A 135,808-nucleotide genomic window follows, 5' to 3' on the forward strand; every position below is an offset into this window, starting at 1 on the left:
TTTTAATCTTCTTCAAAACTATATTGTTTCATTTTAAACAAGTACAACAAATCCAAAAATATTTTTTATACCATATTGAACAAAAACAAAAAAAAGGAAGGATTCCAAAAAATGTAATAAAAAATAAATTTAAATAGTCTGTTGCCATAGCAATCACAATCACATTAAATTACAAGTATTAATTCTATACAAAATATAGTGAAATATAGTATGAAAATTTAAACAGAATGATTCTTTATTTATCTAAAATATAAATTTTACAATAATTCGTAATTAATAGTCTGTTTTTACAGTGATCTATTACATTAAAATTAGATTCAAATTTTCTCTCATATTTATTGTGTTTAATTAACATAGGGATGATTAGTCCAAAATAAAAATTGAGACTAAATCAAACTATGAATGCGTTTTTACAAAATTTTAAATTAATAATTAGGTCCTAGGAATACAAAAGTATAGTTCACTGACCATTTATAGAAGAAAATGTTGTGTGCTTTTTGCCGTAATGGAAATGTTTGCTTAAGGATTGCAGTGACAAAGTTCAATATCAACATTCTCTACCTATCATCAGTTACAGGAATTGTAGAGTAGAAATATTAAAAATTTTTTATCTGTGGAGCAGATAACCTGAACAATTAAAAAAAAACATTATTTAAAATTGTAGATTCTAAAATAGGAATAAATGTAGTAATGATTTAAAATAATTGTAATCACTTCCAGCCGCTTACCATTGAGTTGATTATCCATGAAGTAATTGTCATACATAATGATACATAGCTGCTCTAGTGGTACAGTACTGTACATCAGAAGCCTACATGATGTCATAGAACTCCTGGTTATAACTGCTCACAATCAGTTAAAGCTATTAAACATGTCAAAAATAAAATGTCAGAATCATCAATATATTCCCAAATTACATACTAGAGTTTTAAAAAAATAGCTATTTTTAATATGAAAGTAAGAGAACAAAAATTGAAATTCTAGTTAAGCTTCATTTTCATTAATTTATATACATATTAATAAAAATTAAACCATTTGCTAAGAGAAATAAAACAATTTCCTTAAAAGAAACGGTTTATTTAAAATTGTTGCATTTTCTAAAATTTAACATTGTGTTAAGCAAAAATAAGAGTTAATTATAGCTTAGATAGAACTTCTGTTTATATAATTGACATACTAATGTTAATGCAAGCAAATTAAGTGTAGTGGTATGATTTGATTTGTATAAAGCTGTGGATTTGAGTATTGCCTGTTGCTAAGTTGTATACTTTAAGAATGAGCAATTGTGTTAAATTGTCTCAATTGAAAATAATACTTAATAAGGAAATATTACAAAAATTAGTTTTGTTTTATTCATTACTTTTGTAAATGTATGAACTGTAATAAATTAGTAATTTTTGTCAATTTGTAGTCAACAAATTCATTTGGATTTTCACAATTGTAAATTCATTATTGACGCCAAAGTAAATTGATATGTATTTGTACAAACATCATTTCACAGATAAAATGTATAGTCATGTGAAATCTTAATAGGTTAAAGCTTTATTTGTGTAAATAAAATTGATTAGTTCTTAAAATGGGGAAGAAATTGTTTTTCATCACAAGATAAAATTCAATTATAACATAAACAATAAAATATGTGGTGTATTATGTCATGATTATATCATATATATAATATCAGAATTCTCAATAAAATATATTAAAATTAATATTATACAAGCAACGAAAAGGTATATAAAATCAGTATAATAAGGAAACATTATTATTATTATTGCTGAATTTCCAAAAAGTAGTAATAAATTTAGTATGGAATTGATAAAGGAAGGTTGTTTTGATTTGGAATTAATATCAATATTACATACTTGAACATGTAAAACTGTTTAAGTGTATTTACTATTTGACTAATTAAAATAACACGCATTTTTTTTTTTTTTTAATAAATCCTGTTATCAATAGATAGAAATTATAAATTCATTTTAAATTCTCATTAATAATTTTAGAACAAATTACATTAAGATTTAAACCCTGCTAATGTTTTTATTAAATGTTTATAATTTATCTCGATATCAAATAAATATAATTTAAAGGACTAATTTATTCCAAATATTTTTTCAGACTTTTATAAGAGAAAAAAAATCTTATTCTCATCCCATTTGTATATGCTATGGAGAGTTTTAGTGGAGGAAATCTTATGAATGTAAGCTTCCAATGGACTGTTTTTGTGGTACTTTAAACTTATTTTTTAATTTAAAAAATCTGTATCGTTGAAAAATAATACATAAATTGTAAAATTCTGGTTTTAATTAATAAATTATTTTTTCTAATTAAAATTGAAATTTGTATTATTTTCAATGCGTGAATGAATAACACTACATTTCAAGCATCATTCTACAATATTAAACTCATAGACTGGGCAATAAAGATTCTAACTTTTATATACAATTTTTTACTGTATCAACGAATCCATAACAAATTAGAATGAAAATAAAAATGCTTTACCTTTCTGTTTTGCTTCTTGTTAATTGTTTTGAGCACAAAAAGTTTCCAAAATGTTTCCACGTCTCTTTGGAAAATGGATTATAACATTTGAGAATGATACTTCTTCCTAGAATAATTTAAGAATTTAATAATTAAGAATAGAATAGGTCAAGATAATTGATTAAATAATTGACTCTTTAAAATAATTTTCCAATAGACGACATTTTTTTCTCATTGAAAAGAATATACGACAATATCCAAGCGAATATTATTTATAATCTGATAAAATAATTCCATGCTAAATGGAAATAACCTTAAATATTTTTAATGAAATTTTAAATTAAACAGAAAGACTTTTTCATTTAATATTCTATCGACAATTATTCAGTTTTGATGGCTTATATTAAAAAAAAAATTAAATTTTCTACGTTAAGCAGGCTTTCGTTATTAAAATTTGTACGGAAAATGCTAATTTGGAGGGAAAAATAACTCGCAATTTCCGGAAAACTTTCTAATTCAAGATGGCGCCGGAGATACGAAATGGAACGAATTCGAATCGTGAAACGTTACAACAATTGCGTCACGCGTTACGTCATAGGTTCTACGTCAGAATATTAACTAAATGCAAATGTGTTTAAAATGCTAAAATAGTCCCCTTTTTGTAAAATATCGTTAAGAAATCATAGATAAAATTATAAAAACGTATTCCATATCATTACAGGCAGCAAATCTAGGTTTAAAGCGTATCTAATATAAATTAAATTATTCAATTTTAATATCTTATTAATCGAAAAATATTAAGTTACCTACGTTACGCAGGCTTTCGTTATTAAAATTTGTACGGAAAATGCTAATTTGGAGGGAAAAATAACTCGCAATTTCCGGAAAACTTTCTAATTCAAGATGGCGCCGGAGATACGAAATGGAACGAATTCGAATCGTGAAACGTTACAACAATTGCGTCACGCGTTACGTCATAGGTTCTACGTCAGAATATTAACTAAATGCAAATGTGTTTAAAATGCTAAAATAGTCCCCTTTTTGTAAAATATCGTTAAGAAATCATAGATAAAATTATAAAAACGTATTCCATATCATTACAGGCAGCAAATCTAGGTTTAAAGCGTATCTAATATAAATTAAATTATTCAATTTTAATATCTTATTAATCGAAAAATATTAAGTTACCTACGTTACGCAGGCTTTCGTTATTAAAATTTGTACGGAAAATGCTAATTTGGAGGGAAAAATAACTCGCAATTTCCGGAAAACTTTCTAATTCAAGATGGCGCCGAAGATACGAAATGGAACGAATTCGAATCGTGGAACGTTACAATTGCGTCACGCGTTACGTCATAAGTTCTACGTCAGAATATTAACTAAATGCAAATGTGTTTAAAATGCTAAAATAGTCCCCTTTTTGTAAAATATCGTTAAGAAATCATAAATAAAATTATAAAAACGTATTCCGTATCGTTACAAGTTCTAGATTTAAAGCCTATCTAATTTAAAAATTATAGGTGCAGTTTAGTATACTCTATTTGCATTCCCATAGTTCTTTCCTGGTTCTATTCTCGAGGATATTCTTTTTTAAACTGCCCTAAACTAAAAACTTCTTCGTTACCATTTAAAATCTTACCTGGTGTAATGCCGGCGTCCAAAAGTCTTCTTAAAACCATGTTCGGGTAGCAAAGAACACTGAAAAAAGGCAAAAAACACAGCGAAAACAAGAGCAAAGAGCGCACACGTCCGTTCGGCAAGCGAAAAACGTGCAGAGTGACGCAAAATCGTGTTGTAACAATAGAAACGGCAATTGTTGCCGTTTCTATGGAGATTAGAAAGCGCCTAACGAATTCGAATGCGATTGACGTAATGGATTCTTTTTGAATTTTAAGGCTAAATATCTACATTTTTTACGTTTCTATCTCCCGAATGACGACGGATTCCAAGACATCCTGATGATTGGTGATTAAGTTTTATTCAATCCTTTTTCTTCTTGACATTAATTAATACTATTAGAAATAAATTTCCTGTCTTGAAATAAAATGTTCGTCTTTTTTCTATATTCTAATTGAGATTGTTAGCATATTATATATTTTATAAGGATTTGGCAACGAATGTGCAGTGAGTAAAATTAGAAAAAAAGCTCCAATTATTAAGCAATGTGAAAACAAAACAAAGTCTTCCCAGAATCAGTTATAATCCATTCATCATCCATCTTTATTTATTAAAGGAAGGATATCAACCAATAAGTATCTTTTGAAATGTATTTAAAGCGTATCATTCATGTAATATATATAATACACTGTCATCTACATAATAATGCTAGAAAACAACATTTAAGAAGATATAACAACGATTTTAAAAGAAGAAAGTCGATTTCTTGGAGATTTCAAACTTTCTAAACTTCTCTATTATAGAATCCATAATTATACACTCCCATCACAATACATTGGAGGAAATATCTGAGAATATATTTGCAAGTATTGTGGTTCCTAATCGTTTATAATTTATTTGTCAAATTCTCTTTGCTTCCGTATGTCGAATTTATTTGTACTAGATTTACTTATATTTTCATAGTCAAGTTGCTTCGTTTAGTCTAATAGCTATAGTCTTTAGCCCAAGAGCTTAACATAATTATTATAAAAAGTTACTTTATAATTAATAAATATATATATTTATTAATTATTATAAACACACACGAACCTCCGGCCACCGACGGAAACATTCAAACGTGTCCGTTGTTTGAAGGTATTTTTATGCAGTTTTGTTCAAAAGCATTTGGTGGGAAAATGGCCGTTGTTGAAGGTTCGACAGTATTAAGTGAAAATAAGAATTACCTCGATTCTTCTTGTAACGTGGAGAAAAAAATTTTAAAAAATACTTTGATTCAAAATTTTCCTCTCAACCGAGTTAGCAATAGAGTCCTGTTGGTCATCTATCTAACAGGAAAAGTATAACCTACAGGGGCAATATTACAACTAAAAGAATATCGTACATTGTGACGGTATCGCAATAATAATGATTTGTAATAATAAATAATTACAGTAAAACATACAATACACCTTATCGCTGAGAACAAACAATTTATTACCTAAAACTAACGTTTTCGGCCCAATTTATGGGCCATCTTCAGGTTACAGCTGTTCGATTCCGATACAAAATCGAACACATTCAAAATAAAACCAAAATAGAACATACGTTTAAATTAAACCAATAGAACAAGCATAGTACAAAATAATAAATAACAAAAATTAAAATAACACGAAAAATGTAAATGAAATTAAAATACAAATAAAATACTGTGACTGGCCGTCAATCTTAAGGAACCATTCGTTTTGCATTAACCCAGAAGCCTACTGAGTGACGGCAGACTCATTATCACGAGTGTTACGTCTTACTATGTATTTCCAGGATGACGGTAACACCGTCGCATCCTTATAATTTAAACATCTGCCAGCCAAACTCGCTCTGTAGATTTCACATTTCTCAGTTATGGACGACAGCGTTGGCGAGTGTACTTTTACAAGAATTTTGGCATTTTCCCATTCTACCACTGAACCATCTGCTTGCGCCATTTTGGATAACGCTGTTGTGCACCTGTTTTTTGTGACATCGTACCGATGCTCCTTTATCCTCACTCCAAGGTTTCTATTGGTGACACCTACGTAGTCCCTATCGATTCCCAACTGGTCATTTTTGTAGGGAATTGCATATACTCCCGCCTGTTCTTTAACACCAATTCTTTCTTTGTCATTTCTAATCAACCTATACACTGTGGGGGCCCTTTTGCATATTAAACTGGCGTTTTTGTGCCTCGCTATTTGCTTCATAATCGGGAAGAGACATTTATTATATGTAAACTTTGTGAAGTTACCCCCAGACTCCGGTTTCTTCTTAGAACTGCTCCTAGGCTTTATGTACGCCGCTATTAAACGTTCTATAGTTCTTGTTCCAAACCCTAACTCCTTTGCTATCTCTTTGATTCTACCCAGCTCATTCATCGTGTCCATTATATTTGAGCAATATAAAAACGCTCTTCTGATTAGGGCCCTAAATGCGGATAATTTATAAACCGTTGGGTCATTGGAACTCGCCGGAATATACATCGGATCATGTGTGGGCTTGATGTACACTTCAGCATATCCAAAATGGCGCAAGCAGATGGTTCAGTGGTAGAATGGGAAAATGCCAAAATTCTTGTAAAGGTACACTCGCCAACGCTGTCGTCCATAACTGAGAAATGTGAAATCTACAGAGCGAGTTTGGCTGGCAGATGTTTAAATTATAAGGATGCGACGGTGTTACCGTCATCCTGGAAATACATAGTAAGACGTAACACTCGTGATAATGAGTCTGCCGTCACTCAGTAGGCTTCTGGGTTAATGCAAAACGAATGGTTCCTTAAGATTGACGGCCAGTCACAGTATTTTATTTGTATTTTAATTTCATTTACATTTTTCGTGTTATTTTAATTTTTGTTATTTATTATTTAATTTCATTTACATTTTTCGTGTTATTTTAATTTTTGTTATTTATTATTTTGTACTATGCTTGTTCTATTGGTTTAATTTAAACGTATGTTCTATTTTGGTTTTATTTTGAATGTGTTCGATTTTGTATCGGAATCGAACAGCTGTAACCTGAAGATGGCCCATAAATTGGGCCGAAAACGTTAGTTTTAGGTAATAAATTGTTTGTTCTCAGCGATAAGGTGTATTGTATGTTTCTACTGTATTCATTAAGAAGCTGAGTCTGAGCAGAAGATTAATAAATAATTACTACAAAAAAGTTATAATTATTTAGTTTTGTTAACTTCTGAATTACACGTAGCGCTAATAGATGGCGCTACGTGTAATTTAAAAAAAAATCGAATGTAAATAAAAATTAATTTATAGAAATGCAATCGATATTTTAGGGTAGGATGTACGACATGATGTAAGTTAGACTTATTTGAACGTAACTGCCGAGTTTCGTAGTAATTGGTTGAAATGCCTACGAGTGTATAGTGAATAAACAAACATCCAAATTTATATATATATATATATATATATATATATGTCTAACATAATTTTCAAGTATTCTAATAGTAATATCCAAATGATTGTGTTTGTTAAATCGTGTTTATTAAAATATTTATTATACTCCTAATTTAATTCTGATTTAAAGACTTTTTATAAATTATAATAAGAATTTAATTTGAAAATTTTCCTGAATTTTGAATGATGTTTATGATATATAACTTTTTCTTATTTAAATATTGTTATCTAAAAAATAAATATATATCAATTTATTATTTGCTCAGTATTTGAAATACTGACCAAAATTAGATATTATTTTATACAAATGTACTTTTTTGTTTTCTTATACAAATTCATAAAATATTTTATTGCATATAAAAGAAATATAAGAATGTGATATACAGGGTTCAAAGGAAAGTCCATTTACCCCTGTAACTTTTAAAACTGTCTAAAACTACAGTAAGACCCTGCTTAACGTGGGGGATACATTCCAAGACACCAAAGAGCTAAACAAAACAGCTTTAAACGAGGTCATTTTTACACAGAGTAAATAGGGAAAGGGAGACATGCAACCAAAAATAAACAGATTTTACTTTAAATTTAAGTTATTAGGGAAGAACATTATATTAATTTGCATAATAATATATGTTAAATAACACAAACATATGCACATAGAAATGTAAAGTTCATTTTTTGTGAAGGTTCTAGCTCTTCTGCAATTCTTGATATTTTTGCGATAAAGTTGTGTAGTATCATTTGTTGCTTTTTTTTCTTTCGTCAAGCAAATGTCGGTAGCAGGAGATCACATCCAAAACACCTCATCTTGCTTTTGCGCTCCTTTCAATATCTGGATCATTCGCTACAATTTCATCAACTATTTCGGTTATCGTTACCAAACTTTTACTACAGAAATCTGTAGAGAAATTCTTTGGGTTTTTTGTTTTCAGAATCACTATTTTCCAGTTCTATATGAATTCCTTGTTCTGCCAGTTCTTGAAGGTCATCGTTGGTAAGGCTCTCACCAGAAACCTGCAGTAACTCCTCAATATCCTGCTGTATCAATTGAGTTGAGAATTTGATTAATGATAGGCTCTTCTCTCATTGAGAATTCTTGGATACCTTCAGCCATACCTTCTTCCACCCTCCGTTCATGCATTTATCGGTTAATTCTTGCCAAGCGAAGTTGATATTGCATATGGCATCCATGATGTTATATTTTTCCAAAATTGCATGCATCAAACAAAGATTTAGGGGAAGAACAGCGCTACGACAAATTGCCACTTTTTGCAGATTAATTCGTGTTCGAGAATAATAAAATTATTTACGAATTAATGAAATGCAGCGATAATTTGAATAAGTGTAAATTTTGAGCTATTTTTTTAGGCTTCCAGCAGACTGCGTTATATCAAATCAGTGTTAATTGAGGAAGCGCTAAATGGTCTTACTGTATTAGTAAAGTGACAATTGAATGCAATTTTGTCACCCCTTGTAGCAAAATATGAAATTAAAGAAAATTAACTTGGAAACTGGTAGAAATTGGCAAAAAAGTCCAATTACAAAAGGAAAGAGCATCATTTATTTAGAACAAAACAATACTTGGTTCAGTAGTAACAGGAAAGAGCAGAAAACACTAACTAGCCAAGCACTCCTACTGCACAGTGTTCAATGTAGGTATCATAAGTGACAATACACTTTTGGATTCAGGACGGAACTTCATCACAAACAATATGCATCATTGCTGGGTTACAGAATTATAGACATTGATGATGCATTCTTTTAAATCTGCCATGGTGGAATGTTCTGTAGTATACATTTGATTTTTCAGATATCCCCAAAAGAAGTTCATTGACATTAAGTCAGGTGACTGTGGTTGGCATTCCATAGAACCATTATATCCACTAACTGTTGCTAAACATCAGAAATCGTTTTCTGCAGTAAGTGTTTCTTTGCAGAACCAAGTATCATTTTATACTAAATAATTGACACTTTCAAGGTTAAGGTTATTGGAATAGATATATTTATTACTGCTTCGTTTCTCAAGATGGATTTTATTGACACTTTCATTTGGTAATTAGACTTTTCTTTGCCTATATTAGTTTCAAGTTAATTTTCTTTACTTCCATATTGGTGTGCTAAAATTGCATTCAACGGATTGTGATGGTTATTTTCCTATAGGTGCCAATTACTTCTATGATGCTATGACAGGTGGTCTAAAAGTTATAGGGGGTGAATAGACTTTCCTTTGAGTCCTGTGTATGTATTCAATAGGATTTTATTAACAGTAACTGTCAAAACTTTGCAATTAAATTTAAAAGAACAGTAATCAAATTGTATTTTAAATCAAAATAAAGTGATCTATTTATTCTATTCAAACAAATAATATCAAAAGTCAGCAGAGTTTTCAGAAATATAGAAATATATGTACAGTAATTTTTACATATACAGTATAATACATTCTAATTCAATTTCAAGAAGCTGATATATTTTGCTTTCTGCATGATAATTGTTTTATATGTGAAATGGAATTATATTCTCTATTTATAATAACAATGATCTGAGATAGTTGAAAATGTTGTTAAAACTGAATACATAAAATTTTGTAGAACATATATCACTTGAAATTGTCAAAATTAAGATTTATATCTTAATTTTAAAGGTATTTAAATAATCTGTAATACTTATGTATCTTGAAAATATCTAGGTTGCCATAATTGCTGAATTGCTATTAATTGAATCATCATTATCATACATATTTGTTCTTACTAACAAAATTATATTTATACAATTCAAAAAAAAAAACAAAAATTAATTCTATTAAATTAAAAATTATTGCATATCGATAAATTATATACATGTTTGTTGCAATCTAATATGTACAGTACATTATTATATTTTCTGTTTGTTAATCAAGATCACAATACTGCAAATACAGCAATAATCGTGAAGGAAGCTTTAACTTTTTCAAATCCTTAGTTTGTACTTTTCTTCTTATATTAATGCGACATAAATGGAGTAAAGGAGTGACGCAACTGGATGCTTTCCAAAAACTTACTGATCCATTTTGTGTTCTGAAGTAGAGAGGAAAACAATTACTTTAAGTTTAAGATACATATAATAAATACTAGTTAATAATTACTAATATATAACAAATATGATACTTAGAAAAATCTGTTCTATTAATATTAATTTCACAGATTAATAAATTTGCAAAACACTCAAAAATAGATTAAGCATTTCCAATATCTCACCCAACAGCAAGAATTTGTCCAGAAGCAGAATAGGCACAACATAATGCACCTTCCATAATTCCTACTGCCTCTGGATCATCATCATTAAATATATCCCAAAATCGCAAATATCTGTAAATAAAATGAACTTATTTAAAATATTTTAGTTTATGGAACTATATAATTAAAAGTTTAATATATAACTATAATGAAATCTATTAATCTTAATTCATTCAATATAAGTCTTTGTTGCAATCTTTTTTAATTTCTGTAAATATTTTAAAATCTTTGTAAATGATAGGGATAAGGAAATTAACAATCTTTTTTATTAATACTTTTATACATATGCGAGAAACCATGGGCCAGGGGGTTGATCCCTACTGACCACTTACTCGGCAACAGTCTGCATAGACCACCCACATTGTCATTCCGAATGGCTTTTTATCGAGTGGCGAGGGAGGTGAGCAAGTCAACAGGTGGTTGGGAGTGACAGGAGACAGGTTTAGCAAATAAACAAAGCATTTATTAATATCTAAAGTTAACATACAGAAGGTCTACAAAGCTAACTTGGTTAAATGTGATTAAATACTAAATATATATATATATAAAGGGCTGCTCTAGGCTAAGCCTATTCATGTTGCTGGAGAGAGAGCGAGTTCACAATTCACTGACAAAAATACCTCTATGTGGAAACGAACGGTATGTGTCAATCCATTCATTGGAATCATAGTCCTAGACGACATGGCAAGCTGTATGGAAGTTCGAAGCTGTGATCTGTCTTCTACTGGAGTCTTCTCCTTTCGTTGAGCCGGAGACGAATGTATCACATTGACAAGTATAACTTCCTTTGGATTGCCCTGAGCTTCCAGGGTTCAACCTTTTATTCGATTGTCGTGGGAAAGGGATCACATGATCATCCATGTTGATGATGACAATGCATTTTCTGACACCTATGTGTCGACTTTCCCATCAGATTGCTGACAATCAGGGTGATATCTGATCCGAAACTATTCAATAGTTTTTCTATCGGTGGATGTTTACAATCTTCTGAAAAAAATTTGCGTTACATTTCTTCTTGGATATGTGCAGATTTCACACCACTCACCGCTTTCATTAAAATTATACTTTCAAGTATAATTTTAAATTTCTAGAATGCTCTCTCTCTTTGACAATTGTGGAACTGACATAAGTGATTTGACATTATGGCTAAACTTGGACATGCTCTACCAGACAGGTTGGCAGAGGTTTAACCCAGCAAAATTTTGCATGATGGCTCCGAAGTTAACACGTAACACATGCTGTCAGTGCTAAAGTTCTCTTGTTGATGACATAACATCTGTTGACAGTTTAAAGCGGCGACGATGATAAAGTCTAATGTTGACATTCTCGCTGAATGAACATTGACCTTGTTGAATCAGTCTTGAGGAGGCTGTCTCCTGCTGAATAGTCCTTGCTGAACTCGGGATTTGCAGTTTACACAGTTCGTTCACAAAAAGGTTGACAAAAATTTGAGATTGCAGAGATGAAAAGTTTAAGGGTTACAAATTTCGTGCAACTAAATACTCTCTCTGAAACTGTTCTACTTCTGTAACTACAAATTCCCAAGCCTATCTAAAGCACACTAATGGACTTGCACTCTGTATCAGCAGTGAGGTTTCTTTCCTCTAACTGTACTAGCCTAATTCGTGGCAATGTAGTTGTTGGATGGATTGGAAGAGGGATGTGACTTGGTTGCAACATCGGGGATACGTCTAAGGTAGATACTGTTCATGTAGAGTCAGTTCTGAAGGATAGCCTTGACTCTTTTAATACAGAAATGATAAACAACAGAGCTCAAATCCATCCTACAAGGATGTTTAAGCTGGTTTGAAGCTGACTCAAAGTTGGTTCAACTTCTGCTTGACCTACTTCGGTTGTGTCGTCTCGTGACCCTGACATGGACTGTATATTGTCGGGTTCAACGTTCTCTTATATCTTATTTGATTTTAAATTATATTCGGCCTCCCCAGTTTCCACATTTACTCTCCGGACTTCAGTCCTTGTATAAGTTTCTGGGTTGCTCGAATTGTCCTTCGTATGGGATGTTGAACAAACAATTTGGATTACTTGAGGCTCCTGGCTCTGCTCTCTTGGCTCAAGATTGTTGACCTTTCTTTCGGTTTCGGATGGTTGTGGGAGGTGACACCTGATGCATGAAGTGAAGTATAGTACATTCGAATCTTCCACTATGATCTTGGATTTCTGTTTCCTTCTTCACTGAGAGCAAGGGGAGCATGGCAAACAAAAATGGATAACCTTGCTGCCAGGTAAAATTAATTGTCCCTTTTCAACATCAATGGCTAAATGTTCCTGCTCAAGAAAGTCTTTACCAATAATGCCTTTGCAGGGTGCTGTAACCTCGGATCAGACGATTTTACATGACATGGGGAACTTGTGTCCCCTTAATTTGAAAGTAAGAACTGCCATTGAACTGTGTCTCCATTCGAACCTTTTATCTTCTTCCTGGATCCGAATTTGATGGGTGCCTTTTCTTTTAATCTGATTGGCAACTTCATTAGACAACAACGTGCCCTTTAGCTCTGGATCTACGATAAATTTTATAGGCACACTATTAACATATCCTAAAATTATAGGATCTTGCTTCTCAGACATAGACATTAGGTCTATTTGTCCACTCCATCTACGTTCATCTTCATCTTCCAATGAGCCATTGGGCACTTCACTGAGTATGCGCTGGATTTGAGTGGATGACATAGATGAAATACGTCATCCACTCAAATCCAGTGCATACTTAGGGTATGATGTCGGATGATAATCGCTTCTTCTATACAGCTGGTCTTTTCTAGGCGAGGACGATTTGCTTGATATTTTAACAAATTGAGTTTGAAGTTCCTCGATAGTGACGGTTAATGTTTCCCATGTGTTGTGAGATCTTTCCGCTCCAGGTTTGACTTCTCTTATAGGTCTGATAGTAGCATGGGGGTGTGCTGTCAGACTCTCTATAGTTTCTTCACTTATGGCCGCTTTGAGCGCATCATCAAACGTCACTGGCTCGTGGGGCATGACTTGCTGTCTTATTTTGATATCTATGCCATTTAAAAATTGCACTTTCAGTCGCTCATTTAACTCTTTGCTCTGAATCCTCTGAATAATGGCAGCTTCAGCGGCACCCGCACCAAGCTGCAGCATAATCTCAATTTCCATAGCCAATGCCTGAAGCTGGGCGGTGTACATCTGTATGTCCTCCTCTTTCTTTTGAATGCATGAATAAAATCTATTCAATCTGAACAAAAAAGGTTCTCGTTCGAAACGTTCTGTCATGATCCGTTAAATTCGTCATAATTTTCACCACCTTAATGCGCCAGTCCTTTCTAACGAACTCCCTAGCTATGCCTGTAAGTTTTAGCTTGGCTACCACCAACAATTGTGCTTTTGTCCATGCAGCTAACTTTGCTATATCCGTTAATGAGTCTAAAAACTCGCTTATGTGAGGACCCTCTGGCTTGCCCATAAGAGAAGGCAGCAAGGGGACGAAACCACTTAGTCCTCAGAGTGTAGCGCAAGGATTTTTGCCTTCCATTCTAACGCTAATATATGCTAGAATCGGCTAAATTTGTCTCCTCGGAAGGAACCTGTCTATGGCAGACAAACATGTTGTACACCTGTCAAAAGTTGGCTTCACCCCACTCCTGACACCAAGCATATATTGCATTTTTTCTAACTTAATTTTATTTCTCTATCATTTTATCTCTAATATTATCATATTTTTCAATATACAGGGTCTTTATAATTAAAGTTCCACTTTTAAATGGTCATAAAAGAAAAAACTACTAGACAAAATGTTATCAAACTTGGTAAAAGTTTACAGGAAGTCATGGAATTTTATTTTCTGCAAAAAAAAAAAAAAATAGTTCAAAAACTCACCACAGCAGAGAATGGCACTGTATTCAATATTGTTAAATGAAAAAAAAGACTTGAAGACATCAGTTGAAAATGAAAATGAACAATTTGGTAGAACTGAAAAATTCAATACACCATGTCCATAACATTCCTCCTCATATGCTAAGAGCTACTGTTGAAAACACAGTAATGCAATTTAACTTGCTTTCTGAAAATGGTGGATGCCACATTGAACATGCCTTTGTAACACATTTTAGAAACAATTAAAAACATTTTAAACCAATGTCTTTATGTCTTATTTTGTTTAACAATATTGCATACAATGCCATTTTCCGCTGGTGGTGAGTTTTGAACTATTTTTTTTTTTTGCAGAAAATAAAATCCCATAACTTCCTGTAAACTATTACCAAGTTTTCATAACATTTTGTCCAGTTCCTTTTATGCCCATTTCAAAATGGAACTTTAATTATAAAGACCTTACCTGTTCTATCCAAATCTCTTTCACTGATAGAGCTGATATTTTCTCACTTTTAATACTAAATCTATGTTGTAATCTAATTTTAATACTGTACTAACTATATCCTTCATAGTATAATAAATTCTTGATATTTAACTGTTTATTGATTAGAATTTTTCCTTTCTTATTCTATCTCATGTTAAAAATATAATTTATTTTAAACATTATTCTTCTCTTCCTTTACATACTTTATTTACTATCTTGGATTGCTATCACTAATTTTAACATTTTCATCTCATGTTCTCATTCAACTGTTCTTTTATCATTTCTTTTTTAAAATTAGTTTCATCAGGATTTCATATCATTAAAAAAAATTATGAAAATAGTTTGAAACAACTTTTTCTATTTACATGCATAATCACATTGCTTAGTGAGTCACTGAGAATAAAACTGCATCGAAAAAATTTGACAAATTTTTAATTTTTTTTCACAAAATATAAATAAAAAACAGTATATAAAATTTGTCATTAAGTGATTCAAGAAATTTATGGTGCTTGAACCACCAAATGAGATGCAACAGTTGTAACACAAAACAACTAGCTAGTTTTGGATAAGTTGGGGCATAAAAATGCTAGAGCAGGTAAAATGAGAAAGTTAAGATTTTTAGCTGCTCTAAATGCTTTGTCAAAATGCAATAGGCAATGTAAAATTTAAATCTCCTCCCATTATTATTCTGATTTGGTGGACATAACTTTACCAATAAAAACATAATTTACCAATAATGTTGAAATGAATCAAATAGAAAGGTTTGGATAATCATAAATTTGTTTTATGAAGGATTCATAAATTATTTCTTTTTAGGTATTGTAATCATCATGTAAAAAATAATTTGGAACCAGAAGCATTATGGATATCAGATATTTTGAGCCATTTACAAATTTAGATTTGTTTAAAATCTGATACCTGTAGATATAATGTTTTTTTTCCCCCATCAAATCCATTACTATTTATAGTCAAGTGATCAAAATATTATCATCATCTTTAAGATTTATCTTTGATACATTTTTAGTCAATTATATGAAGCTAATAACAGTTAATAAAAGCTTTAAATTCTCTTTTAGAAAAAATGTTTAATAATCAAAGCTTGTCTTGTAATCAATTTATTTCACAAAGTATTGATCACTAAACCCATATTATAATGAGAGTGAAAACCAGAAAAACATGGTAACTGCAAATAATGACTGCAGCAAAGAAATAAAGAGAATTGGAATAGCAAGTAATGCCTTCAGAAATCTGGGGACAATATGGAAAAGTGAGAACATCAGCACAATAGCCAAACTCCATGTACAGTACTAGTACAGTACTAATGCATGCATTATATCTATGAAGGCAAATCATGGATTCTGAAAAAGGATGATGTTAGGAGGCTAGAAATTATTGAGATTAGTTATGATTAAAACTTACTTAAAATAAACTAAAAAGAAATAGTGAACAACAGTAAGTTCAAGAACAACCTTAACATAAAGATGATGATTGTGAACATCAAAAAGAGAAAATAGCAATGTTGAACATATCTGTAGGATGAGAGATGACAGAATGATAAAACAGTGATATTTGGCATAATTTGGAAGGCAGGAAAAAGAGAGGAAGGTACAGAAGGAGTTAGTTGGATGATATCTGAGATTGTACTAGACTAGACATACAAAATGCTGCATACATAGTTCAAGAGGAAAGTACAACGAGCAAGAAATAAGGCATCCATCATTGGTTTCAACAGTCTGCAGGACTACAGGGTGCAAGATGATGATGATGATAAAGAATTCAAGGATTTAAGAGATAGTAATGTATATTACAAATGATAACAAAATGTATCATAAAAACAATAAAATTGAATAGAAATGAAGTTAGAGACTCTTTCTGATTCATATTTACCAGACTTATCACCTTATTCACCTATAGGCTAACAATTTCTTTTTAAATGTTCAAACAGTTTTTTTTTATTAAAATACATCCCCAGGTGGTGTTTTGGTAACTGTTGGATGGTTATATCTAAAAGTTTAAATGTGTCTGGAAGGAAAGAATTGCTCGGAGGTCCAGGTGGCGTAACTGGTCAGCACAACACACGGTAAGTAGAGGTTGCAGGTTTGACTCCCACTCTGGACCGATCCTTTTCTTCCAGACTATTCTAAATTTCTAAATTTAAAATTAAATTATAGTTTCTTCTTTAGTCAAGAGATGGCACCTAATGTCTACCTCTAGTTGTTCTTATGTTATTTCTAACTATAATATTTGTAGGATAATTTCTGCCGATTATTTCAGCAATTGGTTGGTAGATTATTAATATATCAGGTTATTGGGATGTTGATATATTTATACAATTGATATTTGAAATATATTTTTAGAACATTACTGATACAGCCTTAAAAATTACCCATCATCTGCTACAGTTGCAAAATGGGAACCATCAGGAGAGAATGATAAGCCACGTATCCAAGTACCATTCTGTCCACCAGCATAAATTAAATGTGGAGGTGGATACAGATGTCTGAAAAAGATGTAAATATTACATTGTTAAAAAATACACTTCAAATTATCAATTATGTTTAGTAAATTCAAATATGTTCATATTTAAAAGTAAACATTAAGTATTTTACCAATGTCTCCCCAAATAAGATCTGACATTAAATCTGAAAATTCATATTAAGCAAATAATAAAAAAATATGCATTTGTTGATTTTGTTATAATTATATGCTTAATTTACATATTATCTATACACATAATCAAGATGGGTTGATGATGATGATGATGATGATGATGATGATGGAAGTGTTAAGAGAAAGCGATGTGCAAGATTTACAGGCGCAGATGCGTTTTTTTGAGTTTTTGTGGGAAATCAAACATATTTTTAGACCTATTTAAATATTGTCTAGTTAGTCTGGAAACAGGGAAACCTAATTCTTGCATTCTGTGAAAAGAGGTAAGATTGGTTATAATGTAATAATCTTAATCTTCGCTATCGTTACTTTTTGTCTGTGCAACGCCAGGCTTATCTGCTAGTACTCATATAATACAAGTAGAAATTTATTATTAGTGTTTGCTTTGTGTCAAGTTGTATCAACTGATTTCTTTATTGGAGACCAAGGAAGGCTCTTATTACTAGGCTGTCGAAATGGTCAACTCAAAAGATGACAATCTACCCTTCTTTTAATATCCTTTAAAATCAATATGCTTTTCAGACTGTTAGTCTGTTATCAGCCTAATTTTTAATTTTTTTATCACAGCATTTACTGTTGTTATTTTTTAATAAATACTAAAACAACAACATGATAACATAATTACCTATGTTTTTAATAATTTAACATATTCCAATATTTTTTCCCCCCATGATGTTAGCCAAACAAACACGTGACCTCTTTTTTATTCAAATTGTAAATTCTTATACTTCTAAAGTAATTATTTATAAAATACACCACTACAGTTCTAAACAACAATATAATCTCAACACTTCAGTTCAAAACAAATTTTTACACAAGTATCAATTTCATTAAAGTAAAAAATTTTCAGTTTTAAATATCAAAATTCTTAACTATGAAGTTTCTAAACATTCATATTTTGTAAGAAATTGATTTTAACTATTAAAAAGATAATTAACAATACAATTATTGAACTGTTATCTATAAAAGTAATCAAGAGTTTTATGCAAATTTCTTGTAACATATATATCTGTTATATATTTTTATATTGTATCTTTTCTATTGTCTTTAATTAAATTTTACAATTATTTTTATTAAAATTTTTTATTTAATTGCAAGTTCTAATTAATAAAAAAACTCTCAGAATCATAAGAAACAAAACAATTTTTATCAATTTAATTCTATAATGACTGTAAATTCTACTTTTTTAAGAGTTCATGTTTCAGTCTATTAATCTTAGCAAACAATTTACCATAATTTCTTGTGAATAACATATGGGTTGTCTCTATTTAAAAATCAATTTATAATCAGGTATGGATTATGAATAATGCAGGATACCCACAGATTTTAAATTACAATTACAAATTTGTCTCATAGTTTTGTGTTTGTGTAAATTTATCCACAGCATCTTTAAAAAACATGAAAAATCCTTCATGCCTTATATTCATTATCCATCACAATTTTTCTGACAACTACCAATAACAAATAAGTACACAGTAGGTTTTACTTTTAATTCTTTCCTATTGATCCATGTTTTAATTTGTATTGTTAAATACTCCTACTTATATCCTGAAAGTTGATAAGTTTCCTGCAATTCTACCCTTTCTGTAATAATTTTCACAAAACTATTTAGATTCTGACTGTCAATTTTATCATATATTGATTCTCTGTAGCAAATAAGTGCTAATCATTCTACATGTATCATTGAATATGGTAGTTTGTGTGCAATTTTATCATTGTTGATTTTACTAAGAAAACAGTAATTTCTTTATTTGTCTCTTGTTTTCTTTACTACTAGTCAGTCATTCCTGCAAGAGCCATACCAACTACTGTATGTTGCTACTCTGGATTCATCAAGAGTAATAAGTATACTATCCATTCTTACAGACACTATTTTGTGAGAAAGTTGTGAATATTTACTAATTTTAATTGTTATATGTATTTAGTAAGTTGTGCATGTTTGGAATGAATATGTTTATGAAGTATATGATTATGTTTGTCAAAGAATGTGACATCAGATATGTTGTAATGGATTGTTTTGTCTAATTATAGCTTAATCTCAGTATATTTCAGGTGTTGTTTTATAAAACTGTCTATGGTATGTGTTTATAGTCCAGTTGCCAAGTCTGTAATAATTGTGTGTGCAAGCATCGTGATAGGCAATGCATAAACTGTGAATAGACACACACTATTGGATATTTAATGAAAATTTAAAAAATACTTTCAGATTCAAATATGTAAGAGTGTCTTCTATGCATTCCAATCTAGAATTCCAGTACCAGAAAGGTTCAATTTTAAAAAATTTACCTGAAGAAGGTCTTAGATATAGACTGAAAATGTTAGTAAGGATTTTGTCACTTATGTACAAGACCTACATAAGGTTGGTGTACTTTATATTGTATGCAAAGCTTTTCACATATCACAATTTTGTACAGATAACCAACACTAATATACACCACACAGAAAGCCATTAGAACAGAAATAAAACCTTCATGTAATCTGCATACCATATACCCCATACCTCTAGACTGGCCATTGAAAGCAATGACATTTACCAATAAGCTGTTTAGAAGATACTATAAGAAATATTACAATATTGCTTTTTTTATTTCCATTAACAGTTCATTTGTAGACATAATTATAAAATATGAGAAGTGAAAGAACAGAATACTAAGACAGAAACAAATGTCAAAAATACTGTTACTGAAAAACAAAATTTTTTAATCATATCACCTTGTTTTTGTTGTACATTATACAGTACTTTCATATTTAATTAATTGTTATTAATCTCTAAAATTTATTTAAATATTTAAAAATACACCAGCAATCAATTATTTCAATTTATTTTAACAAGCATCCTTTGAATTACAGAGGCAATTTTGATTAGTTGAAACTTTATATATGTTATTTTTATGACTTGATATGAATGTTTTTGGTTGTGTAAACAGCCACCTTTAGGTTTAAAAGGTCAAACTAATATGCAATTCAAACTCTAGAATGCATAATATTGCTTACAAAATATATATGATTAAATAACATCCAAAAAATTAAAAATACATAAAAAATTACAACCAATAACAATAAAATAAAAGTATTTTTTAAAAATTGCCAGGACGAATTCACATTTACAAAAATAATATATTTCTTAAAAATGTAATAATTAATTTTTAACTGTACTACCACTAGAGGACTTTTTAACTTTTTTGCATTTAGTGACGGATGAGTAGCCTACAATAAAAGGTCAACTCTGCCATGGAACTGTTATTGTCTCAATAGCGTGTGAAAAGACAAAATGATATGGACTCATCTTGTATGTACAGTCTATCAAGAAATATATTTGTTTTTGTAAAAATAAAAGTAAATAATAAACAGTGAAGAATTAAGTCAAAATGAAATTTTCCTCAAGGAAGAATTTCCAGGCTGGGTGAAGTACATCAGTGGCCTTATTAATGCATTCTGCAATAATAGGGTAGATGTACCAGTTTTGGCCAGTGTAGTACCAGTTCTGGCCAGAAAACAAATTTAACTTAAAAATATAATCACAAATGAAACAAACTTTTATTGTTAACTGTGTGAATAGTTAACAATAAAAGTTTGTTTTGTTGGACAGATTTGAATATGTGGTGATTATATTTTTAAGTTAAATTCGTTTTCTGGCCAGAACTGGTACACTGGCCAAAACTGGTACATCTACCCTAGCTTGCTTATAAATTTGCAGAACCTCTTTAAAAACATCTAGTGCTTTTAAGGAAATTCTTTATTTATTTAAAGTTTTTAAACAGTATAATTTATTTTAGGTTTTCTGAAAAAGTCATAAATAAATATAAAAAAAATGCACATTTGTTAAATTATTATCATTATGAATAAGAAGTGAGTCTTTAATTATCTAATTTAAGTAAAATCTTTTCTTGCTATAAAACATTTTTACTTACTTGTATTTGTTTTAAAAATTTTTTAATAATTTTATTCTTCATTTTAAGTATAATTACATTATAAATAGAAATTTGAGACAAATTTTATATGTATTTTATATAAATTGTATATATGTATATAAATTACCCAAAACATTTAAGCATTAATCCTGTTTCTGCATCCCATAAAATAGCTCTGGTATCCCAAGAAGCAGTAGCTACAAGGCAACTATCTGGAGAGAAACCACAGGCAACTATATCATAATGATGGCCTTCTAATTTTAATTTAATGCAGTAGGTTATCATATCCCAGATATAAGCCTGAAAAATTATAAGTTTTTATTTTTTATATATATTTTATATATATTTTAATAAATGCAATTTATATTAATATGTATTTATTAAAATATATTTTATCTTAAACATATTGCAGTTTTTAAATCAGTTTTAATCAATACAAAAATATAAAAAGTAACTCTTATTGTTTTCAAACAACAGTTTCATGAATAAATTCATAATTATAGGAAAGCTGGATATTCTATTTTATTTTATACAAAACATTTTTAAAATTATTTTTAATGCCATCTTAAATAGATATAATTAGTACTATCTACACAATTTGTTTGGAAAATTTATAGAATGAGTTCTTTTTAGAAAGCACTATTTATGCTATTTGTTGGGCAATTAGCATAAATAGTGCTATTACATGAATTAGCTATATGAAATCTCAGTAAGTGACTGTTATTTTCTTCTTCAGTTTTGATTTATTCATTGTGACTATAGTCTGTACAGCAAAAGAGTAGACATGAATCAGCTTGAGCCAGAAGGGTCAATGTCAGATAAAAGGAATGGAAGGAGACATGAAAATCGACACATGGATCTGATCTCTTTTAGCTGTTTTGTTTTTTACAAGTTTAAAACATTTTAAAACTATCTTGATCATAAATAATTCTGTTGTTTTACTTTTTTCACAAATTTTATTACTGTGGGATTTGATACATAAATCAACCTTGCGTCAACTCCCACATCGCCTTCCATCTCCTTCATCTGATATACATCCTTCCAGTTCAGGCTAACTCATGTCTACTCTTTTGCTGAACAGATTATAGTGCTTGTTTTACTTCATAAAAACTTTTAACTTTGTCACAATGTGAGAAATACAATATTGAGTTGCAATTAAGTTGTTTTAATTGTCTCATATATTAATCTTTAACTAGATTATTGTAAAATACATAAAGAACAAGCCTATTCCAGCAACTATTTTTAATTTATCTAACATTTTCAGCTATCTATATAGCCATCTTCAGGATTGAACACTTTTAAATAAAATTATTTAAAGTTTAAATATAATGTTCCAAACAAGAATCATTTTTAAAAAAGTTTTTTTGTTTACTTCTTCTGTTGCCTTCTGTTATTTCATTTTCCCAAACTTTTAATTTGTCAATTATATTAATTCTTTCCTATGATTTGCATCTGTACTTTCCAAAAATCTGTACCCTCTCTATATCTTTGTTATTATTCACCTTGTCTGATCCTAAATAGGGGGACATATCATTTTTAAATATTCTCAAAGAATCCCATTTCACATGTATTTTGAAAAATGAGGACCAAATAATATAACATTAAGTAATACAGTTATTTTATTTAATATTACATTATTTGTTTCTCACTTTATATTTTATGATCTCTAATTTCTTGAATAGACCATCTTAACAATATTAGAGCTGCTGCAAACTAGCGTTTTGCCAGAGCAAAATGCTAGCAAACATGCCCTAGCACAACTGATGACGTCAAAGGCTCCGCCCCTCTCTTCTTGCTCATGTGGTTATTTCCTTTGCTAGAGCAGTGATACGAGAGTACTCTCGCTGTTCACAGAATTCAACAACGAGAGCATTACACTAGCAAGAGAGAGCAGGGGAAAATGGATGACTACATAAACATGTCACATGTCAAAAAAGAAATAACAGAATTTTATTGATGTATGTAAATTACATGATTAATACATTCAGTATTGAAAAGAAAATGGTATAAACGTTGCACATTAAAATAGTAAATAGTTATTTATAAATAGGCTTAACTAGTAGGCATATTTTTCCCATGCTGTTTCAAAGTTCGGAACAAAAACTGACTGATTACAAGTATAGGTTATAATAAAATCTTTGTTCTATAGCCAATCCACATCTGTGGAATCGACGTCATGTGGACTACGTTACGCGAGCAAACGTTGTGTAGTTTGCGGCTGCTTCTTGCCGGCGTAGCTTACCTAGCAAATATGGCCCATAGCATCATGGGAAAAAAGGCAGGGCTTGGGAGTGCGACCGAGTGTACGCTAGCTCTCACTACCTGCAGTTTGCAGCAGCTCTTAACCCCATGTTACTAGCAGTGTTAGTATTTTCATCTTAGCACTCTATGAAAGTGGTTTCAAGGTCATTGAACAGTCTGCTTCCCTGCTCTAAGAACAGAACTGTCTAAATTGTCAAACTGGTGTTTGATAACTAATTCAAAGTGCAGATAGTTGATATGTTGCTGTCCTGGAAGAACAATGATACAACTGCAAAATGAACAATTTTCAAGACTTGCAAAAACTAACTCTGAAGGTTGCTGAGGTCTCATGATCTTGTCCATGAGTGTCACACATTGGAATAGGGTGAAGGGGGTAAGACAGCTTCCCAATCCTCTTCTTGTTTAACTCTTCTGGTGGGTCTGCACTGTAATTACTATATGGTTGGAAGTCTGGCCTCAGCCAGCAACCATCCAGCATGAGCTGATTCTGTCATTGCTTCTAGTAGGTTTATGATCTGGAGTAATTGTCAACAGTAATTGTCTAGTTTAATGGCATGCCAGCTTCAGCAGGAGTTTGTTGTTATCAGGCTCAAACCAAACTTTGGCTTCAGCTGATCTTTTTTCATTGGACGCCTAGCATCCAACTTGTGTTCAGTGGCACTGCATCAAACTTCGTATCCTCATTCAGCATCTGGAGAGGGATGTCTCATGAGCTGATGACAATTGGACTTTCCTATATTTTGCATTCCTTAAAAATGCCTGATGCAAAACCAAGTATTGTCTTTTTTCCAATTGACATTATTTTTTACATTGAAATATGAAAATTTATCTTAATTTTCTTTAAAAGTTTCTTCTATAGTCATTACATAATAAAAAAATACTTTATACATTTTTGCATAAGCAACTAGTATAATTTCAATCCTAGAATTTAAAAAATTTTATATTAATTGTATTATTTGTGTTTGTATTCTCAACCAAGGCTTAAGAGCTGGAGTCTAAGTAAAATGATTGCTAATTGGTTAGCTGTGACTCTGACTCTTTGATTATGAACAAAAATAATAATCATAGTTTTACTTTATAAAATAAAACACAATTAAAATTGTTCTCATTGTAAAGAAATTAGTTTAATATCTAATTATATATAGGTATATGTATAATGACTAACCACTTTGTCCATACCAACAGATATCATTAATTTAGCATTCGGTGACCAGGCACATGAGTATATTGGTTTATTATTCATTGATAATGTTCCAAATCTATTTCCATTATCATTTAAATCCCATAATTTAAGTGTTCCATCATATGATGCAGATAACAATATTAAGCTGCCGTCAGGCGAGAAAGATAAATCAGTAACTATACTGCGATGATCTACTAACTCTAATATCAGATTTCCTTAAAAGAGAAAAGTTATAAATTTAAAATGTATAAAAATATATAAGATTAGTAATTTCAAAATAAATAATTTATTTAATTAGACTAAATTATACCCACTGTTATGTTTATAGCAATAGTTTACCAGCATTCTTCCCAGGACCTTATTAACAAGCATTGCTAACGGCTGATTTTACCAATTTCACGGTGCTCATTATGTATTTTACCATGCTAGATAAATTGTCACAGTAAAATCATGAGTAGGAATGAGTACGGAGACAAAACAAAATATTTTCTGGTTCCATAACATAAAGAGCCCAGAAAACTGAATTTAAAAAGTTTTAATTTTAAAATTTTTAACATTTTACTCATTAGAATATGATTTAATGAAAAAAAGTTAGGCCAGAAAATAACACTAGTTATTTTGAAAAGATGAAACATATAACCATAATAGTGAAGGTATCAGTCCAACAACATAATCATTAATTACTGACAAGTATTGTTGAGGTGGTCATGTAATAAATTAGCTTCTACACAATTTTTTTCAATTGCCTTTCAATAGAAATGTGTTTGTTTGTGCAGATAAAAAGTAGTTGTATTTACAAATAACAGAAAATTTTATACTGCACAGTATTTTTTTCCCCACACAACTATTCTTTTATTCCGTCTGACTAATAAAAATTTCTGAAGAGAGAACATTGATTTAACAGCGGCATGGTAAACTTTATTTTTTAATAAAATAAAAATGTAGCAATGCTAACCATAATTATTACAAGTGTAAAAAGTTAAGTATACTTTGATATATGGAGAAAATTAAAAATTAAAATACTTCTGGATAATTTCAAAAAGATTAATAATAAATAACTGATAATAGTCATTACTTCTTATGTGAGGTTAGCCGACTGGGGGGCTGTCTCGATAACCGAGTGATTGACACAGTCTTGTGGAAGTGGAAAGACTCACCAAGACAGGTTTTTCCATCTTAAAACTGTTTAATAAAAATAGAAGTTTCTTACAACTTTCTTCAAAGCTTGGACAAAACCCAACTCTGGGAGTGAATAAAAAGTTTTTTTTCTTTCTTTTTGGTTGAGTCTCCAACGTTTGGTCTGAAGTTCTCTCGGTCCCTTGATGACGTATGGTTTGGTGGATGGCCCCGAGGTGTGCAGCACAGTTTTGAATCAAAAGTTCGGGAGAAGAGTGAATCTAGGAGAAACATGATATCTCCAGGAGTGATGGCTAGTTTCGGGCATTGACTAGTTGGTCAATGTTGGTCCACACGGAGGCAAATTCTGATGGCGAGCACCAACAACTGGAAACCAAGAACTCTGAATGAACTTATATAACTGCATCCTTGAAACACACAGTTTTATAAGTTTTTCATTCAAAGTCACCTCCCCATTAATCTCTCATCATTACCTGGTGACAATTTGAAATTCGATGGAGGACACGGGAGAGGTCAATGTCGCAACTGAATACAACTCTCTCCAACCGCGTTTTCCTTGACTTCAGTCTTTTCTATTGTTTAAATAGTTTACAAAAACAACTTCCATTGTTCAATTGAGACATTCAATTCCTCCTATTCGCATCTGAAAAGGAGAAATTATTCTCAATTGATACCCCACATTCGGAACTCCCAGTCGACCCCCATTCGGGTCCTCACACTTACAAAAACAAAATTTTATTGTTATTTTTAACTAACAAACCTGTCTGTACATCCCAAATTCTTATTCTTCCATTATTATGTCCAGTCACCAAAATTAAATCTTGAGAAAAACATAAACGTTTCCAAAATATGTAATGATCCTTTAATATTCTGTTGCATGTTACTACTCCAAATGCAACAGACCAGACTAAATAACCAGTATCCAAAATAATTGGTTTTTTTAAATAGCAATGTCTACTTTCAGTAGGCAATATTTCATTCCTAAAAAATAAATTATTATTAATATTCCATATTTAAATTAAAAATGTATAATTTTTAATATATATTTTCAATCTTTAAGTTATACAAAATATTCTGTAATCTTGCCACTAAAAATTATAACACATTTTTGATTATAATAATTTTTGACAAGACTATGTCTTGTTTATAAAATCATGGTGCCATCAACAGCTCCCAATCTTAGAGGTATAAAGGAGTACATGTCAGGAGTTGCAATTTGGCACAGAGTGTTAGATGCCCAAATCATGCACGCATAAAAAAAGTCAGACTTACAGGTACTCAGGGGACCAAGAACAGAGTCAAAATAAAATACAAAATGGTGACACTCTTTCTACAAACAGGCACTAGTGCAAGATTTGTGCATGCATTGCTTGTTGAAAAGTTGGAAATGCAAACGTTGCAAAATCGAATTTTGACAAACGAATCTTTGAAAAAATACATTTACCTGTCCCATATTATTCTTGACATATCTCTGGTCACAACATGCTAACCTTGACTGGTTGACCCATTTCAGCATCAGAATGTTTTTGAAACTAGATGGTGCTAGTCGTTATAATTTTTTTTATATTAAAACTAACTTCTGAAATATAATTTTTTATTTGTTTTTACATTTATTAATATATTCATTTTGTTTTTGCAAACTAAAAAAATAATTTTGGACAATACAATAGCCATGATTATTTTTTTCAAAACACAGGAAATTTTTGTTAGGCAATGACAAAAATTCAACCCGAGGCAACATGCAATGAGGAGAAATTTTGACAATGTATAGGTTAATTTCACCGAAAATGCCTCATGATCATGGCCATGGCTGGCGAAGTTTGAACGATTGCGCTCAAAACCAGCGATACCAAAGAAGATTGGAGAATGAGAATGAGACCCATCGTGAGCATCAAAGTGATCCCGCTTACCATAGCCAAGAATAGGCCCGTGACAACGCAACTTGTCATAACCATGGCAGCAATGAAGCCTGCCGTAATCTATGCCAGGATGCCAAGTACTGGTGTCAACTTTTCCTCATTGGAGAATGTTCATTTTTCTATTTTCCTTACGAAATGGTAAGCAGTCAAGCCCCATGTCTCCTCCTATGTCTTGTCCCAAAAATGGCTTTGGCATTTACTTGTTGTTTTTAATTCTTATATTATAAGCATTAAAATATTGTTAAAGTTACATTTTTAAATTAAATTATGTTATTTTTAAAATATATTTATTATTTGTATTTTTACAATAGACTTATACAAATAGAAATATTGAAGTCTTTCTTGTCATCCATTTCATCATCACAGGAAACATGATCCGCATTGGCAGAGTTGACCTTTCCTTATAGGCTACTTCTCTGCCTATAGCTATGCAAATCAAGTAAAAGTGAAATTTTGGATATTTTCTATAATTTTCCAATAAGGAAAACTTCAATATTTCTATTTGTATAAGTCTTTATCATCTGTATTTTTACAAGATATATTTTAAAAGTATATTTTGTCCCAGGTATTTTTAGAAATTTTACAATTATATTATTTAAAGCATCTTCAAAGTTGATAAACTATTCTAGTAATAATAGACTAAAAAAAGAAATATCGATGAAGTCATAACATAAAAATTTATAAACAATAATTTAAAGAACAGCTAAATTTTAATTTATTAATAATGCTTATCAAAATCAAGTTAGTTTTGTACAAAATCAAAATGGCAATAATAACATAAAATAATGATGTGGTTTATTTGAAGTTCTGATTAAAATGCTATTGACGATGCATAAGATATATTTATGAAGACCACAATTACACTTATGTAATTATATCTAATAACATTATAGTTACCTAAGACTAGAAATTAGGCTTAACCAACCAAAAGCAAACTAAGAACTATAAATAAGGAACATTCATTGACTTTACTTTTAATATCATTTAGCAAAATGACAGATCCTCATACAACGGTATGATATCAATAACCAGGTCAAATAGATGACAGACTGAAATAAAAGGTGACATGCTGAACACCACAGGATTGTGCAGACCAATGAGACCTCTACATAAGCAGCTTGTAATACAGAATTCCTTTCCAATCTCACCAGAGTGAGCATGGCTTTCTTCAGATGAAAACAGGCCTTTGAAATTTTTAATGAAACTTCATTTTTCTTGCACCACAATCAATTATGGCTGATGTTATAAACAATCCACTATTTATCACCTGTCACTGAACTAAGGTGACCAGATTTTAACATTGGTGAAGTGGGGCAAAATTGACAGGGGGAGTGGTTGTCTTGTTGAAAAAAATTGTTCTAGAGCAGTGTTTCCCAAACTTTTGACATCTGTGTACCCTTTGTATAATTTTCTTGATGCTGAGTACCCCTCGTCAAAAAATTGCATATACTTTAAATCAAAAACCAAAGATAACGAGGATATTCCATTTCTATGTGCTGCTGCAATTGAAAAATCAAAAAAGCCAAAATAGAAGACTATGTGGAAAATATTGTTCCTAGATATAGCGATATGGACTTTAGGTCTCATTTTCGTCTTTCTAGAAGCACTGTCAAAGTAAGTCTCTGCTAAGAATTGTTAGTTGTAGTAACTAGCTACAGAAAAATTGGTTTATTCGGCAATTTTAGCTTTTTATTAATACTAAAGCATATAACAAACCTTCTGTTAGAAAAATCGCACAAAAGCTAAAAATACACACGCACACATTGTAACAATTCAATGTGTAAATACTGGAGGTTTTTGTATGACACTGTTGTCTTGGCCATAGAGTGGAGGAATACACAGAATCACAGCACCCGGCGAAATCGCTAAGAAGTAACGAAGTTTTATTATTTTTCTATGTTTGCAATCGAAAAAAATAAACTGCTTGTTGCACCAGGAACAGCCGAAGCACGGTGCAGCGTGTACCCCCCACTAAACTCTTCCCGTACCCCTGGGGGTACGAGTACCACACTTAGGGAAACACTGTTCTAGAGTAACAAAATTTTACCATCAAGAAACTCAAAAATTGCATTGTAGATTGCTGTTGTCGTTTAAATGTCTTGAAATTTTTTGCAAGAATTTGTTAAATTATATCATTCACTGAAAAATATATTTCTTTTTGACCATACATACATAGATAGGTCTTAGTCTACTTTCTGTTGTTCTGATTGTTAAATTATATTTCCCACATAATATGGCTTTTAAAGTCTCAACACTTAATTGTGATTTATCACATGTCCACACTTTATTTACAGTAGAAAAAACGTGCTCAGTTGTGGTATTAGTTCCTGGTAAGGGCAGCGTGTATTCCACAATTCTTAATGCATTATTGTATGTAACATAGTTTGTTTCAAAATGAAATATTTCTAACCATTTGTTCTCTGTTGAGATTTTTGCTACCTATGACAACAATTACCTGTGACAAACTATATTTTAAAAATTATTTTAATCCTTCTGTATTTCTTTCTAAATAATAACATTACTAACTTTATTACTTTTCCCTTAAATTTGCCTTGAGTGTCACTTTATTATTGTAATTTTTTTATTATATAATACTGTTGTAACCAAAATGAACCCCAGCCCCACTACTAGCAACAGACGAGAGCTCTGTGCCATGTAACATGCTATAAACAAAATGTTTGCTTGTTTGGACAGCCTGTGAACACACGTTGCTCCATTGCTGCAGCTGTGTGCCCCAAACCATTTTCTGTCAGTCTTTGTCAGCACAGCATTCTTTATTTCCGATGCTCACGCACACCTTGGTACTGATAAGTGTGATATAAAATGATCTTTACAAATCTTAAACATACGACATAAGTTTATGACACATAATTGACAAAAGCTTAATCTTTTTGAAAATCGGGACTTTTTTGAAATTCCATGTGACATGGGACAAATTATTAAAACTCCAGATGTCTGGTCACCTTACACTAAAAATTTCAGAAAAGGGTAAATTTTACTTCATTTTTGAAGAAAATTGCAAATGGAGATGAAATCCAGTAAGTTGTTCTTTCCTATTAAGTAGTGAGGTATCCGAATGTAATAACAATTCGTATATCTGAACTTCTTCAAATGTTGAAATATGATACTACTTGATAACAGACATTTAATCTGTCTTGTAACAGACAACATAATTTTTTTGTAATATTCATTGATTCATACAATTCTAATAATTTTTGCTTCATCCAATTTCAATAACCTTTTTTTTAAAAAATTAAGACATGATCATAATGTATTGATATTTGTCAACAAAAAACTTTTGAAGACATGACTTGCTCCAACATCTATAATATGGATGAACATTATAAGACTTCAACAGAAGTCAGCAGTGATATACAAGTGCGTTACATTTTTTTTTTTTTTTGCAATTACCATTTTAATATAACAAATCATAATATTAAATTTTCCTATAAATTAACAATTAGTTCATTCATTATATAAATTATTATAATGAAATGAATAAGCAAATTTATAGGTATTAAACAATGATGTCAAATGATATACTCTGAGAACCTATATCCAGTGTGACAAAAAAAAACAAAGAAAATGTTTACCACAAACATTTTCAAACTGCTGTGAGTTCTTCTTCAAGTGTTAAACAGAACTTCTGATGGAACAAAGCCATCGGTTTACGAAATTTAAGTAATGTAACATTTGAATCTATTACATGAGCCGCGCATGCATATTTGTACAGCTAACAGATCTTGACATTTAAAGTTCGGAGTCCATCAATGCCTGCCAGGCTACAGCCAAAACCAATTCATCTTATAATTGGTTTTGGCTGTAGCCAAATAATTGATACACATATTGTTGAGGGACGATTTGTATATGTGAATGGCCTCTAGCCATTTTAGGTGTTCCGTGTATGATGCAGTGCAGATGCGCTTCGCCTGGTTAAAGGCCGCCATGATGTCAGGATTGGTGGCGTATGTGGTGAGGGCAATAGTATTTCTCTTATGATGTATGTCCACTATGTGCTCCTGTATTCTGACCTCCAAGAAGCATTTGGTCAATCCGATGTAAACGAGGTCCCTATCAAATCTGTTGTCCCTAATGGGGATACTGTACACGCCACGGAGTCTGTTCCGGTCGGGGAGGAGGGTCTTTTCCATTGCAGAGGATGTCAAAGATGGTGGGACATCTCCTGAACGCGACTTGAACACGGCATTTCTTGGCGATCTCGGTACATAGCATTTTTACATACAGATTGAATGTGACAGATACCCGTTGTACAATGTCAGGACTGTTGTCTCTGGCATGTCAGCCATGTTGATGCGTTGCGAGTGTTAACATTCAATCGATTTATGCATAAGCCTCAGGAACCCATGGGAGATGCAACACGGTGTATATGCATTAGCTCAGTGGCAAGCGCTTGTGTAATAGATGAATGAGTAAACACCCTCCTAATTAAAGCATTGTATGCCATAATCTTATACGGAAAAGGATCACACGATCCCACAGGTGTGTATGTGGAGGTGGAACTTGGTTTGCAGTACACAGATGTGGGGATGCCATCTCCTCCACTCTCATATTTATGTCTAGGAAGTGGACCTCCTTGCGGCTGGCTTGTTCAAGTTCTAAGTTTAAGCCATAAGGGTTGTCATTAATAGTGTTGACAAAGGCAATCATATCTGGTACTGTCCTCCAGAAAACTATAATATCGTTAATGATTCTTCTGTATAAAAGAATGTTGGAGAAGAACCACAGAAGGACTTTGCTCTCCAGCTGTCTTATTACCATTTCACATAGGTTTCTTGAAGTCGGGGCTGCCCATGGGAACCCCTCTTCCCTGCGTGTAAGTGTGCCATTAAATTAGAAAAAGAAACTGTAGCAGATTAAGTGGGACATCTCCAGTGCATGGTGGTGTAGGGTATTATCATTCATGATATGGAAAAGGATGTCCCTGAGTGCACACAAGACTGGAGAAAGCTCAATTGAGGGGTATAGGGACTTAAAGTCTAAGACGGTATAAATTGGGGGGAGGTAACGTCCTTCAAAAGGAATTTGATCTCCACAGAGTTAATCATGGTGTAAAGGCACCCCACAAGATGGAGAGTGAGCAAAGTGTGTGCGGCCTTTTCGAGTTTACGTGTGGGTGTCCTAGCTTTGTTGACAACCAGGTGGACTTGGTGCCTCTGTTTGTGTGTCTTCGCAAAGGCAAAGAGCCTAGGGCAGGGGTGGTCAACATACGGCCCGCATAATGGGTTTATGAGGCCTGCAATTAATTTTTCAATATTAGCTACTTAACTTCCAATAATTGGTCGAATGAATGATTTGCAATACTTCTTCATTTTTTAAAAAATTCCATTGTAGAGATTTACAACTTTTGTATTCGTCTGTTATAAATTTACACTATTTGAAGAACGAAAGACCCCACACTCACTGAAACTCATCTGCCATTCCGCCATGTCACTCTGTTTATGCTGACATGTGACACACAGCGCGCCTGCCCGTCGAACTTTTTTTTTTTGCTTGTACATTTCTTCGCATTGTAAAATGACATTGTGCATGAATCAGGAACTTCTACTCGAACAAACCTGACCTGCCGCCCGGGTCAGCATATTAGTATTGATTAGTAACATGATTTAATTTTAATATTTCGTTCAGCCCATGAAAAAATTTTTCTTTCCAATTTGGCCCAGGGAGCAAAAACTGTTGGCCACCCCTGGCCTAGGAGTATCAGGGGAGTCAACCACAATCTTATAAAAAGCGAGGTGATCAGTTAATTTGGTATAGGCGAAATGCTTAACCCTGAACTGGAGCTTGTCGATCATACTTTCGTCCACCCTATCACATTGAATTGATCTAATGAAATCCAGTAAATGATGTTTGTAAGTGTTGCATTTCATAAGGACCAGGGATTTGGTTTCATTGGCCCTGACTAGGGTGACATTGTTCTGTAACATCCAAGAAGTGCAACATAGTTTTCATCACACCGGATATAGGTTCTTGGAGTACATTATTTAATACATCCTGGTGTTTTGTGGTGTTGTTTTCAATGATGTCAGCAAATTGATCCCAATATGTTTATTTTATGATAGATGAATTTGTATCAATATCAACTGAGAATAAGTGTAATGAACAATGTGCACTAAATAAATTAGGAACAATTCAAATCATGTTTCTATCCTCAGATAACTATCATACTACTGAAAATGCACTACTGTCTTTTACAATCTCAGTTCTTTACAAATTATATGATGTTGGATGTGGCAACTTAATTTTTGAAACAAATATTTAGTATAATAGAACAATTTCTCATGATATTACACACATCCCTATGCTATTTTTGGAGCAATATACTAATCCAGTCTTCAGAAAGGTTTTACTATATTATCAACATCATTGAGGTGGAAGTGCACCTATAGATGTTGGAGGATGCACAGGCATTGGCATACCTATTCCAGAATGTGGAGTGGTGTATACTGCAGCACTAGGTCCTAAGAATATCTGTCTTTGATCTTCTTGTAACTGCATTCATTCCATTTCAAATATTACAGGAGCAAATAATATGGCTCGAAGAAGAAAAAAATATCCATAATGCTGAACAACTAAAACTGTTCAAAACCTTTGCAGTTGAGAGAGCCCCAGTTGTTACAGTCCAAGTACCATTTCAAACACATTGGGGAAGCATCTCTGTGAGACCCCATAGTCTCTCCATTACTGTTTCAACAATGTTGTCATCATCTTCGACTGGGTCAGCATTATTTACTGCCAGAGCCATGCTTTCCTTATCTTTTTTGGCAGCTGGAGAACCTTCTCTATTTTCTGGGACACTGACTTCATCCACTCCACTATCCACTTCATCCATTGGATTAATCGGAAAAGACTCCAATCTGCCAACTATTGCAATCCAAGAATAAAAAATAATAACTACACGATGCTTTAAAAGTCGTTATTATAATTGGACAAAAAAAACTCTTTAGTATAACAGACTTCTAAAACAACCTTCCTTCCTAACAAAAGCTCCCTCTCAACTGTTGGCTATAAAAAAATTGCTATAAACATTTCAAACAACCCAATGTGTTAGGGAATAGCTATACAAATCAATGGCATAACTGATATAAGGAAAGTTGCCAACAAAAAAAAATAAAAAAGTAAAAAGTTGATCAAACCACTTTAACTAACAATCTCAAACTTGTTAAGAACAAATATAACAGTATACTTTCAAAGCCATCCCTAATCTTCATAGTTTTAAAATTAATAGCTAAAGAAACATATCATATCCAATAGAAGCTATTAAGAAACTTTAATAAACAAAATCATTATCTGGTATCATTAAATTGAAATAGACAGAGAAATTATAGCTATTATATAGTATCATTTGCAATATTACATGATATTAAACTAGTATATTTATTGTAATCATTTTTGGTATTTTAAAGTTTTCATTAAATTTTAAAATATCAAATAATGCAAAATTATAGATTCCATGTATAATTTTGTTTTAACTATTAGAATTCTATTAATTTTTAATTAAATTTGTAACACTTCAAAACTAGTTTTTTGTAATTAACTTTTTTTAGTAATAAAATTAAGATATATTTAAATATGTATCTTAACTTTTTGACTAATATATTATACTGTAGAAGAAATCTTATCTTAGAGAAAGTTTTTAAGCATAAATACCATGATAATGATGATGAATATTTCCAAGGAACAATAACAACAATCCTATTTCCACAGGACCAAGCAAAATAAGTGTCATCTGGAGAAAATGCACAATTCCATGTTTCTCTGCCAGATAAAGTAAAAGTTCTTTGTGGTGGAATAAGTTGAGTTAACAAAATCGCTGGAGCTTCAAATTAAAATGTAATAGGTTATTTTTGTTATAAATTAAGAAATAAATTTATAAAAATTTAAAGTAAAAACTAATGTTGAAATTAGTATCTATATATCCTACCACAAATTAAAAAGGAAATACTAAGAAGTAATCAAGGATATGCTCAAACTTTCCTAACTTAATCATCACAATAAAACATAAATTTCAATACATTTTGTCTTTTCAAATTGGAGATATAATGTTAATGATACTTGTTTTTGATAAGTTCACAGATGAATTGTTTATAAAGAAACAACATTCCCTTTAATTTATTTTATAGCTACATGGAACATATAATTTATTGCTCTGAACAAAAAATTTTTAGGTGTGGAAAACCACAAATGTTTTAATTTTTCATCATTAAATTCATCAGTTGTTTTCCATATAAAACATTTATTTGTTATATATAAAAACACACATTTTCATACATTTCCAGCACTTCTTTATGGTTTGTTACAACTATAACCAAGTGTAAACTACATTTCTTCTTTTTTTTTATCAAAAACCAAATGCACCTTCCTTTTTCATACCTGCTGCCTCTAATGATCCAAAGTTTTAAAATAGTGGCATTTAGAACACTTGTTCAAAGAGCTTACACAAATTGTTCTAGAAAAGAGGATACATGGGAAAAGATTGAATCTATTAAAAAGCTAGCAACAAAACATGGCTACAGTATTAAAATAATTACTGAATTGGCTAAAATTTTAAAAAACAAGTCAAGTAAGGAAGCGGAACAACAAAAACCTGACCGCAAATATGTAAAAGTTGAAACTGACTCCAGATTATGCAAAGTTTATTCTAGCATCACAAAAGATATACAAATAGATATAACTTTTTAAAAAAACTCAACAATATTCAGGTTATTAACATGAATATTGTTCAGTTTTTTTTTTTTTAAAGAATGGAAAAACCAAATAAATGAGAAAAGAGCCCCCAGAGTATACACCATACCTCTAGAAGATTCTAGATTCAGCAGATGCCTAACTTATGACAGCTCAACTAACAGATCAATTGAGGCCAGACACAAATATGACATTGTTAAAGGAAATTATAACACTGCCTTAGCTCAATATGCAAGCATGCCTGAGGTGTCACCTTCTTGGAAAGATGCAAAATTATTAAGAAAAATATTTGATGTACAAAAATTAAGAATAAGTGAAACCATTGACATCTATAAAGCAAGTCAAGAGCTTTGCATAACAACAGAGAAAGCCTCAGCATATTGCAAGCTTGGCAAGCACTTTTATCTAATTGTACTTAAATCAATTAATAATTTTTTTATTAATTGTCTCCATGTGCTTAATATTTTTTATAGGTTCTTTTATATTTTCAATAAATAATTTTATTTAAAGTTATAAATCTCAAATTACAACATAAGAAATTTAAATAACCTTAAAAAAACTTGAATTGTTCCATTTTGGAGCACAACATAACTCCTAGCTGGAATGGCATCTAACCTGAAGAAGGCCTGTAAATCAATCCAGAAACATTTGTTAGAACTATAAAGTGCAGAAAGGCGTGTTTTTATAGAAAACAATCCTCATACCGGTACACATACAATCCAAACTATCCTCCTAAGCCTTTACGTTTCTGGTACCGAAGATGAAAATTAATAACGAACTAACGTTTTCGAATCTCCTCCGAGATCTTCGTCAGGTTCTTTGATGGTTTTGAAAATGGAATGCTTTTGAGATTCAAATGATAGAACATCTCCCGTGTGCAATAACTAAGAACGTTCCAACATGCATTTAATATATATGAGACTGTCGTAAAAATGACGCTGTCTATCCATATAGGAATACTACACGGCTACCATTGCGGGTGCACCTCGGATATATATCGCCACGCATACGATAATACGTTGCCATCCTTGAAATTAATACATTTCCCCGATTTTGATGCTTTGTATATCTCAAGGGTCTCCAAGGCCCTGATGCGGTCCGTATCGAATGACCTTTTAATGAGGCTGGTGTTGTCAAAATCTGCCTTTACATCGGGGTCCGTGGCATACATCGACAGGGCGGTGGTGTGTCTTTTTTTGGCAACGTCGTACTTGTGTACCGAGATCCTTCTTTGAACGGACCTCTTGGTAGATCCGATATATACTAGGTCCCTTTGGAACCTGTGATCTTTTATCGGGATGCTATATACCCCCGGCGCTCTTAGAAAATCCTGTCTGTCTTTGGCGTTCCTGAGTAGCGAATAGATCGATTGTGTTCTTGAGTACGCCAACCCTTGAGATTTACAAAGCATCAAAATCAGGGAAATGTATTAATTTCAAGGATGGCAACGTATTATCGTATGCGTGGCGATATATATCCGAGGTGCACCCGCAATGGTAGCCGTGTAGTATTCCTATACGGATAGACAGCGTCATTTTTACGACAATCTCATATATATTAAATGCATGTTGGAACGTTCTTAGTTATTGCACACGGGAGATGTTCTATCATTTGAATCTCAAAAGCATTCCATTTTCAAAACCGTCAAAGAACCTGACGAAGATCTCGGAGGAGATTCGAAAACGTTAGTTCGTTATTAATTTTCGTCTTGGGTACCGGAAACGTAAAGGCTTAGGAGGATAGTTTGGATTGTGTTTTTATATATAATATAAAAATTCCAGCTTATGGTAGAAGATTTAGCATTTATTTGTAATTATCAGATCAAATAATCCATTTTTAAAAAATAATGAACATTATTGGATCCAAATGAAAAATGATCTTAGAAGATTAATAATTAAAAAATGTTTGAGAAATCATATTTCATTAAATTTTGAACTTCAAGCTGTTGTATGTTTGTATTTTAAAGAATCTTAAAATGTATTAAATTAAATATTCAGATAAATTTATGCATTATTTAATTTGTTTTTACTTACCAATTTCATCCTTAGTTTTGCATTTGAAACTTGCCATTCAATATAAAAAATAAAGAAATTTTCCTGTAAAAATGTAAAAAACATTGGTAAAAAATAACAGATATCATAAATAGGAAAACTATATAATCAAATTAAAATTTAGAATATATTTTTCATATTACAGTTACCTCTTATTATGTGCAATCTCATTTTAACATTTTCATTATAATGTGGTTTAAAAGTCAAAATAAAAATACTGAATTAAATCATTATGCACCTGCATTTTTGATTCAACCATCATATGTGCAGCCACTATTACAAGTGTTCAGTCATTTGTAAAGCTGCAGAATCCAAAGCATCACAAATGGTATTTCATCTAAAAAAATGAAATATCATTTGTAATGCTTTAGATTCTGCAGCTTAAACTTTTTTATCACAACCAACACTGACTTTATGACCATTTCTTCAACAAAATTAAAAATCATCAATCTTCCAACAAGAACTTTCAAAAGAATAAATAAAAAAATCAATTGATCCAATTCTTGTATCAATTGACTGTAAACTAGTAATTTAATTAAATTATGATATATATATATATGTCATTCTAAATTTTAGTTGATCATTTTTTATAAACCACACTCGTACCCAGCAGAATTCAATATACAAAAAACTTAAACCAACACCTTAATGTTCGCTGAGAGATTTATTAATTTAACTAACGTTTTCGGCTTACTCAATAAGCCATCTTCAGGTTTTAACTTTCGAAAAAGAATGGAACGATATTGTTTCTTTTTCGAAAGTTAAAACCTGAAGATGGCTTATTGAGTAAGCCGAAAATGTTAGTTAAATTAATAAATCTCTCAGCGAACATTAAGGTGTTGGTTTAAGTTTTTTTGATCATTTTTTATTTTGGAATACATGGGCTATTTTTTATTTTAGTCAAAATTTTTAGAAGTAAACATGCTTTATGTGACACTTTCTTGGAACTAATTAATCATGGTAATGCAAGTACTGTACCTGATATAATGAATATTTAATTTACTTTCAGAAGTTTTTTAAAAGATATACAAGTTGTTTATATGCAACTTCAAGACAAACTTATCGCTATAGTGAAAGAACATACACAGAATTAAGCAACTGATAGAATATTGATATTTTTAAGACATAATTTAAAATTAACATTAATAATCAATGCAGATCTAGAGGGGGCACAGGATGAGGCTGCACTGCCATTCTGGAGATATAACATTAAAATAATAAATTATCAAATATTATTATTTCTTTGGCCCTTCATAAATGCAAATTAAAATGTAAGAAAATGGATTGCCTTTCTTTTGCAGTTATTTATTTCTGATTTTCAAAAAATTCAATTAGAACCATAATAAATTTTCTCTCCCTTTGTTTTCACAATGACAATTACATAACAAGTGGTGTTGCAAATACTTTTGGTAGAAGTATTTACTTATTTACATATGATGCTAGATTAAATTGCTCATTAAAGTTACAAAATTTAAGAAAAATTCTTAAAAATAGACAATACAGAAAAGAGTCTTTTAACTTTGTCTTTTTGCATGCACATGAGGAAATCAACAGTTCCATGGCAAAGTCGACTTTTTCTTTGAGGCTACTTGTTCACCTCAATATGTAAAACATTAAAAACATCCCTCTGGTGATGGTACAATTAAAAAAAATAAGAATTTTTCTTAAATTTTCTAACTAACTTACTTGTTATGGCAATATTTTATCAAATTGATTATTATCAATATGATATATAAAACAAGCCCATAGAGTACATGCAGCGCCGGATTAAGCCTCTAGCAGGCTCTAGACAAAATTTAAATTGGGGCCCCATTTAAGTAAGTTGCTTCTAAACAAATCTTATATAATGTGACATTAGCGTAGCTAGCATGGGTGACACCCGGTGCGGATATCGTGGTATCGCCCCAAGTCACACCGTAGTGTCACCCTTTTTAACTCTTTTATAAAACACTATTGAATTGTAATATCTTCGCACTCGAGCAACTTGAACGCTATATCGAATATGTGATGTCGCGACATATAAGTGTAGATTTAGAAAATAAATCACAACCATCCATACATCAGTACTACCACGAGACGCGGCCCTAAAAATATTTCTAGATGGCGCGAGAGATCCCGTGGTGTACTGTACATTACTTCTGACACACGGGTGGATGTTGACCTTTTTTTTTTTTAGGTAATGGCGAGTCGGGTGCAGCTTAGTAGGGATTGTTAAATACAGCCTTTTCTGTCCTATTTCTTAAATCATGTTTAACTCCTTTTCAAACAGAGGAGTCTTCTGCACTGAAGCCGGGCCCCTCCGAATTACGGGCCCTAGACATTTGTCTACTTTGCCTATTCGATAATCCGGCCCTGAGTACATGTCAGCAAGTACTGCATAAAACAAAATTCTGTATAAATTTATACTCCATCCCAACTATTCCTGAATGATTACCTAGACCATTTACAACCATTTACAATAAACAGGAAAATGTTAAAGTTAAAACCATTGTATTAATTAAGGTGACCAATTGTCCTCCTCTAAGTTCTGTCCTCCCTTGAAAAGTGTCCTCCTTTTCGATATTGGAAGACTAATCTGTAAATCTCTGTATTTGATCAATGCCAAGCCAATCTGTTGTGTGTGATGTGATGTGTTTGTTTTGTATTTGATATGACGATTCATCAAGAATTGGTACAGTGCGGCATGACATGATTGAGATGCATGCGCTCCACACGGGAGACCTTGAGAGAGCATACCATGTGCAAGTGGCTTTGTTTACTTCTTACCAAAACACAACATGACTCATACACATGCAGTAGAGATTATTATAGTATATTATTGTTGCAATGAATAAACTATTTCTTTTATTTACAATATTTTTTCCTTCAATTTGTGACCTTTTCATTATAAAAAAAGTTGGTTACCTTAATAAAATTTAACATTAAATTAGTATTAATGTCAATATCAGCATTATTTTAAATCAAGTTAAGATTAAAATATTTTATCAGAATATAAACATTATTATTCGGTTTTAATGAAACATCATACACTTTCTATCACTGAGAAATGTTTATTTAACAAAACACTAATATTTTCAGCATAATAGAATAGGCCATCTTTAGGTATAATTGAATTTGAACGTATTTTAAAATTTAATGATGGAATGTCTGAACATCATACATTCAAATTTAAAACAAAAATAATTGTTATTTATTTGTTAATTTATCTAAATAAAATATACTAAATACACCGAGGCAACAACGATATAAATATAATAAAATAAATAAAATAAAAAACATTAAAATGCATCAAAATATAAGGGCAGGTACAGACTAAGAATTTTTATATTTTAATTTTTCTTTTATGTAGAATTTCCATGCAGAAGCTAATCCATCCTCATCCCTGGCATTAATACAACCATCCTTTAATTTACTTTTATAGATTTCAATTTTTTCTTCATGCAAAGCTAATGATGGGGAATGCATGGTCTTGAGGATAGTTGCTTCACTCCATTTAACTACATAGTCCTCTGCTTGTGCTATACTTGACAAAACTGCATTGCAGTGCCCTTTATTAATGTCATACTTGTTTTAAATTTGAATGTATAATGTTTGGACGTTCCATTGTTACAATTTTAAAATACGTTTGAATTCAATTACATCTGAAGATGGCCTATTCTATTAGGCTGAAAATATTAGTGTTTTGTTAAATAAACATTTCTCAACAATAGAAGGTGTTTGAAAATGCCGAGTTTGATATTTACTTATTCGGATTTACTATGTTCACAAATTAACCTTTTCTTTACTTCCAGCGGGGCAGTAAAACTGCTCGAAAATGTTTGTCATTTTGGTTGTGTAGTTGCCGGAAATAAAAAAACAAGTTAATTTGTAAACATACATAAGGGATTCAAACTGGAAAAAATTTACGATGTTATTATTTGGTTTAATAAAACATTACGAATATTAACAATAAACAACTAAAATGAGCTTTATTATATTGCATATATTAGCAACATTATATTAAATAACGTCACATATCTGCATCATATTGTTTGAGATATTGACAGTTTAAGAATGCAATGCACAAATAGTTACAACAGTCAGACCAAAATTTATTTATTGAGAGATCACACACATTATCATCATTATCATTAGCTGCGTTAAGCAGAGTCAACAGTTGTAACTTAGCAAAAGTGTTTCAATCAGTAGTTGTTGCATAGTCACATCTGCCGAATGACGAGTGACGTATGTGTTGGAACAAAAAAGCAGCAATCATTGGTCAGTTTCAGATAGCGATAGGTAGCATAAATGAAAGACGCTACTAAATGCAACGTCAAAATGCCAAACATGTTCCCAAACAGTCTACTGTAGAGGGCGTTTTGCAGAAAAATACTCAACAGCTCCGTCTGCTGAACACAGCCATTAATTTTCGTGTTCGATGATTAATTCTTTCAATAAATTATATTGTTAATGTTTACTATTATTTTTATAGATGCTTCTAGTCATATTTAAATTGTGTTTAGCATTGCATATAATAGTAAATATCTAGATAATAACCAAAGAATATACTATATATAAATATTGACAAAAATGCACTTTTGATATATTTATCTGCAATTCAATTATTTACTTTTGTGATATTCAAGTTTTCAGATAATTCCCAATTGAAATATATATATACATATTTAATTAACTTCAATATTACTTAGTGCCAAAGAAAACAATAAGTGCCACTTCTAACTTGGAATTAGCTGGAGAATCCATTTGTTTATAGCGCAATTTTAAAAGCATTACGAAATCACGTGATTAGATCATGACAAATTATTTCCTTGAAATTGAAATAATATGTGCAGAACTAAATCCCACGTCTGATACTAATTTAAATTCTACAAAAAGATGCTAATTTTTACTAACCGTTCAAAATTTTTTCTCGAAAATAATAGAAAAATAACTCCATTACTTAGCAACCCAGCGCGTGTTGTCGATTATCGTCTGTCAACATTGGAGAATTTTATGATTGGTTGATTTTAATGACGTCAATTTATATAAAATGAAAAACATATTATATGAAATATATAAATTATTGATTTTCAAAATTAAAAATAATTAAAATAATCATTAAAACAGATTGATAGAAATTTAATTTTTATTTTTAATTTAGATTTTTTATATATTTGCCATCAACTATTTAAGTTCATATAAAACATATTTTAGTTTAAAAAAATAATTTTCAAAATATACAATTTTATTATGATAAATAAAAAATAAAAAATGTTTTAAAATTAGAATTATTAATATTGTTCGTAATATAAATTAATATTCAACTACACGTGGCCTTCTAGGAATCCTGGGATATCTTTATTTTCTTACTATTCTTATACACACATATTTTCAAAAATTCTTTTAAAAAGAAGCACTTCATTCTGAATATTACTTGAAATATGACTCGTGTACCGCTGAAACTGATTAGCTTTTTGTGACAACTCATTCTTATCTAATTGCTTTAAGGCCACGAAAACTCAAAAGGTCCACAAATGTCCTTGACTGCAGAAAAGCGATGTGAAAGTCCATCTATATCAAAGTCTTTCAGAACACAGTCATCCTAATATAATTTTCGGCATTCTTTTGAATTGGGTTAATTAGGTATCCGGGACCTTTGCGAGCAGCAAAACTATCTCCACTCCAGTTTGATTGATACATACCATGCTTCTAAAAATATATCAATTCATTTCCCTCTTCGTTTCAGGATATTTGTCCTTAGTTGATCAATGTTATTCCTTTCGACATGTAATGTAGTATTACGAGATTTCATTGCCAAGTTGATCTCATGAATCATCGTGAAAATTTTAATCCGAATGGCTGACATCGCTCACATTCAAAAGTATCCAAGTAATTTTTTTGATAGCCGGAAGTCAGATTTGCACTCTGCTGTCAAGTTAACCTCATTCAGCTCTGCAACTGTATTTCTAACATTATTCAAATGCTGTATAATTGGTCTTACACAATCAATTCTCGTTGACCACCTTGTCTTTAAGATATTACTCAGTTAGACAGAAAAATATTTTTTCAGTATCTCTCATCGCTGAGGACTTGAATAAACACATAGACTAGTTTCCATATAATTTCAAAGAATCCGCACCAACGAGATTCAGAATATGATTTGCAGTTGTTCAAATCATACTCTGGAAAGTGAATTTTCTCTGAATCTCGCAATGCAGTTATCATTCTCCTCCTGTAAGACGGCCTGCACACCACTATATTTTCCTGCTATATCGGAGCTATTGCCATATGCTTGACCAACACAGTCTTCAAAGTTTAGATTGAGATTTACTAAGAAATCTAATATTTTCTATACAATTTCTTCATCCGCGTTTTTGGAAAATTCTCAAATTGCAAGAAAGCGCTCTTCAATTCGAAAACTGTTATCTTCTTTCTTCATATATCTAATCATAAACGACAACTATCTTTTTACGAAAAAAATATCAGGTGTTCTAGCAACAGCAATTGCAAACTATTTTGTAGCTTTTATTTCTTCAATAATGCTCCTTTGCACAAATGATCCACAGATTTCAATGAGCTGATTTTGTATTTTATTTGATAAGTAGTGTACCTGAAGCAGCGATTTATTCTCCTGTGATTTCCGTATAGTAATATGTTTGGTAAATAATGAATCTTATTTGCTCAGAAACTCAACAATATCCAAAGTTTTTATTATGGCTATTGACAATTTGTTCAGAAGTACTAAGAAAAGCGAGATCTCTCTTCGACAAAAATAGAATGATATCAAGAATGTAATAAAGAATTTTTTTCCATTTATTAGTTTCAGCCTTAAGCTAATCAACGACATAATTGTCAAATGAAGAACCGCTCATTGCTACCTTATTTATTTCTTTCCATATACTGTGGGACTTCATGTATTGAACGTTTCAGAATTAGATGCTAAATTTGAGATTAATTCGGCTCAAAGTTCGAACTGCACATGCTGTGAAAAAAATAGGCGCACAAGTTTCTCACACTTGCTGTGAAAGCATCTCTTACTCGTGTTTTCTACTTTTTATTTGCTTTGTTTTAGTTGTGCTTGGTCTTAATACTGTATTTTATATTGTACGGGTATTATTCACCGCTGAGATTGTATGGAAATTTGGCTCGGAGATTTGATCGATCGACGTGATATTTAATTTTTAAGTTTCTTGAAAATTACAAGATTTGTTTTTTGGTACAATAAATTTTGTTGTAATCCTGATGTCTTACTTTACTCCAGAATCATAGCCAATCGTGGGCAGACGGCCGGATGGCCGAGCGGTAACGGCCGGTCCCAGCCTGCCGCTCTGGGGGACCCGGGATCGAATCCGAACGGGTCGAATAATCCCCAGGAATTTTTCGGGGGGTGGTCCGTTCGGATATGTCGGGCCCCGTCCCTCACCACCCGGTCGCCCCATTGTGGGCCTGGCCGAACCCATAATGGGCCTACTAAAAGAGGCCCTCTTAGTGCCCACAGGGCGGAAAGAGTTAGAAAAAAAAAAAAAAAAAGCCAATCGCGGGCCGAATTCGCAAACACTACGTTACTAAGAGAAATGTGTTTATTAAAGCAATTGATAATTTATTTCCAATTAATAATTAATTAACAACCACAATATTGTATTATGCATTAATATTAATTGTAGTTAAACGAGGGCGTTTTCTTTTTACGAAGTACAGTCGTCATCTCAGCTTTTTTTGTTGATCTTGATCGGAAGTATCAGCAACATTCTCATATATTTTTTTATTTTTTTTTATTTTATCATAAGAAATTTCTATGGATGACAAAATATGTTATTAATTAACTGATAATTTGTTTTAGCAGGTCACGTTTGTTCAATCAAGTACCGAGCGACTGTTTTCCAAAATTTATGTTCGAACACCGAATTGTTCGAGTACCCAGATATAGACGGCCGGATGGCCGAGCGGTAAAGGTGGCAGCCTACCGCTCTGGGGGACCCGGGATCGAATCCGAACGGGTCGAATAATCCCCAGGAATTTTTCGGGGGGTGGTCCGTTCGGATATGTCGGGCCCCGTCCCTCACCACCCGGTCGCTCCATTGTGGGCCTGGCCGAACCCATAATGGGCCTACTAAAAGAGGCCCTCTTAGTGCCCACAGGGCGGAAAGAGTTTAAAAAAAAAAAAAAAACAAGTACCCAGATATAGCCCGTATTTCGTTCGTTATTTTACTCATGATTAAAAAAGTTTAATAACACTTATCTAAAAGTGTTTAAATAAACTTTATTAAATACGAAGATTAATCTATAAGTATAAAAACAAAACATAATGACAGTCTTAAAGGCTAAAATCTGAAAGCAACGACAACGGCATCGATGAATAGAAGAGCTAGTGCAAGGAAGAAAAAATTATACTATCAGTTTTCATTAAAGCAAACTCGACAAAAGGCACAAAACAAACCGAAAATTTCAATATTCTAAAATCTATGGGCAAATTTTAGACGACACACGTGCTTGCTTGAATAAAAAGAAAATCGAATAACGGAGTTTACACTTAAAAATTGTGAAATTTTGTACGGATTTTCCAAACTGTGTCAGAGCGAAACCGAAAGTCGTATTTTACGTGGGATATCCCCAATTTTCCTACCGTGTTAGAGAGAAACCGTGTTGTAGAAGTTACCGTGTGGTATGAGAAATACCTGCAATTTAATGTTATTCCACTTTTAAACGAAAAACTATTATTTTGCCAATTTCTTTCAAACTTCACTTTCACTTCAGTTCCGTTCATACGGAGGTTCTAACCCTTGGTCTTATCCCCCAAAATTGACGCTCAAGTAAGTATGAAGCAGCCTATATGGCAATAAAGAGCTCTGGCACAGTTCTATGCTTACCAGATAATCACAAAACACTACCTCCATCCATATCTTCCCATCATACTCAATGTGCAAACTGAAAATCGTGAACACTATAACCATATATATACGTAGGGTCTAACTCATAATCCCTCGAGTTAACTGGAAAAGACTCGTCTTAATTTCTTCCATATACACTCTGGTGAACGTATACCCTTCGAGTGTTATATTTGTTTAAATATTTCTTGTCGCTTCCCATTTTCTGCCGTCTTGTTTATTACTATCCACGTACAGAACCACCATATCGGCTCTTCAGTCCGATGGTCTTGATTTTGTAATTCTGGACTCATCTACAATATATCAGACTTTCGGTTTCAACATCAACTGTTAAACTCAAAAATTCCTATCGACACATCGGAGAGGTCGCAACCGTCGTATTCAGCCTAAAACGTGAACGGCGGGTCGATAAATCCCCAGAAATTTTTCAAAGGATGGTCCGTCCGAATATGTCGGGCCCCGTCCCTCACCACTCGGTCGCCCCATTGTGGGACTGGTTAAACCCATAATAGGATTGCTTAAGGAGGCCCTCTTAGTGCCCATAGGGCGGAAAGAGTTTTAAAGAAAACTACCTGTATCAACTTTGGCAGTTATCGTTACACGCTTAGCTCACGGAAATAATGAGAATATTAAACTATTTATAAAATTAATTTACTTGTGTGAAAGCAATTTTACTGTAAAAATGAATGTAGCTTTGTGAAATATATCTGGTATAACTTAGAGATTAAATATGTCGCTATATTCTGTAGGCTATATCGTTAAAATTAGTTTCGGAATTGAATAATTACAATTTGGATTGATTATTCTAAACTTAGTATATTTTTTTACTTTTAAACTTCATGTTTCAATGCTTCAATTTTAAAAGATATTTCGGTGTTGTGTCAATTCATTGTACTCCATTCGTGACACATACAGTAATTAACTCATCCCGAACTACCTGTAAATCAGACCTGCGATCAGACAGAAACGTTAGAACGTCTTTCTTGCCAATGTAAAAATATAAAACACGTCTGGAATAATATTGCATAATATTGCAGTATTATTAAAGAAGCGAAAAAGAAACACAACAGACGTAAAAACGGCAGTGCCGTAACTAGCATTCCTGTGTCCTGTGCAAGAATTTGCATTTAGGCCCCTTAATTAATTAGGTTTGGAAAAATAATAAAACAAATACATGCATTTTGGGTCCCCCTTTCAAGTGGGCCATGTGCGGGTGAACCTGTTGCACCTGCCTAGTTACGGCACTGTAAAACGGTATCCTATACGGATGCAACTAGTTGGTGCACACCGTGCCAATCGCTCTTATCAGAGACGAGGTATAGTGTCTGGTTGTCGCGATAACGAAGCCAGATTCGAAAGTAATCCAATACAGGGTAGAAATACGGTACATAAACGAATCTTGACCGAAGCTATGGTTAACATAAAGTGAGACTTCACCCACGAAATACGAACTCGCTGTAAATAATGCATTTTGAAGACGGTACACATATACAAGAAATGTTAGCTGCAGCAACCGCCACAAATATGATAAAAAAAATCGTGTAAGTAGTTAATACCACACGCTTACTCAATTTATGTAAAAACAATCTTCATAAAAATAATTGCCGCGTCAATACTTTTGAATGTAATCAATCAGTTTATTACCACAGTTTTATACAATGTATATAATAATGTACCGTATGTAGCAATAAATATTTTATTTTAAAAAAATGCGTTGTGTTCAGATAGTACAGATGAGTTGAGAACAGTGGATGCCATTACCATCTAACATTGTATTTTGTTTCGTTTGCCAGTTCGTTTTCTGTTGGATTTAATAGTGAATAAATTCAAATAATTACAATGCCTACCTTTTGTACATTTATAAATATTGATAACATACAAATGAATACGATATTGTTAGAAAATAACAATAGACGTATTATTTGATAAACCATTTTTTCGATTACGTTGTTAGAAAAACAGACATCTCAGTTGGCTCGTCTTTCCAGGAAATGGCCAAACCAAGAGATAAAAACAAAATGACAAGAAAAAGTGGGTACCCGGTGGCCATCAGAAACACCAAAAAGAGAAAGACGTTCCTCGGATGTCCGTTGGGTCCCAGTCGCGCTCACAGGTTGCCTGGCATCGGACCCGTGTACGGAGGACGGTTCAGAGACGGAGGCTACCAATTCGTCTATCGCATCATCAAAAGATTTCTGAAGATGAAGGGCAACGAAGAAAAGTTCGTGACTTGGCTTCGTTTCAAGACCGGCGCAACTCGATACCACGCCTACCAATGCTACGACAGTATTATGAAGTGGTGTCGAGACAATAGCTTCCTGTAGCCGAGATGTCATCTAACTTGTAAGAAAGAAAAATGGGCATCCACATAAAGCAAAATTCCTCATAAAAATTAACGTTGGCTCTATAATGAATGAATCGGCGATTGGATGTGATTGATTAAATTTAATTACTAAAATCTTCCGAAATGAAATTTATTAAATAATTGCATTTTGGATTAATTATTATAAAATGAATAAAATCTTTGCTCTTAATTTTTATGTTTCAATGTTTTAATTTTTAAGATATTTTGGTGCTGTGTCAATTCATTTTTGTATTATCATTTGCTGTTCGTTGTTGTTGAATGGGATAAGGTAATGCAATACGAGGGGGGTTTGGAAATGGGATGTCTCCTGAGATTACTTTCTATTTAAGTCTCTCTTTAGGTGTTAGACACGCTAAAAAACCCGAAAAACTCTGTGGTCGGTCCATTAGTCGAGCTCAAAACCAAAGATCAACTGCCAGCGATCAGTGGTTTTAATGCCAGAAAAAGCGTGTCGTTTTCTTATTTTCTCCTCCGTACTTTGTGCAACAATTGACCAGCGACGATTCATTTTAAAGCGAACTTTAGACGAGAAGACACTCTAAACAAATTAATCTAGTTTGTTACATGTTATCGAAAGGTAACAGGGCACTTTCTTAAGCAGGAATACGTACATTTTTATATATCAAATGATTCGGTTTACGAAAAGACTATTATAAAATATTATTTGCCGGTTTCATTCCAATTGCTAGGTAGAGAATTGGATTGAAAATTAAAACCTGTACAAAACTTTGCTTTGCTCGAACATCGGCAGAGTTGTAGTACAGTACCTTTCCCATCGAACTGTAAGAAGTAAGAACGTACGATTATTTCCGAACGACGCGTTCTGAATTTTAGCCATTTATGAAACGATATTTAAAATAATACACAAAGTGAAGGAAAAAGAAACACGGAGCCGAGCCAGCCAGGATTCGAACCTGGAATCTTCTGATCCGTAGTCAGACGCGTTATCCGTTGCGCCACTGGCCCGCTTATAACGATTACTCTTTACTCTCAAGTTGACTGTACGAGTGAATACGTCTTTGCTTTTTCGGCAGTGTCCTTGAGAAATTATTGTAGCTGCAGTATCGACCCATTCATTTCGAGAACACGTTTGGCACACGTTCAAATATTAAAAACAGGAAAAATGGTAGACGTCCTATAGCATAAGGTCCTATACCTTATGCTATAGGAAATATTGAACTCGACTAAAAACAATGCTGTTCGGCAAATTACCCACTAGGCGCGCGTTTAAAGTCTCGTTGTCTTGAGGGACCTGAAAAATTAAATATCAGAAAGATAATATGCCCAGGGACGGATCTACATAGGGACTAATAGGATTTAAGCCCTGGGTTCCCAAGTGTCAAGGGCCCACAAAAATTGAATTATGATCATAAATTTTTAATACTTTTTTATTAACAATGAGCACTTATCGTATTGTAAAATATAGTTAATATTAATAATATAATAATAATTTTTTTTGTAAAAAAAGGGCTGACGAATTTACAATTTAATAAAACGTGACAGAAACTAAAAATGTCTTCACTTTTTCACTGTTTTGCATTTTTTTTGCAGAGGCGTAGCCTCTAAAGAAAGGTCGTCTCTGCAGTGGAAGATAGTTGTTCTTGGTGATTGGACATTACGAAAAAGTAAAGACATTTTTAGTCTCTGTTACATTTTATTAAAATATAATAATAATGATAATTTATAGTATTATTTGTTTCATTGTAATCAATGTAACGTAATCGTCAGGTCACCAAGTCACAATTTTAAACCATAATTTAAAGATTCTCAATCTAACAAAAAGTAAGGGCCTATTGGATTTCAATAAGCCCTAGGCCCGAAAAACTTTGATCCGCTTCTGCAAATTGTCGACTTCGGCTCTTAAACATGACTGCCACATGCCTTCATGTTTCGCGATAAGTTCTTTTTTCACCTCAGTCGTCAATACTACAACCTTCCTCTTAGGCTTCTTTCACACTCTTTTGGATACCATGGTTAGTAGATAGAGGTTATAATTACATATTATAGATTACAGTGGTACATCGCACTTCGAACGCAAAATTCGACAAAATTTCGCCTCGGAGTTCGAACTGCGCACGCAGTCAAAAAATGTGCTAGAAGCAAGCTGTTGTGTCCAAATCGATCTCTCTCTTGCGTTATGCTTGTATGTTTTCAGTGATTTTCTTTTGCTTTTATTTTGGTACCCGTACATTTTTTAATCCTTTTGTTAAAAGTTTCCCGAACGGAACTTTTTAAACCACATTTGACATGTTAACCACATCGTAAATGTTTTTATAAATGATGTTTGAAGTTCGAACAAATAAAGTTCAATTTTTTTTTTTCTTTTGCTGGGAAGAGTATAATAATCTTCTATAGGCCTACTCTTAAATTTGCTAGACCGTCACTGCTTGTAATTGTAAGCAAGTTTCTGATTACAATAATCGATTACAAGTGTCTGTTTCTGATTACAAGTTTTGCAATGTTATTTTAGTTTATATGTTTTGGGACATGTTGTAGATTTTGATACTAGACGGTAACAATAATATCTGTGATGAAAAAAATTGCACCTACTGTATCAAAAAAAAAAAAAAAACACAAAAATATTCTTCTAAAGAGTAAATCGTAGCGTTTGTCACATGTTTTCTAGCTGTCTGTGCAGAATATCGTACATCAATAATTCGATTATTTTTCCAAACGACAAAAATTATAAAGAAAATATTCATTTTATTAAAGAAAAATACTATAAAAATAATCTTTAGTGTACTACTATATCTTGTAGATAGATCCAAAATCTTCGAAACCTTTGATCTAAACTAATCGTTAGGCATCAGTTATCATTTTAATAAAATGATTTTGATTTTAATGCTTTGAATTTCGAAGAAAGGTTTTGATATACGAACACTCACGCATTTATTTTTGACAATAAAAATACAATTTAAATACTTCCATCTTTTCATTTCCGCATTTTCAGACAAAATTAATGGCGCATTAGTGGGATTTTTTAATTTCCAATATAACCTGAAAACGTTTGACATTGTGTAATGTATCAAAACTTATGCTTTTTAAAAAATACCTTAATTAAAATTGTTTATTAGTATTAAAAATATATTTATATATGCATATAAAAATATAAAATTTAAAATCATTCTTTATTTCACAAATATTTAAAAATCGCGTTTCTTATTCGTTAATAATTATTTTAATTCAGTTATAAAAAAATCTAGCAACGAGTTGCGTAACTATCCCGGCTTTTATGAGATTTTATTTTAAAAATAACATTTGTATTATTAATCGAAATAAATAACTAAATTGTATGTGGCGCCATCTATTATGAGATTTTGTTATAAAAATTTTATATATTTTTAATTTAATAATAAAAATCTAACAAGTAAAATCTTTAAGTCTGACCCCTCACGAGATATATCATGTCACCTCCTCTATTTCTCTATCCCTTGACCTTTCACAACAGAATTTAATAGCACCAATGCCTCTTTTATACAACCTACCGTGCCAAATTTCGTTTCTTATGTTCACCCCGATATTAAGCGAAATGCAGCACGGTGAAAAATGCGAATAGGCACAGTGTAATTTTAATCGAAAGATATGAAGGCTCGAACCTCACACATTTAATTATTTTCATAAAGTAAAATAATCGATTATCTGTAATTCAGAATGCTTTATTATTTTTATTTTTTTCGGCCAATTTTTTCGCCCTAACAATCTGCCTATCCCTGTATCGGGGTCATTATATCCGATAGATATAACCCTGAAAAATTGTTAGAGGTGCTCGCTCCGATTTCGATCCTCGCCTTCCTGGATCATCCAGAGCAATCTGCCGATGTCTCAGCCGTCTCAGCCACCCGCCCGTCAAATTTTCTAATTACATTATCGTAAAAATGATTATAGTATCATTTACAGATTACGTATTATCGCCATTCTGATTATGATATCATTAGAACGGGTTAAAATTGAATCGTAGAAATGTAAATAGCGTGAAATTAGCGTAATCGTCCATGCTTAAATAATTTTTAACGATATATCAATAACGAATTTTTTAATATAATTTGTCATAATAAAAATTCTATTAAGATTATAGTAAATATTTATATGTATTTCAATTACTGTTTAAAAATATATAAAATTTTAGTCATAATAAAAATTAATACTGACGGATTTATAATTATTAAGAATATATCGGTTGATACGATTTTTTTAAGCAAGAAACATCCTGATTGGTTACTGTTTAACAATAAAAAGGATTATTAGGTGTAATCTTTTATTTAAAAAAACGTGATTGGTTATGACGAGTTTGACGTAAAAAACATGTGATTATAACTAACGAGTTAGTAGTGTGTTGTAGTATCGTTCTATGTCGTCTGCAGTTGATTTTTAAAAACAAAATGGAAAGTTATGAAACTGAAAAGTGTTTAAGTATACAGGAAGTATTCGATGGCGTCGTAGAAATTGCCGAAGGATTTGAGAAGATTATCGATTCTCAAGGTGATGTGGAGATAGTCAAAAGTGTTTTGAAAAAAGTCATTTGGTCTTTAGAACATTTAAGAAATTGTGTTTTGTTAAATGAGAGAATTGAATGCGAACTTTGTGATTTGAAATCTAAAGTCACTCAATTAGAATATGACAAGGAAGAAAAAGCAAAATTAAAAAAGAAATTCGATGAGGTAAGTTTACAACTTATGAGTAATGAATAAAAGAAAACAATTAGTGATTGAATTGAGGAAATGTTACTGAATATTCCTATACAATAATTATAGCTATTTGTTTCATTTATTATTTATTAGTCGTTTTTCCTCTAGTTGAAATGTTCAAAATATTTTTATCAATAAAGAATGTGCATATTTTTTAAAAGGATGAAAGTATAATACTGTGTTTCTATATTATTGATTTACTAAAAATAGATTACTTAAAGTAGATTCTATGTAATTTGTTTTATATTTAAGTAATGTACTGTATTATCAGATAACTTTTCAAACCAGCTTGACTGTTTGCTTCTTATCTGATTTTTTGAGGTAGCAGGTATTTTCTGCTGATTAGAGATATTTAACTGATACGTGAGTTCGGATTAGTTGTTATATGATTTTATTCATATTTTATAACAAAAATCTTGCATACTTTTACAGGAATTAGAACAAATTGAGGAATATTGGAAGAAAGAAAGTAAAACGTTAAATACACAAATTACTAAACTACAACAAGAAAATCAACGTTTACAGAAATTTCAAACAGAAACTTCTGAAGAATTAAATAAGGAAGAAGGTAATCAATTTCAAATTTATATTATTTTTAAAAATAAAATTATATGTAATCAAATCTTAGTACGGCAGTTATTGATATAATGATAAGAAATATAGTTTCCTATGCAATTCATATTGGTTTAACATAAAACTTCTCCCCGTTGAATGATATCCTCTACTGCGAGAAATCTGTTTAGCAATGTTATTTCACTGTACCTATAAAACATACATTATTTTCCTTTCTCTAAAATAATGATAATGCAATAAATTAAATTCTAATTAATTTTGATCACTAGACATCAGTAAAGACAATAGTAAGATGCCAGATTTAGTGTTTTTGTATTTTAGTGCCTAAACTCATTAACAATAAAGCTCTCTTAAAAAGTGTACAGGGATATCTTAATGTTGCAAATTATACTTATTAAGATAATTAAACAAAGCATTCACTGTAACAAATTATATTTTAGAATTAGTTTCGTTTCACTTTTTGTTTTTACTTAGATCATTTTTGACTAGGAAGATTCAGATTTTGACTGATTTTTGGATTTTGATGTTTTAATATGTACTTTAGAAATAAAATCATATAAATCTTGTACTAGAGGAGATTAATAATACTACATGTTTTTGTTCTAACATTTTTTAACTGTAGAAATGATCCTATTTGCATCTTGACAATGTTAAGCAAGTAAGGGGATACTTTTTTAAAAACAATATTTTTTCTTGTTCTTCTAATATAAAGAGATTTGACTGTAGTGGAAACAATAAACACTAATTTTATTAAAACAGTATTTATGAATTTTCCCAAAACTTATATGATTATATTATAGCTCTAAAAACAATGCTTATAAAGTATTAAAAAAAAGAGAAATATTAAAGATATCAACTTTGTTTTGTTCATAGTTAAATTTTATCTTTTATTAGATTAACTGATCTTGTAGCCATAATGTAAATCCAAAATTTTATTATTGACATTGATTTACGTTGTTTATATATCAAGTTGATATACTGGTAATCAAAACTTGATGTAAATTTTGTTTTTAAATTTAATCTTAAGTTTTTGTTGATTCTGGTGAAACCATGTTGTAGTTTATGTTGTTCTATACTGATAGAATGAAGTGACTTCTTTCAAACACTAACCGAATAAAAAGATGAAAAATCTGCCAAGTGTTTGAAAGAAGTTACTTCATTGTGTCAGTATAAAACTTAAGTTTTTGTTTATACCATATTCAAATTAAATACATAGAACAAATAATTTATAAGTATTAGGACTGTTTTTGACTCTTATTTAAATACAATATAATCTGTCTAGTTCATTCATCAAATTAATAAAAAAGTTTTTATTCATATTTTTATATATTAGTTGTTTTTAATTGAAAGCTTTTATGTTTGCTATTTAATTATCTAATTTACATTATTTAAAGTAAAAAAATTAATTAAATTAAAATTAATCAGATAAATGGTATTTGTAAAAATTTTCAAAAATGTTTGCTCAAATAAAATTAATAATTTTGTAAATTTTTTTTCATATAAATGTTAGTTAAGTGTTAATTATTTTCTTTTGAGACTTTGGACAGCCCATGTCTTTCCTTTTTTCCTCCGTTTTGTGCCTTTTTTTCTTTTCTCTCACCTCCTGGTGGTACAAAATCTTTAAAGAAAATCTTGGTACAGTTATAATATGAAATTTCATTGGTATCTGTTTTAATGTAGATGATTCATTGTTGATAAGTCTGTTCAAAGTCTGTGATCAACAATATGATATATTATCATTATATCAAAACTCATTTGTTACATTAGAATAAGTTACTCTATTAAGCCTATCTTAGAATACATATTTATACTAAGATAAACTTAATAAGCTTTGTGGAAACATTCATTGTGGAGATGAATGCTTCCACATTCATCTCCACAATGACCAGAAATCCATAATTTCCTTTGCTGATACTACCAATTGCATTCAATGTGATGTATGGTAAAACCTCACTATTTTGATACTCGAGGGACCAGATAATTTTAAGTTGTGCTTTTTGCATGACTTCAAATTATCTGGGTTTAGATTTGTTAAACTTTTTTCAAATCAAAGTTTTTTAATTCTTGAATAAAATTATAATAAACACCCATAACTGCTGTAAATAATCAGGCTGTATTAAAATTATGATATTATCTTATATAATTTTACCTGTTCATTTACAAATGAGTTAACATTATGAGTTATTAATTAGTAATTTAAGCTATTTGAAAAAACTGTCAGTTGGCATTTACTTAATGAAAACAATGAAAACATAAATAAATTACATTCAAAGCAAGACATGAAAATGACACACAAAACAAGCTTAGTCATTATTACAGATCATCAATGAAATTAAATATAAAAGATTATTTCAGAAATTCTTGTGAAATACAATTTTCTGTTTTCAATTCCCAAAGGTTCCAAAATATCAGGAATTTGGAAACCCTAGTAACAATATCTTCTTTGGCATATCCTACAGATAATTTTCTTAAAGCTTTCTTCATGCTTACCACTTTCAGCATTTCTTAAAATAGAGAATGTAAGCAGCACGATGACCTGGACACAAGCAACATTTCAGTCTGAGGTCGATAATATATCACCTTGGTTATTCTACAGTCAACATTGAAACAGTCAACAATAATTGTTGACTGTTTCAATGTTGACTGTACAATGACCAAGGTGATATATTATCGACCTCAGACTGTGAAATGTTGCTTGTGTCCAGGTCATATTGTTGACTGTTTCAATGAATTGTTTCAATGTTTAATGACTGTTTCAATGAACTGTTACAATTAATGACTGAAACAGTCAACAATTTACAATTACAATTAAACAATTTACAATTAAATCAGTCAACATTTGAAACTAGGCCTGGAAAAAGCATAACTATCACTTTGGTCATGTGCAAAGAAAAGTAGCTAAGAGATTATATAATTTATGGACAATAAATTATATAATACATCTTTACGGATGTTATGACCTATCCATCTCCTGATAACAATTGCTAACAAATCTGCATATCTTTCCTCATTTATTATTTAACATTTCATTATTTCCCAAAGTCTTACAAGAAAAATCAATTACTAGACAGTAATGTCTCATGTCAAAAACTAGTGGTGCCAAATTTGGCTGCAAATGCAAATATTTAGGCTATGATTTGGGATTATGTTCAAAATATAAACTAGATGAAAATCAGCCCAAAAATGTGCAATCTGCAACCCTAAAAAATAAAGCATGATTTGCAGTTAAAATAGCCCAACTGGTTTTGGGAATAGCATAATATAAATTAAACAGCAATAGAATTAGACAATAAATTAATTTAATTCTGTTTTATGATCAGCCTCCAACGTCACCATATAAAATCAAAGTTGAATCACAAATCCTTAGAACAATCTTGAATTAACAATTATTTATTATATAAAATTTCACTCTTCACAAATTTTGATTTCTTATTAATTAATGAAGTTTCATTGAGAAAATGAAAAGAAAGAATATCTAAAGTAATAAAACACTTCAAAAATACCCCAAAAATTGTATTAATCACTGTAATTTCTAATGTTTTCAGCCTTATTTAACTGAACTTCTTCAGGAAAAACTTACAAAATTAATGATGGTTATGTTAGAATAGAACAAAAAATTTAAAACCTTCCAGAATATACAGTTTAAATGTTAGTACCAGACATAATTTCAGTCGGTTAAATATGGCCAAAAGCATTACAAATTAAAGTGATAATGCAATTTTTAAGATATTTTTGGAGTGTTTTACTATTAAGCATTGTATTTCTCAATAGTATCTAAACTAGCTTAACAATTTTATCCAAATGGGAAAAGAAACATAAACAGAGATCAAAAAGCACAATGCAAGGATCAGAAAGAAGCTGGAATGAATTAAAAGTCTTAATCTTTGAAGTTAATAATAATAATAACAGCAAAAAAACAACGTTCATCCAGTGTTATCTATAGCTTTCTGCAGTATTATCATCAATAATAGCTAGCATATAATTGAATTAAGAAATGACAACAGTTTAAACCACTGCACTGTGAGAAAATGACAATTAACAATATTTAAAGTACAGGTTAAGATTAACAACAATAATTTATAATGGTTATAAGTTATAATGTTGAAACTGATAGTGTGAAAAGACAGTTTAAAAATTCCTCATTACCCAAAGATAACTATTCAGTAGGCTTTGTAAGATCGAAAACAAAATCATACTAATTATTATACTGCTTATTGTAATCAGTATTTTGGTTAATTTTATTGGTTTATTTTAACTTGTGTGTTTTAGGTCATGTGAATTCTAATAATAATAAATAACTGATAACAGTACTTATGATTGCAATAAATGAATTCTACTGTTTCTTCTTTGAAACCGTGTTTTTGTAATTGTTGGACTATGAACTCCAAAGTTGAGTTTAATTAAACACTTGGCTTTATTTCCATCTTTATTTAGTTGATACGTGTCATTTGCACGTTTCGGGCGTAGAGCCTCTCATCAGTCAACTAAACAATACAACAATTAAAATATTATACAAAGTATTTTCCAAATAAAATTAAAACAACGCAAGGTATGGTTCTTACCATTAACATATTTCTGCTCAAGGGGTCGTCATCAGGTTAGTGATGTTACATGAACTTTTACAATTGTTCTTATTGAATCACCCAGGAATTTGAATTCAAAGTGTTTCGAACATTATGTTAAATTCTAAATATACACAATAGAAAACATCTAGTTAGTCCATTAAATACCGAAATTGAACTAATCAAAATAAACATAAGGAAATAAAATACAATAAAATAAATACAAATATAAATATAATAACATCGGATTTTTTACATTGACTATGTGCCTTTTCATTAAACTATGAGCTCTTTTTTGATTACATACTTCCAAGCTGAAGGCAGAATTGTGGCATCTTTATAGTTCAAACATTTTCCAGACAGGCTAGATTTATGTATTTTGCATTTTTCCAATGTTAATGTCGAAGTTGGTGAATGTATTTGTGCAGCAATTCTGGCTTCCTTCCATTCGACTGTTGAACCATCCATTTGTGCCACCTTTGATAACGCTGTTGAATAGTGCCCTTTGTTTATGTCATACTTGTGCTTGTTGATTCTTTTATTTAGGTTTCTGGTTGTGATGCCTATATACTCCTTGTTGACACCCAATTGGTCATTCTTATATGGTATTGTGTATACGCCTGCTTGCTCCTCCTTGTTGATTTTATCCTTGTCATTCCTGAGCAAGTTGTATATCGTGGGTGCCCTTTTGTACAGTAGTGTTGTGTTTTTGTAATTTGCGATCTCCTTCATAATACCGGATAGACCTCTGTTGTATGTGAACTTTGTGATGTTGTTGTTTCTAGCCTTGTTTGTCTTCTTTTTTCTAGTATTTGTGTAAGAATTAATTAATTAATTCTTCAATGACTCTTGTTCCAAAGTCCAACGTTTTAGCCATATCCCTAATTTTATTAAGCTCTTCTGTCGTATATGTTGGAGCAATACTGGAAAGCCTTTCTAATCAGAGCTCTAAATGCAGAGAGTTTATAGGTATGTGGATCATTAGAGGTTGATGGGATATATAACGGGTCATGAATGGGCTTGATATATATCTTTGTGTTTAGAGATCCATTCCTGAATGAAATTCCAATGTCTAAAAAATGTATCTCTGTATTACTAATCTGCTCCAATTTAAGTTTTAAACCCATCTTTATTGGAATTTATTTCATTCAAAAACTGGTATATTCTTGTATCATTTCTCTATAAAATAAACACAGAATCCACATACCTTTTGTATAGGATTATGTCTTCTCTAAAATTCGTAATCGTGATTTGTTCTATTCTGTGTAAAACCACTTCACAGAGTAAGCCGGACATTGGGCTGCCCATCAGAACTCCTTTCATTTGTTTATAAACGCTACCATCAAAAATGAATTTTAATTAGTTCAATTTCGGTATTTAATGGACTAATTGGATGTTTTCTATTTTATATATTTTGAATTTAACATAATGTTCGAAACACTTTGAATTCAAATTCCTGGGTGATTCGATAAGAACAATTGTAAAAGTTTATGTAATATCAATAACCTGACGATGACCCCTTGAGTGGGTTTAAAACGTTCATTCAATGTATTAAACGAAGTCTCTCAGTATTAAGGTGTGTTTGATATATAGTATTCAAAGAATCTGAGTGTAGGTTAAAGAATATTATTTAGCTTTATAGCCACAAATGATAGAAGAATGAGTTCTTCAAATAATAATCAAATTTCTCAGTTTCAGATGTAAATAAATCTGACACTTTGTACTGTTAACAGCCATAATGGTCAATTTGCAAAGTAATGATGGCAAATTCAAAAAGCATGCTAGATTATGGGAGTAGTGTATTATTCTGTGGTTTGGCATAATAGCCAAATTATATAAAGCATGCAATAAGATGAAAGCATAGATTTTTAAACTTTATTAGAACTATATAAAAACTATTAGAACTAGCTAGTATTGGATTTTCTACTACAGTTAGTAGTTAAAAAATTACATAATTACTAAGGAGGTTTTGCCCCACTTGCATCACTTACTTGCCTTATGGGTTTTGTCTACTTGTTCAAAAATTTGCAATGATCATTTTATATGTTGATATATGTAATTCCTATATTAATTATATCAGTGTGATTATACAAATTAGCTAATACATTGTGAAGCATTGAGTTAGTTGTTGAGATTAACAAAACAATTCTTAAAACATAGGATAATAGAAATAAAATGGCAAATCATAAGTAATTAAATATAAATTAAATTCTAATCCTATCTGATAGGCTGTGTCTAGTATCATAAAGTTGTTATAGGAAATCCTCATTAATTTGAACTCGGATAGTTCAAAATCCCATCAGTTCGTAACTGTACTATTTGCCCCAGTCTGGGATATAGAGATTTAAGGAATTCAGTTAGTTTGAAATATGGCTACTTCAAAATTTGAAGTGAAATTTTGTTCAAACTGCGATATGCATATGTTAACTCATTTATTTAGATCAAAGTGCCTCCATACTATAAGAGAACAATAAACCAAGAACAATTATAATCTGGTTAATATTGGCTTTAGTTTTACATTAACACATTTTGGGTGTCACCTTAAACATAGATTACCTTTTTTTATCTCATAAAATATGGCTTATTTTTGGGATTATGAGATTGGTCTACAAGTAGCAGATTGACATATTTTTAGAGCTCTAGGCCAGCGGTTCCAACCTTTTTTTATTAGCATACCCCCATGGCATTTCCAACTTCCCAACGAGTAACGCATGCGCAAATCTTGGGCACTGCCTGTTTGTAGAGAGTGTTGCCATTTTGAATTTTATTTTGCCTCAGTTCTCAGTCCCCTGAGTACCTACCCTTCAAGTCTTTTTTTTTTTTTTTAATGCGTGCATGATTTGGGCACTTAATACTCTGTGCCAAATTGCAACTTCTGACATGTACTCCTTCATACCTCTAAGCCGGTAACACAAAAGACAGTACAATTTTATAAACAAGACATAGTCTTATCAATAAAAAATTAATAAAAATACTGAATAAGTAGTGAAAAAAATTACCGCTTGTAGAGAGAATCTGGAGAAACTAGCTGTCTTTTTCCTTGCTAACAATAAAAAATACTTTTTTCAAACAACACATGGGATATTGTTGAGAGATAATAATAATAATGGTAACACACTCCACCATCAAAAGTCTGTAGCATAATAACTAATCACACATAATGTTATCCCTACTACCATTGACCAACTGTGCAACATTTATTGATCTGTTGCATTGTACAATTGGCAGCATAAGTTTTTATTTCTATTTTTGCATTTTGAAATGTATAATAAAGTTTGTGATTGTTGCAAGGAACATTTTTTACCTAATAATTTTTTAATACTATTAATTTGTGATACATAATATATTATTTTTTCTGCCATAATAACTAACTTTTTTCTGTACCCCTAAACAACCTATGGCGTACCCCAGGTTGGGAATCGCTGCTCTAGGCTAATACATTTGGGCAACTTACTACTTTTTGGTCACTTTAAAAATAATTTGGACTACATTTTGAGGAATTCTGTTTTACTTTTTAGAAAAGGCAACCTGTGAGGTTCTAACTGGACATATATTGTTTACCTGCAGTTTATTTATGTTATTATTAATTAATTTAATGAAAATATATGTAGCCGTATTTTGTTTCTTTAGTAATGTACATTAATTAAATGGCATTTGGCATTATTGTACAGAAATATGTAAATCTTGGATAATTCAAAACTTAATAATTTGAAGTCATAATTATTTCATCTCTTGAATTTTGAACTAATGAGGATTTCCTGTAACTAATATTGTTGTTTTTTTATATATAAATTTTAATTTTAGAATAAATTCAATAAATAAATTCAAGTTTGAATAAGAAAAGGTATTAGTTTTCAAAGTTTTATAATTGAATATATAATTTTTTACATTTATTTTTACTGTGCCAAACAATTATGAAAATGTCTATTGATAAAGAATATGAAACTGATTAATGCATTCCTATCAAAACACAAATAATGACTAAGAATTTTAAATATGTTCATTTCAATTCATCTTTTAGAAATTAAAATGTTTTTTTTTATAACTTAATGCTTTTTATTAAAGTTCTTTTCTTTCGAAGACACATTGTAGTGACGTAAACTTAAACACTGGGCGAATTTTTCATCCTTTTTATTCAGTTGGTATACCCAACCGAATAAAAAGGATGAAAAATTCGCCCAGTGTTTAAGTTTACGTCACTACATTGTGTCTTCGAAAGAAAAGAAAAGAAACGAAAATACAAAACACGGTTTCCTCAAGATATAACTTAATGCTTTTTATTAAAGTAAATTTAATGATGAGGAGGAAAACAATGTATTTTAGTAAAGTTTAAGTGTTAAAGCTTAAAAAGAATATTAAATACAAAAGTAATAGTTTTAAAAATGATCTAAATATCTACCAATGACTTATTGATGAATGTGTAAGCAACATATCAAAGAATTACAAGTGCTTATTGATAAATAAATGAGTAACAATTGAATAACATTTAATAATCTCTAATTTAATCTATAATTTTAAATTATGAAACAGTTGGCAGTCTGTTCTTATAATGATAAATGCTTCCTATAAGTTCAGTTAGTAGGCAATGTATTTAGTAAGTGCATGCATTTTTGATTTAATATGTATCTTTAGGCTGCATATTGATATCTCCATTTCACTGTTGATTTTTTTGTTGATTTTATGCAAGTTTTTTTTTATAAAATATTTTTACAGATAAATAATATCTTTTTAAAACTGTACATTTTTTGATAAAATAACATCATCAGTTAATTAAAGATTAGATATGAAGAACATTGTTTTCATTTTTATTCTTTTTCATAACACAATATTTATCTTCAGGGTTCCTACACTCCTAGAAAGTCAGGGATTTTAATTAGTGTCCAGAAAAAGTTGTGGAATGTCAGGGAATTTGCTTCCTTGGCTGCCTTGTTGACTTTTTTCTGACAGTATGCTTGACTAAGTGTATCCATCTGCAGGCAGCAAGAAGTAATGTGGTGCAATACAACTTATGTAAAGGGGTGCTGAATATTTTAAGGATCCAAACTTTCTTTCAAGCAAATTTTCCCAAAAATTTACAAAGTACACTAAATGATAAATAATAAATAATACCATTTAAATTACTTTTCATTTTAATAATTTTGATTGTGTAACAAAACAATTTCTGATTTTTTTTCCCCCCAGTTTATTAATATTTTATAAAGTCAAGAAAATTTATTAAGAAATAAATTTAATAAATATATTGTTTTGTACATGGATTATATAGAATTTGTTAATGAATAATAAAAAATAACTGTTTTTTTTTCAAAGCCATGTACATTTATCGTTATGGATTAATAACAGAATTTTAATAAAACATTTTATTTTTAATTTTAATAATTTGGAAATTATAAAAAATATGTGTTAATTAGAAAAAATAACTAATAAAAATGTTGATGAAGCAAAACATATGTGCATAGTAAGTCAAATGCTGTTTTATTTTGTCAATGTGCCATACTGTAAGGGACATGAGGATTAGGAAATTTGTACAGAGTTGGTCAGGAAAAGTCATGGAAATTAAAACAAAAATTTGAGTAGGAACCATGCATCTTGCTTTCTATGAAGTTGCACATCCACTTACACTTAGAAATATAATTAATTTTCAGTATAATAAATAAATATTCACAATGTACTACTACTAGAAAGTTTAGAATCACTACTCACATTTTCTGATGTTAACAATTCTCTCATGTTATTACTGCAATTTCATATGTTTTATTACAGAAATCAACTGATAAATTTACTTATAGTAGAACAAATAAGTGGATATTTTTATAAAAACAGCACACTTAAAAAACAAAAATCCAGCAAAAGGAATAATATTTATTAATTAATGAAAGCTACTGTTTTTGGCTACTTTCAACAGTTATTATCAGGTTAGAATAGAATTTTAAAACAGCAGGAATTCAAACATAAAATTCCTAAGAGTTGGAATATGTGTATGACAGGCCATTTACAAATCACAAAATTTATTTTAAATGACTTCAAAAAACAATCTCCTTGCTTGTAATAAGATGTCATTATCCATTATTTTAACCTGAAAAGTGCACGAGAGTTTAATTAAATAGAGTCACACCATTACGGCTATAGCAGCCTTTGCAACTAACAGGTAGGTTCAAGTATCTTTCAATAATGCACATATTATATATCACACCAGAGACAAGGCTCATCTTAATAGTTTGAAGAAACTGGAAATATATAAAGCCAATAGAAAAAATACAGCCATAAATTATAAGGATAAAGAAACACTATTATAAGTGTGGAGTTTTTTTTTGTCTTTTGCTTAAAATAATTTTTGTGATTTATAAATAGTCACAGTCATGAATACTGACTTTTCCAATTATGTATCTGTTTTAAACTGTTTAAATTTCTGTTCTAATCTGATGATGACACCTGAAAGTAGTCACGTAAACTTAAACACTGGGCGAATTTTTCATCCTTTTTATTCAGTTGAATAAAAAGGAATAAAAAGGATGAAAAATTCGCCCAGTGTTTAAGTTTACGTCACTACATTGTGTCTTCGAAAGAAAAGAAAAGAAAATACAAAACATGGTTTCCTCAAGATGGAATCATATACCTGTTTTAAACTGTTTAAATTTCTGTTCTAATCTGGTGATGACACCTGAAAGTAGTCAAAAACATTAGTTTTCATTAATAAATACTATTCTTTTTGCTGAATTTTTTTCTTAAATGTGTTGTTTTGATAACAAAATTACATTCAAATATGCAAATCTTAAACAAATAAATGGCAATTAAATGCAAAACAAAAATTTACTTAGGACAAACATAACTTATCTTGGAAAAAAATTTGCAATCAGACAACACTATGGAAATAAATATGGAATCCTTTGCTTAAAATAAGCAAAACCTGTACAAATTAGGTATTGCAGATATTGGATCTGCAATACTGCTTAAAACCAAAAACTGCTCTGACTGTTCTGTATACCTTAACTGCCATTTACAGTTCCTGATATTAGTGCTCAAAATGGCTGCAACAGCTGAACTGTTGCTGAATAACAGTTATTCTCAATGTTGTGTTGACAGACAATAGAATGTTCACAGTTTACTGTAAGTAAGATATGGAAGAAGTATACAAAAGCTGTAAAAACTTGATTCAAAAGTGGTATCTACAGTTAATCTCTGAACACCAAGACTGAACATTGAAGTGAATTTGCAGCAGTGTATTGCAAGCAACTTCAAAGCAACTGAATACTACTTGGTTTGAAATCAGCAGAACACTAGTTTCTGACAAAACAGTAAGAAATTGTATCCATTTTAAGAGTTATTCATATATGAAAATTAAGACAAAACCAAAGTTAATCAAAATTTCCCAACAGAAATGATTATTGAGGGCTAAAGAACAAAAACCTTGGACTCTAGAAGAGAAAGTAGCATCTTTAGCAATGAGTCAACTTTGGTATGATTGTCATTCATTCATGTAGCAAAGAAAGGCAAAGAGTATCAAGACAAGTGCATGAAATGCAAAATCAAATTTCTTCAGTCCTTCATGATGTGGGTATGTATCTCAGCACAAGGATCTGGAAAACTTTGCATTCTTAATGTTGCTGTGAATCATATGTCTATGTAGAGGTGCTGGAAGGAATCCTTTTCCCAACAATTGAAGACTACTTTGGAGACAAATATCATCTGTCAAGATGACAAGCATCACAGAGTGATATCAGTTGCAGAATTCTTCACTCAGAGAAATATGTGAAGGAAGAACTGGCCACTGAACAGTCCAGACTTGAATCAGATCAAAAATGTGTAGTGTTTATTGAAGAATTTTGTGAATTCTCAACAAACATTAAACAAGGAAAGGTTAAAGAATGCTATTAATTATATCTGGAGTAACATCAGTGCAGAAACCTGTTAAAAACCTAAAGAATCAATGTCTAAAAGAGTTACAGCTATAATTAAACCAAAGGAGGCCATACAAATTATTAAATACCAATTTTATGTTTGTGATTTCATACTTATTTCCACGGCTTTGTATGTTTACAAGCTTTTTCCGAGACAAGTTTGTTACATTTATCCTAAGTAAATTTTTGTTTTGCATTTACAGTACTTTCTGTTTATTTGTTTAGGGTTTTCATATTAAAATATAGTTTTGTTTGAAATGAAATGTCTCAAATAGAATGAAAAAATTTAAAATATTTCAATGCAACTGTTGTTTGTTTTATAAGTTTATCCTGAAGAAGGTCAGTTAAATACAGCTGAAAATGTTAGAATTTAAAGTGATTAATGCAATTTTTAAGGTATTTTTGGAGTGTTTTATAGTCTTGTTATCAGTTGATTTCTGTAATAAAGCATACACAAAATTACATCAATGACACAAGAGAATTGTTACCAGTGAATGGTGATTTTGAACTTCTTTCCAGGGTTAGTATTTCAGATTTAATTAAATAATCAATAAATTATCAAAACCTGTATTAATGATTTGTTTGATAATTATCTGCATCTACAAAAAGATTTAATTTGTAAATAATTATTAGCTTTATCTAAATCTAATAATTACAACTTTATAGAAAATTAAAATAAAATTGTGATATTGAAGTAAAAAATTGTTTTAACAAATAGTTTGTAAGGAATGAATACAAAAAGAATTAGTTGACTTCATTGTTACTGTGTGCTATTTATTATTATAATTAATATACAATTTGAAAAAAATAATATGATTGAAAAGAAATTATTTAGTCATTTATAAGTTTTAACACAAAATTTAATTATGATTAATTTTTTAAAAATTGGAATTAATAATAGATTCTTTGTACTTAAATTATGTACCTATGGTGAATTTAAATTCAAAAATATGTAAGAATATGAACTGTTTTGATAGACTGCATAATGATTAAACAGTATTAAAACATGCAACTTAAGATTAAGCTTCTCACGAACAAATTTTTTATTTGAAATGAAATGAATAGAAATAACTGTTTTATAATTTCTTTATAGAAACTTATAATAATTTCTATATGTTTTGGGTTATTAAAATTTATTGCATATCATCTTTGTTATATGAATTAATCAGATTTGAAATACTTCAATATTTCAAAAATAAAATATATTTTTATTGTTATCAAAGATAGTATAAACTTTTAAAAAATTCAAATGAAGTGTTTTTTCATATTAAACAACTTGTAATTATTTAAAATATATATGTGATTATTTACAGAGAATGAAATCGATGATACTGTTTGTACGTTAAGAGAAGTTATTAACAATCAAAGAAATCAGATACATGCTAAAGATGCAGAAATCTTTGAAAAAAATGGAGAAATTGATGCTGTGAGTAGAATTTAAAATATCTGTTTAAAGTTGTTAACTTCTGATTCACTGAAATAATATTTTAATTTATGAATTCTGGAATTTTTAAAATTATATAAATTAAATAGTTGTTAGTTTATATATATATATATTTTTTAATTGTCTTAATAAAGTCATGAATTTAACATTACAAGTAGCCCTCAGTTTACACCACAGTTCCGTTCCTACAAAAACTGGCGCAAATCAAATTGGCATAACATGAACTTATATTTACAGTGAGGTATAGGGTTAGGTTCTACATAAGTGAAAAATAAGCAAATAATTTTGTTTATTAATACAATATAATACAAAACACATATATTATAAATTTAATTTTTAAAATCTATTTTATGATAAAATAAAGTGAAATATTTTTATTAAAAAATCTTAAGAAAAACTAATCATATTTCAAAGTTTCGGATCTCTTACATTTTTCAGAAAAAGTATCCATCTTTAATTGCTTAGATTTTTGTTTTCTTTCATTAAGAATTTCAGAATATGGTCAAATGGATGCAATGATGTTCCTTTTTACATTTGCACTTTGCTCCCAATCGTTGCTAACTCACAAAGTTCATTCATCAAACTTTCCCTAGTTGAAAGGATATGCTTTAGATTGGCTGTTTTCATAACTCTTGGAGTTTCTTTTTCGTTTTCTTCCTTCTCTGACTGTTCATGATCTTTGTATAATTTTTTTGAGTCTTTGTTTGAGAGTGGCTGATCATGGGCTTCTAAAACTTCAGCTGTAACATCTTCCAATACCACATCACATGCAAGTCTGGTAATGTCTTCAATTAAATTCTCCTGATGTGCTACTTCTTCAAAATCATGCATGAATGCTGGCAGAAGTTTATGCCAAACTCCATTTAAGCATTTTGCTGAAACTTCATCTCAAGCTGACTTGATGTTTTTAATGCCTTTCAAGATATTGAAAGACCACCAATAGTCTTTAACTGTTTTGTCTGAAGTGTCTAAAACTCTCATCATTGTCATGAATGTATTACAGAGATAATAAGCTTTGAAGGTTGCAATAACCCCTGATCCATTGGTTGCAAAAGAGATGTTGTATTGGGAAGCATGTAAACAACCTTGACATTCAATGGTGTTTTTATTTCATCAAGGTTTTGAGGATTTCCTGGAGCACTGTCCAAGAGAAGAAGTACCTTGGGTGGTAATTTATTTTCTTCACAAAAGCGAAGCACAGTAGGGCAAAAATAACTTTTGTACCAATCTGTGAAAACATCTTGTGTGATCCAAGCTTTCTTGTTCCATTTCCAATAAACTGGCAACATGTCTTTATTTAGACCCTTTAAATGTCTGTGAATGATACACTAACATCGGTTTAAGTTTCAAAGTTCCTGAAACATAGGCTCCCAACAAAAGAGTTAATCTATCTTTGCCAACTTTAAAACCTGGAGCAGAACATTCTACACAAGAAATAAAAGTTTGTGCTGGTAACTTTTTCTAATAAAGCCCAGTCTCATCAACATTGAAGATTAGGTCTGGAGAATAGTTGCCTTGTTCTACATAACCCTGAAATTCTTTAGGAAAAGCAGCCACTGCCGCAACATCTGCACTTACTGCTTTATACTACGACAGTTACTTCAGGATTTAAATCTCATAAACCAACCCTTGCTTCCCAAAAAAGTTTATTTGCCTCCATCTGTCTCCTTAACACGTTCACGGCATCAGTAGATAAATGTTTAGGCAGCTGCTGGGCGTTAAAAGTCATGGGTGACTCGTAGTCTTCATAACGATAACAATTTTTCCATTTTTTCAAAAATTTTACCTCTACTATAACTCACGTTTTACATTTACTGCCATAGACTGTTGAACAGAGTGTTTAATTTTATCTGCATTTTTCATAATGGTAGTAATAGTTGATGGAGATAAGTTCAAAAGATCTACAGACATTAGGATGTGTTTGTCCATTTCCCATTTTTTGAAAAACTTCCATTTTTGTTTCTAGGGAGATAGATTGCCATGCCTTCTTAACGTGTTTAGATGACACTTCTTTTATCTGACAATAACCATCCTTTATTTTTGTATATGTGGGTACCTAAACATTTAGTATTTTAAGTATTTTAGTATTTAATATTTTTATTTATAAAGAAAGTCACTTCATAATGTCAGCATAAAGCAACATAAATCACAACATGGTTTCATTGGTATCAAAAAATTTTTATTTATTTTAATATTAATTTAATGTATAATTAATATTAAACATAAATAGAATATATTATATTTATTATGTTTAACTATTAAATTAAATATACATTAAATTAATATTAAACATAAAAAATAAATATATTCATAAAAATCTTTGTTTTAACAAATATACAACATCGCGGCTCAGTAAATACGTCAACACTGAAATGAAAATCAGTCTAGCATAGGGAGAATCGGGGAATTACATGGCAAAACAGTGAATTGTGCAGTGGCGTTATTGTGAATCGGTGTAAATTGAGCCGGTGTAAACCGAGGGCTACCTGTAGTATATTAAGATAATTTAAATACTTTTATCACTTATACACTTTGTTTTATTATTTTAATAAAGTTTAAGAAAGTGTAAATATTTACTGTTTATTTATTACTACTTTTGTTAAAAAATTTTTAAATCTAATTTATTTTTTCAATTACACATTTTTTTTTACTCATATGCTTTAATGTTTTGCTTAAATTTTTAATTTACTCTTCATATTTTCAAAGAATTAATTTTTTACTTGAACATTTTATTATTTTCTTGACTTTTAACATAATAGTATAACCTAAATTTTTAGTTATTTGATAGTTTAACTTTAATTTGATACTTTTTCTTTAATTAATAGTTTAACCTTAAAATTGAAGGATTTCCTTCAATTTTAAGATATCTAAATTTTTGATATAGTTGAAGACAAAAAATTTTAATGTTAGTTTTCAGAATAAATAATTTGATTCTTTTTATTTAAACAAATAAATGATCTTTATTAGTTTTAAAGAAATTATCCCTCCATTAATAAGATCCATAATTTAATAAATTAGAGTAACATATTAAAAGTTTTATTATTATTCCATTCTTTTTAATATAATATTGGAAAAATTAATCTTTGTTATTTTATAATATAAAATATTGTAACTTGCAATTTTCTTTATTATATATATAAAAAAAGTAATAGTATATGTAACATTTTTGTTAAACAATATGATATATTAATAAATCAATTATGAATGTTTAAACTGATTATTCATATTTCTTTTTTCTAATATTGTATATTTAATTACAGCTATAACCATAAAGTTAAATTATAAGAATGTTATTTTAAACTATGAGAAAAATATTAAAAGAATTTATAATTTCTTTTGACATTCAGCAAAGAATTATTTTGTCATTTATTAGTCTATAATTTGTAATTGATATTTTTAACAGGATAAAATATTTCACTTAACTTACTATATTATTTGATAAATATAAATTGTTAAGTCCTTTAAAACATTTTATTCAACATTATTTCATTATGATATTGACAAGAAAAATATAAATACATTTGTAATCATTTAAAATTATTATTGTTGAATTTTCTTTAAAATTTTCTTTTTTCTATAAACAGTAAATTATTATTTATACAATGTAGGAATTAAACACTGGAGGTTACTAACACAATCCAATAAGAAAATATTAACCAGTTTCTTTCTTAAAATCTGATTTAATATAATATTATTGTTAATATGTCTACTTGGACTTTACTTATTAATAGGACTTTATACCGGTGTTTAAAGATTGGCACAGTAATGAGAGTTAGTTCAGGAAAGAACAAAATTTCTTTATTATATCACCTGTAGTAATAATTTCTGTACACATATTATATGTGTTTCGGGCTAGCATGCCCCTCATCAGCAGTATTACTACCAAACACTAAAAAGTAACAATAACAAAGAATTAAAAGATGGCACATACGTGCAATAAGGGGTAATTATGCAAATTCTGCAGTCGCAGAACACTGCAATAGTTATGGGTGCCAAATCGACAAAAATACTATAAAAATTAAGAAAAAAGAATCAAATAATTACAAACGTCAATTATACGAACATTTAAACATAAAGAAAGAAAGAAATAGAATAAACAATAATTTGGGTCGTATAATCCACCAATCCTGGAGCACCATACTTGATGATGTTTATAAAAAAGCATAGTTAATAGTGTCCTTATCATAACGTTGTTGAATGGTGGCAAACGAAACCTTGATGTGAGGTTTTTTTTTTCTAATGGAATTTTTTTACATGATGATGATAGATTTTAATAATTTACAGTCTTTATTTACTTTGTTTATTTAATTTTAATTATACAGTGAAATGTTTAATTGTAAAACAAGAAATATCCAGTTATACTCGGGATTGGAATATGTATTTACAGTAAGTTTTAAAATTGTATTTTATTGCTAAGTTACTGTATAACTTAAAATTTCTTATTTGTTTTGTTATTGTCACTTTTTAGTGTTTGGTAGTAATACTGCTGATGAGGGGCATGCTAGCCCGAAACACGTATAATATGTGTACAGAAATTATTACTACAGGTGATATAATAAAGAAATTTTGTTCTTTCCTGAACTAACTCTCATTACTGTGCCAATCTTTAAACACCAGTATAAAGTCCTATTAATAAGTAAAGTCCAAGTAGACAATTAACGATAATATTAGAATTTAAGGACAGTAAGGCTTTTACAATTACTGATTTAATATAATTTACATTCATTATACTTTTTTTTTTATAAATAATGTGAACTTATATCCACACTAACATGTAAGACATCATTTAATTTCAATTTGAACTGTAAGCAATTTACTCTGTTTGCATTCTGCTATTTTAAAATTTATACACTGTCATTTACAGTTGATGGAAATAGTTTTTTTTTTTTTTAACTGTGTGATGGTAAAAGATGCTCCTTACAATTTTCACTTTTTCACTTTGCCAACTTATTACCTTGCCAAATTCTTTATTCATCTTTATCCATTACCAATGATGAGGATTAAACTCCATCCCATGTCACCCACCACTGCAATTGCCATCACTCATTGATTAATTGGATAAATAATTATCTTACTTGTTTTTATTAATCTTTCTTAAATATGATTGGTATAGTTTATTTATTTCAATGCTTAATATTAGAGGTGTTTTGGGTTGTTATTTAGAAGATTGATGATTTTTGTGTGACCAGAAATAAGCCATAGCAACTTGATATAAACAAGATTTGGTAATGGTAACTATGGTAAAACAAGTTTTGCTATATATTGTTTTGCTTAAATTTGCAGTTTCTGAGAATATATTGACAATATTAAGTGAGGATTTCCTGTACATCATAAAACCTATGTTGTACATAAATTCTTTCAAGTGTCTTAATTTGTTTTCAGACTTTATTTTCTATTATTGATAGATAAAAAATATTTATTTGCTGAGAATCATATTACTTCTATCTGAAAGTGATTCCTTTTCACAGGTGAAAAAAGCTCGTACTTATTGTCTTCCATTCATTGAAATTATTTCAAATTAGAAAATTTGAAAACTGTTAATTCAACTTTTATCAAGATTAAAAAATTTAATTGAACAGAAATTTATGAAAATTTATTTATTTTCACTGAAATTTTTAAAAAATTATACAGACCTGAAGTAGATATTACTTTAGGTTTGTGCCATACAAATTCTGAATGACCATTTTATTCAGTCAATCTAATTCATGTATTTCATTTTCAGAAAAAATTATAGGTGAAATTGTTATTCTGAACGAGCTGGTAAACCAATTGTTTGAAATTTGGCAATAACAAAGTTTCTTTAATTCTCTTTCACTCATTTCAAACTCAGCATACTGAAAGAGGAAGTACATTTTACTGAAGATAGAAAAAAAAAAAAACATTTTTATGCATGTCAGATCTTTTCCCAGATGATATGGAAAAATTTCCATTGCAGATTTCATATTGAATAATTGTATTTTTTTATTGGTGACATGAAAGAAAATTGGTGGGAAAGAAAATTACTTTTATTAAATTATTAATATATTTTTAAACTCAATAAAGAAATAAGTATCAAATGGCAGTTACTTCAGATACCAACAGTAAAACATCGACGGCCGGATGGCCGAGCGGTAAAGGTGGCAGCCTACCGCTCTGGGGGACCCGGGATCGAATCCGAACGGGTCGAATAATTCCCAGGAATTTTTCGGGGGTGGTCCGTTCGGATATGTCGGGCCCCGTCCCTCACCACCCGGTCGCCCCATTGTGGGCCTGGCCGAACCCATAATGGGCCTACTAAAAAAGAGGCCCTCTTAGTGCCCACAGGGCGGAAAGAGTTAAAAAAAAAAAAAAAAAAAACAGTAAAACATCTTTATTTACAATGATCAACTACAGACAATCAACTTGGAAGTGGTAATATTAATACAGTCAAACCTCAGTTTTCAAACTTAATTCATTCCTAAAAGTTGTTCGAAAACTGATTTGTTCTAAAACCAAAACAATATAAGATGGAATAATCTGTTCCTGACCCTCCAAAAAAAGTCTTTTTTTCAACTTTTTAGCTGTATTTCATGCATAAAAATGCCATGTGAAAATATGTTGAGTTATCCGATATGATAACTAAAGCAAAGTTGAAAAAAACCACAATACTACAATTAGGAAAATACAGTAGTGCAATGTACCTCTCTGACAATCCATCACGACACTAATGTTGGTTTCTACTCCAAGTACCCTAGCAATTTCCATTGCCTTTTGTTTCAGTTCATTGAATCTTCCTGTTTTTGGTCCCAAAACAGGAAGATTCAATGAATGAATTTGCTTTAACCAATGTACAAGAGCATCTTCAACGTCTTTGTACAGTGACTTTCTCTAGCATTTTCGAGATAGCCATGACGAAAATCCAAGGAAAAGTTTCTTAATTTCCTCTTTTTTCTTCCGGATTCCCACCAATGTTGCTTTTGGAAGGTTTTTTTGTTTTGCAAATTCAGCTTGCAAAGTTTTCTTACATTCAAATTCAGAAACAAGTTTGTTTTTTTCCTTCGACATAAGTGGTGTTAGCTTTTGGACACTCATTTCTAACAGAAATGTGAAACACATGCTACGAATAACGCTTGACGTGAGAAAATGCAAAATCGGATTCTACTGTGACGTTGATATAGATTGTATGTTTTCTTTTTTTTTATCTGTTGTTATTTTATATATAAAAATACATAAAATGTTAAGGCATTTTTATTAATATGTATATGTTAATAAATAAGTCAACTCCCCTCTGAAAAAAACAAATGAGTTCACACTGCACTGTGCATTGTAAATTCAATTTTTTCAGGAGGGGAGTTGACTTATCAGAAGTCTAAACGAGTGTGGGACAGCAAAAGTATGTTGATTTATCCAGTGGTGACAAATTAAATGGTGTCATGTAAACCAGACTTTTTTAACATTAATGCCTATGTAAGTTGACTGGGATCACAGAAAACTGACTACTTAACCAACGGTGTCCAGTTGTACCTATGATGACTTATGTGGACTTGACTATATATATATTTTAAAAAACGTTTCTTTACCACCAACCAAAACTAACACTTTACAAAGAAGTGCTATTAATTAATAGACATTCAACTCTGACTGCTTGGATGAAATATAACCAAATCAATCAAGACAAACAAACAGATACTTTACCCATACTTTCTGAAATATTATATTTCAATTGATTTTGATTTGAGTTTTAATTTTAGTTTTAGTTTTGGTGTAAAGGCAGAGTTGTAATTTACTGGCTGTCTAGTATTATTAAATATTATATATTAATTTTATAATATGTAATAAATAAAAACTTTATTAATATAATAATTTAACTTAAGCATATTTAAACATGAATTCTTGGATGCCATTTATATTATCTGCATGTCAATTGATGCAGTTTTTATTAATTAATTTGATTTAGATTCAACTGTAGGAGGGTCTAATGATGTGTTCACTTGTTTATAATCGATCAGCGCAAATCGCAACCGTCAATCTCGTAACAGTCAAATCGTAACGGTCAACTCTTTGATAACAGGTGCGTGTCTGGGAATTGTAACGGATAAGTTACGGCGGCGCTGATCGATTATAAACAAGTGAACACATCATTAGACCCTCCTGTACATGTTTTCGCATTTAAAACTTCGGCCTCAACCTCGCTAGTATCTTTCCTGCATGGACATTGAAGTCTAATTTAAATAGCAGCATCTTTGATGATTCATGTTGTGATGTCTAATGTTATGCGATGTAATCTGAGTGCCACTAGCTTCTGAATCGGTTGTCTTGTTGTTGATTGGTCGGCCAATTGATTTTCTTTAACATAGGAAGTATAGGGAGTTCACCGTTTGTGTCTCTTTAATATATGGCTGGCTCTTGCTGAGTAGCTTGTTCAGCAACTGAGTAATTGTACAGCATCAGGGCAAATATGAGTTCAAAATTTTGTTCGTGAATTGAACTGTTTGAAAGGCATGATGTTTGAAACCCAAGGTTTGACTGTATTCTCAAACTACAGAAAAAGGGAAAGAATCAAAAGACAAAAAGCGTGGCGCGCGCGCACACACCACACACACACACACACACACACACACACATACTGTACCTCTTACTGTATATTAGACATGGGCAAATGCAGCTCTTTTTGAGTTACATGCGGCTCTTGCTGAAAATGTTAATTTCTGCTTTTTATTATTATTTTTACAATTTTATTTCCAAGTTGGTTCAATAAATTAAATTGACATTTCAAATCTACTTTTTTAAAACAAGTTCTCGACCTGGATGGGGAAACTTTATCCTTCCCTGCCTTACCATAGTATCCGCCACGACATGTCGTGGCGGATAGTATGGTAAAATGCATGGGAGCCAAAGTTCTGTACTGTCGCAACAGTACAGAACTGCGGCTTCCATGCATTTTGCAAAACCTACATTTCGGCTCCCACTGAACTCTTGCTTGCCCACCTCTGGTGTATTATAATAGTAAATAGTATTGAATACTTACTATTTACAATATGAAACTTTTTGATATTTACAAATTTATTTTTCATAAAGTTAGAAAATCAGTTGTCACGGATGAAGGAATTAAATGAAAAGTTTAGAAATGAATTAATGGTTATGAGGAGAGAGAATCAATCTCTGTTAGAAGAAAAATTGGAACTTCAAGGAAGAGTTCAAGAGCATCAAAGGGAATTACAATTATTACAGAATGCATTACATGAAATGTTAGGATCCGAAATTAATAATGTAAGTAGTCAAAGATACATGTTGTGTAACTATCTGCCTGTTACTTGTAGTTTTGAATTTTAGTGTTAATTAGATATGTATTAAAAATCATTCAAAGTACATATCTGTGTAAATATTATATGAATAATTATTTTAATTTAAGATTGAAGAAACACAATCTGAAGATAGGAATATTGAAAAACTACAATTACCAAGACTTACGCCAGCACAGCTAAGACGTCTTCTTTGTGAAATGAATAATGTTAAATTAAGATTGAAATATTTAGAAGAGGAAGTTTCATTTTACAGAGAAAGAAGACCATCACTAAAGTCTGTATTAATTTTTATTTTATGAATATTTTATTTGAAGTTTAAATGAATGTTTCAAATTCTATTTATATTTTATATATAATCTTCAATACAGGAAAACAACAACTCGTTTTTTTACTTATTGAAAAAATTTAGTTTTAATGTATGTACAATAGAGCATCGATTATCTGACCCCAATTAACCGACTTATCGGTTAACTGACCGCGTTCTAGTCGGCAAATTCAAATGTCCGCTAGTGATGTGCCGCTACAATATTTGGTTATGTCTTGGCTACTTTAATATTATTTTTGTTAAATTTTGCGTGTTTTAGCTGGCAGCATGGCTCGACCATGGAAGGGAGGCTAGTATTTAAACCAGGCCTAATACACTACACTAATAATGTATTTTTTCATACTTTTCAGTTATCCGACCAACCCCAGTCCCCAATTAAGTTGGATAATCGATGCTCTACTGTAATTTAAAAAATAACATTTCTAAATTTATTTTTTAAATGATTCAACTAATCCTGCAGAGATCACTTAAAATTAAAAAAAAAAAAAAAAAAGGTACTTTTCAAATTCCTTACTCAAGTACTAGTACTAGAGTTATCAACTTTTTAAAGTATTTTTGTTATTTTCATGCTTCTATCATTAGATCGAGGTAATTAAATGTAGGTTGCTCAAAGTAGGTTCTATTGTAATAAATGTAAACAAAGTATTATCTACTTTAAGATTTTGCAACAGCCATCTGCTTTACAGTAAAAAAAAAAGTTGAAATAGCATTTTTCAGTATAATTTTACTTTTATAATATGCTTTTTTACAAAATAAAATAGAATAATTTACAAGAACTGCTCAGAATATTCTCCACAGACACAATTGCATAATTAATTTTTTGACAGACTTGATTTCAAAGTGAATATTTGGACAATGTTTATAGAGGATTTTATACTTATTTTTGACTTCAGAATCTATCCCTCAAATATTGGCATAAATTTTTATTTTATATATATATATATATATATATATATATATATATATATATACACACACACACACACACACAACACACACACACACACACACACACACACACACACAGTCTATCTTTGGAAAAAATCAACTTGGGTATTAACCAATGAACATCAGTCATTGATTGCTTAATTGTGGCAAGTTACTTCTGGTTTCTTTCTCATTTGTTAACACATGTCACCACCATTAAAAATAGAGTTGTGGAAGCTTCTTGTTGTTGTATTGGAATACAAGGAAGTTCACTATAGTAGTTGTTTAATGTATGATTCTTTACAACTAATGCATGCTATAAAAAAATTAACATAATTAACAAAAAAGTCATTCTGCCATTTAGTGAGAGAAAATAAAATGAAATTCAAATATTATCTGACGTAGTAAGCAAAAAGTGCTGACATCATTAGGGAATGTGCTGATTGGTTTAACTGAAGTGATACCACACGTAATGCTGCTCTCAAATCAATTTTTCCATAGACAGACTAGTATATAGTAATGCAGAATATATTTTTAAATTCCTGTAAGTGGATGATGAACTTTTACTATTAACAAGGTTTAAAGAATATCCAAAGTGATGGTTTCATATATTTTCATATTGCCAAAAGAACACAAGTTTATTTTATGCTTTCTTTGTTTTTATTTCTAAATCTTCAGATTTATAACTAGAGCATATTTAAAATAAAATATATATTTGTTCACATATAAAATAAATAAAGCTTTGAAACATAGTTTTCTATTTATCATTAAATTAGATATACAATTTTTTAAAACTTTATCTAATTTTTAAAAAGTCTCAACTAATCTTATAGAAATCACCTAAAATCATTTACATTTATTTTTAAAATGATATATTTAATAACAGAATTTTTCAAAACTTTCAAAATTATCAGTCAGTTTATCTTGAACTAAGTCATAAACATTTACAATATTAATAGGAAATAAAAGGATTAGTTAACTTATCATCTTATGGCATTTCCTTCCTAGAGAGTATTATCAAAATTTTTATGCTTTTTATGAATTGTGATATTATTATTAAGTTATAACATGTAAATGCAATTTAAAAAAATTTTTAAATTGTAATAACATAAATTTGATAAGATATTTTAGGTCCAGTCTAAGAAATTCTTCAGTTTTAAATTCTATTTATAAATTTTGTCCTGCTATTAAAACATATTTATTTACTATTATATTTGTTTTAAAATCTAAATAATTAAATTTTAAAACAAAATTTCTAAATTTGGCTTCTTTGTCTTAGAGTCTCTTGTTAAATCATCATGTTGTAGAGTCTCTTTGTTCAGTGATAAGTTGTCCCTTGTCAGCTATCTTATCAATTGATCTGTGTACTGAATCCTAGCAGGTTTTCCATAAACCACTGCATTTACATGCAAAATTTGAGATCTCTGTTTCTAATAGTATGGCCACACAATGAAAAACAAATGGTTTAATATTTTGGGTGCTAGTGATGTCTATTTGTCTATCTTTCCCTAATTTTGAGAATGGTGTTAGATAGATTAAGTCTAGACCACATATGGTTTGCTTAGGAGCCAGAGGCCCTGATTAACTTTATATGAACTTCTGGTTTAGACTAGATTTCAATTTAGAAATTTTCTCCAGAATAGTTAGATAAATGACTGGCATGATTCTCTTGTTAACAGGAAAAGTATGATAAACTGGGGCAAGACACTACTGAAATAGAGCATTATGTATCAAGACCTAAATAATTTCAGTTCAGCATTATGACAATGTCATAATAAATAATTGCTTGTTAAACAATATAAATTTTTCAGTTTTAGAAAATTATGTAACAAGCAATTATTTATTGCTTGTTTTAACAATTATTGCTTATTTTATTGCAACAATTATTTATTTGACATCATCACAATGCTGGGCTGCAATTTTTGATTATATTTTTAATTTATTTAACTTAAAATATATGCTCTCCACCTCAAATTAGTAGTGGCCTGTCCCTGTACATCATACTTTTCCTTTAACAATAGAGTGATGCCAGTCATCTTTAGGCCAATCATCATTAACACCTTTCAGAGGAAAATTTTTGAATTGAAATAACATGACTTCCAATTTGAATCAGAAGTTTGTATATAGATAATTGGGGTCTCCTGCCCCTAAAGTTTCCATATCTAATCTTGTCTTTCACCTATCTAACTCCGTTCTCAAGATTAGGGAAAGACAGTGGGAATTTATAAGTCTACAGTTTTTCCAAATTACAGCCCAATAAAAAAAATCAAGTAAAAATATTTTCTAATTTTTAAAAGTAAATTTTAAAAGGATTTGATGAACAGAGAATATTTACTGTATTTTTATCATATATAAAAAGTAAAAAGTTTATCATTACTGTAATAGGAAGTTTTTTATCAAGGATGCAATTAATATTTTGACACAATTTAATTGGTGTTTTCAAGGAAAATAGTTAAAATATATGATTGGAACAGAACAGTTATATTCTATAACAACAAAAAGATATGAAGGATATAATTAAAATGTTACAATGAGCAATATTCACTAGTTTGAGTTTGAGATTATATAAAGCTTAGTGAAAATAATTTGGTTTATTATATGAAGGAAAGTATCAATGCTTTTTCTCCATTTTATTTAATTTATGTCAGAAGTGCCAACATAATGAAATATTGCATTTATTAAATGTTTTTAACAGAAAAATTAATTTTATTAATATAAGTTGACTGTGATTTTATTTTATAAGTATGGTAGTTTCTGTTCATTGATTTTATTTAATCATATTACAATATTTTCAACCAATTAAGAGGTTGAATGTAAATTTTTTAAGATACTTTGATTATTATGTTATATTCAATGTTCCATTTATATCTGAAAGATCATTCCAAATATAACAGCCTGACAATGACCTTTTGAGATCAAAAACATTAATTGAAATGTAATCAAAGTGTTGTCTATTTGCTGATTTACAAAAAGGTTATTCTTCAGAATTTTGTGTGGAATTTTATTCTTGTTGTTTTTGTATCTTAAGAAGTTTTACTTTTTTTTAATTGGGGGTGATAAACACATGCTTAGCTGCATTATTTTTGTGCAAACAGAATAAAATAAAATAAAATTAGTTTTTATAAAAACTTAATAAGTAAAAAATAGTCAAAATGATTGGAGAAGAAACAAAAAAATTTGATAAAACTTGTGTAGTTTTAAGAAAAAAAATTAAACTGTAAAATTTCTTTTATTATTATATTTTTCACTAGCGGACCAAGCCACGCGTTGTGTGCTGTGGCTCAAAATGTATCTATTATAAATGTATAACACTTTCCCCGCAGGGAGATTTTGAAAAATCCCTTCTTAGTGTACATTCTCTTGGCGTACCCTATTAAAACACAATCAAAAATGCAAAAAACTGCATGTAAAGTAGTATAAATAGAAGCCAAGTTCTTCACGGTAAGCCGTAATCCTGTTCCTATCCCCCAGTGGGGGATTTCGACATCTATATTATATAAAAGCACGCCCGTATTCGAATACGTTGTATGAAAATTTCAAAGGAATTGGTGAAGAACTTTCGAAGATTAGCTATTAGGAACAAACGAACATTACATTTTTAATTACAGTAGAGTATCGATTATCCGAGCCCCCGATCAACCGTCATATCGGTTAACCGACCGTGTTCTAGTCGGCAAATTCAAGTGTTCGCTAGTGATGTAGTGCTACAATATTTGGCTATGTCTTGGCTACTTTAATATTATTTTTGTTAAATTTTTGCGTGTTTTAGTTGGCAACACTGATTCGACCATGAAAGGGAGGCCAGTATTTAAACCAGGCTTAAGTTTCAATTTTTTCCTTTAGTTTTGTATTTATTTTGTGCAAAATAAAGTAATAATTTTTAACGATACAATAATGACGATCATTATTTAAAAAAAAAAAATTGTTAGGCTTAACATTGATGAAAATGCAATGCAAAGTAGGTTAATAGCAATATACTAATTACATGGTATATACTAATATACTATACTAATAATGTATTTTTTCATACTTTTCGGTTATCCGTTTTTCAGTTATCAGACCAACTCCAGTCCCCAATTGAGTCGGATAATCGATGCTGTACTGTATATAGATATGTACAGTACATAATTACAAAAATATAATGGTGTACCACCACAATATAATAATTCTAAAGTAACGCTTTCGCTTTTGTATTTAAATACATTATCAATGTTTTCAGTTTTATTTATCGCTGATAATTAGAAGCATTAATGTTCATTTATAAAATAGTTAAATTTGATTGTACTGTACAACTACAGTTATACCTAAAAGTAAATTTGCTTTTAGAAATGTGTTCTTTCTGGTTTTAATTTTGTAAATTTAAAGTTAATGATTTAAACGTTTTTATTGAAGGGATTTAATGTAAATACGATTTAATTAATTTTTAAACTTTTGTAGCTAAATATTTTATAATTTTCCAAGCGAAAAATATTTGTTTAAGAAAAAGTAAGACACAGTAGTACGACATTAAAATTGTGTGTAGTGCCATCTGTTATGAGATTTCATTAAAAAATAACTTTTTTTATTATTAACTCTCAGGGGAGGAAATTTCGACATGTATATTATATACAAACACGGATGTATTCGAATGGAACGTTGTATGAAAATTTCAAAGGAATCGGTGAAGAACTTTCGGAGATTAGTGGCTAGGAACAAACGCACATTACATTTTTATTTATATAGATGAGAATGTGTCATCTGATAATTTGTCTCATTATAGCAAATCTGAAATATCAGCTTTTAAGTTTTTACCATTGCAGCAACATAATCTTAACTTACTGAATTTGGGCATGCTCTATTCAACAAAATTGGAATATTAAACTTGTGATGAAAAATTTCATCTACCATGGATATTATTATTGAATGACTTTTGTCAATGCTTTATTTAAGATACAATTTATAATAAATTTTGAATTTCAGTTCATTTCAAGAAAATCAATTATCTTTAGTGATGGTTTTACTACTAGACATCATAAACAATTTCCTACGAACACTCTAGTAAGAGTGCCCACCGATTGCTACTAAATTAAATGAACAAGCAATAACCAAATAAATTTTCCTTGTTCCTAATGGTCACCTATAATGAGTCATTATCACTACTTATTTGTAATGCGCATGCACTATTTGTATTTATCAAGGTGATAAGGTCGGTGTCTGACATTCCACAATACTACAAAATGTTACTCACAAAAACCTTTAACCGGTGCGTAACAAACTTATCAATCACTACAAACTTTTTCAATACCCCTCCTGGGTTCTTGTTCAGGTAAAAAACTGGCTGGAACGATTTTCGAAGATGAAAAAAGAACCAAATCACGAGATGAACAGCATCGAATGTCAAATTCTTTTACATAAGATCGAATGATATTATAAAAAAATTTTTTTCCCCTCATGGTGGCATATGACATCGGCGACCATCTGGATCATGAAGGGAAAACAAATTTTTTTTTAATATTGTTTGATCTTATGTAAAAGAATTTGATGTTTGATGCTGTTTGTCTCGTGATTTGGTTCTTTTTTCATCTTCGAAAATCGTTCCAGCCAGTTTTTTACCTGAAGAAGAACCCAGGAGGGGTTTTGAAAACATTTGTAGTGATTGATAAGTTTGTTATGCATCAATTAAAGGTTTTTGTGAGTAAAATTTTGTATTATACACCCCGGTGTGCTGTTGTTCTTTATTCTATAATACACTCATGAATAGTGATGTTTGATGAATTAATGGTAAAACATTGATGTTTTACCATTGATAACAACATACTACACGCATCAATCAGCATACTATCTTGTACTATTTATTCAGAATATTAAATTTTTAGCAATATATATTTAGTCGTAGACAATTTTTGGTACACTGAAATATTGCCTAGGGGAAAACTTATTATATGAATATAAATTGTCTGTTTTGTAAATAGAATCTAATATAATGTAAAATATATTCTATAAGAAAAATCCTTTATAAAATAAAAATATAATTTTAGGTAATATAATAAATATAATAAAGAATGATTCATCATAAATTATTATAATATTAAATAATATTATTATATTACCTGAAATTATATATTAATAAAAAGTAAATAAATATAGGCTTATTGTTTTAACTTTTTCATTTTGATTAAATTTTAAATTAAATTGAAAAATAATTTATATTTTATTAATTACATCATATGTTGTTTAACTTTCATTTCAATTACTTATAATTTGTAAATAAACAAAAATTTACCTACTACATGGTTTTGTTTGAAAAGAACAGAACATAAACATATTTTGGAAATACATATTTAAATATAAATATTCTAGAACAAAGTTCAAATGCCAGACATAAATGAAAAAATATACAAATAAAACAAAAATACAAAGATGTATAAATGGGCTAAATAGTTAACAAATATGTTTGTAGAATAAATCCCAAAATAATAAAAATACAAAAAATTAGAAATATATAAAAATCAGAATAGGTAAACATTGCTTATAAGACATTTTAAGGGGTTTTTTTTTTTTTTGTGCGATTATCAAAAATTTACATTTGATATTATTAAATGAATAAAATATAGATCATATTTTACATGTATTAACTATATTCTTAAGACATCTCAATAGCCAAAACATCTGTCTGTTGCTCTGGGGATTTAAGTTTTAATTCTAGGTTAGAAATTTTAATAGGTGAGGGTCCTGACATTTCTTGGTCAAATCATGACCCAGCTACATCTGTTGGGAGTCTGACCAAATCATAATGGACATGAAAGATTGCTGTGTCACTGGGTGGTGAAGTTATAAGAAAAATATTATTAAAATATGTATACTGAAAAATTTACAAATTGAAACATTTGATTATTTTTTTTTTTTACTAGAATGGAGACAGAACAAGCAATGAAATTAGAAATTGAAGAACAAAATATAAGTGATAATTTTTTAACAAATTTTATTCAACATTCTGATGATTCAGATCAGTCAGGCAGTCAAGAATCTGATCAGAGCAGTGAAGAAGATGAAACATATAAAAATGCTTCTGACAGTGAAACAAGCATGGAAGCTGAATGGGTCACTAAATCTGATGTACCTGCTCAATCTTTAGTTGATCAGGAAATAAGAGACAGAAATATGATGGCAAGGAGGCCTTCTGCTATCAATAAATTGTAAGTATTTAATATTAGAACTGTAAACTTATTAAATGAATAAATCTTTTTATATAGATATTAAAAATTATGTATAATTAATTAATCTGATATTTTATATTAATATATATAACAGTTGAACAGGAAAATGCTATACTAAAACAGGAAAGTATTTTTGTTTTTTGACAATACTGCAGCATTTGTAGACATCAGCTCGAAAATATTGACATTATATTTCTACTACCAAATATCACTTTACTCTCTTGTTAGATCAAGGCATAATTCAAAATTTTAAAGAGAACTACAGACAAGCAGTTATGAAGTATATAATTGCAAACGTAGATTGGAAAGCATCACTCAAAATACTTACAAAGCAACTATATCTTCCAAGCTATTTAATGAATTTCAAATGCTTGAGGACAGGCTGTCATCAATAATTAAAATTGTTTCATTAAAGCCAGATTTCCTTCCAGCAATGGTTTTATGCTTACAACTTCAAGCAGTTGATGCAAATATATTTAGTAGTAGTAGTAAGTAAAGTTTATTGAAATAGGGTATACCTGTTACAAGGGGGAGAATCAGTTGATACCAACATAGTTGATTTTGTTATTTAATAATTATAAAATATTGACATCTTATAATAATATCTAATTTGTTCAACATTGATATATATTTGCAATACTGCAAACATATGTATTTGATATATTATATCATATTACATAACTACAAAAAATTTTTAAATTATACAAATTATCATCAAATTGTAATTTTTCACATACAAAATGCTTAGTTAGTATTTCATTGTTGATCTTGTTTGTCGCACGGAGGTTATATCTATTTCGTAACACTAGTGCCTCGCTATAAAACAACACTTATAATTTTTGGGGATAAAAACCCTACATCTAGGATAGCACCAACTGCAAGGTAATTATTATTGTTATTGAATTATCTTATTATTATTAAATCTTAGCCAGGTGGAGAAATTTAATGGTAAAAAATTCTGAAACATATATCAGTTGCTATATAAGGTTCTGAAATTATATTTTACCACACAAGATTTTGACAGATTAGAACAAAAGATATGCAGAATTCAGGAGAAATACATCAATTATGTACTTGATATAATGACTTCAGTGGAATAGTTGATATTTTTTCAATCCCCTAACTTAGAAAAAACTTTAATAATGATTATCATTAGGAATAAGTGTAGGCCAAATCTGTTTCAATTTTTCTATTACCATAGTTTTAGCATTTAAACATTCAAACTAACTATTATTTCTTCTATCTAGCCATAATCAGAACTATGATGACGATCAATTCCTTCTTGAAAAATCATTCAATTGGACTACTTTATCTAGATTAATATCATATGTATATTTTATGTTGTCTTTAATATAATAATCATCTTTTATAATAATTCTATTCCCATTGTGTTTTTCTTCTTTAATTATTGCCAATAATTTTTTTTCTTCTCATTATGGATCTCATGCATAAATCCAAAGTAACTATTATCTTTTCCTTCACTTTATTATTGAAGTCGCCTTTCTTTTTCCAGAATTCTTTAATAATCAGATTCCTATCATATACGGACCCCAATAATATTTTCACTATGGGTTTGATTTCACTGTTGGTTAATCTAACCACTCCTTCTATGTGACTATTAATTATTCCCAAGTCCTTTTTTATAAACTGATTAATTTCTTTTACATGATCAGTCGAGTTGAACGGAAAGTTTATAACTATAATGTTATTATTATTTCTCACGTTAGCTAGCTGGTCTATTTCAAATTCTAACATACCTTTCAATTGGCAATTATTATTAGATATTTCCTCTAATTCTTCTACTTTTTGGGATAATTTTGACAATTCTCTATTCAAATATTTATTTTCTTCTTTCAAAGCAATGACTTCTGCTCTAATTCCTTGTAGTTCCGTATGAAAAAGAGAGAACTTATCTTGAATTAGCTCGTATATTGCTTTCAATGTAAATTGTGACTCTTCCTGATCTTGTGGCCCTAAAGCTCTTGAAGTTTTGAAGTAGTCGTAAATTTTCGTAGCTCTCAAGGTCCCAGGACTATTTTTATTAAAAACATCCTCTAATTGATAATAATCTTCACTAGTTGTATCGCTCAATTGCCTTTCTTTTTCTTTAAGCTTATTCTTGCAAGGTCTGCCTCGTCCCCTTCTTTGCATATCTTCTTGACATATTTGTTGTGGAGATCGAGGGAAAGGGCCTGGATTGGACTCAATCCCAGCAATTATTAATAAACACACAATTAAAATCAAGGAAAGTCTATTCACAAATAACCACTTCTTTAAAATTGTCATATTTCGGCTTCTTATGGGTTTTCAATTCACTCAAAACAGAATTATCAAGCTTCACTAAAAGTTCACCCATACCTCCAGCGGCTAGTCTGATGCAAATATATGAATACAACACAGTCTCATGAATACAGCAGGATTTATCATCACTGTAAACCATTAACATTCCAACTAAGTGTACAAGCCAAGATACAATAATAATCTTTCAGTCACTTTCTGAGATTTAAGAAAAGATGATTAAAGATGATGATGATGTCTTCACAGCTAAAATTATACCTGCTACAGAGTCATCAATAGTCATACAGAATCTACAGAAGACAGACTCTAGACTATGTGAACAAAATCAGTTTTACATTAATTGAAAAAATGCAGATGATACAAAGATAGTACATTGATTTATGCATTGTTACAATCAGTTGTAAAAAACAAAAGCTGAATTTTTAAAGAATAATACTGATCCTTTTATGATAACTCATCATTAAGGAATGGAACTTTAGATAAAAGCATTTTTTTCCCAGGTTTCCCTTGTTGAAAGTAGCTTAAAAAACTATGTTTTTGGTTCAAAGAATTCCTATTACTTTAAGAGATATAAAAGCACGCTTAACTAATTTGAAGCTAAAAAGCATATTTTTTTTATTTTATTAGTTTTTTCCATATTTTATATTTTACATGTTGATAGCATGACAGATTATGCAATAATTGATTGCCAATGCATGCAATAATTGATTACCAATGAATCATAGCTACATCAAACATGATAGTAAAGTCTTATCAATATATCTAAATTAATTAAACATTTAACAAGTAGTTTAAGTTTATAGATGTCTTCAGATTACTGAACTTCTTCAGCTTCCAGCAAAACATATAAAATGTAGCAATTCACAAATGTTTTTGGAATCCACTTGATTCCAGCTTTAGGTTTACAGAATTTGTTTCAAATTGGAATGCATCAAATAGATCATACATATATTGGCCTGTTCAAATTTGAATTTTATAAGACATGTGCACACTATGTCACTCAGGTTATAATGATATTTCTTATATGCCTGCCATGCTTTGGATAGTTGTATCTCATAGAGTTGTTACAATTGGAGTTATGTTTTATTATATAGACTAGCAAATAAGCACTGCATTGCTTGGGCAAAAACTAATGATAGCGAAGATTAAGATTATTACATTATAACCAATCTTACCCATTTTTATAGAATGCAAGAATTAGGTCCCCCTGTTTCCAGACTAATTAGAGAGTTTTTAGATGGGTCTAAAAATATGTTCGATTTCCTGCAAAAATGCAAAAACCCACATCTGTGCCTGTAAATCTTGCACACCGCTTTCTCTTAACATCTCCATTGTTACTTAACACTTCCATTCTTTACACCTCCATTGTTAACACTTCCATTCTTAACACTTCCATTGTTAATACTTTCCCTGCAGGAAGAAGTGTTAACAACTTCTCTCCGTGGGGGAATTTCAAAAAACCCTTCTTAGGGTACGTTTTTTATGACGTACCCTAACTGTGTACCAAATTTCAACTTTTGACTTCTAATATTAATTTTGAGCTACAGGTATCCCTTGCTTAATTGCAAAATTAATTGTGGCAATCTCTTCACATACTATATATTTACTAGATCTATCAAACTATAAATGTTACACATTGATTTAAGAAAATTTTAACATAATTTTAAAACAATTTTGATTGTATATTGCTGATCTTTATGTCTTAACATTCTTCCATTTTAAGAATTTGTGGAAATAATGATACAGGGTATTTATATATTGTAAATTAGAATTCACTTTTTAAAATTTCATTCATTATCATTAATTCTGGGCTCATTGCCTATTGGTGTCTGATGCCTTTTCCACTATTTTCTTCCATTTCTCTCTATCCATTGCCAATTTTCTCAATACCTGTACATTCACTCCACACCACTTCTTTACGTTATCAATCCATTCTCTATATGGTTTGCTTCTTTTGTTAGATCCATCCATAATACCATAGACTAGACTAGAGTCTTTATACCATAGACTAGAGTCTTTATTTTTCTGTTTTTATTCATTCTTGTGATATGTCTAAATAGTTGAAGTTTTTGTCGTATAATTTTTTGTAAAAGATTCTTTTTCATATATATCCTATTATAAAGTTCATTTGTGCATCCATCCTATTTGTAAGATCTTTCTGTAACAGTGTCTTTCAAATGCTGATATCTTTTTTCCATATGTTTTGTTATTACCCCTTGTCTCACAGGCATACAGCATGCAGGAGAAGATGCAGGTGTTTAATAATTTTAATTTTGTCTGCAAACTAATTGCTTTACTTTTTCAGATTTTGTCCATTGCTTTCAAATTTGTTTTTGCCATGGCTATTCTAATAGCTATTTCTTTTTTGCAATTCAGGTTATAGGTTAGTTTGCTTCTTAAATATTTTAAAATTTGGAACAATATTAATTACTATTCAGAGAAATTTTGAGAAATTGGATAATTTGAAATCATTAAACTCAGATTTAAGGTATATTTTTTTTAATATGAAAAATTCATCATAATTTGTGTATAGATTATTTTATTCATTTTTAATCCTTTATGACTAAGATTAAAAATTTCTTGTGGGTATTAAGTGGAATGTAACATATTCTATTATATTTTAATATAATAGAATATGTTACATTCCACTTATTATAAATGCTGCTCTTTGATAATTGGTACTTCCATTTCATGTTATTGGTGGTTTCAGTTGGTAAGTGGCTGTAGAATTTAATGGGGTAATGTATTAGAATATTGAACAATATAAGGTGCATTGCAAAAGTTTAGGTCCACTCTATTCAGTTAAGAAAAGACAACAAAAACACATCTAAAGAAACCAACACATACATTTATTTGTTTACATAGCAGAAACACGTAAAAATAATATGACGACATTAAACTAGCATATTATTAGATGGCTGTAAATGTAAAACATGCAAAGTGAGATAATCCATGTGTTGCAAAAGTTTAGTTCCACCACATCCCCAGGAGAAAGAATGGTATGAACCTGAAAGTTAAACTTTACAAACTATTTCATGCATGTCAAGAGTGAAATTGCAACTTTGAGTTGTGTACTTTATTTGATATAACATTTATGGAAATATGGGCCATGGCAAGATGTTACCTGCCTATGAGAGGGACAAGATTGATGCATTAAAGTAGCAAGGGCTGTCCAACAGGGCCATAGCAAAAAGGATTAATCGGTCACATAATGTGGTGAACAATTATGTACATAACCAAGAGGAGTACAATCAAAAACCCCATTCAAGACGTCCATGGGCACTCAGTGAACATCAACTTTGACAGGTCGTAAACACCCTAAAACAACCAGGATCATCACTTGGACAGTTGGCACGTGATCCAATGTTTAACGTTCATAAGTCAACCCTATTAAGAGCTGTAAGGTGCAACAGAGGACTGCTGTACAAGCAGAAGAAAAGTCAGCTCAGATTAACACCAGCCCATAAGATAGCATGGATAAAATGGGCTAGAGAACATTCAAGTTGGAGTACAGAATGGAGACGAGTAGTATTCAGCAATGTAAAAAAATTTAATTTAGATTTCCCTGATGGCTGGTGCTACTACTGGCATGACATCAGAGAGGATGAGATCTTTTCCAAATGCCAAATGGGAGGAGGATCAGTAATTGTCTGGGCCAGATTCGGATACAACGGGAAGACGAACATTGCATTTCCGAGTGGGCGTATGAAGGCCAGAGACTACCAGGAATCGTTGGATGTACACCTCATGGCATTTGGAGAGAGGATTGGAGGATAATTTTGGACATTCCAACAGGACAACGCACAATCCATGTAGCACACACTATATGGGAGTGGTTCTTAGACAATGGTGTGCATGTAATGGAGTGGCCTGCTAATTCCCCTGATCTTAACCCTTGGAGAACCTCTGGGGAATCCTTGCTAGGAAGGTGTACACCAACGAACATCAATTTTTAACTGTTGCTGAATTGCAGACAGCCATTACCTCTGCATGAGATGAAATAAGTCAAGATGTGCTCCAGCAACTCTTAGACAGTGTACCTCATCGTGTTTTTGATATTGGTGTGCAAAAAGGGGGTTTCTGGGACGATAATGTGTAATTCCACACAATGGAACTAAACTTTTGCAACATGTGGATTATCTCACTTTGTGTGTTTATACATTTGTCTAATAATATGCTAGTTTAATGATGATGTATTATTTTTACATGTTTCTGCTATGTAAATAAATAAATGATATGTTGGTTTTTTTAGATGTGTTTGTGTTGTGTTTTCTTAACTGAATGGAGTGGACCTAAACTTTTGCAATGCACCTTAATTTTTTGCTTAGTTACTTCACAAAATCTATTATATTTAATGACTTCATCATTTATATATTTATTTATTATTGTTGTTGTTAGCAGATTGTTCTACTCTTGATACTGGTGCATAGCACTGTGATGGACCAAAGTCAAGACAGCAATTTCATAATCATAAAAAGCTGTTATTTTGTTTGTGCTATTCATTTATGTAGTCAGTCAGGAAATTCTTAAATACATTTTTCACATAGCTGCTTTCTATAATGCTATATACAGTATGTGCTGTTATTAAGACCAAATGTTTCTAGATTTTTATGTAGATAATATTGATGTATCCTCTCTGTTCTCTCCATTGTCTACTTTGTTTCAAGGGAAAATTCTGAATATTTACTAATTTTTATGGTATATATATTTTGTATGTTGTGGATGTTCAAAATAGATATGTCTGTATGTGGTTTTGTCAATGAATGTGATGTTTGGTCTGTTGTGATGGATCGTTTACTTTGATTACGGATTGATCACTTAGTTAAAGGGAAGTAATTTTGCCAAAATCCACATCAATGTACACAGTAGAGAAGGAAAAGAGTTAAAAGTGGCTCAAAATTGTACTTGTAATTAATGGATAGTTTTTTATTAATAATGCTGTCCTCCCTTCAATACTGGATACTTTGGGCAGTGAAACCATTCTTAAAAATAACAATTTTCAGGAATGGTTAATATATTTATTTTAATTTTATCTTTATCTTATAGTTATATCAGTTGTATCTTAAAAATTAATTTGTCACCTGGAAAGGGTGTTTATATTTCTTGTTCCTCATGAGATAGATTTGCAATAGTGAAAATATCAGAAATATCTGATAATTTTCTGCAATTTTTCTTTCTCTATTTAGAATGAATTTGATTGATACAAATTACTCGTTTTTTATTTTCTTTGTGTTTTGCCAATTTTATAATCATAAAATTAGTTCCATTTCTATGGTAATAATTTACATGAAATGCATGCATTTACTCAAACATTTTGATGTGTGGTATTCAGATTTGTAAGTGATCTTTTAAGAAAAAAAAATTAACTTCTTACATGTTATATGAGAAGTGAAGATTTTGTTCATCAATATTCATAATAAATGTAAATTTTTCCCCCTCTGAAAACGAAACGGACTTTGAAAAGTTTTTACAAAATTATATTTAGCAATAGTGTTAAATCATTTTTATACACATTACATTTATGTATGAAGATGTAGTGATGCTGACATATGTTCTTAATCTTTTTTTCTTTTTTTAATGCAAAATATGTTTTTTATTAGAATAGATAAGAAAAAATTTTTAATTGTTACATTCTATTTTCAGCTTTCGTCGCATATTTTCACCTTTTTCTGCTCAGGAAGAACAACCATTGCCATTGGCATATTTTGCACCACGTAGAGCTTCTGCTGGAATTATTTAACGTTTTATCTCCGAAGACATCTTTAATATTTATAAAATTGTTTTAATTGTCAATATTTAAAACACACAAATTTCAGACATATTTAAATTATTAAAATATTTATTCTTTGAAAAAAAAAAATTTATTGATGTCTTTGGAAATAAGAATCCTCAATGCATTTTAGAATGAATTTCAAAATTCAAATATTTATTTTTTTATGTTTGTTTTGTTTCACTATAGAAATGAACTATCTTTTTTGGCTATAATGTATATGTAATTTAATGGTTATTTTTAAAATAAGAACTAGAAAGACATATTGGCATTGAGGATTTTAAATTTAATTCCACTTTAATGTTCAATATTTTTATACAATATAATCCATAATAAACATATATATCATTTTAGAAATATATTACTACTACTACTTAATCAAATTATAGTGCCAAAACCAAAACAATTTTGAATTACCAAAGAGATTTTTATCATACCAAAAAGATAAACTCCGAAATTTATTTTTATATTGTTGTTTAATATGTAATTTTGAAATTATATAGTTATTGTATAGGACTATTGTGAAAGAAAAAAAATCTGAAAAATATACCCTGTTATTTCATATTTTACATATATTTATATGTAAAAATGTAATGGATTAATGCTGCCTAATTTAATATCTCAGATAGTAACAATCTTATATGTTTCATGAGATATTTACATAATTCCTATATGATTAAAAAGAGTAATCTTTCTCATATGAAACAAATAGATTTATCGTATTTACACATTTTATCTAGTCATGTATATATAATAAATTGGTTAATTTCTACCAAAATCAAAAAGTATTATAAAAAAATTAATATTTATAGATAAATGTATTTTAATATAATTTTCTTGTTATAAATTATGAATTTTAGTAATAGTTTTATTGTTATAATTAATTAACTTAATTATATTTAAACTATATTTACCAAAGATATATACTGTAATGTATAGCTAAATTATATTTTAAATGAGACAAATTATTTACAATTTTTGAGATTAGATAGATATTCACTGTTGTTTACAGGATTGGATATCACATTTAAAATTGAATATTATTTAAAGTATGAAAAACTGTTATTTTTGTTACATTCATTAAATCTATTTTAATGTAGACATTGCATTTTTATCCTATTTAAATTGAAAACTTACCACCTACATTCATGTGATTTGTTTACTTTCACATTAAATAATGACAATGTCTCAAAAAGGTAATTCTTAATATATTAATTGTAACATCAGTTCCATAGCAAAGGTTGATAAAAATAAATTTTTAATATATGTAATTATATTAAATTTTGAAATTGTAATTATTTTTAATAATAATGAATTTGTTGTTTAAAAGGAATAAACAGAAAGTATCGTTTATTTGTTTTTGAAATGTTTTTTGAGTTTGACTTAATAGAAAGCATTGATATTTTAAATTGGTTTGAAGTGTTTAAAATGTTATCATAGAAATACAAATTGAGATCAAGCTAAAAATTTTAGAACATTGTAAAGTTTTCTCATTATAATGACATTTTATCTATTTTTAAAGTTACAGTCAGATATTATGTCTGTAAATGCTTCTGTAAAATGGCATTTTATATCTGAAAATTATATTTAGAAATGTCATCCATATGCAAACTATTTTTTAATATGATTTTTATAAAACAACTTTAAGGAACAGAAAATGAACTCAATTGAATCGGTATTAACAAGATGATATCTGAAATCGAGAACAAATGTTAGACCAAACGGAATTTTTAATTTTCCCAATGCAAAATCAAGAGATGTAACAATAAAATTTTGCAATTGTTGGCTGAAAATATAACTTTAAATGCTTTTTTTTAAAAAAAAAAAAAGAAAGCATTTAAAGTTTGTTTTTAACTTGTATATAAAAAGAAATTTAAGAGAGAACTTATCTACTTGATTTATTTCAGCAATACACAAATTCGCCTCAAATAATTTAATTGTGAAAAACGAAAATCACGTTACCATACTGTCATTCAACAGGAATTTTCAGTATAGTAATATTTACATTCAGTTTTTTAAATAAAAATATTAAATATTTCTTTCAGTTTTAAAATACACTACATTTATTTACACTAATCTATTAAAACATATAATAGACTTTATTATATATTTGTCAACATAGACATTAATCATTAACAGGACAATTAAACTGGTATTAAGCATTTACACAAGAATGAGGAAATATTTTCAGAGAAAACAGACTCTTTATTAAACTACAGGTAGCTTAATAAAGTCTGTTTTCTCTGAAAACATTTCCTCATTCTTGTGTAAATGCTTAATACCAGTTTAATTGTCCTGTTAATGATTAATGCCTATGTTGACAAATATGTAATAAATTGAATAAGGACAGTAAGGCAATAATAATTACTCATATAATAGACTGTCTCATTAGCGCTAAGCTAATATTTTACGACGAATAAATGGTTTTGGACGTGCACACAATACTTTAATCCAAACGCCTCCTTTCTTACATTTCTTCCGATTTTCGTACTTTGTGAAAATTTTTATAGCGGCCTCTTCCAGAAAATTGAATATAGCAAAAAATGAGATTCCCAGCCACATTCCCAAATACCCACCAATGAAACTAAACACTTCGATAATCTAGAAAAGCAAAATTATATATATAGAAGTTTTGTATTTCTTTAATTAAATTTTCATAAAAGTTTAAAAAAAATTAAGCAACTCACCTCATATTTTGGTAAGTATTGATATAACAAAAATTCCGGTCGTTCCACAGAAAATATCAAAATAATGCATCTATTCCTGCAAATTGAATGTGATAAAAATTTCAATTTTATAGCGTATATAAAGGATAGATACATTTTTCTAGTTTTTATAACAAATTATTTTCAGAAATTAAGATAATAAATATTTGCATAATTGAACACGACAGATAAAATTTCAACTCTTCTATTTAAACACTGCTTGGTGAACACGGAGTAGAAGAATCAACAGGTAAAAGGCCAAATCACACTTCCATGACGACCAGATAAATGTAGTGGTAAGGCTGCTTTGAATAGCCTGGTTAGAGTTTAAATTGGATTAGTAATTTTTACAAGTGATTTGGTGAGCTAAGTCTGATTTCGTCCTCCACCATTGGCAGCCATCATTCGCCCGCATTTTGAACATAATTAGTTTCTAATAGTTCTATTTTCCATAAGTTTATCATCATCGACTGGGATTACGTCCCTGAAAATAACTTTAATTGTACAATACTACATTGAAACAATAAAAATGGACGACAGTGTCAATTTATAGGTTACAATTTTTTCAAATTTCAGCCCAATAATCTATTATATTGTTTCCTTTATGATGTATTATACCTCAGATTACTGTATCATCATCTAACGAATGTTTATCAAATACCAGGCATTGTCAACGTCTCTTCATTCAATACTTTTTTAGAATAGCTGAAATATAATTGTTTTTGATATTTTGAAACTGTCGGCCATTGAAAAATATTATATGGCGTAAACATGCACGTACTGCAGGGCTGCATAGCCCAGAAGCTCATCACCTACCAACCATACGTACGTACTGTATAAATTTTTTTTAAAAATATGTAAGATATAAAAGTTAAAATGTGTAAAATAGACAGCTTAAAATAATAGTAAAATCCTTTATTTCTCAAAATCTTTAGAAATTAATTCTTTCATATGAACCATCTGGTATTAAAAGATGGTTAATGTTACCTTAGGTGCCAAGATGGCGGCTCGTCTGATTCCAGCAAGGAAAAGTGGGACGCACGTTCTAACATAACCTATTCTAATAAATTACCATAATTATTAGAATAGGTTAGGTTAGAACGTGCGTCCCACTGTTTCGTTGCTGGAATCAGAGACGAGCCGCCATCTTGGCACCTAAGGTAACATTAACCAAATAGATTATATATTTATTGTTTTAATGTAATTGCAGTATTAGATACTCTAAGGTTTTGATTGCATTTATTCTTTTAATTTCCAATGTTTAAGAAAAGTATATTAGCGAAATGTAAATCGAATATAATAATAGTAGCAGCAGTGTCATTGTTTTAAATAGGACGATTATATGGCAGTTTAAATACTAACAAAGTGGAAAAATCATACGATCGAGCAATGTAATTTCCTGATAACATTTAACTTTATTAATCCTGGATTAGAACGATCTTACACAATAAAATGTATCTATGGTTTTTCTTATATAACGCAAAGATTAATATTTACCTTAGAGTATTATAAACATTTTGAGGATAATATCCTTTGTACTGAAAATGAATGTAGGTTATATAATATATATCAAATTTCGATTATAATTGTTAGTTCATTAGAATTATTTAAATTTGACTTACAATACGAAGTAAATCATCGGGAATCCTTTTGTGAGTCACGCTTACTTTAAAACTGTGCGATCTAATATTAAATATTTCAAAATAATATTAAAACATACAATACAAAGTATTATTTTTATAAAAATACTTACATGCATTCTTGCCGGCACGAAGAATAACACTCTTCCAAATCTAATTTACTTACGCATGTGTCATCTAAAATAAGTATCAAAACGTGTATGAAATTTATACAGTAAAATTTTTATAGTAAATTATTTACAATTTATATATAAATAAATTGTACCTGAATGACAAAATGGAAAATTATGGGGATAGATGATCCGTTTTTGGACACAACCACAATTAGTCGAAGTTTTAGTTAATTTACAATGATGAACACACATCTATTAAAACATTATAAACAATTTTATTATATGCGGCTAGTATTGTATACGTAAATAAATTGATTAAGTATTTGATTACATTATTTAAGAGATCAGTTTTTTAAAAAATTCTGATGTAAAAACCGAAATGTTTTAATATTTGTATTATTGATGGGACGATATCAAACTTTTTTGATTCTTTTAAACTCTTTCTAAAGTTTATTTTAGTTTTAAAAAATTAATGATTTACATTACGAGCGTGGGATATTCATTAATTAATAAAAAGCTTAAGAATGGAAAATGATTGGGATATCCAGAAATCCCTTTCGAAACAAACCTGAAAATTCTCCATTTATAGGTGGATGTGCATGCTTTTATTGTATTACAAAATAAATCTGTAATCTTATTTCAGATAAAGTTAATATTGCAACACTACTCACAAAGAAATTACAGTTAATTTCCTTTTACTCAAAGAACTATCCCTTCAAGTCACTAGCGAGGTTGAGGCCGAAGTTTTAAACGCGTAAACGTGTACGTCGGACGTTCGGCGCCGCTTTCCTGTAAGCTTAGAAGTTTGACAATGGCGTTTGGAATGTCGAGCATGATTCCACTGACTTTCCAGACGCAATTGTCAAACTTCTAGGCTTACCGGAAAGCGGCGCTCAACGTCCGACGTACACGTTTACGCGTTTAAAACTTCGGCCTCAACCTCGCTATTCCCTACCGAGAGTAGCCTTACAGTCATTTTTATTCGCGCCTCCTTTAGAGCTGCTTCAATATTTGTGTCCCTTCTTGATAAGCAAAAAGCATTTTAATTTTAGTACAAATAAAGACATAAAAACAGGTTTGACTGTATTTTTTTTATATAAATAAAGAGTAAAATCTGAAAAATAAATAGATAAAATATAATTTTTATCCAATTTTATATGCAAGCATTTTTATCGAAAATTGGAAAAATTCTGCACCCCATAAACTGTTTCGCACTCCACAATTTGCGCACCACTTATACTAAATTACCATTGTTATATAAATCGAGAAGAAAGACTTTAGGTTTTTTATTGGTTTTTGTTAATTTCAAAGAACTTGCCTTATGTTCTAATTTTCTAAAAGGCATTTAAAAATTATAACTGATAGACTTAGGCCATTGACTTCATTTTGTATATTCTTTTTATAAGTAATACCTTATGGTATAAAATACTAATGTATTTTTACATGTATCAAAGTATAAAATTACCTCCCATGTAAAAGGTCCCGTTATGTTTTTCTCTTTCCATATTTTCAAGTAATCTCTGCAGTTTGTACGATAAGGTGATTGTAGAGATAATTTCTCTTCCTGTAAAATAAACTATTCTAGAAGAGAGTTCATTTTATGTTAATTTTCAAATAGCTTTGTAAATTAAAAATATTTATTTACCATAAACAAATCGACGTAATAAATGTTTCCAGGTTGAATTTTAAAACCTCTTATAAACGGATTAAGTACTTTAAAAGGAGAATGAACTGCGAGATAACCTTCGGCGGATGAAGATAAGTCTAAATACTCCTCGGGCTCTAAATCTAGAAACAACTTCATAATTTTTCTTTCTTCTGAAAAATAATGAATTTCAGAATATATTTCGTATTTAACTTACGAAAACGGAAAACTACGCAAATATTTAAGAATGTATAGCAGCTTATAAAGAAAAAGATCCCGCTATCATAATCTTAGAAAGTTTTAAATATAAAATTATTCTACCAGTTCAGGGAGAAAACTAAATAGTAAACTATGCTTAATTGGTAGATATTTTTTAGATAAATGTCATTCAAAACCCACGGTGGTATGACAAAAAGCTTTATCAATACCTGCAGAGCGAAAAGTGTTTTTAAAAATTAGCAAAAACAAATTATTAAAACTGAAATACTAATTACCTGTTTGAAGTGATATGTGAACGAAATCAAATTTCGAATTTTCTACAACAGAATTTAGAGCATAGCAATTCCTTGGACAGGTTATCCCTTCGGATAACGATATTCTAATATAATTAAATTCCCTAAAAGAAGAAAAACTTCTGTTATAGCTCTAACAGAAAATCGAAAAATATTTCAAATGAAACTAAATATTGTATAATTAAATATTGTTCAAACTTTCATGTGTAATTTTTTCGTATCAACACCAACGGGAAAAATATCTGAACATTTAATTAATATATAATAATAATTTCTAACTTTTAACGAAAGAGTCCACTTAACAGAGCACCGGATAAAGCGAGTGAAAGAATATTCTCTTTTACTTGCTTAAAAGAATACTCTTTCACATTCATTGTTGTAATGTATGCCAAAAGGCGTTTCTTGCTAAAGAAAACGGTGTCTCGGCATGTTGAAATGCCCTTATATCGGCACAACATAAAGTTTAGAAACGACATTTGATGACATGTAAATTCTAATTGCACTGAAACTAATTTTATTACAGTTTATATCAGTCGGGAACGAAACATTACTATCAACTTCGATACATAATCCAAACTTAGTTACTAACTTAATAATAGCATTAGTTCACTTCCCATCATTCGTACAGGGCTATAAACAAAAACATAACAGTAGATTAGAGACGTAACTATAGGACGATGGAAACTAGGTTGATATAGTCATTCTCAAAATGTTGTAAACAGTAGTATAATAGTCCATATCGGGAATAAAGAGAAAGCGAGCGGAGGGGGAATTTATTTTTATACTAGGAAGCCCCCTAGTATAAAAATAAATTCAATAACAACTGATTACATATTAGTTTGTTGGGCTGCAATTTGAAAAAATTATAGATCTATAAATTCCCACTGTCGTCCGTCCCGTAATCTCTAGAACGGGGTTAGATAGATGAAAGCGGAGACCAGATATGGGAAGTTGGGGACAGGAGGCTCCAATTAACTATATACGAACTTTCTGATGAAAACTGGAAGTCACGTTATTTCAATTCAAAACTTATCCTTTGAAAGGAATTAATAGATGACCGGCACGACTTTATTGTTAAAGGAAAAGTATGATGTACAGGGGAAAGACACTATAGGTATACCTCAAGTTACGTCGTTTGTCAAAAAAGTATATGGCAAAATAAAAATCGAGTTTAAGTCAGTTTATTCGACTTTAAATCCCTCCGCCACAAACATTGAAGTCGTAATATCACTAGAAAAGCGTTGAAAGCACATAAAATCATATTGAAATATGTACATTTACAGTAAATGTTAATATAATCGTCATAAATCCTAGAAAACAAAACATGAAGACATCTGTGTTTCTGTGTTGTCGTCTTATTTAGCGGTCGTTAAGTGCTCATTATTGGCGTTTAATTACGACGTAAGTCGTAGTTTCGACTTACGTCGTAACTACACAAGTAAATTCGACTTACGTCGCCTCTCCTGGAACCAATTGCCGACGTAAGACGAGGTATACCTGTACTAATTTGAGGTGGAGAGCGTATATTTTAAGTTAAATAAATTTAAAAAATATGATTAAAAATTGTCACAATAAATAATTGCTCGTTGTTTAATTGTTACTCGGTCTCCTGGTGGATTCTTTAACGATAACCATAAATTTTGCCGGAGGAAACTAATCACACAGTGAACACGACAGTAGTTGACTATGCAAACTTTGTTATGCCAGGAAATGCATTTCGGGTTTTTTGCCTCTCCTCAGTATTTTATTACGTATTTACTTATTAAACAATAAATATTATATATTTCATATACATAACACACAATGCATAATACATTTGTTGAATATTTAAATACAGTAAATTATCTTCGAATGTTTTTCAAATATATTAACGACCATTGGATGAATAAACTTTGTATTGATAAACTAATAAGTGGCATTAAAATAAAATTATGAATAGTTCCCTGTGTGATTAGTTCCCTGTGTGATTAGTTTCCTTCACAAAATTTATGTTTATCACTAAAGGATTGATTATATAATATAAATTATAAAATTCTGCTGAATATATAATTTTATTAGTAATTGACTTGATTTCGTACCTCCTACGTGAAACATTATTCTAGTACGTATTTGTGACGTCATAATAATCCCTTGTGTCACCTATTGTCGCTTGTTTATCCCCTCCCATTTAAACTGTTTGATGCAATAGACGTTAGTAAGATATGTTCGCAGACAGAAGTCCTGTACGTATGCATTTCCACTTATAAATTTTATTGTACATTAAAAAGCGCTTTTAAATACATAATGCATATTTCAGGCACTTTAATATGCATATAACAGTTTATATTTATGGCATTTTAACATGTGTATGAGCCTATATTGCGATTTTAAACGTACATAAATCCAACTCTTGGTTATAAGTTACATAGAGCTTATAAGGTATGCAGGGATAGAGAGATTCGAATACTATTAACAACCCCCTGAGTAATCTTCTTACTTTGACCTTCTGGATAAGGGAGCATGATGCAGCGATCCCGAGGGTGCTCTCTTAAGATGACTCGGCTGTATTTTGAAACTGGTCCACTATTCAGGAGGCATCATTGTATTTTTTACATGTAACATTTTACATGAATTTTGATTTAGTTGTATGGCATACTTACTTTTCAACAAAATTGTAGTTTTTACTATCAAGTATTTCAAATCTTGTAACAAGAGGAGTAATAGAATGACCATAAAGCTGTAACTCCGAGTGATTACATTTGTTAGATTCTATAAAAACTTCTCGCTTAGCTGTCTATAATCATAAAACAGACATCATTAGAGAACAGTTAATATTATCGTAAATATTCATTCAAAATTTTAAAAATATCATTAAAAAATTTAATTATTTTATCATTATGAAAAGTTTGATTAAATTTTTTTTCATTGTATTTAAAATAATTTTTATACATAAACAGAGGAGCCGTTTCCACAAAGATGAGGATAATCAGAACAGAATTCCATCGAACTTTTTTCCTCACAGTTTTCGGGACGAGCTTTACAATATACACTTCTTCTAAGTCTAGATTTATATAGGTATAAAATAAAATACACGTTAAATTAGTTTTATATTTTGCTTAGTTAAAAATTTCTTAAGGTAATCTAATACCTATTGTTATTGCACACGGTGATGCTAGGCATAGTCATGTTCATTTTGTATTCAATTCGAATATCAACAACAGTTGGATACGTCCAATATATATTTAAAAAAGTCACACTTTGATAGAGAAATCCACCCAGACAAAGGAAAAACACAAAAATCTTGACGAAATTTCGACAAAACTGAGTTTCATTTTTATTTTCAGTCATTAGCGATAGTATTTTGTATTATTAATCCTGTGTTGTAGATTAATATGTTAAAAATGATAATAATCTAAATTAAAACGGATTATAGCAAAACTAAAACAAAATATAACTTACAAAGTCTTCGTAGTTCTTTTCAAGCATCCGAAATAACAATATTGACAGAAAACAAAATAATTGTGATATAACACATAATCCAGTATGCCAAGCGATATGATGATTCTGATGATCCATTTGCGTGTTTATGTTATAGAAATGAAAATCAAAAATTTAATAATTTACGAATCCATTTTACAAGCTACTGATATGTTATAAATAAATAATTTTTCAATTATTTGTTGTATAGTTTTCGTTATAAAGGCAATTTTACATGGAAATGAAATACAAATACCAGTAATTTTATTAATGCTAATTTCGTTTCTTTTAATTATAAACTATTCATTTTACATGCGATATAGATTTAATGCAAATTTTCTCTCTACATAACCATTTCTTGTGTGAAAAAATGCTTTTATTATAGTGAAAGATTCAAATGTCTTTTACATTTTATTGATTAACAGTTTTCCTTACAATAAAAATAAATTTCGTATAAGAAATTTTAATATAAATAAGTTATGAAAGTTTTATGACAACAACTCACGAACGAAATAATGAATAAGATTCTCCTGACGTATGAGTAATTTCGTTACAGCCTCGGTATATCATCTAAAGGTTAGTATCAGGTAAGTTGAAACCTAAATTCCATTCAGTTACTTTTTTAATTAATAATTTATTCTCGCATTGAGATTTGTAAATGTAGTATTATGAACTTTTACGAATCCGAAAATTATGGAATATTTTCTGCCAATGTTCCTCGTCGATTCGGGAAAATCGATAAACCAAGTTTTGGAAATACATTCGAGGTACCAAAACTACAAAATAAAAGAAAGCTGATCAAGACTTTAGTATTCTTTATCTGTCTTTCTGGTTGTTCGTATCAAACTGGAAGATTTTTAACTTTTTATTTTGCTTATCCAACATCCTTAAATATTATTGTCGAACATAAAGCCGAAATGCAACCACCCGGATTAACAGTGTGTAATTCTAACAGGTCAATATTTTATAATGAATTTGTTTTAATTAATTAAACTTTTAATGACTTATATAAATTTCGTTTAATTTTTAAGGTTTCGTCGGACAGAATTTTGCAAAATGTTTCCAGACAGATGTCAGCATTCAGATAATACATTAATATGTAAACATTCTTATAATGAATCCTTATGCAACCAAAAGCAGACTATTTTGGTAATTATGCAACGAGGATAAAGATATCGTTTAATGATTATAATTATAAAATTTATATCTATAAGTAATATTTTGAAATAGATGCCTAAAAAGAACAGTGATAAAGAATTTGAAAAGATCTGTAATCGAACGTTAAATGTTCTTTTGGGTCACTTACCTTATCCTTTTGTCAAGCGAATCGAATTATTGCCCACAGATGATACTATATTGGTAGTGTACGTATCAAAAACATTATTAGTGTATTGTTATCATATAAAGGCAATTTTTAAATTAAATTTACTTATACAGCAAGTCTCACTTAACGTCACTCACTCACTTTTGTGACTAGAAATATGTCGGAGAAACTCGACTCTGTATTAATTAGCTTATGGTAAAATTGATTTTGTTATACGTCGTTTCCAAGGACCTGTCGACGACGTTAAGCCAGGATTTGCTGTATACAAATTCCGTATTCAAGAAGTTCACTCTTGCAAATACGAATAGTTTTGACTATTTAAACTATTAATATTTATTTTTACAGTAAGGAGAATTACACTGTTGTTCCGATGTCTGAAGGTGTAACTTGTCCGAGAAATTGTTACCTTTTAAATTCTCTGCTTCTCAATCCTTATAGAGAAATGACTAATATATCATTAAAAACAGGTAATTAGCGTAGAAAAAAATAGATTTGTTTTTGAAATTAAATAATTTAAACATATAAATTTCAAATGTTTTAGAAGAGAGAAAAATAATGAAATTATTCCTTGATTTGGAACCCGAAGAATATTTAAGGCCAAATAATTCTATCGAAGGATTAGTACATCTGCATTCTCCCTTTGTCACCGAGAATCCTTACATTCATGGCTTCATCGTTAAACCAGGAAATATATACTACGTAGATATAAATATGGTAAAATATTATAATTTATTTTCAATGTAATGTTTGTTTTTTTATAATTTTCAATTTTAAAACAATTAGATTATATTTCCAGATAGAAAAGTTTACATTACCTCCTCCATACATTACAAATTGTGAAGATTATTTTGAAGAATGGAGGGCAAAAGGATCTGGACCATTGTCATGGGAGGTAATAAATAGGCTATATTTACACATTTTGGAATCAGTCTTTTAACTAATTCTAACAAGTATATAATTACGTGTTATTAGATGTGTGTTCAGCATTGCAAAATGGTAAAAGCCCGATCTGAATGTGGATGCGTACCTAATAGAATAATGTATCCTCACGAAGAAAGATACTGTCTAGAACGTAAGATTTTATTTTATCAGTTTGTAAAAATTATTACTGACTTATCGTCGTCTAATTCTTTAGGTGATAAAGAATGCCTCAATAATGCGGACCTTCTAAAATGCTACGATAAGTGTAAAAAAAGCTGTTAGTAAGTACAGTATTTTAAAATTTTACAGCACAATGGGAACTCTGAGAGTGTTATCAAATTACACAATGTTATGTAAGTTATATAATTTATACAACTTATATAATTAAAACAAGGATTGTCAATTCTTTACGTGGGCAAATAGTAACCATTTTAAAATTACAAAATTTTATAAATATTTGATAAACACAATTTAAAATTAATGCATGATTATTTCTATACTTAATTATAAATTTTAAACTGATCTGCTGTTTATAGCCAAAGAAAATTCCAATATACAGTAGCATGGAAGGAAATTCCTCAGGATCTCTTGCATTTTGTAAATAATTTATTTTCATTTATTAATATATATATAATAATGTATATATAATGAGTTCATGTCTTTAATATTTTTAGTACGAATATATATGGGAATATCAAACAAAGAGAATGAAGTAAAATATTGCATTTTCATTTATATAAAACTTAAGAATTTATATAAAAAATAAATATATTAATATTTTTCTGTAATTCTTTCTTTTATTCTTAGAAAACGAGCAGTAATAATGATCATCACTTTGCGTGATCCAGAAACGTTGACATATCGTAGTTCACCCGAATATGAGGTAACAATTTTCTTGATTTTAATTATTAATATTTAAATTCTAAGCATTAAGTTTATAATTTACAGACAATAGAATTATTCAGTTATCTGGGAGGATATACGGGAATGTGGTTAGGTATTTCACTTTTCACTATTTATGACTTTTTGGAATCGAAGGTAATAAAATACTTCGCCAAGAAAAAGAAAAATAAGAAAATTCTTTGCATGAATAAAAATGAGTTTTCACCTCCGACTAATTTTAACACTTACGGTTCATACAAACAGAAACCGAAGGTAATAAAACGTGTTGAAGTCACTCATCTGTACTGATATTAAAAGAATTGCAACCACTTAAATAAATTATTATTTGTTAGAAAATATAAAATAAAATTTATATTTTATAATTTATTTATCAATTTTATCTACACATGTAACATACAACTAATTCGTGTATTTTATTCTTAACTCATGAAATTTCTTAGTTACTAAATAAATTTATAAATGTAAATAAATAATATAACTATAATTGATTGAAAAAACAATGGCAACAATATCTCAAGAGTGAAGATTTGTTAATTAATAAAACGAAAATTCCATTACTCAAACATAACATTGTCACTTTGTAATCGGTAGCTATTGCTTATAATGATAAGATGGAAGAAAGTCATTTTAGTTCTAAAACAACACAGAAGCAATATGACTGCAAAACAATTTATGATGGTAATACTTTTATCCACTGTTATCACATTACCATAAAAACTCAAATCGCCACTACTGTAGTTATAAACAAGGTAGTATAACCGAGGCAGAGATCCTTACTTTTACAAATATCTCTGTTCTTTAATTAAAACTTAATTATTCCATGTGACGCCATTTGTTTACTTTACAAATTGGTTTAAGAAGACCTGAATAAGAAATATTGTTCTTTGGTGTTTTATTAAAAGTTGATTAACGTCAATCAACTAAAACTTGCAACATCATAGAGCCTGCTTTATTTGTTTGTCCGATAAGCGACAGTTTTTGGCTCTGTTGAGTTGTTCTATAATTTGGAATATTGTCTTTGTCTGTAATATTAACAAGAGCTGTATAGAAATGAAATGGCAATCATAACAGACATGTAAGTCATTTTCTAGTTTCGCTTTACTACATAAATTTTCTTTATAAATATGAAATGTTTTATTACGTTGTAGTTTATGAGTAAAAACTGTGTTAATGTATGTGTTCTCTATGTATTTTTGGATTGCTAGTGCCACCTTATTAATAAATATTCAAGTAATAATAAGTGTTAATATAAAGATAAAAAGAAAATAAAACTAATAATGAATAAGAAAAACGTATAGAAAATTAAGTACAGTATATTATCTTCACATAACAAGCTTTGTAATGCTTGTATTATATGATTATATTTTCAAATAAAATGTTTATTTAAATTAAAGATAGCTATCACTTCTTACTACTACAGTTTCTACTAGAGATAAGCGAATACTCTACATGAATTTTACGTGACAGAAAAAATTACTACTACAGGTGAATTTTAATAAAAGTTTTTTGTTTTTCTGATCTAACTGTCAGTTTTGTATCAAATATTAAACACCAGTTAACGTTTTACTAATAAGCAATGTCCACAGGGCCGGATTTAACAATCAGAGGCCCGTGGGCATAAATACGGTGGGGCCCCCTTTAAGGGTCGATTTACACACAACAGTGACGTGCCGGCACAGTGACCGTTTGGTGCATAAATATCGATAAATATCACACATAGCCAATCAGAGTTTCATCTACCACACGCGATCTGTATTCTGTCAATCATACAAGTGTCGTACATGAAATTCTGATTGGCTATGTGTGATATTTATCGATGTTTATTGCACTGTGTCGGCACGTCATTGTTGTGTGTAAATCGATTCTAAGAGTAGGCAAATTTGATGATTTAGAAAATGTACACAAAATACTGTACTTTCAACTAGATTTCAACTAGGAAGTTGTAAATTTCATTTAAAAATAAGGTTATTGTAAACATACATATATTTTATTGTGTGAAACTAATTATTTTAATTTAATTAAAAATATCTATGTAAAATTTTTTCCCCAAAATTTTCCGATGTTTCATAGGTTTTTTCCCCGGGTTTGGTTTTCTTTGCCTGTGGCCTTCATGATTAGGCCACACTAGGCTGTCGCGGTAATATAAAAAGAAAATTATGTTTAAACATAATTTTGTGGGGGCCCTGGGCACCGGCCCCAAATGCCCTTATGTAAATCCGGCCCGGAATGTAGACAGTAAAAAATAAAATTAGAAATAAGGACAGTAAGGCATTGTTAATTACTCTATGTGAATACTCGAATACTAGAGAGTGTGGAGATTCGAGATCTCGAATATTTCGTTGATAAAAAATAAATTCGAATACTACGAATATCCCCAATATTGCGCCATACGTACAGACAGAACCTCTCGATACTTCTAAATTTAAAACAAAAAAAAAAAAAAGAAAAAGAAAAACAGACTATATCTCGAACGTGTTTCAATGCTTGTTTTCCTAAATATAAATACGCAATAGATGAAAATACTGTAATTGTTGATTAATATATTGTAGTTTGATTAATATATTAACTGTAATTTTCAAATTGCAGAACTATAGCTTCCTATTGACATCCGCTTGTCTCTCTCTGTCAGTCATTTGTTAATCTCGAGAACGGAGTTAGATAGATGACCGGCATGACTATTGTTAATAGCAAAAATATGAAATAGAAGTATGACACTACTAAAACTGAGAGCATTGCGACGATGTCACAATAAATTATAGCTCGTTTTACTTTATTAATTTATTAATGTGTTGAAATAAATAAAACAAGTTAATAATTCATTTAATATTTACGAAGTATTATTTAACTAAATAAGTTATAAGTCTGCAGCATGTTGACAAGTTGGAAAATTCCCCTCATATCTATGGGAAATTAAACTATTTAGGGGCAAAGTTAGGAGCTTGAAACTTTCAAGGAATTATCTGAGGAATTTGTTTTTAAATTGAATTATTTACAAAACTATATTACACTTGAAAACAAGTTTTTCCCATTTGTCCTGCTTACAACTTTCTTACATCAGTAATTTAAGTACACCACATCCCATTTGGTTTGACTTTAGAGTATGGACAACATTGCTACTTTGCTATCTGTTCTGCCAAATTGTAAAATAAATACTATTACCCCAATCGCTGAATATGGCACATTTCATTCGTCGATAATATTTGATTACATAAGGTGACCAATCGTTCTCCTTTAGGGAGGACAGTCCTTCTTTTGTAAGGTCTGTCCTCCCTCGAAAAGTGTCCTCCTACACGTCCTCCTTTTCGATATTTGAAAACTAATCAGTAAATCTCCATATTCGATCGATGCCGAGCCGAACCGATCCGTGTGTGTGATGTGACGTGACGTGTTTGTATTTGACACGATGATTCATCAAGGCTCGGTACAGTGTGATGAGATGCGATTACGAGACGCACGCGCTCGCACGGAAGACCTCGAGAGAGTGTGCCGCACGCAAGTGGCTTCATTTACTCGTTACAGAAACACAACACGGCACCTACACGTGCAGTAGAGACTATTATAGTGTATTATTGTTGCAATGAATAAAATGTTTCTTTTATTTATATTTTTTCTTTCAATTTATTTGTGTCCTCCTTTTCATTGTAAAAAAGTTGGTCACCTTAGATTACACCAATTATAAAGATGCTGCAATATTTTAATTAAAACATATATAAGAATATTGGAGTTTTTCTGAAAATCTGAAATTGTTGAAAAGGAAGTTCTGGATATTTTTGAATATGCAGAATACAGATATACATGAAGATTTGTCTGATCTGTCACCAGTGGCCAAGCCGTTTTGTTCGCTGAACACTGGAAGTTCGGTTGTGGGTTTGCGCCTCGGACATGGAATTTTCTAAGTTTTCTCCACGTCTGTAATGCCTGAATAAGAGTCAGTTACCCTTAAAAGACTTCCCGAAAGGCAGATCGCCCAAACCGTAACTTAACCAAACAAACTGTCGTTAAAATGGGTAACACGATTAATCAATCAATTTATAATTTTATTACTTCCACTGTTTTCTTTATTATGCGTTATTATTTTCCAAATTACATCAATACAGAAAATACAATATTTCCGTGTAATTCAAATTCGGATTTTTCAGGTAGAAGCGAGCTACACTTACATCTCAGCACTCCTGCAGAAATTTTTGTATCACTGTATAATATTAGACGGCCGGATGGCCGAACGATCAAGGTGGCAGCCTACCGCTCTAGAGACATGGGATCAAATCCTAACGGGTCGAAATCTCCCCAGGAATTTTTCGGGGGATAATCCAACCGAATATGTCATCCAACTGTCCCATTGTGAATCTGGTCAAACCCATGATGAGCTTGTTAAAAAGAGGCCCATTTAGTGGCCAAAGAGCGGAAAGATGGGCGGGATGGCTGAGCGGTCAAGGTGGCAGTCTGACGCTCTGGGAGACCCGGGTTCGAATCCGGACGGTTCGATAAATCCCCAGGAATTTTTCGGGGGTGGTCTGTTTGGATACATCGGTCTCCGTTCCTCACTACCCGGTCGCCCCATTGTGGACATGGCCGAACCCATATTGGGCTTGTTAATTTAAAAGAGGCCCTCTTAGTGCCCACAGGGCGGAAAGAATTAAAAAAAAAAAAAGGGCGGAAAAAGTTTAAAAAAAAGGCGGAAAGAGCAAAAAAAACCTGTATAATATTAGTTGAAATTCACGTATGTAAATTCTTTTTACATTTTTTGAATAATTATAATAATAGTTTGAACAAATTAGACATTTTAATTTAAACATTATGATTGCTTTTAATACAATATTAGTAAAGTGGCAACACTGTTTTCTCTCCATCTTTCTCTGAAACACGAGGAAAATGTCTTTGGGTCGAAATTCTGTTTTGTTAAGTAAACTTGTAGTCAATTACAGTAGAATTGTCTCAATATTACCAGAAAATTTATGCAGTCGTAGAGTAATTTCACAGTCGAAATTATTAAGCCGGTCCTATAGTCAACTTTTAAAGTGCAGATCGAGTTTAAATAATGTGTTCAGCGTGGCATCGTCTAATTCCTTTCATACCAAAGGTGAATATTTAACACAATTTACGTATATTTTAGTATAGTCTTTATTTCATTTTATTCTAGACATAATAGAGTGTTGTGAGAAAAACAAATCCCATGAACTCAGCAACTTTATTCTTGGTGTTGCCAACTCTCGACAAAAAACCAAAATTCCCGCCATCTAGTGGGATGAATGGGTCACATTTATTTCAAAAGGAAAAAAATAGTTTCTTCAAGAAAATAATTTCCATTACATTAACTTTCTTTTACTGATTGGGCAGGTCATGGCTTCATGCTGAATAAAACATCAGATAATTCTTGAAAATTCCATAATCCTGTGTATAGAAATGTTACTGGTAATTCAATGATCCAAAACTTAGGGTTTAATTATATTTAATTTGGCTGATTACATACAAATATAAAGGCAAGATTCTAGGACCGAATGACGCGGTGGGGAGAGGGGCAAATTGTCGACCCCCCTGGGGAGCAAAAAAGTCAAAGGAACCATACCTGTATATGTGCGCGTTCGCGAGATATAGCCCTCGAAAGTTGCGCCTACGTTATGCGGGTTCGCGAGCAAAAAAGCCGGGTCACGTGACCCAATATTTTTTTTACGATTTTACGGGAGTCCCGTCGCTTGCCGTTAAAATTGCCTTTAGTAGACGTTTCCCCCATTTTTTTACTTCGTTCAAGAACTACCGTGAATCGATCACTAGTTTAGCACATGGCGGCGTGTGGTGGCGCCCATACGAAAGGTCAGTCGGGAGTCCCGGGAGTCTCGTCGCTTGCCGTTAAAATTGCCTTTAGTAGACGTTTCCCCCATTTTTTTACTTCGTTCAAGAACTACCGTGAATCGATCACTAGTTTAGCACATGGCGGCGTGTGGTGGCGCCCGTACGAGAGGTCAGTCGGGCCGCCATGTTCGCTGCCATATAGTCATTTTGGGGGGCCTATATCTCGCGAAGGCGCGCTCGTACACCCATGGTTCATTAGACTTTTTTTGTTCCTATCAGTATGTTCTACAGCTCTGTTAAAGTCCCAACCGCGTCATTCGGACCTAGAATTGTGCCAATATGAATATATGTTAAATATATATATGTACTGGTACACTAAATATAATTATATAGATTGTGGGATCACAATAATTGGTGTTAAGATAATTGTGAATGTGAATGATTACCACGTGGGAAGGAAGACAAAGGAAAGTCAACTTAACAATAGGCAAGCGCTAAATCTGACAGAGGGTGCTGTTTTTCATCCAAGATAGCTGCCGAAACAGGTAACCGTGGTGTTTATTCTGAAGAGAGCATGCAACCACCGAAAGTTAAATTGAAAAGCCACGCTATGTGTTGCATGGTAGGTTGCACTTTCAGAGCATTACCTGAACTTGTAAGCTTACATGTCTTCCTGAAATGTTCAAAACTAAGAAAACTGTGGGCAATTAAATTACACGTTGGTAAAAAGGTTAACGATAGAATGTTGGTGTGCAGTAATCATTTGAATGACGAAGATTTTTTCCCACCACCACCAGGTATTTTATATTTCCACATCGTGTATCTTTATTTTAATTTCTTTAATTAATAATTGTTTATTACGATTAAAATTAGGATTGGTTGCCATTAGGCGCCGATTAAAAAAAGATGCAGTGCCATCTCAGTGCATACCAAAACATTCTTTAGAGAAAACATTACCCTCAACAAATGTTGATAAAAGGAGTGCTCATGCTGCAGCTCGAGCAGCTTCAGGTAATGTTGCTAAATATCTGTTAACATAGAATATGATTTACATAAGAGGAGTTGCTCATTATTTAACTGGGTTTTTTTACCTGCTAGCAGGAGACCCTGGAAAGAGCCCTGAAGAGGCTGAGAAAGAATTAACAGCAGCTGAAACGTTGTTAGAGCTGAGCTTGGTTAGGGAATCGTTAAAAACAGCAGAAGTGTTGTTGGAACTAAGCTCAGTCAACAAAACGTCAGAGGAAGGTGTGGAGAGGGTAAAAACTCTGGATTGTCCATCATATGAAGTTTTGCCTAATATTGTGTTAAGTTCAGAACAACCTACACTTGGCACCATGATTCAAACACACAGATGGCTCTGTGCATTTACTGGAATACAAACGTTTGACTTGTTGAATGCTATTGTTAAAGCTGGAGAACCCCTTGACAAAAATCAGCGGCTTTTATCATTTATGATAAAGTACTGCTAACTCTTTGCAAGTTAAAATTAAACATTTCCTTCATTTGCATAGCCCTCTTATTTAAAATTCCTGAAAGTACATGCAGAAGATCATTTCAAAGAAACATTAATTGTATTGGAGGCAGTTTTAAAAAGGGCAATATATTGGCCTAGCAAAAGAGAAGTTCTTCAAAATTTACCATTAAGTTTTTCCAATTATACAAATGTTTGAATAATTTTAGATTGCACTGAGTTTGCAGTTGAATAAACAAAGTGTCTAAGGTGCAGAATCCGCACCTACTCACATTATAAAGGGGACAATACAATTAAGGTCCTCATAGGTGTGTCTCCAGCAGGACTGATTACATTTGTGAGCAAAGCTTTTGGTGGAAGAGCATCTGACAAAGCTATCACAGAACAGTCTGGTGTGTTAAATAAACTAGAGCCATTTGTTGATGCAGTAATGGCAGATAAAGGTTTCCATATTGATAAAGGGGCTTGTGCAAAAAGAAACATCCACTTCATAAGACCACCATTTTTGTGGAGTCAAACTCAGTTAACATATGAACAAGCACTGGAGACAAGTCAAATAGCCATTGGCACGGGTACACGTGGAGTGAGCTATTCAAAGTCTGAAAAACTTTCAAATTTTGTCAACAAAATTAAGTTGGACCATGTTGGGATTGATAGATTCAATTTTGTGCATTACTGCTGGTATTGTAAATCTAAGTAGTCCAATACTAGATACTGAAAGATTTTAAAAACCTAAAAAAAATCACAGATGCCAAAGTCAGTGACTTGACATATTTTTTCAAATATCAATTGTGGCAGCTGTTTTTTACGTTCTGTAAATATACTGTGATGTATTAGTGAATGAATAAATATTATGTTAAAGTTTGTATGTATTCTGTATAATTTGTTAAATAGTTTGCTTTGTTGCATGTAAATAATCTGTAAAACTGTTACAGACTATATTACAGTCTTAACCTGAAAGCTGTTGTGATAGTCTACCGAAATTAATTTTTAATTCGGATTAAAGAGACATATATTTACATTTACATATTTTTATTAAACATTTCAACAATGGATGGCAATATATACAAAAAGTACTTTTTTCTGAGATTTTCAAGCATATCATTTATAAATTCATTGTCTTTCTTGATTTGAATAATCAGAGCAGATTCATGCTCACTGTAAACATATAAATGGCACATTTCCATGTTTAACAAAGCCAAGCCCAGCTGAACCTGGCCATAATATGGATTTTTCTTCTTTAGCTGGTATCCATTGTGGTTGTCACCTGTTAAATAGTTTAATTTTTTATTTGTTATTAAATCTTCAAATGATGAAGTTGCTGCAAGAAGAAGGCATTTTATTTCAAGAAGATGCAATGGTTTGCCATGTTGAAAAGCAATGCCATCCGGTGAAAATGCCAACCAAGGCAGTTGGAGTAAAATGAGCAACCCAACCTCCACTATGTTTTCCCAGTGTCCTTCATATATTTTTCTCGAGCAACATTTTCATGACTCAATCCATACCTTGTAGCTTCATTTCCAGTAAATGAACTAAAATATAAGGAATGGATGTTTTTAGTCCAATCTTCAATGTTGTTTGAATTAAACGTGTACAGTACAAGGAATAGCATTTACTGCCTGAAATTCTGAAACTTTGCTCAGTATTCCAAATAGGGTCACCCTGCACAATGTTTTTAAGCATGTTAAATGCTTTACTAGTGTCAATACAGACTTTATCTTTGTAAAATTCAAGTTCTTGCTTGTTTAATGCAAAAGTAATCTTCTGTGCAACAGCTATAACTAAAATTGGTATTGGAATATTTTTCAGCTATCAGATTTTCTGTTTGCGAAATGGAAATAATTGCTTCCAATAACTTAACTTTATTGGGAGCTGCTACATCTTGTTCCTGGATGACTTTCTTTTGCAAAACTTTTCTTCCAGTAATGTGCTTTGCAAGAGAGCTGTTTGGTGCTCCACTAAGCAGCTTTTCACGAATTGATTCAACATTCAAATGGATATTCTGTAGTGGTAGCTTTACATGGCAAAACTCCTCAACAGGCTTGGGAAAATATGTTGACTCTTCATCATCTTTTACCTTTCCCCACTGTGTTTTTTAAGTCTGTACAGCTTGCATCTTCTAATGTATGAACTCCAACTCTAAAACCATTTTTAATTATTATGATAAATAAAACTGTTTTTATATTGGAACATGGTGTATACTGCTTAAAATATTTAAACACTTCTCACCTGTTAACATGTAATAAACATGCTATCACATGTTTACAACAACCAGACAGCCCTGCTTTGCACATACATTCTCCCTATAATTGAGATGTATTAAAATGACAATATCTGAGATTAAATGTTTTAATTATTATTATAAAGTATGACTTACCTGTATTCCTACTGATGAAATCTTTAAGTTTATTTCGTGTGGCTTGTTTGCCGGTCTGCTGCTTTGCAACACTAAAGCAACAACATGAACTTCAGTGTTGTTGTTAGAGTATAATCCACAAAATACAGTGTGTCCAGCATCCAAAATGGCTTCACCTTCTACAAGACAACATTTCCTGTTGCCGATATAGTCTAGAATTTGACATAAAGTCAATGATTTGTTCTCCATTTTGTCCTCGCAGTAGTCGTCAACGATGGAAACTGAATCGGCTAAGGCACTGAACAAATATGTGGTTGTCTCCTTACCTGTTTCGGCAGCCATCTTGGCTGAAAAACAGTGCCCTCTATCGGATTTGGCACTTGCCTATAAGTTTATGTACAGGTAGAACATTGATATATACAAAGTTCACCAGGTCACACATAAAGTCAGTCATAAACTATACAGGCACGTCTGTACAATGAGTTTTATATAATACCAGTCCTTTTGGCCAACCAAGACACGTGAGTCTCACACAGAAACTAATTCTTGGGTAACGTTCACTACTGACAATTGATTGAAACCAAACAAATGTTCTAATCACCCGGTTAACATTTCAGCCAATGCAAACTGATTCGTCTGATATTACAAGTCTGTCTAGATATCGCTTCCACTTCACAACACAGTTCCTCAGAACATCTGAACACACACAAAGGAAAAAGGCCCCTGTAGCCAATCTGCAATTCCTTAAATACTCCTTCCTTCCCTCTAAAATGCTGCCAACTCTTTATACAACCCAAACAAAAAAATAAAATTAAAGTTATGTATAGCCCAAAACCTGACCATTACCGCTGAAACGGCACAACATACATACAAATATATCAGTGGTGTGCCATGATATTTGATGATAGGGAAGCTGGGTTTCCATAAAAATTTAAACAAATACTGGAAATTGCAAAAATAAACAGTTTATTTATTTTAATTCTAAAATAGATAATTGACACAAAACAAAGATATAAGAAGTTGTTTTTATTATTTTTTATAAACTCTAATACTCTAATAAAGAAGGAGAGGCTGCCTGCTTTTGCAAACTTAGCTCAGTAGGAAGAAAAAGGGGTGAAGAAAAGGTTCTGAAGGGAGAAGTAGTATAAAGGAAAAGGGGAAAGTAAAGGTGCTAAAAGATCTTAGGACCTCAGAGCGCTGTATCGGAAATTGTTAATAACCAAAATTACAACAGTTGACAAAACCGTTATACAATATTATCAATTACAAGAAATGGTCCGGTTACAGTAGTATGCAAAACCCATCTCTTAAGGGTAGGTAGATAATAACCTTGATCACTGCAAGGTTACAATAATAATAAAAACTGATTACGATTTTAATATGCAGAGAATGTAAATATTAGCTTACTATGGTATAATAATACTGATTACAATTCTTATTTGCAGAAAAGGTAAGTGATTTACATTATTTACAGTACAAGTTCCCTTACAATAAGTTAACATGCCAAACCTATATAACTGAAATGAGTACATATTAATGGAAATACTTTTTCTTTTTTTAAATTTAGAATCTAAAACTAAACTAATACTAGACAACTAAACTATGTACAGAAGAATTCTACATGGCCAATCAATTGCTGGTAACATCACTTTTCTGTTGTTTCACTGTCTTCCTGTTCATCTTGTCTGTTCTTGTTTTCGTTCTCAAGAATTTTTTCTTTCCTGTAGAAGTCTGGCAGAAGAGTCCTGGTGCTTTCAATAAACCTTTCAAAACACTTCCAGAGATTTTTCTTATCAAAAATGTTTTGTAATGTTGGTGGCCATTTAAGTCCTTCTTGAATGCATTCCCTATAGAATGGAATGCATTGATCTTCATATCATTCACAGTGGAATATAAATTGTATGGCATCTTCTACTCTATTATTGTCACACTGGCATTTATTAGTGTTTCTCTTCTTAAAGCGGTAGAGGTAGGCCATAAAATTGCTGTGCCCTGTTAAACATTGGATGGTTTCAAATCTATGTTCATAGTAATTAGCCTTGATGTGTTTAGTAGAGGGAATAAACTGGTGGCAAAGTCTCTCTGTTGTAGAATTATTCCAATCTTCCTGCCATTCAATTAGTGCCCATTTGTGTAAAGAATTTTTCAGTGTTGATTTTGGTAACCTGGTATATGTAATGCTTCTCCCACACCGGGTTGTATAAACAAAAATTAAATACCTTCTAAAACCAATAACCGGCATGAAATATTTTCAAAATGGCGAACGTTTTCGCTGCCCCTCCTGGACTTTTCCTCATGCCAATTCTTTTTGCTGGAACTGGATTCGATAATCAAATAGTTTATGGTATATGTATATGTATCCTGCATCTTGAGAGTACCAGCCATTTTAGCCAAAGAATCAGCCAGTTCATTTCCTTTATGTCCTTTATGAGCTGGTATCCAACTGAATTGGATATTGTGGGTAGTACTGAGATATTGTGCTACTTTAATAACTTCTTTGCCCAGTAGCGTGATGTTTTCAGGTTTTGCCAAGACATGAAGAACCACCTTACTGTCAATAAGGAATTTTATATTACCTTTGTATTTATTTAAGTTATCTTTTATTTGGGTGATTGCTTTGTATGTGGCCCATAGTTCAGCTTGCGTAATGCTACAATGTTTAGCAAGTTTTAATCTGGCCTGATATATTGTTTTATTGTTGTTGTTTTGAATGCATACACCATCTCCCACTCCACACTCTTGCTTAGAGCCATCCGTGTACCCTATCCACTGAAAGTATCTGTTTATTTTGGGATTATAATCAAAACTTATTTCATAGCTGTGCATGTCTGCCGGTGTAATTTGAGGCATATATCATTACTAGTTCTATCAATTTCATATTTTTTAATATTATCAGGTATATTCAAGTAGCTGTTTGGAATCATTTTATTTTTAATATGTTTTTCAATGTCCTCCTGTGTATAACTGTGTAGCTGAATATTAGTGCAGAGCCAATTCCAAACTGTTTTTCTTGCCGTGATATGTATTGGCATAAGTCCAGCCAGTACCAGTATTGCATCTTTAGGGGCTGTTCGATAAGCACGAGTAATCTTTATTGCTGCTCTTCTTTGTATCGACAGTAATTTTTTGCAAACGTGTGTTGTTAAGTGCATTTGCCATACTGGGACAGCATATAAAATTGCTGGCTCAATTGCCATCTAATAAATTAATTGCTGTTTGTAAAGTTTAATCCCCAGTGTTTTCCAACAATCCAATTGAGGTGGTTAGCTCTTTGACTCGTTTTCTTGCTAATTTCATTTACATGATGGTGCCAACTGAGATTTGGGTTAAAGAATATTCCAAGGTATTTCAAAACTTTCACCTGTTTAATTCTGTTATTATCCATACGAAGTTTAATAGTTTTTTGTAATTGTCCATGTTTATTTTTTCGAGTATACACCATTGCTTCACACTTGGTGTAGTTAATTGGAAGCATCTGTTCCTCACTCCATTGCAGTATTTTGTGAAGTGTTCCATTAGCTTCATTGATCAGTTTATCACAATTTTTATTTGCTATCATTATAAGTAAGTCATCAGCAAAAGCTTGGACTTTTAGATCATTGCATTGGTCAAAATTTGTTGATAGTATATCGAACACCAAATTTCATAGCCCTGGGCCACTACGGGAGCCTTATCATTCTCCTTATACGAATGTAGTTGGAGTGAAACTCGATGAATCTTTCGTTTAAGTAACTATCTAATAATTTGTTGACACTTTTTGGATTATTAACATCTTTGAGGAAATTTTTTATGACTGGCCATCTTAAGTGGTCGAAGGCTTTTTTGTAATCAATTGCTATTAATAAAGCATGTTTGTCTCATCCCATGTTTTGTATACAAATTCTTTAACGCTCAATGCTGCGTGTATCGTTGATTTGTTTGTTCTAAATCCAAATTGGTTTTGGTGCTTGTGACCATTCTTGTACAGGTGTTTGTTGATTCGTTTAATAAGAAGTCTGTCAAGGACTTTTTTCATCGCAGGGAGTAGGCTAATTGGCCGTAATCACCAAGATACAGGCAAATTGCTACTCACATACTGTAATGTGAGTAGCAATTTCATCCAATGAGAGGCTCACTGCAACTTTAAGGTATTTGGCAACGGGCAGAAGTTAATTTGAAACACCACAACTTTGGTTCGTATACTTCATTGGTTCCTGATCCTGACTTGACTGATGCTTTGATTTTCTTAATTTCCTTCTTATATACACTTCTGATGTTATTAATTTTTTACAACACTTTCTTTGTTAGCATTTGGCTCAATTTTTCAATTAAACATAAATAGGCAACTTTTTTCGCTTCAGTCACAATAATCTTCACTTTTAACATGTTAAAGACATGGTTCACTTTCATAAATCTTTAAAAATTCTTCATGAATGAAAATGAAAGAAATTAAAAATTCTTCTGAATGAGAACAATGTTCCATGAATAAACATTCACAGAACATTGTTCTCATTCAGCGGCCTCAGAACTGAACAGAAATGATGACACACACGTTACAGTCAGCCTCCGCAGTTTTGGGCTGTACAGGAAAATCAAATGGTTTTTCATTTCTACTCCGGTGGCCTGTACAGTTTGCCAAAACTGCACATTTTCCCTCCACACACTAACAGGAATTCCTCAAGACCAGCCCTGTGCAGTTATTCCTCGGAGGATTTCCTCAACGTGTGTGGGCCCCATTATCTTTTTAACATTTATTGTTCAAGTTTGTCAATTTCTTTTTTACAACTCTTTCACTTAAATGACTTTTATCATTGGTTCCTGTAGAGTCATATAACTGAGAGGTTACTGTATTTTGTTTTGAAGCTTGTTAAACAAATACTGTAATTAGTATGAAAGAGAGAGATTATTACAATTGCTTTGTTTCAATATCACTGATTATTTTTAATAAATGTAGTCTATTAAGTTAAGTTTTATTACTTTTTTTTAAATTAAAATTTAAGTAAATTTATTTATTGGATATAAAATTTAAAGTAGACAAAAACATAGATAAAATTTATGACATTTGTTCTGTTGAGACAATAAGTGTGTGGTTGATTACAGAAACATTAGAGAGAAGTTGCCACTTAGGCCTTTCTCAACTAGATAATCATGATTTTTTTTGTGGTCAGCAACAAAGATTTCACACATCATAAAGAAAATGTACTGTACATTAATTTAAATATCAGGGTTAATTTAATTCAAGATATCTGGAAAAAGTAAAAAAAATTAGGAAAGAATTAAACTGAAACATTTTTACTAACTACGTTAATTTCTACGGGAAATGACAGTACAATCTATAAAATTCAAATTATTACTGTATATTAAAGTTCTGATATATGAAGCTTCTTGAGTTATTTTATATAAGAAATAACAAATACTAATATCAATTAAAACATTACTAATTAAAATATTTGTTGTTAATTATGATATGCAAGTATGTATTAATAATAAAAGGGATAGAGAAAGTAAGTTAAACTGTTATAACCATAATTTTTTTCAATTTAATTTTAATTTGATTAATTATTCAGTAATAAATAAAAATACACTTCATACATCAAGACTTTACTAAAATTTACAATTACTCAGTACATTCAGCTGGAGTATCTTTTCACCTGTAAATTAAAGTTGTAATCTGTAGTATTTGAAATGAATTGATATTTAAATTTTCTTCACTTTGTTAATATATGAAAATATGTTATGAAGACTAGTCATTTGTTTAATAATTATATATTTGTACAGGAGATAAGGAATTAGCAGAGTTTTTAGAACAAGAAATCAAAGCAGAAGTTAAATCTAGGAAATCGTCAAAACTTCCAACTATTGAAGGTTTTGACATAAAAACAGATGGAGCTGAAGTGACTATGTCCAAACAGTTTAATAATGAAAAGTAAGTGATTTTAATATTCATTAATTCAGTGAAATAAATATTGTTAAGCTAGTATTATTTTTATATTGATATTTTTAAATGTGTTTTGTAATAGACTTCCTTTTTCACATAATAGCGAGGTTGAGGCCGAAGTTTTAAATGCGAAAATGTGTATGTCGGACGTTTGGCGCCACTTTTCTGTAAGCCTGGAAGTTTGACAATGGTGTTTGGAAAGTCAGTGTAATCGTGCTCGACATTCCAAATGCCATTGTCAAACTTCTAGGCTGACAGGAAAGTGGCGCCGAACGTCCGACGTACACATTTTCGCATTTAAAACTTCGGCCTCAACCTCGCTAATTTTTTAATTTCTTCAGATATTTATGTATCATTTCAGTACTTGCAGTATTTGTTTTGCATACACATTTTCACTGGTCAGTTACCTTTCATTTATGAATTCAGATTGTTACAGTTTCTAATAAATTCCCTTCTGCTGTATTCTTTTGGCATTTATTTTTTTAAATATCTGAAGATATTAGAAATTTTCTATTTTGATTATAAATTAATTTTTAGTTTTGAAATAATGAATGAATTAAATTATTTAAAACAATAATAATAATTATCTTCAAACATAAATTTCAGCATAACTGTCAAAATGAATATAAACCAGTCAGTTGATGCTGAAGAACCACAGTTCCACCCAAATCAAGATTCTGAACCACCAGCTGGAGAAGTAATTTGAATAACACATTTACAACATTGTTAACATTTATAATTTTAAAATGTTATTTTTAAAAACTTTTTCAGATGAAATCTAAGCCCAACTTCACTGTAGAAATAGAAAAGAATGGAAAAAAATTGGCTTTTTCATGTTCATTTAGTGAGGCTATGGGTGAAGAGACAGATGGTGGTGACCCACAGGATTCTTATAGTAATTTTATTTTATTAAATTTTTTTATATTAAGTTTTAAAAAGAATAATTAGTAATTTTTACTAAAAAATTTTGGAAAAGAAAATTTAAAACGAAACTGGAACCAGTTGCAAATGTCAAAAAATAACATTTTCTTCTTTCCAGCAAAATGCTTATTAATAGAACTAACAATGTTTTCAGCCTGATTTACAGGCCTACCTCAGATCTACTGTCAACTCTAATATAAAAACTGTTTATAAATCAGGACACAAACATTTGTCTGTTCCATTGTCTGTCAAACATTTTGCTGGAAAGAGGAAAAAGTTATTTTTTGATATAATTTTGGAAACTTAATGAAACTATTTCATCACTTTCATTTTCATTATTCCTATTTCCTTTTAGCTTTATTCTTATTCTGAAAAATACTAGTGTTAAACTTTGTTTTGGCTTTTGAAGTTTTGTTTAATCCTCATCTGGACAAGTTGTCAATATTTTAAAATTACAATATGTTTTTAGCATTACTCACTAAAATTAATCTGCTTTTTTATTTTTAGTAGAAAATAAATTGTATTTATTATATTATTTGCTTCTTGTGTTTCATGTAAGTTTTAGTATTTTACTTGTTCACAATGATTTACTTGTATTTGGACATGTTACATCAAGGAAAGAACAAGTTCGAACACCTTTTCTTGATGTAACACGTCCTAATACGAGTCCATATACCTTAGTCATAAAAATAAACATATGCACAAAATATAATGACAAAATAAGGGTGATGGCTGCAAAGCCAAGAGGGGACGATTACAAACTAAGAACTGAGTAACTTCTCTTTTTAGCTAGGTAGGTATAAGTGAGCAGTTTTGGAATCAAAAAAAAGTGATAAAAATATCAGCAAGATGGATGGTATTCTGCATTAAAAGAAAACTAATATGTATTATTAATGAATACATAGAAATTAAACAAACATTAAAATTAATTATAATTATTAGTGTTATATCATTTATTTTGATATTGAAAATTATTGATATAATTCAAAATAACAATAGTAAATAGTAATTTGAAGCATGTATTTTTCCTTAAGCATTATGAAAATAGACAAAGTCTTGAACATTGCTTGTCATTCCATCTGTTTCCCTTTCATGTTTGGATTTGTCTTTGGTAGATAATAGTTTAATCATGAAAAATGTACCTAAGTCTTTATGTACAAGTAAACTACTATAAATTGTAGTTTAACAATTATTACATTCTCTTAAGTACAATAAAAAATTTTATTGTATCACATTTTTTAAAGTGATAAATAAGTTGTAATTTAACACTTTATGAATTATATTATTAAATGATTTTGAAAACTTTTTTTTTTGAGAAGTGTAACATCTCACAAAGTTAAACTAAGACAGAAAAAAAAAGTTATATAAAATTAGGGTTTATCAAGTACCAGACCTGGACTGGGGTCACAGTGAGTAATTTTCGTGACTTAACAGAAGAGCAAGAATTACAGAAAAACACCATATTTACTTGCATATAAGACAAGGTTTTTATTTGTTTATCACAGCTTCAAATTCCTAGGTCGTCCTATACGTGCGAGCGAAAGATTCTTTGCTTTTTTGCAAATAATTTTTGTGAATCATGTATTTGCACTTTTTACCGGATGCTTACCCTCTTGTGTTTAAATACATAAGTGTTTTGTCTGGGTTGTTTGAATCGTTCTTGTATATTGTCAGGAGTACTAATAGGAAAAGCAAAGCTTTTGAATTGAAAATCCAAAATCACACTGGAGCACGATATAAGTTTTAATCCATTCCCATGTGAAAACAGATGATTATTTGGAATTCGGAGAAACTCGTTAGTGTAATCGATGGAGAGTGAATTCGACTGTTAAGAATTGGCAAAGAAAAAGGTTCCCAATTGTCCATCTTTATATGAACAAATTTTGTCAATTTTACGAGATTTTTCCTTAAAGTTTAAAATGCCAGTAATTTTTGCAGGACAGTGTGTGCATTTACATGCATTTGATATTTTATTTGTGATTAAATGAAATAAAATTAGAATTAATAAATCTAATTTTCTTTATTTTGATCTTTAAAGTCAAACCATGTCCTATATGCGAGGTTGTCTTATATGTGAGTAAATACGGTAATTGAAAAAGTGACACACATATAAGCAAAAATCCACGACAATATTTATTAAGTTGAACTATAATATATATAAAACAATAAGAATAATTATAAACAAGAAGTTAGTAATAAATATATATTTCAAATATTTAAACAATTCAAAGTCAAAATCAATTATGTACTGTACAAGCAAAAAAACAATCAATGAAAAGAAATTCTTTTTCCCAACTCAGGACATACAATTAATTAAATCTCCACCAGTATCAACTAAGTTCAAAAACAAAGAATATACATCTTGCAAGTTAAATTCTTTACCAAAAATAATGCGACAATTTAGTCCAAAGTAGATAGCCTTCACACACTCGAGGTTGCCTTCAAGAGCTACACACCTCTTCATTAAATGGGTGTATCATCTTTCATCTGGCTTACAAGTAATGCTACACTATCCTATTTACATAATTGAGCATTACGGGATCAGTCACATATGAAAGTGAATGTATTAATTATGAATTTAGTTTATTGTTGCAGCTTTGAGAGTTTTCCATCCTTAAAAACATAATAAAATGACCCCAGAAACAAAATAATACCCAAAACATTAAATAACAATTGGACATTGACTCTTTACAGAAGTTATCAAAACTGACCAATTCTGTTGAATACAATAAAAACAGTGGAACTTATAGAAAAATTTTCTCATAATTCCAACAAAATTACTTCTTTTAAGCTTTTATTATTATTATTTAAATTTTATATTGTAGTATAGTTGAACATTATTGGACTTCCTAGCTCTCAACCTTCTGTTCAAGCACCAGGAAAGCTGAGTTGGAACCCTCGTCAACTTTTTTGATAATTATGACAGTTTATGTTCAATAATATGAAATGCTGCTTTGATACTAAATATCAGCCTTTGAATATATTGGATTCTGTCATTTGGCTTAATTTAAATTTTATATGTGCAGTATATAACTGAAATTATTTATATAGCATATTAGTAATGCTTGGTTTGAAAATTTCATTCTATAACTTCAGTTCAAAATTATTTTCTGAGATTATGAATACAAGATATTGTGCCCTTTACAGTTTCATATGATATTTACAATATTATACTTGTCTGTTTTTAAAATGCTATTTTCTCTTCAGATCAATGAAACTATCAGTGGATATTATTCTCAAATAAAGAGAATATTATACATTATTCACAATTTTAAATACATATTGAACAAATTAATTCCATATGGCTGACAATGAAAGTATATTTTTCTTGGATTGATCATCACTGAATCGTAAACATAGAATTAAGAAAAGACAGAATATGATTCCTTTGCCTCCATTTATGAAATTATTTTAGTATAGAAATGATTCAAACCATTTAGCGTGTTGCCTTTCTTGTATGTGGGACATTTGTGCCAGAACTTCACAATAGTTTTTAGAAATACTGTATAATTTGTGGAAAGTATGTATATATAGCATAATCTTACCTATCTTTTCCTTTTAAATAGATGATGCTTTTCAAATAACAGAATTTACAATTTATACTAAAGAATGGGAGGATGAAACATATACCGTTTCAGGGGATATCATGGATGGGGTAAGTAAAAATTATTGATTGTATTTCTGAAACAAAAAATAAATTGATTTAATTTCTAAATTAATTAATAAAATGTTTATGTAGTATTTATATGACCTCCTAATGAACATGTTGGAAGATCGAGGCATTGGCAATGAATTTGCAGATCTGTTGGTAGAATATTGTACGTCCTACGAACACAGCAAATATGTCGGATTGCTCGAAGAGTTAAAAGAATTTGTATCGACTAAATAATCTTACAAGTTTAGATTTATTCATAAAACTTTTTTAAGTGAATTATTACATTGATTTTCATCATGAGCAAACATTGAAATGCTAATTTTCAATTTAGATGTATTTTATTAGCATTTACTAATTATAATTGTAATGTCATTCTGTAATAAAAGAAAAACATTATATTTTATTGATTTGTGTATAATTTTTATTATTGCAGTTGTATTTTGAATATCTGGTAGGATTCATTCATGATACTATTAAATATAATTGAAGACCTTGGGACAAGAACATGTTAACTCATTTAAGTTTTTTCTAGGAAAATCACTCTAAAGTTCCACATTTGCTCTGTAGGTAAGACAGATCACAAGTGATTAACAGTAATAGAGGTTGATAGCCCAGTCTGGAAATTATATCTGTCCTGTATTTATAGAAATTAATGTTTAACAAAGAAATTGAGCTAACATATTGCTCCAAGGGTCTGCAATTATAACACTCGTATGTAATTTAGAGCTTTATTTTACATTTTGTAATAGGAATTTATTAATTATTTTAAGTGCAATGAATAGTTTTTGTTTTTTTTTCCTCAAAATTTTGATGATAAATGTGCTTAGTTTGTTAATTTCTAATAATAAAATCATTAGTCATAGAAAGTGTCTTACGATAATTTTTGTTTCACGTCAATTATTTTTCATATCAGACCATAATTTATTTTATAGCCAATTAGATTTCAATAGACAATATAGAGTTTGCGCACGATGTATTTTTCGTTATAAAAACGTCCATTGGTATACCAGTGTAAGCATAAGAAAAGTTCTACGTCAGAAGTTTATTTTATGTGGAACCAATCATATTTGATTTTTTACTGACGTCAATGCATCGTCATCGTTACGCATGTGCACATAAGAATATGCTCTGTGTCAGCCATATTATCTGCTTCCTAAACGTGTTTGCAATTTTGCTTTTAAAAAAGGTATAGATTTACCAAATTAAAACGATTCAAACTTCTACAAGAAGTATGCAATTACAGGGCAAGCAGTGAAGAGGAGCCGAGACAGTTTGAGGCAAGTTTATTTCTTATAATTAAATAAATTTATGTAAAATTTAAATAGAAAATAATTGATGTTTATTCGGTTAATGTTACCTTAGGTAGCCAAGATGGCAGCTCGTCTCTAATTCCAGCAAAGAAACAGTGGGATGCACGTTCTAACCTATTCTAATAAATTACCATAATTATTAGCAACCACATTATTAGAATAGGTTAGGTTAGGTTAGAACGTGCATCCCACTGTTTCCTTGCTGGAATTAGAGACGAGCCACCATATTGGCTACTTAAAGTAACATTAACCATTTATTCTAAATATCTATTATGGTAGCTGTATTAACGTTCTGTAAATATACGTCTGTTTAATTCGAATGAAAATTGGTTTCGGTAGACTATCACAACAGCTTTCAGGTTAGGTACTTCTTTTATTATTTTTCCAAATGCATTTCGGGATTACTTAATTTCGAAGCCTCTCTTCAGTGGAATACAACAAAAGGGGGTGTCACCACCTTTCAAATTCCCTTGTTATACTCGTACAATACTTTTTTTGGGTTCAATTTGTCTAAAACCTTGGGTGTATATCGGATTACGTTAAAAAGATTTCCATCAATACAAACAATAAATTTTAGGAGTGTTGAACACAAAATCGTGTTAATAACAATCACATGGCTTTTTCCACCTTTATTTAGTTGACATGTACCGTATCAACTAAATAAAGGTGGAAAAAGCCATGTGATTGTTATTAACACGATTTTGTGTTCAACACTCCTAAAATTTATTGTTTGTATTGATGGAAATCTTTTTAACGTAATCCGATATACACCCAAGGTTTTAGACAAATTGAACCAAAAAGAAGTACCTAACCTGAAAGCTGTTGTGATAGTCTACCGAAACCAACTTTCATTCGGATTAAAGAGACATATATTTACACAAATTGATGTTTAAATAAACACCTCTTAGGTTTAAATTTTGTAGTGTGCGACTGATGAAAAATCATAGATTAGATTAGAAAATTTAAAATGTTATATTTTTACAACAGCTTGATGCGCAAACAACATTTAATGTTATATGTTTATGACATCCGGTGAATATAACGTAAAATACGTCGTGCGCAAACTCTATCATATAATTCTGTGCTTACAATATACTGTAATTTAAAAAAATTCCATTACTGCTTCAATGGAAAAATACAGGATAATTCCATTTAAAGAATACTGTTCACAGTAACGTGCAGAGAGAATCACTTCTAATACACTTGACTGCTGCAGATTATTTTTTATTTTAAATTCAAACTCTCTGTCTTGTTCTACTTGACAGACTGAAAAGTGAATAAAACTCTGCTTTTAATACTGCTCGCATACTGTGTTACATTCTGGTGGTACTCACTAGGACCACGTGGTAACGCCACCACCAAAAGTATAACTCGCATCTTGTCTTTGCTGTAGAATCTTCAGTATATCCAGATGAAATGTTATTCTCAGTGCATTTCCATATTTTAAGAAGGAAATTTTGGAAATACAAATACTGTAGTTCATAATAAATTCACTAATGTCGCTAAGGGCATAAAAATATTACAATAGTGGACTGAATTGGTAATGTAATTAGAAAGTAAATCATATTCAACAAGTAGCAAACTTTAATCAATGGATTTCATTATACAAGTACAGGTACAGGAGGGTCTAATGATGTGTTCACTTGTTTATAATCGATCAGCGCCGCCGTAACTTATCCGTTACAATTCCCAGACACGCACCTGTTATCAAAGAGTTGACCGTTACTAGATTGACGGTTGCGATTTGCGCTGATCGATTATAAACAAGTGAACACATCATTAGACCCTCCTGTACTTCTCACTTTACGACCAAGTTCCATTCCGACGACTACGTCGTTAAACGAATTGGTCGATAAGCGAGGAGCTTGCGTCGGGAATACAGGATCGTTGTAAAATTATACAAATTATGCAACAAACTTCAAATTTATTCATAAAAAGACTATTATAGTACGCTATTAGCCTATTATAGTACTGCTTAGTGCGCATGTCACCATGCACCACTGATCGACACTCAAGCTGAGAAAGGGGATTCCCCGAATTGCAGATCAAAACTCAATTGGTCGTAAGTGCGAGTGGTCGTTAAGCAGATAGGTCGTAAAGTGAGGAGTACCTGTATTCATTCCATTTTAAGGCTTAATTAAGCACCGATTATTAATCTATTCTTACATATTGTAATAAAAAATAAAGTGTTTCCACTAAAAGTTACGGAATGATCTACGTCCGCTTTTATGGCTCACAGGGTCGTCAAGAGCTTGTACAGGCCCTTTTTATCCTTTTGCTTACTGAACAAATGACGTAAATAGAAGGTTTCTTTAAGACTGCCTTTTATTAATAAAGGTATTCTGTTAGTTATTCACAGACCCTGATGTTTCTCCGAAATACTGACAATCAAAAGTCCCACATCTATCGTCAAGGTTCTATTCCATCTCTCCCTTTGCAAATAGAGAGCCAGATCCACGTAGATGCAATCCCGACGGGTGGACAAATTCCTCGCACATTCTGATGGCCCAGTTTCACCAACAGGGTTGTCATTCTGGCCACGAACACTTTCGAAGTCCGTCACGTTGACCCCGGTGCAGTGTTCGTACAGCGGAAACGTTGGCCATCCTCAGATCGTACCTGATGAGAGGACGCCAAGATTAACCAATAGTCATCATTATTCACAGTAGGTCAGTACTGTTGACCCTACTCAAAGTTTCTCTTTCATCTCATCTTCATTTAATTGATATTGCTACTCGGATTGCCACATATCCATCCCACTAGCTTTAATTTGGACACTAGGACTCTCCGGAATCTCAACCAACGAATCAATGGAAAGGCTCACCAGTGGCCCAGCAGTTCCGTTCCCTGAACATTGAAAGTACGGTCAAAGGTTCGCGCCTTGCCAGGACGGGCTGGCCACATGGAATATTCCGGGTTTTCTTCACGTCTAACGCCTGAACAGAGGCCAGTTACCCATAGCCCTCGTGGCCTCTTACAACACATCTACTGAGCGAGACGACAAGACCTTCTGGACGCTTGGTCAATTATTCTGCAACAAAGGCCGGGTCACGTTCGATCCTTTCAAAGCAGAGCCTTCAGACATTCAGAAACAATCCTGTGTCTCTGCAGACACGGTCATGATCCCTCTGCTCCTCCTACTCTTGTCCTCATTACGGTGGGTCTGAAACTACCAGGTATTCCTGGTTCACTACGAACAAGCTCGTATTGAAGTTGGTTCCAGCCTAAGTGGACTGTCTGACCGCTAGTCTTTCGCCCATGTATTGGTCTCCCGCTTGGCCTCCCGGGGAGGCCTGGAAGCCGAACCGGTCGCCTTCAATAGTTAGCGCAGGTGGCTATATCTGAGAAAAGTCAATAGATTGCCATCTCCATATGAACCTTAGAGAGAGAGAGAGAATCCTGTTAGTAAAAGTAACGTTAATTTTATAGGGTTTGGAATCACTGCAGACCCATTTCGGCAATGGCGAATTATCCTATGGGCATAAAGGGCAATTGCCTGAGGCTTCCACCAGAAGGGGGCCCTAAATTAATATTTTATAAAAAATTTTTCCCCAAAAATTTCCTTGAAGAAAAATGTCTGAAGTCAACACTTTACACGATGCCCCTAAATCAAATTTGTCTGGGCCTCATTAAGATGTAACGCGCCACTGATGTTCGGGCCCAGGGAAAATTCCCAGCTCCCCTCTCAATGGTCCTGATAGCTCGAATGGCTGAAAAACGCAGTCATAGTAAAATTCTTACATAAAACGTTCTTTGTGAGATTTAATACACAACAAAATACACGAAACTGTTCAAATGGCCGATAATTGTATCACAATATATTTTGATGCAATGAGAACAGCATGATTCTTCCTTTACTGTATAGTTATTGAACACACTATTTCACGAAGAGTATGTTGAACCTTATGAGACTGAAATGGCTAAATTCGATATTCAACTGGCTTGAAGTTCAAATTGTTACTAGTTTACGTGAATCTAGTCTGTTTAATCATTTTTAGCTTTCAATACTTGGTCGAGACTCCAGTGACTCCGCGCCAAGTAAAAAGTCACTGATATACAGAAATCAGTTGGCGATTTTTTGGGGTCGCTTTCTCTGCCCCAAGCGCCTAAAGTAATTCTGAATATCTCGTTCAAAAGATTATTATTTTCTTAGGTAGTGTGCAAAATTTCAGATTTTTCTACAAAAGGGTTGCGAAATATACGCAATCGAAAAGTGCAAAAATCGCCAAGAGCTGTATTTTCTTCATCCGGTATTGCAGACGCTCCTAGAGAAAAGTACTACTGGCTCTAGAAAGCTCAAATTTTAAACTGAAGCCTCTTTCCTTACCAGTGGGATGCTGGCAAAGCTTCCGAGTCGATAGGTCAAAGTTCACATGGGAAACCCTTGTGAACTTTGATCAGAGATATTTTACTTTTATGGCTTTTTACTCTTGTAAGAATAAAACAGCGCAGAAACGCAAATGGTTTTTATTCAAATGTTATGCAGAATAACAAATGCTGAAATTTATGCAAATTAAAGCTTTCTATAACGATTTTACTAAACAGCGTATTAAAAGCGTTTGGTAGTGTTCGACGAAGGCCACCGACCGAACTGCACGTCATTGTCTTAATCTTGACGTAATAATACAATCATCAACAAAAAGCAATTCATATCCAAACAAAAACATTGAGTAAATATGTAAAAAACATGCAAAAATTAAGACAATTTAGACGTAAAATTTTTTCTTAGGAGTTTTTCTTTGGTAAAGAAATGTATTGTACTTTGGAGTGAAATCTAAAAAAATAACACAAGCAAAAGTGTGACTACAGTAGTCCCGCAAACTCGACTTTAATGTGGACTAAGGCAATGACGAGCTGTGAACAATCCACCCGTTCTTTTTCGAACTCCGGGTGGATTGTTCACAACTCAGATTAATTTGTAATAAGATTTTTAATATAATACATTAACACATTTAGACAAAGAAAATCTACAGTACAATCTAACAAAATAATGTACTATAAGATGTAATTATAAAAATTTACCTCCGGATAGTTTTATTATGTATTATAAGGGCAAATTCGTATCTGTATTGACTAAGTACCAATAGCGGCTATTTCTATTTGTAGTTAAATTTTAATTTAAAATATATTAACTCGAAGTAGCCACTGAATAGCTAATAGCGAAGTTGAGGGCGAAGTTTTAAACGCAAAAACGTGTACGTCAGACGTTCGGTGCCGCTTTTCTGTAAGCTTAGAAGTTTGACAATGGTGTTTGGAAAGTCAGTGGAATCATGCTCGACTTCCAAACGCCATTGTCAAACTTCTAGGCTTACAGGAAAGCAGTGCCGAACGTCCGACGTACACGTTTAAAACTTCGACCTTGCCATTAGCTTTAAAGAACTTTATGCGTGCCAGTTTTAGACTTCGAATAACGATATTTAAAGAAATTAAACGAATGCGCTTTAATTAGAATAAATGCATAAAAGCCGATTGAAAAAAGGATGATCGGGTGTTAAACCGAAAAGATAGTTGAAAAAAACAGATGATAAACCGAAATCGTATAATACGTTATGTGCTACTTTGGGCACGCGTCCCAAGGTTAGCCACCCGTCATAAATTGAATTTTCAGCAATTTATAGTAAAAACTTGTATTTAGCTCAGAAAAATCTATATCGAGAAATATTCTGCGCGTTTAAATTGGTTATACCGTACATCAGACTTCGTATTGCAGATATCTGAAATTCGCTTTACAGTGATCTTCAAATGCGGTCACCAGGTCAATTCTGCGCGATTTTTCAAATCTAGGGAGCAATTTTTGTAGCTTTTCAGTCACATATCAGTCGTTTTGGCAATTTTCGAGTGATCATACTGGACAAAGAAACCCTAAACGCATAGACACAAACGTTACTACAGGAGATTCTTACGTTTTCATATGGGGGCGATCACAAGTCATTTTCTGTAACATGGCCGTGAAAAATGTTTTTCCGAAAACCCTAGATCTAGATTATTAATTTCTTATCATATGGTAAGAAAAGACTGTATTAATCTGTTCAAAGGTG

At 30.8% G+C, this 135,808-nt stretch overlaps 5 protein-coding genes, 1 long non-coding RNA gene and 1 other non-coding gene across 8 annotated transcripts; 3 read left to right on the forward strand and 4 right to left on the reverse strand.

Annotated features, from left to right (window-relative positions):
• Positions 1-774: 774 nt before the first annotated feature.
• Positions 775-3,381, reverse strand: LOC136986629 (uncharacterized). The gene is made up of 3 exons (XR_010882505.1): positions 3,289-3,381; positions 2,500-2,605; positions 775-862 (listed from the first exon to the last, which is right to left on the reverse strand). It is a non-coding gene; the product is annotated as an uncharacterized lncRNA (long non-coding RNA).
• A 6,446-nt stretch (positions 3,382-9,827) lies between these two features.
• LOC136986708 (WD repeat and SOCS box-containing protein 1-like) lies at positions 9,828-43,953 on the reverse strand. Of its 2 annotated transcripts, none has more exons than XM_067284293.1 (9): positions 43,858-43,953; positions 38,947-39,009; positions 35,879-36,047; positions 27,052-27,272; positions 25,137-25,369; positions 21,837-22,009; positions 17,515-17,628; positions 10,748-10,858; positions 9,828-10,567 (listed from the first exon to the last, which is right to left on the reverse strand). In XM_067284293.1, exons 2-9 carry the CDS (start codon positions 38,981-38,983, stop codon positions 10,402-10,404), a joined length of 1,224 nt encoding a protein of 407 aa, XP_067140394.1. In that variant the 5' UTR covers positions 38,984-39,009; positions 43,858-43,953; the 3' UTR covers positions 9,828-10,401. The 2 variants fall into 2 exon arrangements, with proteins under 2 accessions (XP_067140394.1, XP_067140395.1); XM_067284294.1 differs by lacking the exon at positions 43,858-43,953 and adding an exon at positions 43,678-43,722.
• A 7,133-nt stretch (positions 43,954-51,086) lies between these two features.
• TRNAR-ACG (transfer RNA arginine (anticodon ACG)) lies at positions 51,087-51,159 on the reverse strand. The gene has a single exon. It is a non-coding gene; the product is annotated as a tRNA-Arg (tRNA).
• A 3,258-nt stretch (positions 51,160-54,417) lies between these two features.
• On the forward strand, positions 54,418-95,213 carry LOC136986706 (RILP-like protein 1). Its single transcript, XM_067284290.1, has 7 exons — positions 54,418-54,851; positions 55,311-55,446; positions 69,222-69,334; positions 78,389-78,580; positions 78,723-78,889; positions 86,758-87,042; positions 95,005-95,213. Exons 1-7 carry the CDS (start codon positions 54,573-54,575, stop codon positions 95,099-95,101), a joined length of 1,269 nt encoding a protein of 422 aa, XP_067140391.1. The 5' UTR covers positions 54,418-54,572; the 3' UTR covers positions 95,102-95,213.
• A 2,312-nt stretch (positions 95,214-97,525) lies between these two features.
• Positions 97,526-105,073, reverse strand: LOC136986675 (acid-sensing ion channel 4-B-like). Its single transcript, XM_067284253.1, has 12 exons — positions 104,874-105,073; positions 104,675-104,786; positions 104,386-104,519; positions 101,729-101,850; positions 101,235-101,407; positions 101,055-101,153; positions 99,742-99,841; positions 99,590-99,653; positions 99,459-99,519; positions 99,334-99,374; positions 97,819-97,894; positions 97,526-97,732 (listed from the first exon to the last, which is right to left on the reverse strand). The coding sequence occupies exons 1-12, from the start codon at positions 105,071-105,073 to the stop codon at positions 97,526-97,528; spliced, it is 1,389 nt and encodes a 462-aa protein (XP_067140354.1).
• A 797-nt stretch (positions 105,074-105,870) lies between these two features.
• On the forward strand, positions 105,871-108,638 carry LOC136986676 (acid-sensing ion channel 4-A-like). Its single transcript, XM_067284254.1, has 12 exons — positions 105,871-106,157; positions 106,234-106,351; positions 106,433-106,566; positions 106,872-106,993; positions 107,068-107,240; positions 107,323-107,418; positions 107,499-107,598; positions 107,662-107,728; positions 107,984-108,044; positions 108,122-108,159; positions 108,255-108,330; positions 108,396-108,638. The coding sequence occupies exons 1-12, from the start codon at positions 105,871-105,873 to the stop codon at positions 108,636-108,638; spliced, it is 1,515 nt and encodes a 504-aa protein (XP_067140355.1).
• Positions 108,639-113,215: 4,577 nt separating this feature from the next.
• Positions 113,216-128,863, forward strand: LOC136986724 (complement component 1 Q subcomponent-binding protein, mitochondrial-like). The gene is made up of 6 exons (XM_067284312.1): positions 113,216-113,430; positions 123,725-123,872; positions 124,491-124,581; positions 124,656-124,779; positions 128,372-128,460; positions 128,545-128,863. The coding sequence occupies exons 1-6, from the start codon at positions 113,223-113,225 to the stop codon at positions 128,692-128,694; spliced, it is 810 nt and encodes a 269-aa protein (XP_067140413.1). The 5' UTR covers positions 113,216-113,222; the 3' UTR covers positions 128,695-128,863.
• Positions 128,864-135,808: the final 6,945 nt, after the last annotated feature.

This window comes from Centruroides vittatus, unplaced genomic scaffold (genome assembly GCF_030686945.1).
Source record: "Centruroides vittatus isolate TY-2023 unplaced genomic scaffold, ASM3068694v2 scaffold_1167, whole genome shotgun sequence".
NCBI lineage: Eukaryota > Metazoa > Arthropoda > Arachnida > Scorpiones > Buthidae > Centruroides > Centruroides vittatus.

Coding starts and splice junctions, on each gene's coding strand:
- LOC136986708 (XM_067284293.1), bottom strand. CDS start 38,983: ATGGCAAGTTTCAAATGCAAAACTAAGGATGAAATTG. Junction 25,370..27,051: donor AATTTGGGATGTACAGACAG/GTTTGTTAGTTA, acceptor TTCTCTTTTAAG/GAAATCTGATATTAGAGTTA. Junction 10,859..17,514: donor GCAACTGTAGCAGATGATGG/GTAATTTTTAAG, acceptor TTTTATTTACAG/ATATTTGCGATTTTGGGATA.
- LOC136986706 (XM_067284290.1), top strand. CDS start 54,573: ATGGAAAGTTATGAAACTGAAAAGTGTTTAAGTATACAGGAAGTATTC. Junction 54,852..55,310: donor TAAAAAAGAAATTCGATGAG/GTAAGTTTACAA, acceptor ATACTTTTACAG/GAATTAGAACAAATTGAGGA. Junction 78,581..78,722: donor TAGGATCCGAAATTAATAAT/GTAAGTAGTCAA, acceptor TTTTAATTTAAG/ATTGAAGAAACACAATCTGA.
- LOC136986675 (XM_067284253.1), bottom strand. CDS start 105,073: ATGACTGAAAATAAAAATGAAACTCAGTTTTGTCGAAATTTCGTCAAG. Junction 99,654..99,741: donor TTTTCCATTTTGTCATTCAG/GTACAATTTATT, acceptor TACTTATTTTAG/ATGACACATGCGTAAGTAAA. Junction 97,895..99,333: donor AATGTTTATAATACTCTAAG/GTAAATATTAAT, acceptor TTCAATTTGCAG/GAATAGATGCATTATTTTGA.
- LOC136986676 (XM_067284254.1), top strand. CDS start 105,871: ATGAACTTTTACGAATCCGAAAATTATGGAATATTTTCTGCCAATGTT. Junction 106,352..106,432: donor ACCAAAAGCAGACTATTTTG/GTAATTATGCAA, acceptor ATTTTGAAATAG/ATGCCTAAAAAGAACAGTGA. Junction 108,045..108,121: donor CTCAGGATCTCTTGCATTTT/GTAAATAATTTA, acceptor TAATATTTTTAG/TACGAATATATATGGGAATA.
- LOC136986724 (XM_067284312.1), top strand. CDS start 113,223: ATGTCTTTGGGTCGAAATTCTGTTTTGTTAAGTAAACTTGTAGTCAAT. Junction 123,873..124,490: donor AAACAGTTTAATAATGAAAA/GTAAGTGATTTT, acceptor CATAAATTTCAG/CATAACTGTCAAAATGAATA. Junction 124,582..124,655: donor CTGAACCACCAGCTGGAGAA/GTAATTTGAATA, acceptor AAACTTTTTCAG/ATGAAATCTAAGCCCAACTT.